This window comes from Neovison vison, chromosome 4 (genome assembly GCF_020171115.1).
Source record: "Neovison vison isolate M4711 chromosome 4, ASM_NN_V1, whole genome shotgun sequence".
Lineage (NCBI taxonomy): Eukaryota > Metazoa > Chordata > Mammalia > Carnivora > Mustelidae > Neogale > Neogale vison.
This window is the reverse complement of record NC_058094.1, coordinates 76,840,124-76,984,302: the sequence shown is the minus strand read 5'-3', so window position 1 is coordinate 76,984,302 and position 144,179 is coordinate 76,840,124.

Sequence of the window (144,179 nt, the reverse complement as noted above, 5' to 3'; positions counted from 1 at the left end):
GAGATTAGATGATGATTGTGATACATTCAAGAAGTGAATTGTTATACCAGAGTTAATGAATTAATATCAATATAAAACTAAAAAGTGATATTGAGTAAAAAACAAATTTTAGAACACATTTCTCAAAAATATGTAAAAATACTACCTACTATTTATGTATATAACAATGTAAAAATAGTATGTAAAGGAATAGCTGAGGAAGGAAGGGAATGGCATTGGAGGAAAATACAAAAGAACACTGAAATGTATCATTAAAGTTTTGAATAAACCTAAGAAAGTATGGCAAAGTTTTGTCAAAATGTATTATTGTATGATCAAGCTGATGGTTCACATCTACTTTAGATTTTAGGTATCAGTTCTAGGATTCCCTCAACTTTTTGTTTCTGTATGTCTCCTGAATTTTTTTTTTATCTTTATACCTTTATAACTCTCCTTTTCTAAAGATTCTTTTACACATGTATCCTGATTACTTTCTTAAAAATTTTTTTATTTTTTATAAACATATAATATATTTTTATCCCCAGGGATACAGGTCTGTGAATCGCCAAGTTTACACACTTCACAGCACTCACCTAGCACATACCCTCCCCAATGTCCATAACCCCACCGCCCTTCTCCCAACCCCCTTACCCCCAGCAACCCTCAGTTTGTTTTGTGAGATTAAGAGTCACTTATGGTTTGTCTCCCTCCCAGTCTCATCTTGTTTCATTTATTCTTCTCTTACCCCCTTAACCCCCATGTTGCATCACCACTTCATCATATCAGGAGATCATATGATAGTTGTCTTTCTCCACTTGACTTATTTTGCTAAGCATGATACCCTCTAGTTCCATCCACGTTGTCGCAAATGTCAAGATTTCATTTATTTTGATGGCTGCATAGTATTCCATTGTGTATATATACCACATCTTCTTGATCCATTCATCTGTTGATGGACATCTAGGTTCTTTCCATAGTTTGGCTATTGTGGACATTGCTGCTATAAACATTCAGGTGCACGTGCCCCTTTGGATCACTATGTTTGTATCTTTAGGGTAAATACCCAGTAGTGCAATTGCTGGGCCATAGGGTAGGTCTATTTTCAACATTTTGAGGAACCTCCATGCTGTTTTCCAGAGTGGTTGCACCAGCTTCCATTCCAACCAACAGTGTAGGAGGGCTCCCTTTCTCTGCATCTTTGCCAGCATCTGTCATTTCCTGACTTGTTGATTTTAGCCATCCTGACTGGTGTGAGGTGATATCTCATTGTGGTTTTGATTTGTATTTCCCTGATGCCAAGTGATATGGAGCACTTTTTCATGTGTCTTTTGGCCATCTGGATGTCTTCTTTGCAGAAATGTCTGTTCATGTCCTCTGCCCATTTCTTGATTGGATTATTTGTTCTTTGGGTGTTGAGTTTGCTAAGTTCTTTATAGATTTTGGACACTAGTCCTTTATCTGATATGTCGTTTGCAAATATCTTCTCCCATTCTGTCAGTTGTCTTTTGATTTTGTTAACTGTTTCCTTTGCTGTGCAAAAGCTTTTGATCTTGATAAAATCCCAATAGTTCATTTTTGCCCTTGCATCCCTTGCCTTTGGCGAAGTTCCTAGGAAGATGTTGCTGCGGCTGAGGTCGAAGAGGTTGCTGCCTGTGTTCTGCTCAAGGATTTTGATGGATTCCTTTCTCACATTCGAGGTCCTTCATCCATTTTGAGTCTATTTTCGTGTGTGGTGTAAGGAAATGGTCCAATTTCATTTTTCTGCATGTGGCTGTCCAATTTTCCCAACACCATTTATTGAAGAGGCTGTCTTTTTTTCCATTGGACATTCTTTCCTGCTTTGTCGAAGATTAGTTGACCATAGAGTTGAGAGTCTATTTCTGGGCTCTCTATTCTGTTCCATTGATCTATGTGTCTGTTTTTGTGCCAGTACCATGCTGTCTTGATGATGACAGCTTTGTAATAAAGCTTGAAGTCCGGAATTGTGATGCCACCAACTTTGGCTTTCTTTTTCAATATCCCTTTGGCTATTCGAGGTCTTTTCTGGTTCCATATAAATTTTTAAATTATTTGTTCCATTTCTTTGAAAAAGATGGATGGTACTTTGATAGGAATTGCATTAAATGTGTAGATTGCTTTAGGTAGCATAGACATTTTCACAATATTTATTCTTCCAATCCAGGAGCATGGAACATTTTTCCATTTCTTTGTGTCTTCCTCAATTTCTTTCATGAGTACTTTATAGTTTTCTGAGTATAGATTCTTTGCCTCTTTGGTTAGGTTTATTCTTAGGTATCTTATGGTTTGGGGTGCAATTGTAAATGGGATTGACTCCTTAATTTCTTTTTCTTCTGTCTTGTTGTTGGCGTAGAGAAATGCAACTGATTTCTGTGCATTGATTTTATATCCTGACACTTTACTGAATTCCTGTACAAGTTCTAGCAGTTTTGGAATGGAGTCTTTTGGGTTTTCCACATATAGTATCATATAATCTCTGAAGAGTGATAGTTTGACTTCTTCTTTGCCGATTTGGATGCCATTAATTTCCTTTTGTTGTCTGATTGCTGAGGCTAGGACTTCTAATACTATGTTGAGTAGCAGTGGTGATAATGGACATCTCTGCCATGTTCCTGACCTTAGCGGAAAAGTTTTCAGTTTTTCTCCATTGAGAATGATATTTGCGGTGGGTTTTTCATAGATGGGTTTGATAATATTGAGGTATGTGCCCTCTATCCCTACACTTTGAAGAGTTTTGATCAGGAAGGGATGCTGTACTTTGTCAAATGCTTTTCAGCATCTATTGAGAGTATCATATGGTTCTTGTTCTTTCTTTATTGATGTGTTGTATCACACTGATTGATTTGCGGATGTTGAACCAACCTTGCAGCCCTGGAATAAATCCCACTAGGTCGTGGTGAATAATCCTTTTAATGTACTGTTGAATCCTATTGGCTAGTATTTTGGTGAGAATTTTCGCATCTGTGTTCATCAAGGATATTGGTCTATAGCTCTCTTTTTTGATGGGATCCTTGTCTGGTTTTGGGATCAAGGTGATGCTGGCCTCATAAAATGAGTTTGGAAGTTTTCCTTCCATTTCTATTTTTTGGAACAGTTTCAGGAGAATAGGAATTAGTTCTTCTTTAAATGTCTGGTAGAATTCCCCTGGGAAGCCGTCTGGCCCTGGGCTTTTGTTTGTTTGGAGATTTTTAATGCCTGTTTTAATCTCCTTACTGGTTATGTGTCCGTTTGGGCTTTCTATTTCTTCCTGGTTCAGTTATGGTAGTTTATATGTTTCTAGGAATGCATCCATTTCTTCCAGATTGTCAAATTTGTTGGCGTAGAGTTGCTCGTAGTATGTTCTTATAATTGTCTGTATTTCTTTGGTGTTAGCTGTGATCTCTCCTCTTTCATTTATGATTTTATTTATTTGGGTCCTTTCTCTTTTCTTTTTGATAAGTCTGGCCAGAGGTTTATCAATCTTATTAATTCTTTCAAAGGACAAGCTCCAAGTTTTGTTGATTTGTTCTATTGTTTTTTTTTGGTTTCTATTTCATTGATTTCTGCTCTGATCTTTATGATTTCTCTTCTCCTGCTGGGTTTAGGGTTTCTTTCTTGTTCTTTCTCCAGCTCCTTTAGGTGTAGGGTTAGGTTGTGTACCTGATGCCTTTCTTGTTTCTTGAGAAAGGCTTGTACCGCTATATATTTTCCTCTCAGGACTGCCTTTGTTGTGTCCCACCGATTTTGAATCATTGTGTTTTCATTATCATTTGTTTCCATAAATTTTTTCAATTCTTCTTTAATTTCCTGGTTGACCCATTCATTCTTTAGAAGGATGCTGTTTAGTCTCCATGTATTTGGGTTCTTTCCAAATTTCCTCTTGTGGTTGAGTTCTAGCTTCAGAGCATTGTGGTCTGAAAATATGCAGGGAATGATCCTAATCTTTTGATACCAGTTGAGACCTGATTTAGGACCGAGGATGTGATCTATTCTGGAGAATGTTCCATGTGCACTAGAGAAGAATGTGTATTCTGTTGCTTTGGGATGAAATGTTCTGAATATATCTGTGATGTCCATCTGGTCCAGTGGGTCATTTAAGGCCTTTATTTCCTTTTTGATCTTTTGCTTGGATGATCTGTCCATTTCAGTGAGGGGAGTGTTAAAGTCGCCTACTATTATTGTATTATTGTTGATGTTTTTCTTTGATTTTGTTATTAATTGGTTTATATAGTTGGCTGCTCCCACATTGGGGGCATAGATATTTAAAATTGTTAGATCTTCTTGTTGGACAGATCCTTTGAGTATGATATAGTGTCCTTCCTCATCTCTTATTATAGTCTTTGGCTTAAAATCTAATTGATCTGATATAAGAATTGCCACTCCTGCTTTCTTCTGATGTTCATTATCATGGTAACTTCTTTTCCACCCCCTCACTTTAAATCTGGAGGTGTCTTCGGGTTTAAATGAGTTTCTTGTAAGCAACATATGGATGGATTTTGTTTTTTTATCCATTCTGATACCCTGTGTCTTTTGATGGGGGCATTTAGCCCATTAACATTCAGGGTAACTTTTGAGAGATATGAATTTAGTGCCATTGTATTGCCTGTAAGGTGACTGTTACTGTATAATCTACTACTTGTAGGCTCTCATGCTTAGAGGACCCCTTTCAATATTTGCTGTAGAGCTGGTTTGCAAATTCTTTCAGTTTCTGTTTGTCCTGGAAGCTTTTAATCTCTCCTTCTATTTTCCATGATAAGCTAGCTGTATATAGTATTCTTGGTCTCATGTTTTTCTCATTTAGTGCTCTGAATATATCATGCCAGCTCTTTCTGGCCTGCCAGGTCTCTGTGGATAAGTCAGCTGCCAATCGAATACTTTTACCATTGTATGTTACAGACTTCTTTTCCCGGGCTGCTTTCAGGATTTGCTCTTTGTCACTAAGACTTGTAAATTTTACTATTAGGTGACGGGGTGTGGGCCTATTCTTATTGATTTTGATGGGCGTTCTCTGAACCTCCTGAATTTTGATGCTCGTTCCCTTTGCTATATTGGGGAAATTTTCTCCAATAATTCTCTCCAGTATACCTTCTGCTCCCCTCTCTCTTTCTTTTTCTTCTGGAATCCCAATTATTCTAATGTTGTTTTGTCTTATGGTGTCACTTATCTCTCAAATTCTCCCCTCGTGGTCCAGTAGCTGTTTGTCCCTCTTTTGCTCAGTTTCTTTATTCTCTGTCATTTGGTCTTCTATCTATATTGCTAATTATTTCTTCTGCCTCATTTATCCTAGCAGTGAGAGCCTCCATTTTTTATTGCACCTCATTAATAGCTTTTTTGATTTCAACTTGGTTAGATTTTAGTTATTTTATTTCTCCAGAAAGGGCTTTTATATCTCTGGAGAGGGTTTCTCTAATATCTTCCATGCCTTTTTCAAACCCGGCTAGAACCTTGAGAATCGTCTTTCTGAACTCTAGATCTGACATATTACCAATGTCTGTATTGATTAATCCCTAGCCTTCGATACTGCCTCTTGTTCTTTTTTTTTTGTGGTGAATTTTTCCGCCTTGTCATTTTGTCCAGATAAGAGTATATGAAGGAGCAAGTGACATACTAAAAGGGTGGCAACAATCCCAGGAAAATATGCTTTAACCAAATCAGAAGAGATCCCAAATCGTGAGGTGGGGAGAAAGGGGATAAAAAGAGGTTCAGAAAGAAGAAAAGAAAAGAAAAGAAAAGAAACAATTAAAAAATGAAAACGAATACAGAAAAAGTATAAAAAAGAAAAAACATATATATATTAGATAAACTAGTTAAAAAATGTTGAAAAAGAAAAGGGTAAAAGTTAAAAAAAAATTTTAGCAGAAGAAGAGGGAAAAAAATGAAAAAGAAAAAAAAATTAAGTTAACTGCAAGACTAGAGAATCATGGGGAGAAAGCCATGAGTTCCGTGCTTTGCTTTCTCCTCCTCTGGAATTCTGCTGCTCTCCTTGGTATTGAAACCGCACTGCTTGATAGGTGAACTTGGTCTTGGCTGGATTTCTTGTTGATCTTCTGGGGGAGGGGCCTGTTGTAGTGATTCTCAGGTGTCTTTGCCACAGTCGGATTTGCACCGCCCTTACCAGGGTCCAGGCTGAGTAATCCGCTCGGGTTTGCTTTCAGGAGCTTTTGTTCTCTGAACGCTTTCAGTAGAGTTCCGGAGGACGGGAATGAAAATGGCAGCCTCGTGGTCTCCGGCTGGAGGAGCCAAGAGCCCCGGCCCCATTCCTCAGTGTGCCCTCAGAGAACAGCGCCCAATAACTTCCGTCTGCTTGACCTCTGGCCGCGCTCTGAGCTCACCAAGCCTGTGACCAGTTCAAGGTAACCCCGAGCTGTGAGCTCACTCTTGGCTCTGTCTCTGTAGCCGGCTTCCCCGTTCTAATACCTGTAAGCTCTGTGACACTCAGACACCCCTGATCCTTCTGTGACCCTGCAGGACCTGGGGCCATGCTGACCCCACGTGGGCTTCACCCCGGTTTAGCCTCTGGAGCGATGTCCCTCAGCAAAACATACTTTTAAAAGTCCTGATTTTGTGCTCCGTTGCTCTGCCGCTTGCCGGGAGCCAGCCCTTCCCCCTGTGGTCTATTTTCCCATTGCTTTGGATTCACTTCTCCGCCAGTCCTACCTTTCAGAAAGTGGTTGATTTTCTGTTTCTGGAATTGCTGTTCTTCTTCTCTTCGATATGCCATTGGATTTGTAGGTGTTTGCCATCTTTAGATAAGCTATCTAGCTGATCTCCTGCTAGGTGAAGTAGTCTCAGCCTGCTACTTCTCCACCATCTTGACTTGAACCTATCTTGATTACTTTTAAATCTTCACCAAGTAATGTGAATATTTGGGTTGTCTGTCAATCTATTTCTTTTAACTATTTTTTTTTCTCTTGATGCTGAGGTACTCTCTCAACAATTACATTTTTAGCATAAACTATTCAGTAAAAGAAACAATGGCTTCTTGGAGTAGTGAAAGTAAAAATATGCTCAATAAAAAGAGGGGGTTGGGGAAGCTTGCTGAAAGACCTCAGCAGCCAATATGAAGGAATTTCCAGTGGGCAAAACTGGAACAATTTGAACAAAGTAATGATCACACTGGGTTATAACTCACAAAATAAAACAGACATCCATGAGTCCATGCTGATACAAATAAATAATTGAATAAATAGGTGCATGAAAGAAAAGGGAAAGTTTTTCTTACAGAAGAATTCTAATTAATATATGTAGAAGGTATGACGGAAATATGAAATTAACTTTGGACAGATACCACAATGATAATTGCTGCAGACAGGATCCACCCATTGATACAAAAATTAGCATCTTAGGGGCGCCTGGGTGGCTCAGTGGGTTAAACCTCTGTGTTTGGCTCAGGTCATGATCTCAGGGTCCTGGAATTGAGCCCTGCATCAGGCTCTCTGCTCAGTGGGGAGCCTGCTTTCCTCTCTCTCTCTGCCTGCTGCTCTGCCTACTTGTGATCTCTATCCCTCTGTCAAATAAATAAATAAAAATTTTTAAAAATTAGCATTTTAGGGGCACCTGGGTGGCAAAGTCAGTTAAGTGTTTTCCTTTGGCTCAGGTCATGATCCAGAAGGATTGAGCCCCATGTCTGGCTCAGTGGGGAGTCTGCTTCTCCCTCTCCCTCTGCCAGTCACTCCCTTTGCTTCTAGTCTTTCTCTCTATCAAATAAATTTAACCCCTGCCAAAAAAAAAAAAAAATCAAAACAAATTTTAGCATTTTAGGACAAGCAGCATGCATAGTCTTATTATATTTCTCACAAATATTCATCAATTATATAAAGAAAAATAGTGTGGGGTGACTGGGTGGCTCAGTTGGCTAAGCATCTGACTCTTGATTTCAGCTCAGGTCATGATCTCAGGGCCGTGAGATCAAGCTCCACACTGGGTTCTGCCTCAGCACAGAGTCTGCTTGAAATTCTCTGTCTCTCCCTCTACCCACCCCCATACTCCCTCTATCCCTCTCAAATAAATAAACAGATAAAGAAAAAAAAAGAATGAAAAATAATAATTTTTTAATGGAGAAACCCAACAGACAACAATTTAACCCAATGATCAAGGTTAACAGCTTCCCAAATAGGACCTACAGACATCACATACCTCATATGATGTAATAAAAATGGCACAGCATCACTTTTGTGCCATTTTTTGCATAAAATGCATAATCTTTATCTAATCATGAGAATACATAGGATTAATCTAAACTGAGGACCAAAGTGATAGACCATCATTTGTCAAAAGTGTCAAGGTCAGAAAAGAGAAGGAAAGACTGGGGATTGGAGATGATAAAAGGACAATTTAAAGTATTGTGAGATCCTGGATTGGATCCTGGTACTGAAAAGGACATCAGTGGAAAAACTGATGAAGTTTGAATAATGTCTTATTTGAAGTTTATTAATAGTATAATACCAATGTTAACTTTCTGGATTCATCATTTTACTATGAGTATGATATTAGCATTAGCAGAAGGTGGAAATTGTCTATGGGAAATCTGTGCTATATCTGCAACTTCTCTATGTGTCTAAATTTATTTCAAAAGAGTTTAAAAATGTACCAGCGTATCAGTTGGACTATGTGGAGTCTCATTTTTCACTTTGTTAGTGTGGATATATTCCAATTTTGCCCTGAGTTGTAAGGATTTGGTCCTTAGTCTTGGAATTAGCCCCAGTATTTCCTAATATGTATTTTGAACTCTAGCTATAAAGTAGTAAACCTGCCCTTCCTTCTAGCATGTGGCCTTTTTGGGGTTTCAGTGAAAAGTCGGAGTGTTACGAAGTCCTTCTAGTGTGGTGAGGCTTGAACTCTCAACTCCATCTCTGTGACATCAGGCAGTGCTGCTCACAGCTGGGTTCCTCCAATTCTCTGCTCATATATGAAGTTCAAAGACAGCAAAGAATTCAAGAGGAATTCAAGTGCAGATGTTAGGGCTGTCCTCTCTGCTGAGTCCTTTTCTCTGGGATTTCCTGCTTGGATTTTCACTGCTCTGACAACCTTGAATTCCAACCTGACTCTTCAGTCTGCTATGATGGCTGCCTTCGGCTCGAGGGCTTGAGTGCCATGTGAGTTGACTTGGCGTGGGGGTGGGAGGCGGAGCTGGAGAGGTGTGTGTCTCCTCCAGCTTCTGTCTAGGTTTGGTTGTCTTCTGCTATCTCAAAGCTGTTGTAGTTTTATATTTTCTCCAGGGTTTAAAATGGTCATTGAAAAGAGAGGTAGTCTATATAAAGCTACTCTACCAGTACCAAGACACTGGTGTGTAATAAACTTTTTAATGTTTAAATAACTTCATATTGTAAATCTTTAAAATAGTAGAATTATTATCGGTATGTCAGGAAGTCTTTTTTTTTAGGATTTATTTATTTATTTATTTGACAGAGAGAGAGAGAGAGAGCACACAAACAGTGGGAGCGGTAGGAGCGGGAGAAGTTTTCTTTTGAGCAGGGATCTTAACATGGGACTCGATTCCAGGACCCTAGGATCATGACCAAGATGAAGGCAGACACTTAACTGACTAAGCCTCCCAGTGCCCTGGTATATCAGGAAGTCTTAAAGATTTTCCAGAACCTTCATGGCCATCTCAGGGCAAAATGTAAGACAGCCTTAATGTTTTCTTTGGCCTTAGCCCCTTCATAGAAGTGTCCTTCCTTCATGGCAGAGACTCCTGGTCTTACTTTTAGATACTTCTCAAAGACTCCATTGAATTTCAATTGGTTATCAATGTATCCAATGCCTTCTTCAATTCCCAACACAAATAATTATCGAATGAAAAGATGAAGGAAGGAAGGAGGGAAGGAAGGAAGGAAGGAAGGAAGGGTGTCCCTGCTAAAATAAAGCCTTGGAGCAGGACACCCAATCTGGCAAACCTTAAGCTCACTTAAAATCACTGGTGCAGTTGAAGACATTATTTTGTTTCTTGAACTTCTGTCATTTATCAGGTAATATGGTAGTTGTTCTATAAATCCACTTTTACCTGCTATTCCTCTTTGTGGCTCACTCATTTGCTGATCTATTCTGATCCCTGAAATAATGTCACTCTTTCCTCAAGAGCTCTTACGATCATCTTCTCTAACAAGCACCCCCATCCCGGAACTCTGTATCCTTTTCTTCTGTTTTTTTTTTTTCCCTTCATATTAATTATCTCTACTTTATATTATATCTAGTATTATATATTATACATCTTTTATTTAAAAGATTTTGTTTATTTTTCTGAGAGAGAGAGAGAGATTGAGAGAACAGAGGGGCAGAGGGAGAAGCAGACTCTTCGTGGAGCAAGGAGCCCAACACGGGACTCCATCCCAGGACCTTGGGATCATGGCCTGAGCCTAAGGCAGATGTTAAGTTACTGAGCCACCCAGGCACCCAAAATATTATATTATATCATACCATACTATATTATATCATACCATATTATATTATATTATATTTATTATACTACTTGTGGTGTCTTCCCCAGAATATTAGCAACATAAGCACAGAAACTTTAATCCTCTCCCCACCCCTGCCCTCCAACCACCCTCCAAATGCTGTATTTCCAGCATCTAGAACAGTATCTGGTGCTCAATAAGAGCTCAGTAGCTACTCATTGAATGAATAAATGAAATTTCACAACAATCCTGCCGGGCTATTATTTTTATTCTCATTAAACAAACTAAGCATAGATTAGTTAAAGCATCATTAAAGCAAAACTAAAGATTAGGAAAATAAACTAGCCAGTCATAAAACAAGTAGCAGATGAGAATTAAACCTAGGCGTTCTAAAGGGTCTCGGGGTTTGAAACATGGTGGACGACGTGGGTCAGCAACAAACTAACACTGTGGAAGAGCTCCTGGATCTCACTGGGCTCAGCCTGGTTGAGCGAATTTATGTGAGAAATAGAAACCACAGAGAACTTCAAGGCAGAAGACATGTTTATGTGACCAGCATTTAAATGTGATATTGGGACCCGTGGGAGAAACTGGGACTACTACAGAAATTGATGAGGAAGCATACGAAGAGACATATAAATCAATGGACGGAACATTCCAGCCAGGGAGATGGTGTAATAGCTGTCTCTCCATTAAGGATTGGCTGAAACAAAGAATTCAGTGACATTAGCGTATCTATGCTCAGTCTTATCATACAGAATTCCGTGAATCAAATTATTCTCTACCTACCTACTTTCTCTGTTACTGACTCCTAGGAGGACCCAAACTGGGAAAAGAGTTGGGAAGCAGTTCTAAATAATATCATTGTAAAGACCAACACAACTAAAATGCAATGCATTTTATAGATTAACCAAATAATATGTGGAGGCGCCTAGGTGGCTCTGTGGGTTGAAGCCTCTGCCTTTGTCTCAGGTCATGATCCCGGGGTCCTGGGATCGAGCCCTGAATCGAGCTCTCTGCTCAGCGGGGAGCCTGCTTCCTCCTCTCTCTCTCTCTCTGCCTGTCTCTCTGCCTTCTTGTGATCTCTGTTTGTCAAATTAAAAAAAAAAAATCTTTAACCAATTAGTATGTGACAATGCCCTTTTGAAGAAATTGCTCAGGAAACACTCTATGAAGATACTTCTCTAAAATCTTTCTATAGATATACCACCAAAATGTATGTATTAGCTATAGATTCTACAGTTAGTGGGGACATGAGCAATACAATTTTGTTTTGATTCATTACTAGGTATAGTCCAAATGTACTGAGGAAGACGTCTGGTAACATAAAATGGGTCTGCTCTGGGTTGTGTGTGATAACTTGCTGGTATTGTGCCTCAACCAGAAGAGCAGTATGTAGGAAAATAAATACCTGAGAATCATGGCTTTTTCTCTCCCCCCACCTATATTTGTAAATAGGACATTCATGACTTGAGCGATGACACTCTAAGATATTCACCTCAAATTCTCTGGAGTCTGACACTGCTTCAGTCTGTAAAAAGTTGCTTTCCCAACTTCTTACCACTTTTGCCAATTTTCCAACTCAAAGTTGTGGAAAATGTGTGTGTGTGGGTTTTTTTTTTTTTCTTTTTTCTGAGAGCATTTGAAATCTATGTAAGCCAGATGTCATTTCCATTAGTTATTTTCCAAAGTTCTTGCCCTCAACTCACCACACAAAATGTAAAAATGAAACAGCTTGCACAGCGAACCTTACTTCACTTCTGGATCTGGGGTCACGCACATCACAGGGTCCAGGCCCATTCTGAGTGAGGGGAGGACCACCAGGTGAAACTGTGGAGTGTGAGCTCCCCCTCTAACTGCAGCAGTGGCTACTAGCTCCTGGCCAGGGTGCTGTTCTAGAACATGGGATTGGTATTGTTAGATTTAAAGTAGAAAAATGAATTTCACTGAAACTTCCCAATTTTCAAATGTCAGCAAGTAATTAAAATTTTATAGACACAAATGGGAGACAAGACCCATGGGCCCAGCCAGTAAATAAAATCCAACAGGTGTTCAATATTTGATATGTTGGGTGGGGTCCCAGACAGCCAGTCCCTCCAAAGAAGGATTTGCAAGAAGCCGCAGACCCCCCCCCAAACTCCTGCCAAACTTTTGAAGGTCATGTGTTTTTGCTATATTTGTGAAAGAAAGAATGTGTCATACCTTCTGTGGAGATGTTTCTTGGCCACTTCCATTCTCACCCTTTCCTTTCCTACCCATGAGAACCCACCCCCTGGAGCTCCTCCTTATTAGCCACCTTGAAAAGATACTGAGAAGTCTCCTGGGTCAGCAGAACCTGGATGGGTGTGAGGCTGTCCCTGTCTTCATTCTTGTTTCCTTGACCCTCCAAATTGTTGTCTCCCTCCTGCAAGACTCCATGACAGCCAATTATACTGGAGAGGGGTGACTAATTAAAGAGTTTATGCCTTAGATAGATTTTATTATTTTTATAGACTATATATTTATATCAATGTCTTCATAATTTAAAGAAGAAGCACAACAAGAAAGTCAAACAGGCTATTAAATGGCCTTGCTGTTCCATCCATCCCATTTTCATTAAATCCCCCAGTCAGGATATGGGGTGCTTCACATTTCGGGAAACCTTATCCTTCCTTCCATATCTCCCCTTTTCCTCCCATCCCTCAGCAAGCCAAGGGAGGTAATGACCCCAGCACGGATCTCCTGATGTCTGAGTTATTCTGACCAGCTACCATCCAGGGGTCAGTGTGGTGGAGAGGGTGCTCACTCACCATGATGCCCCAGAGGAGGCTTGAGCGACACAAGTCCAAGGCAGTATGTAGCTGCACTTAATTAAGTCTGGCCATGCAGCTCGGGCTCCTTTGAAGGTGATGTACCTCTTTATCTGTCAGCGTCATCCAGGAGCTAAGTATTCAATCAAATAACACACACACACACACACACACCCCTAAGGACAAGCAGTAGTTCAGTACTTCTCAGGACAGTGTGGTCTAATCTACATTAAGGAAGAAAAACATTTTCCTAATTGGGATAAAAAGTCTGCCCGACTGGCCTCCCCCACAGTGGAGGGAGGGCTCTACTCCTCACAGTGGTGTTGGCTCACCTTTGTTCTTCTTCCAGCTCTCCATTCCCTCTGGGTCTAGTGGGGAATAAAAAATAGAATTCATTAAAGGCGGCCTACCCATTAACTTCTTAATGTCCATCACTTTGTTGGAAAAAAACCAGAAGAGTTCTTTTGAAATTCTTTTATTTTGTTTTTTTCTTCAACAGGGTCCTATTTTTGTGAGGACTTTCTGCAATCTTTTTACATAAAAACCATTCCTAAATAACCCCTAAGGATTAAAGAAGGGGTGGGTACAAGGTTTGTGAGTTTAGTTACTCTAAAAAGGTGAATACAAATTCCTCATCAGTAGGTGAAGAATCAAGGTCATGTGTGGGAAATTCTAACATTTTCATCTGCCTTCCTGTGTTTTCACCCACCAGTTATTGTTGTTGTTGTTGTTTTTTAAAGATTTTGTTTATTTATTTGACAGAGAGAGAGAGCACAAGCAGGGGTAGCAGCAGAGAGAGAGGGAGAAGCAGATTACCTGCTGAGCAGAGAACCAGATGCAGGGCTCAATCCTAGGACCCAGGGATCATGACCTGAGCTGAAGGCAGATGCTTAACGACTGTGACACCCAAGGGCCCCTATCCCCCAAGTTTTGTTTGTTTGTTTGTTTGTTTTTGGTTTTGTTTTGAGAGAGAAGGAAAGCATGTGCAAGCTGGGGATGGGGAGGGTCAGGGGGAGAAGGAGAGAATCTTAAGCAGACTCTGAACTGAGTGCAGAGCCTGACTCTTGGCTTGATCTCAGGACCCTGAGATCATGACCTGGGTTGAAACCAAGAGCCAGACGCTTAACTGAATAAGCCACTCAAGTGCCCCTTTCCCTCACCAGTTTTAGGGTCAGAATCTTTCAGCATTAATAAGACAATAATTTAAGGGAAATGGTAGAAATTGTATTGGGGATTGAGAGTAAAACATGTCACATGACACATATATGTATTTTGCAGCAATAATGAAAATGAACAACTTCATTTCTTTTCTTTTTGTGGTCAGTGAGAACTATTACTGAATATGCCTTTCACTTTATAATGCTGGGTCTTATATATTTCTAATAAGGTAGGAACAGTTTCATTTTTCATAAATTTCAAACAGGTCCCTTTCAGGGATAGAAAAAGAAAAGACTGGATTTCTATGGACAAAACAAACACTGTGAACTGAATAGTTAGGACACAGTGCTCTGTCAATCATTGTTTGCACTGACAAATATTGTGGCTAGCACAGAGGACAAAAGCACATGCCTGGGGTCAGGAAAACCAATTTAAATCCTAGCGCTTCCCTTGCCGGCAGGAGAAACTTGGACCACCCAATTGTCCAAGTTTGGGTTTCCCAGGAAGCAGCCTCTGACATAAATGTTGGTGTTCAGGTGCTTATTAGGCAACACCCCTGGAAAGAACAGCTATGTAAAGGATGGGAAGGAAGCAGGTCTGGGCAGAAGAGAGTTTGAACCCCGAGATCTATTCCATAGCCTCCGCCACCCTACTGGGAACTCTGGAGCTAAGATATTCTTGCAGATTGATGTTGGACTTTGGTATCTCCCACTCATTAGATGTGGGATGCATACTGCAGGAGTGTGATCTGAGGGAGGCAGCTCTCCACAGTTTGAGGCTAGCCCTGAAGGGAATGACAGTACTCCCAAAAGCTGGGGCAAGTCCTTCCTTGAAGATGGACATGGGAAGAGGAATCTCCTGCCATCTCACTTGACTTCTCTGAGCTTCAGTTTTCTTGTAAGAACTCTGAAGACTGAATGGAGTAATGAGTGTAATTCAGACAGCATAATGCTGAGAACTTTCTAACCTCATGACAAACATTCATTCTCATTATTGTTATCACTCAAAGTTGAGGCAGCTAATTTCAAAGTGCCTATTCATACAAAAAATGGGGACATTCTTTCAATGCTTTCTACATCACAAGGTATATATTCCCAAGCACATTATACAGTGCAACAGTTTCTTGAATTTTCTTTCGTTTGGAGAGCAAAATTCCAAGGTGCAGTAGCTTCAGCGAAATGGGGAAAGTAGTGTCCTATAGAGATACAAGGGTACTGGGGTGTCTCATAGGATCATGGACATGAATTAAATGGATACTATGAACAACGCGCACAGGAAGACATGAGGGTTTAGTCTACATCTTCATCTCTGCTTTTCCAAGCAGCCGCACCTCCGACAACACACTCATGTAGACTTTTTCGACTCTTATTTCGCACAGATCACCTTTCTTCACTCCTTTGATCTCGCGAGAACGAGGCCGAAAACTGAAATTGACAACATCCAGGCTTTACGCATCCAAGTGCAATGAATCCCTGAAGGGCTGCGATTGGTCCAACTTGAGTCAGGTGTCCAGCCCCGGACCAATCAAGAGCAGCCAGGGTCACATCGTCACATAGCTTTCTTTGCTTCCAACGTTGCCTAGTTAGGGGCGAGGAAGCAGAGGAGTTTCAAGAAAAAGGTGTGATTAGACAGTAGGTGGCCAATGGACCTGGAAAGCTGGGGAAAATACTTTCGTTGGATCTTACCTTCGGAGAAAAAAGACAATGTGGATCGTTGGAGAAAAGCTGGTTATGGATCAGAGGGAAACAAGCTGTCCGTTGGCAGCAAGAATCGTCACTACGTTTGTTTTCAAAGTAGCTTGGGGGGAAGGAGAGCTGGAGTGGCCTATTGCTCTGGAAATTGTCTAATCATTTCATGTTACACGGATTTTCCAATCTGGAATTGATGGGGATCCACTGGATGCAAGATTCATTCTCTCTCTCTCTGAAAGAGGATTAAATACATGTAGCCAACAACCCTGTTTGACTTCCTTTGACCTTGTACTGTATCATTGCTCACAGTGAAGAGATAATTCGGTCAGAATATTAGAACTTGAGTGATACCATTTTGTTTAGAGGGATTTAGGGGCAGAATATTCTTCCTCCCCCAAAAATGTTTTATTAATTATGTGCAGTAATTTAGGAAAACGAATACTAAGTGAGATGTATTAATGATAGTGCACATGCCTTCAAGATATTTTGCACTCTTTCTGTGGGAAGAATCAGCTTTGAGAATTTGATCTTCCCATTGTCATTTTCATTCTGAATAGTTTCTTGTGGGAAGCATCAAGTGCAGCAGCAATTTATAAAAATTGCTTCATAAGTTCTAAGAGAACTGTTGTCTCAATTGATTTAGTATCTCTGCCAGCTCCAAAGACTCACCTGAGTTGTTATGTTCACATCGCGTGTCTGAGGCTAAGGGAAGCTTCTAAAGTCTGTATTTTTGGGGACCGCATAACTATTCCCTCTTCTGTTTTCAGCTACATACATATGTCAATGAAACATTCCAAATGTTCTAGAAAATTTCGGGAATTAAAGAGATGAAGGAAAGAATTTTGAAAATGTTTTTGCCAGCATCCCACACCCAATTCATGAATTTGGGTGAGTTTTCTCTCTCCAAAAAGCAGTGTGGTCCAGCTCGGGGGTCAGATATAGTTGGGTTTGAATTCTGGAAGAGCCACTTACTAGCACTCTGGTCTTGAACAATTAGATGTCACTCCTCAAACAGTAAATATCCTAGCAACTGTAACAGCTTCAGTATCTTCTTCATCTTCTGGGAACCTTGTCATAACTCTTTGCCTGCAAATTAGCTTTTTCTGGAAACATTTCCCCTGAAGCCTTCTCAAAAAAGGCTGATTTTCTTTTCTCATATCACAGTTGATTTAGATGTTGCCCTTGCTCCCCTCCCCCCAAAAATTGTAATTTCCAGATCATTAGGTCTCTTTTCCCTTTGGGGAAAAAGAAGAAAGAAAGGAAGGAAGGAAGGAAGGGAGGGAGGAAGGAAGGGGAGGAGGAGGAGGAGGAGGGAGGGAGGGGGGGAGGAAGGAAGGAAAGTAAAATAAAAATAATGCAGCCCCTTTGAAGCTCATGGTCATTCACTTGAAAATTCCTCGGCTTTGTAAAAACCAAAATCCCGTTCATTCCATGGAACACTTCAGTCCATAGGTGGCAGCCTTTTTTTTCCACCCAAACCTTTGCCATTATCTTTGATGACTTCATCATGCATGAAGGTCTCTTCGTTCATTTTAACTTCTCAGGTCCTAGATTATGTCATTTCCAATGACCTTGAGACAACTCCACTACATCTACACACTCCCAAAGTCATGTCTTGCACTATATCATGACTATAAACTGTACCACCTTGGAAATCTCAGATTAACATCTCCCAATCACGGCTTCCTATTATTTCAGCTCCCATGCCTAAGTACCCTTGCAACTTTTCAACCTCAATACAAATTCTAATCCCCTAAAATGTCTCAACTTTCTATCCACTGGCCCTCCTCTTGTTATTCTTCTCTCTAGCTCAGCATGTATTTTATGATTTGTTACTATAACTACTCTCTTGCAAATAGTGTCACCTCTGTTCCCGTCCTCTAATTTTGTCCCACCCACCTGGTACAACTCCAACCTTGAATGAACTCAGACACTCAAATTCCCATTGCCTATATCCAAACAGCAGAGGGTTGCTGGAGAAAACCTTCCAAGCAGGCTGGTGTTACAATACATTAGTGTTCACCAGCTTCAGCTGGGACCTTGCTCCTACAATTTGAGGTATTTATTTTATTTTATTTTTTTAAAGATTTATTTATTTATTCCAGAGAGGGAGAGAGGGAGAGAGCACAAGTGGGAGGAGCAGGGAGAGGGAGAGAGAGGAATCTCAAGCAGATTCCGCTCTGAGTGCAGAGCTCTATGTGGGGCTCGATCTCACGACTCTGTGATCATGACCTGAGCTGAAACCAAGTCAAACCCTGAACTGACTGTACCACCCAGGAGCCCCAGTCTGATGTGTTTAAATATGTAACTCCTTCTTACCTTCTCCAAAGCTCCAACTCTTCTTCCCACTATTCTTCAGAGGCAATGTTGGCCTTTCCTTCACCGAGAAAACATAAACTTTTTAACGTTTATGTTATAGTCGATGTGTGATAAGGATGAATACCTGATCAATTAACAGAAAAATCAGATTGAGGCAGAGAATTAAAAGAAGTACACACATATCTTACACACTTATTCTGATTTTACACAGAAAAAGAACACTTATTTGTAATTTTGATTATATAGTTAAGGCCATTATATCAAGACTTTTTTATAGAGGTTTAGGTTTCCCTACTATGCAATTGAAATCCATGATATCCAGTTTCAATTTTTTAAAAGATGAATAATCACTTATGTATCTTTGAAAACAAGATAGTTTGGAAGAGGATGCTTTTTTTTAAATGATTTTTTTTCCTCCAAATTTTGAGAATGGTCTTGCCACACCAAACATTTTTAAAAAATATCTTGCCTTTATTTAATCTTTCTAAAGCATTCAATATAGTTTCCTTAGACAACTCTCTTTTCTCTGTCATACCTCATGTGTGATAGTTTATTAATTTTCATAATTGTTATAACTAATATAACTGACATAAATAGATTTGGGAACAAACATCACTGTCTCTTGATGTGGATATGAACCAGCTGATGAGAGCACAAATTTTGTCAGACAGTGTTCTCTTATACACACAAATCCTTTGATCTTTATCATTTTTTTTTTCTTTCAAAGAATAGTGGATATCTTTTTATTTAAAAAAGTGTAGAGAATGAGCACTGGAATGAGGAGAAAAATGTGAAAATTGCAGCAAATGAGTCATTTCTTTCTTTTTTTTTTTAAAGATTTTATTTAGTTATTTGACAGACAGAGATCACAAGTAGGCAGAGAGGCAGGCAGAGAGAGAGGAGGAAGCAGGCTCCCTGCTGAGCAGAGAGCCTAATGTGGGGCTTGATCCCAGGACCTTGGGATCATGACCTGAGCCGAAAGCAGAGGCTTTAACCCACTGAGCCACCCAGGTGCCCCGCAAATGAGTCATTTATTTCTAGTGGTAAAATTTAACTTGATTTGAATTAAGATGTCATAATTAAAAGCCAATTATCTAATTAGTATTTTTTAAAAAATGGTGAATGGAATTTACTGAAAATGTAATAAGGTACATTATTACTTGTTTTAGTTACATATGTAAATGGCTTCTTGAAGTTTAACCAAATTAGAGCACTCTTTAAAGCTGGTGAATTCTGAGATCCTCTTATTACAAGGTTACTTTAGGCATAATAGTCATTGAAACAGATGTTGCTTATTAATACTATTAGTCAAATTGTTATCATATGACATGGTGGGAGGTGGAATATGAGATCCTTTGGCACATAATATTGCTTACAAAAATGTTTTTTGAAAGATATTGGAAACACAAGAAAATAAAACAAAAATATTCAGCATATTATAAATACACTTAAATAATCTGTTAATTTCACTGGTAATCATTTTTCACTTCAAGTATTATCTCTCTGGTATTACAATTGTTAAAAAAATCAATACTTATGTAAGGGAGATCAAACTCAACTATTGTTAGGAAAAAGATTTTACACTCTGTTACTATTTGGCTTCTAATGGATTGTGAATTGATGGCTATACATTTCCAATTGGAGGGTGTTTTTCCCCAATGTATGATGTTTAGAGAAATTTTATGTAAGACTAAAGATTTAAGCAGTAAGAATTCTGAATAATCTTTCTAATTCTTAAGCACTGTCCCTAAGCAGAGGTAGTTTTAGAAAATTAAGTAAAATTCTATTTAATTCTATATTTATAGGTATTAAATTTCTCTGTGGTATCTTAAGAGTCAGTGGCTAGACCCACATTTCTTTACAATCTAATTTGAATTGAAATTGAATTTGGGGGTGAAAAAGAAAATATTTGCATAGGCTTGTCCAACTCATCCTCATGTTCATCTAGTTGGTCGCCCCCAAAGAATATTTATCTTTCAAAATCAGTCATCACTTCCTAACTTGGCCTTTATCTTCTCTGAAAGTGAAATGCTCAAGCAGATAAACTGAAAAGCAGCTGGTAGTTCCATATTTCTGTGATAACAATCTGGTACTTATTAGCCTTTGTATTTTGTCCAGGATAAGGAGTGTTGACAATGCATCCTACAGGTTGTGGGGGAATGCCTCTTAACCACTTAGCCTGGCAGATGGACAGCAAATGAAGAGAGTGAGCTCTCTCTTAAACTCAGCTTATCCAGGATGTAGTCAAAGTTGGACATGGCAAAGTAGTATGAAGGTTCTAGGGCACTTTCTCTGTGGCCAGTGAGTATCCCACACTTGTCATGGGGTTTCTTGTGCTGTCACACTGCAGAGTACTGGGAGAGGACCACTAAAGTCATGTGTTTCTTCCTTTTTCCCTTAACTCACTTATCTAGGAAGAAAGCAGATTAAGGTCAAGAGAGACCATTTTTTCTTGAGGGTGACACCAAGTAGAACATTAAAAAATGACACCTTCTGCTCTTGGTTACATTTTGTTTACTAGACTTAAGAATTTAATAATTTTAAGACCAGGAACTTTTCAAAATGTGTATGTGTGTAACATTTTTTTCCTTTTTTCAAACATTTATTTATTTGAGAATGAGAAAGAGAGCATGTGCGCATGCACATGAATGGGAGGAGGGGCAGAGGGAAAGACTCTTATGCAGACTCCCTGCTGAGCACAGAGCCTATGCAATGTGGGCTCCATCTCAAGACCTTGAGATCTTGAGCTGAGCCTAGATCAAAAGTCCAATGCTTAACTGACTGAACTGCCCAGGTGCCGCAATGCCATTTTTTCTTTATAGACAAAAGGAAGTTCCCAAGATTTTTCTGTTGAAAATAGTATTTAGAGAAGTTTGGTGCCAGGTATCTATGAAATGTGAACTCTAGTTCCACACACGTATATTATCTTGTGCACATTTCTTAGTCATCCTGAAAGTTTCCTTATCTTTAAAAATAGGAATGATGCAAATTAAAAAAAAAAAATGTTTAAAGGGGCACCTGGGTGGCTCAGCTGGTTAAACATCTATCTTTGGCTCAGGTCATGATCCTAGAATCCTGGGATTGAGGCCCACCTCAGGCTCCTCACTCGGTGGGAAGCCTTCTTCACCCTCTGCCCTCCCCCTCCTTGTGTTCCTTCTCTTACTCTGTCTCTCTCTGTCAAATAAATAAATAAAATCTAAAAAAAAAAAAAAAATTTAAACTAAGAAAATAGGAATAATGCCATCCGTCTATTAGGACAGTTTGGGGCTTAAATGATAATGCCTATAAAGCATATAATAAAATATTCAGCACATAGTAGAGATTAAACAATGGTAGTTATTTACACCTAACAATAACTGTAGTGGTGTGATCTTTAGTAAATATTTTGTCATCTGCACTGAAAATGTAGTAAATAGAACAGGACCTATCAGTTAATTTAATAAGCTACCAAACCTCACAATAGAAATGCATGGGAATTAACTGACCCATGGAATGCATTAGCCTCTATTTAGTGTCCAGGTTGACAGGTCACTGTGTAGGTCCTTGTAAGGCTTACAAAGATAAATACACAAAAGCCTCAGATGCAAGACTTGTTTGAAAATAAGGAACCCACAAAAACATTCCAAGCAAAGAAGTGACACACTGAAAGTGTTCTTTAGGAAGTTGAACCTCTTGGCAATGTGTGAGACAGACAGGAGAATGGAGAAATCAGAGGGGCCAAGGACAGTTAGGATGTCATTTTAATAGCCTAGGGAGTGAGAAGGTGCAATGTGGGACTTTCCCTCAAGGAATGATGGTCTCCTCTGACAGAAGTGGAAAAGAAAGGTATTAGAACCTTTTTTTAAATGTAACTTTTTATTTTAATTTCAATTAGTTAACGCACGGTGTTATCTTAGTTTCAAGTGTACAATATAGTCCATAGCTCACCCGTGCTCATCATGACAAGTGCGCTCCTTCATCTCCATCACCTATTTCACCCAATCCCCCACCCTGAATGGTATGTGTAGCTTGATAATAGTTCCCCACCTATTGTGAGGAGGCAGGGTAGTTTGACCTATGAAACTGACCCTAAAGCAGAGGTCAACCCTCAGGTGCAGTGAGCATTTAAGGAACATACAAATAACAGTCAATAGTATGAAGGGAGGAGCATATGGAGAAAGCTAGAAAGAAGGATGACAAAGAAATTATGGGGAGTTTAAGGGGCTTGGGAGAATACAGCAGAATTTAGAGAACGTAAGTTTGTATGCACACATCAACGCACATTTGTCTTTTATCTCCTTAGCTACTCTACTTTAGCTACTCTCAGTGATGCACAATCAAGAAGCAAAGGGTGTTTGTGTTGAAGAGGGACTGCCAAAATGCACCTAGTAGAACAAGGGAAATAGATTATTTCTATTCCTAATGAAAGGAACTTTGGGGTCCAGGCTGAAAAGATGCAGAGGTGCCTGAAGAGGACTTATGGGTTGATTAAGAGCAGTGGTCAAAGCTTTCAAAAAATATAACATTAAGTTCATGAAGTAGGAGTGGGGGTGGGATACACAGGTGTGGTTGCAACTGTTTAAATGGTATTGGGTCAAAGGTGCCTCAGTGGTAACGGGCAGTCAGAGTGAAGTGAACATGGTGGGAAATGAAGAGGCTCTGTGACTATTGGGTCAATTTGTTAGAAGAGTCATTTAGGTTCAGGTTGAATTTCCAAGGATGATGGCAAGGAAAGGGGTGGAAAAGAAGAAAACGGATTGGTGCTGGAGTCAGCACAAAAGTCAGGATATTCTAGAGATCAAAAGATGTCATGGAATAGATGGAAGAAAGAGCAGTCTACATGAGATAAGGTTATTAAAAGACAGCAGAACCAAGATGAAAACACCTCTGTGAATTCAGGACCTTAAAACTCATCTCCTGACTCTGTTGAGCTAGGCAGACAGGAGTATCTTTTCTGGAGAGAGTGGCAAGGATCTTAAGTCAGTCCTGGCAGAGTGGGAACAGCAGGTGAATGAGAAACACAGACCATGACCTGTGTGCTCGGAGCACAGCCAGGGTTCCCAAAGGGCCAGTGTGCATGGGATTGTTAGGGGCAATAGGCTACAGAGGGGGAGGATTTCCGGAGTATTTTCTCCTAACTTCTTAGCCATGACATGAAGATTTAGATTAATTAATTAATTAATTAATTCATATTTATTTTTGAATATTTTATTTATTTATTTGACATATCACAAGTAGGCGGAGAGGCAGGCAGAGAGAGGAGGAAGCAGGCTCCCTGCTGAGCAGAGAACCCGATGCAGGGCTCGATCCCAGGACCCTGGGATCATGACCTGAGTGGAAGGCAGAGGCTTCAACCCACCGAGCCACCCAGGTGCCCCAAGAATTATTTATTTAGAAAAATAGTACTTTAGTCTTCCTAACGTAAGACTAAAAAAGCTATTTCCCTTCTTCTGCACTTGTCATTCTTCCTCTGCTTATTTGTGTTTGCAGAGAATGCATAATTTTGTACCTACCAAGATGCTGTGAGTATAATAGACTATTGACTTGGTCATAACTTTGAGTTAAACTGAAGGAATAATAAGCAATGTTGATATTTGCTCAAAATTATAATAAATGTGTAACCCAGTACTCACTAAGTTAAAAGAGCATTTGTTCCTGCCTTGGAAGAATCTGCCTAATGTGTTTGACATTTAAAATATGAATAACTCAAGAGATCTTAGAGATAATACAGCAAAATAAGTTTTTAGATTTTTATCTATTTCTTTAAATGTCAGCATTGCTTTGTAATAAATTATCTGACATTGCAGCATTTTTAAAAAGTTCGACTATGCTTCTACTTTTGCAATTTTCTTGCTTTTATATTTTCTTTCCTTATTTTCCTATACTTCATTGGACTATAAGAAAAAAACTATTTGAAACATTTAGTTCTAAAGGTGACCTAGCAGATAAATTTAAATATTGAGTACTGGGCACTGTATGGAATGTCTTCATTATTAGTGCATAATGAAATGAATGTCTACTGCATTAGACACTAACTATGACTCAGTTATCAGAGTTCTGCTTCAAAGGACAAGCTAACAAAATGTTTTAGAAAGGATATTATGATCCTAATGTACGTAGACTTTGAGAGATGGGTTTAATACAGCAGTGAGGACTCATGGACATTGTTCCCCCCACCCCATGCCCCCTCATGAAATGTTAGAGAATCAGGAAGAAACAAAAGGTCTGTGATTCACATTTCCCAGGCAATAGATGGCATAAAAGTTCAAGAGTGGTATCAGTCAACTTTGAATAATAAAACTGACAAAATTGATGGAAATAAGCACTGTTGTCTTAGAGATTTATTGATGACATGGTTTTTGTTTTGTTCTTAAATTAGGAACTGCCTTGATTTGTGACTATTGCCTTAGTATTTGTATTGTCTTTTTTTCTTTTCTTTCTTTTTTTTTTTTTTAAAGATTTTATTTATTGAGAGAGCAAGTGAGAATAAGTGAGAGAGGACACAAGAGGTGGGGTGGCCGGGGTGGGGGGTGGTGAGAGGCTCACCTATGAGCAGGGATCCCAAAGTGGCACTCGATCCCAGAACCCCAGGTTCATGACCTGAGCTGAAGGCAGATGCTTAACTAACTGAGCCACTCAGGTGTCCCAGTATTTTTTTCAAGAAATATTTGCCTAGCACCTTTTATCTATCAGGCACTATTTAGGCACTGGTGACTGAGCAGAGAGCAAGCCAGAGTCCCTGCCCTCACAAAGCTTTACTGATGGGGACTCAGCAAACAAGTAAACAACTACATGCATTAAGAACTCAATTTCAAACACCTGGTATTTCTCTGCCTGTTTACTTGAGGGTGGCCAAGTAAACTTGTGCCTGCTCAGATCTGTGGGGACTCTGAACAAATACCCACTCCACCACTGGGGAAAAACCTGGTCATTTTTAAGGTAATACATAGAGTTATACAGTATCCACAACTGAATGTATATGTGTGCACATCAGTCATAAAATCTCTCTCTCCCTCTTTCCCTTTTCCTTCTTCTTTTCTCTCCTACCTCTTCTCCCTCCCTCTCCTTTTCTGGCCCCCCTCCTCCTTTTCTTTTATTTAAAGGCTCCTGCCACAATTCCTTTGGCCTGGCTGATGGATCATTCATTTCCCAGGAAATTCCTTTTACTTGGCAAGCACAACGTTAGAGGGAAACCATTTTTTCACACTCCTCTGGTCTCTGGAGGAAGGATTTTCCTAACCCCTGCTCGCCTCCAGCCGTCCCCCTCATTCTTTCCCAGTGTAGGGTGGGGACTAATAGACAAAGTCTTAGCCCTGCCTACTTCCCCTCTCTCTCTCCACCCAGCCCGCCTGTGGAGCAGGGGGCCTGTTCCATCCCACTCCAGGGGTGCCAGGGCTACTTTCCCCTGGGTGAGGACTCAGCCTAGGTCGGAGGTGTAGTATTTGGAAGCTGACTTTGCTCACATAGCAAACCCAAGGTCTCCCGTGACAGCTTCATTAGGAATGAGGCTGACCTCTTGTCACCTCTGTGACTCCAGTAGCTCAAGTGATTCAGAAATCTGCAGGAGCTGGGGTGGCTCAGTGGGTTAAGCCTCTGCCTTCAACTTAGGTCATGGTCCCAGTGTCCTCGGATCAAGGCCCGCATCGGGCTCTCTGCTCAGCAGGGAGCCTGCTTCCCACCACCCCCCCCCTCTGTCTGCCTCTCTGCCTACTTGTGATCTCTCTCTGTCAAATAAATAAATAAAATCTTTAAAAAAAAAAAAAGAAAGAAAGAAATCTGCAGGAGGTAGAAAGAGTGATACTTGCCAGGCATCTTGAAACTCAGACATCAAGACTTGCCCTGGGTTATCCCATGAGTCAGGTTTAAATATGGAGTACCCACTGGATAGATTGATAGCAGTGTGGGATTCCGGCTTGCCCTCCATCTCACACATGTGTACACACACAGAGCAGGAGGCCACCTGGTGAAGAGAATTCTTAGTTCTTTCTGAAGGGAGAAGGATCTGTTTTTATTCCCCCTGAGGTGAGAAGGCGAATTGCTCCCATTCTTTTGTTCTTTAGGGTGGATTTGTTATCATCGTCCCTAAATGCTATACCCAACAATTGGTCATCTAGGGCCACCAGGGGACTGGGTATTGCACACTCACCGTGGCTGTACCGTGGAGGGAAATTGCAGACTAGGTTATCCACGCGTGCGAAGTCTGTGTAAGTGGCTCTGGGTCAAGCGCACAGACCAGTCCTCGGAATGTATTATTGCTTTTAATGAGTCAAATGTGTAATGCCAACTTCATGCTCATAGAAAGTACAATAAAGTTGAGGAGGTATTTCAGATACAAGTGGAAACAAAAGAGGTGTAAATTACTACAAAAGATTTAGCCAGAAAAGAGACACTTAAGTTCTTGGTTTCTGGTGCTTTATCAAGCTGCTACCCGAATACTAAGTCAGGTTCAAAAAAAGCGGAGACAATTGGTCAACTAAGACTTAGGGGAGTCCCTGTTAACATAATATTTAAATTGCATGAGATCTTCTATATTTGGTCTTAAATTGAGGGTGAGAATATTACTTTGGGAAAGGAGAGAATTGCTGGGAATTCTGGCTTCTAGACCAGGTCTCATCTCTGTTGCTGCTAAGGATACCACTGTTGTAAAGCCATTCAGACCTGCAAACTCAAGGTGACCTTTAACTCCTTGTAGGTGAATCTGTCCCAGTCCATGTACATTATGGACGTGACTTCTTTTTCTTGCTTTAGGTAGATTTTATTTTTTTCTAAAGTCAGTCATTTAATGGTTAGTATTCTCTCTCTTTTATTGAACAGATTCTTATGGGGCACCTGGTACATTCCCACTAATACATATCGTATTCAGGGAAATATTCATGAGGAGTTTATATTCCAGAACTTTATATTTATACTGGAGAATATGAGACTTGCTGAATGCACCAGCTGTCATTCTTTTCAGGCAATTTCAGTAAAATCTGAGGAGACAAACTAAGTTTGCATAATTAAGAGACCGAGCGTTTTGTATTTTTTTATTGTGGCAAAAAATATATAATATCAAATTTGTCCATCTTAACTATTTTTAAGTTTACAGTTCAGTAGTGTTAATTATATTCACACTGCTATGCAACTGATCTCCAGAACTTTTTTGTTTTGCAGGACTGAAATTCTTTACCCATCGGACAACAATTGCCCATCTCTTTCTCTTCTAATTCCTGGCCACCATCATTCTATTTCCTGTTTTTATGAGCTAGACTACCTTAGACACCTTATATAAGTGGAACAGTATTAAATGCATCCTTTGTGACCAGGCATGCTCTTGGATGAGAAGGGAAGTGGGATTTTATTCTGGTAGATCCCATTGTTGCTGGGCTCCACTTTCTCTGGTCAGGGAGGGGACTATTCATCTGCAGGTCCCAACAGGTACAGCATTGCCAACTCAGGCAAAGAGAGAGTGTTCTTACCCTGGGGCTAGCAGAGGAATCCCATGTTCCATTGCTAATGTAATCTTATCAGCTGCCACAGGTGAGCCCAGCTGGGTTCCCCTCTATTCTACCATAATCAAACAAACATACTAATAGACTGAGTCCAAAACTTACATCATTGTAATAAGATTATTTACAGTTTTAGGTCTCCAGATGTCATTAGTTTTGGTCCTTTAACTAGAGCTTCATTACGTGTCTCATTGAAATCCAGATCCAAGAAGGATATTTCTAGATTTTCTTCCGGAGACTGCTCTTGCTGCCTCAATTCTCTGTTTGTGATATGGAAACATTAACACCTACTTGTCGTAGGCAGGGGCTTTTCCTCCATGATCTTCACTTCCTGGTGTTAAGCCTGCAAATATGTTATACTGCTTTGTGAAGAGAATTAAGGTTGCAGATGGAATTAAGGCTACCAATAATCAGTGGACCTTAAAATAGGAAGTTTATTCTAGATTATCTGGATGGTTTCAATGTAATCACATGGACTTTTAAAATTGGAAGAGGAAGGAAGAAGAGTCATCAGAGAGCTGTGAGAATGGAAAAATAGGCTGGAATGATTTGCATCATGAGACAGAGCTGACCTGCCCTTGCTGGGTGGCAGTGGAGGAAGGCAACTGCTAGCCAAAGATTGCAAGCTGCCTAGAGAAGTCAGGGGTGACCCTCAGCTGACAACAAGAATAAGAGACCTCAGTCCTGCCATAGCAAGGAACTGAATTCTGCCCATAGCTTACATGAACAAGGAAACAGATTCTCCCCAAGAGCCTTTAGAAAGGAACACAGCCTTGAACAGCTCTTGATTTTAACCTGAGAACCATCCCAGGACCTCTGGCCTATGGAATTGTAAGACATGAAAATGGTGTTGTCTTAAGGTGACAACATTGTGATGATTTATTACAACAGTAATAGAAAACGCATTTACTACTTCCTAACATTCTTTTAGGAGTTAAATAAGGCAATGCTGGTTAGACTCAGAGTTCGGTCCCTAGTCAGTACTCAATGATTTCTCTTGTCTTCACTGACAAAACCTGTCACGACCCAATGTGCACAGCCAGATCACAGGTCTCATGGGCCATCTGTCTGCCCCTTGTACCCTGCCACATGCGGACAGTTCTGGTACCACACTGTTGGTAGGACCATGGCCAGCTGGAGTACAATCTGGGAAGACTCCCAGGGCTACAGTCAGTTCTCGAAATGATGCTCCATAATGATGGTAGGAGGAAGTTAGATGCACAGCTCAAGTTTGAGAACACAGGACAGTGCAGTGGTACAAGTTCCTTTTAAAATGAGGGAAGAGTTGCCTTATACAAATATTAAACTTGCATTGCTTCAGAAAGTGGACTTGGATGAATCTGCAAAAATGACCAAAAAATAAATTTGCATCTTTAGGGTAAATTCCCAGTAGTGCAATTGCTGGGTCATAGGGCAGTTCTATTTTCAACATTTTGAGGAACCTCCATGCTGTTTTCCAGAGTGGTTGCACCAGCTTGCATTCCCACCAACAGTGTAGGAGGGTTCCCCTTTCTCCGCATCCTCGCCAGCATCTGTCATTTCCTGACTTGTTGATTTTAGCCATTCTGACTGGTGTGAGGTGATATCTCATTGTGGTTTTGATTTGTATTTCCCTGATGCCGAGTGATATGGAGCACTTTTTCATGTGTCTTTTGGCCATCTGGATGTCTTCTTTGCAGAAACGTCTGTTCATGTCCTCTGCCCATTTCTTGACTGGATTATTTGTTCTTTGGGTGTTGAGTTTGTTAAGTTCTTTATAGATTTTGGACACTAGTCCTTTATCTGATATGTCGTTTGCAAATATCTTCTCCCATTCTGTCAGTCGTCTTTTGGTTTTGTTAACTGTTTCCTTTGCTGTGCAAAAGCTTTTGATTTTGATGAAATCTCAAAAGTTCATTTTTGCCCTTGCTTCTCTTGCCTTTGGCGATGTTCCTAGGAAGATGTTGCTGCGGCTGAGGTCGAAGAGGTTGCTGCCTGTGTTCTCCTCAAGGATTTTGATGGATTCCTTTCTCACATTGAGGTCCTTAATCCATTTTGAATCTATTTTTGTGTGTGGTGTAAGGAAATGGTCCAATTTCATTTTTTTGCACGTGGCTGTCCAATTTTCCCAGCACCATTTATTGAAGAGGCTGTCTTTTTTCCATTGGACATTCTTTCCTGCTTTGTCGAAGATTAGTTGACCATAGAGTTGAGGGTCTATTTCTGGGCTCTCTATTCTGTTCCATTGATCTATGTGTGTTTTTGTGCCAGTACCATGCTGTCTTGATGATGACAGCTTTGTAATAAAGCTTGAAGTCCGGAATTGTGATGCCACCAACTGTGGCTTTCTTTTTCAATATCCCTTTGGCTATTCGAGGTCTTTTCTGGTTCCATATAAATTTTTAAATTATTTGTTCCATTTCTTTGAAAAAGATGGATGGTACTTTGATAGGAATTGCATTAAATGTGTAGATTGCTTTAGGTAGCATAGACATTTTCACAATATTTATTCTTCCAATCCAGGAGCATGGAACATTTTTCCATTTCTTTGTGTCTTCCTCAATTTCTTTCATGAGTACTTTATAGTTTTCTGAGTATAGATTCTTTGCCTCTTTGGTTAGGTTTATTCCTAGGTATCTTATGGTTTGGGGTGCAATTGTAAATGGGATTGACTCCTTAATTTCTCTTTCTTCTGTCTTGTTGTTGGTATAGAGAAATGCAACTGATTTCTGTGCATTGATCTTATATCCTGACACTTTACTGAATTCCTGTATAAGTTCTAGCAGTTTTGGAGTGGAGTCTTTTGGGTTTTCCACATAGAGTATCATATCATCTGCGAAGAGTGATAATTTGACTTCTTCTTTGCCGATTCGGATGCCTTTAATTTCCTTTTGTTGTCTGATTGCTGAGGCTAGGACTTCTAGTACTATGTTGAATAGCAGTGGTGATAATGGACATCCCTGCCGTGTTCCTGACCTTAGTGGAAAAGCTTTCAGTTTTTCTCCATTGAGAATGATATTTGCAGTAGGTTTTTCATAGATGGCTTTGATGATATTGAGGTATGTGCCCTCTATCCCTACACTTTGAAGGGTTTTGATCAGGAAGGGATGCTGTACTTTGTCAAATGCTTTTTCAGCATCTATTGAGAGTATCATATGGTTCTTGTTCTTTCTTTTATTGATGTGTTGTATCACATTGACTGATTTGCGGATGTTGAACCAACCTTGCGGCCCTGGGATAAATCCCACTTGGTCGTGGTGAATAATCCTTTTAATGTACTGTTGAATCGTATTGGCTAGTATTTAACCTAGATGTCCATCAACAGATGAATGGATCAAGAAGATGTGGTATATATACACAATGGAATACTATGCAGCCATCAAAAGAAACGAAATCTTGCCATTTGTGACAACATGGATGGAACTAGAGCGTATCATGCTTAGCGAAATAAGTCAAGCGGAGAAAGACAACTATCATATGATCTCCCTGATATGAGGGAGTGGTGATGCAACATGGGGGCTTAAGTGGGTAGGAGAAGAATCCATGAAACAAGATGGGATAGGGAGGGAGACAAGCCATAAGTGACTCTTAATCTCACGAAACAAACTGTGGGTTGCTGGGGGGAGGGGGGTTGAGAGAAGGGGGGTAGGGTTATGGACATTGGGGAGGGTATGTGCTTTTGGGTAAATTGGAAGGGGAGATGAACCATGAGAGACTATGGACTCTGAAAAACAATCTGAGGGGTTTGAAGTGGCAGGGGGGTGGGAGGTTGGTGTACCAGGTGGTGGGTATTATAGAGGGCACAGCTTGCATGGAGCACTGGGTGTGGTGAAAAAATAATGAATACTGTTTTTCTGAAAATAAATAAATTGGAAAAAAAATAAATTTGCAATCAATATAAAAGATAAAGTCCTAATATTTTGATCATTTCACATTTCACAAACTGAGTAAGCTGCCTGGTAAGTCCATGAGAACCTGGTCCCTGGGAAGGTTCAGACAGATCCAGGACACAAGCATAAAGAGCCAGGGATTCTACCCAGAGGGGCTGGGATGAAATTTCCATCGCCCCTACTCCTCCTGCCCCCATCCACATCACAGGTATGCTCAGGAAAAACTTCCCATGGTTCACAGAAAAAAACTGTTTCTGGGTGCACAGTTACAATAATTAATTACATTATTAGTTACAATATTAGTTACACTAATATTTTAATACAAAAATATTAAGAGCTTCACTCTTTGGGCTTGATTAGATTAAACACATGCATCATTGCTAAGGTTATACTGCTTTTTATAAAGAAACTTTTGATATAGGCATATTCATATGTGAAGTGTGAGGTTGTTAGCTGGGGAAGAGGAAGAAGATGGGTGAGCATTCATGGAGAATTTTGCCTTTAGGAACATTTAATACAAGCAAGAGTAATAAACATTTGTTGAAGGAGAAATGGTTTTACTTCTGAGAACAAGTTCTTAAAACCTGAAATTTTATATTTTCTAATGGATTTTATAGTTATATTTATTAGGCTTATTAAGACCCAATAGACTTCATGTTTTGGTTACTCTAATATATATACCTATCTCTCTCTCTCTCTCTCTATATATATATATATATAGATAGATAGATAGATAGTATAACAGCAATACTCTTCCTCCACATTTGATCAGGTTATGTTGATCTCAATTGGATGGCTGTATTTCTTAGAATCTAAAATTTTTTTTATGTTCATACTTTCTTGTTTATTAGTAGAAATAATCAACATGACATTTTCAGAAAAAATGCATGCATCCCAATTTTAGGAAAGCTACAAAATGAAGTAGTTCATACCGAGGTAATGAAGGAAAGCTCTCCTTAACAAAAGAATAGGAGTTAATAAATGTAGCAACTTTTTATTCAGAAAGAATGAAATACCTAGACAATCGCCCTTTTGTAATCCCCAATAAAATTACAAATTCAGGCATTAATTATTGACCAATAAGGATGTTAAGATCATTACTGATGTTTGTTGAAGAATAAGATATTGGCAAAGTGTCCAGCATATCATACCATAGATTTTCTGATCATTACAAACATACCTTTATAGTGGGTTTCCCTGATCATCACTACTTTCACATAATGATTCAATGTATCTTTCAGAATAATGGGTCTACATGAAGTTATATATCTCAAAGTGATTCTTTATGGAGGACTCAACAGCATTTATGATGTATTCTGACCAAGATCGCTTGCCAAGCTAAAATAAGCCTTTGGAGTTAACTTTAGATTACAGGAAATAAAAAGGATTGAGGAACAATTAACAAGGAAATGTTAAGAAAAATTTAGAATGAAGGACATTCAGTAAGACAAAGAATCTGGTCTTTTCAGGGCATTATTGTTATGAAAAGAGAAAGGGGGTATTTTAAATTGAAAAGGAATCATCAAATGTAAGGTGCAAACCTTGATTAGGTTTTTTTTTTTTTTTTTAAGATTTTTTCTTTATTTATCTGACAGATCACAAGTAGGCAGAGAGGCAGGCAGAGAGAGAGGAGGAAGCAGGCTCCCTACAGAGCAGAGAGCCCAACGCGGGACTTGATCCCAGGACCCTGGGATCATGACCTGAGCCGAAGGCAGAGGCTTAACCCACTGAGCCACCCAGGCGCCCCTTGATTAGGTTTTGATGTTAAATTTCTAAGAGCTACTTTGGAACAATTAGGGAAATTGGAATATAAACTGAATATTAGATGTCTTCAGAGAATTCCTAGGTTTCCCTGTGTGCCTCTCCGTTTCAATGCCTAGAAAGACATAAAGAGCCCTGAGGGGGCCACATGGGAGCTTTTTATAGGCAGGCTTGGAAAGAGTGCGCGTCACTTCGGCTCATATCCCAGTGATTAGAATTCAATCACATGGCTACATATTGGCTAACTGCAAGGGAGGGAGGGAAATGTTGCCCGGCTGCATGCTAATGAAGAGGAAAAGAATTTGGATTTTGATGAGTTGCTATATCAGTTATAATTGGATACAGGTACTTAATTTTATTGCCCATGTTTACTTTTACGTTTATGAATTTACTTGTGCAACATGCCTCAACTGGGAGTGTTTCTCAAACTAACACTCCTTAGTTCTTAATGTCTGAGAATTTACCAAGTGATTTGAATTTAAAATGCCTTGGAAGTCCTTGGAGATGTTTAAGGCTAGGAATGACTTTGTCAAATATGCATTGAATAGGGAGTCTGGTATGGGTTGGAGAGGCAAGGCTGGAGGGAGGGGAGAGGCTTTAAAAGTCACCCATGTGAGATGACAACAACCCGAGCTCACGAATGGACAGTCATGGAAGGGACATGTTTGGGAAGGCTGACTGAATGAGGGGAGGGGGAGGAAAGTGAAGCTTGGACTTAAGTAAATGATGGGAAGGAAAAACGGAAGGGGCTGCACTAAGTATAAATTCTGCTGACTTGTGTTGACTTGGATGCACATTTATCATTTTTTTTTTATTCTGTTTTTCTTGCCCTGGTCAAATTTTGTCTCTGGATTATTAGTGATGCTTCAGATTTCTTGGAGAAATCTGTTTTCCAGATGGATGTATATATCCATCCTTATTGATATTTATTTTTTGTCTGTAATATCTTATTTGGCCTTCAAAATTCATTAAGTCACTGAATAGTTGTCAAATCAGAGTGATTCATCTCTGAACATTAAACAACTTTTAAAAAAATATTTTATTTATTTGTTTGACAGTGAGAGAGAGAGAGGTCACAAGGAGGCAGAGAAGCAGGCAGAGAGAGCGTGGGAAACAGGGTCCCTGCTGGGCAGAGAGCCCGATGCGGGGCTCAATCCCAGAACCCTGAGACCATGACCAGAGCCGAAGGCAGAGGCTTAACCCACTGAACCACCCAGGCACCTCTGAACATTAACCAGCTTTTGAAATCGCATGGAACTCCAGGACTGCCCCAATGAAAAGATCTACTAACTCCTTCTACTCTGCTTAATGTGGACATGTCCTTCCTGTACCCTACTGAAGGGTATCATGTATGAATTTCACCTTCTGCTCCATTTATATCAACACATATCTGATGTGCAGCTCGTACACTTTTTTTTATATCTTGGTTCCAATTTGTTTTTTATTTGTCTTTCCAGAATATATGAATCTACCTTGCTGTGTCTCTGTTTAGATACAGGTGTCTCTGGAGCCAGAACTGGCTGTGTCTATAATATCCAGTGTGTGACCAGATAAACTTGGTCAAATCCCCAACGTCTTCTGTCCCACATCTCATTAGTTTTCTTGTTTTGTCTTTTTCTTTTCTTTCAAAAATATTCCCAAGAAAATTATTGAAATTCATTTCGATGGCAGTGAAACTACTGATAACAATTCATAAAATCCCTTTCAATTGGACCACATAGGAGCCCACGCTTCTTATGAAAGGAATACAGTTCTAAGGGAACATTCAGATGCCAGAGGACCAGGAAGGCTGAAGGGTGTCTGAACGAGAAACAAGGATTCATAAGGGCAGTTGGATTCTCCTTCCTTCTCCCTGACTATTGTCTTGGGCATGTTTCCCAACTGCTTTCAGTCTCAGCTTACTCATGGTATATCGTGGGCAATAATCTCCTTTCCATCTTGATGTAACAGCCAATGAAGGTCTAAGTATAAGAGGAAAACCTTTAGAGGGTTTTTTTGCTTGTTTATTTTTTAAAGATTTTATTCGTTTATTTGTCAGAGAAAATGAGAAAGAGAGAGAGATAGATAGATAGCACAAGTCAAGGGGAATGGCAGGCTGAGGGGGATTATGACCCAAGCTGAAGGCAGAGGCTTAACCGACTGAGCCACCCAGACGTCCCTAGTTAAAGTTTTCTAAGAGGAATCACATACCTGTTTTTGCCAACTCCCAGTTCCAGCATCATGACTCAGTAAGGGGAAACAGAAAGGGAGGTCACTTTCTTGTCAAGAATAATTACTTTCTGCTTGGGGTGGGAGCTGTAAATGGATCTTCAGTTGGTTCACCAGCTTATATATTAAAATACTACCTTGAAGTTTTGGTGAGTCACTTCATATGTAATGTGAACTTCAAAAGTTTTGCATAATCTGGTATTTTAACACTTTACCATACATTTGCAGAGGCATGCTATAATTTACAAAATATTTTAACAGCATCTAGCATATTATTTGAATCTCAAGACAACTTTATAGGATTCGAATTTTTACTCCATTTGATAATGAAGAAACAGTTTTTGACATTTTGTCATCCATTCCGTAAATACTAAATCACATTTTTAGTGTATTGTAGAAGCAATAGTTGCTTCCGTGTTTTCTGAAGACTATTATTTTTGAAGAGACAAGAATGTCTTCCTGGTGTCTCCGTGACCAGACCTTTACCCAGCTATGCCTACCTATCATGTTCTAGCAGCTGTATATAATTCCTGGCTTGATCCTTAGCACAGCACTGTACATAATTAAACAGTTTGGAAACGCTTCAATGACAATGTGAAATTGGTGTTTAAAGAGTTCAGAATTACCACTTTTGATCCTCTGCACTTGCTAGATAGACACAATGTTACTCCCACTGTCCATCTGCACTCAACACTTACAAATAATTTTTTTAGTGCCTTTGCTTTTAAGGGTGATTGAAAATTTATTTCTATGGATTTAGTTATGCATGCAGTTTTTTGATACACTGTTAGCAGCACTATTATGTTGCAAGCAAACTTTATGAAAGGGGTTTGCCATTTCTACTAGTAAATAAATCAGATGAATTTATGTCTGTGTCAATGAGAGGTGATTTGGGACACTAAAATCTCTGAAAATTGTTAGATGGAAAAAAAAAGTGCCACTACAGGCAAGTATAAAAAGACGCTCACGAGCTTTTAGAAACAGCTGTATTTTGATCATTCATTCACATTCAGCAAAGGCAATTATATTTCAAAATGAAAATGTGATTTTTCATTTTGAAATATAATTACAGTTCATGGAAAAATCTGGAAGGATGTTTATTTTAAGGCTCATCTCTATAGGTATTAAATGATAATGGTGGTTATTAGATATGAAAGAGAAATGGAAAGCTCAACCATTTTTCAAAAGCTCCGAATCAGGTGGTGCTCATTTGGCATGATGGACAATTGTTTCTTGTGCAAAAAAAAACAAAACCACACAAACAAATAAACAAACAAACAAAAAACACAAGGCAAAAATATTCAGTGACAACCACTGGGAAGAAGGAACGAGGCAATAGGAACTGAAAACCAGCAATGTCAGTAGCAGAGCTTATTTAAGGTTAATTTAAAACATTTACTTTCCAGAATAACATGAGCATATTGTTTCCAGTCAATTTGTTCATCGTTTCTGTCTCATATTGGAAAATCATTGAATCGGGGAAAGTCAAAGATGGTACCGGTTCTTAACAGTTTTACATTCCTCTTTCCATGAAAACAGCAAACCATTTTGAGTTCAGTTTATATAAATCATCTTCATCGTGAAAAAGAAAACTTCTAAGAATATTCTCAGAGACACCTGCTCCATACCTCCTACTTATACTTGACTATTCATAGTAGAGACTTACAAAACATGCAAGGGAAAAATTGGACCAGATGTATAATCCAGCATAATTTTATTGTTTCAGAGAAAAAGAGAGAGAAGCGGGAGGGGGAAGGAAAAAAGGGGGTTGAGCTTGAAGAGGAAGGAGAGGGGAGAAGAGGTAGAAGACACACAAAGAGACAAATCAAGGGATTTTGGCCAGCACAAACAGAGAGCAAATAGCAACATTTAGACTAGAATTGAGGGTCGGTTCTTGACTCCTCATTCATGTCCTTTCCACTCCCAGTCAGGATATCACAGTGGTCAAGACCCTCACTTCTAAGCTGTATTATTGTTCACTGCTTTCCTAGGTGGGTGACCTTTGGTAAATCCCAAACCTATCTCTACTTTAGTTTTTCCATGTGTAGACTGGGGGTCCTAGAGTCTCCACCTCATGGAGTTATGAAGGATTAAATGAAATGGCAGGCACATGTAAAGCATGTAACAGAGTGCCTTTGTGTGTGTGTTTGCCGGAGTGTGAATGGGTGTGCTACCACTTGTTTTATAGTTCATCTAATCATTACTGCTTTCTCCAGTGTGCCGGCTCACTCCACTGTAGAGCTCCCATCCCAGTTCAGCACGGAGGGCTCCTTCCTCGATTTCCCCAGGCTTGCTTTGATCAGAAGCCAGGCTTGCAGTAGGCTTCCAAGTCAGAATCCTCAGAGCAACTGTTGATAATTTAAACTTCAAAAGAAATTAATCATCAAGTAAGGCATCACTGGGTGGGTTGGCCTGAGTATTTGCAATCTGTTTGAACTCTGAAAAAAAAAAAACAAAAACAAAAAAAGAAAAAAAAAAAAAAGGAAATCAGAATGATAATTTTTGAATGTGAACTTGCTTTTGAATAGCACAGTTAATCTACTTGTAAAATGTGTCATCAATGCCAGTCTAGGAGGTTGCAAAGCTGACCCCACTTCTACCGTGAGATGAAATTCATTACTACTTCTATGTGTCACACAGGGAGGCTGACTTCAGCAGATTACTGAAAGAATTTTCTAATACAGCTATTCAGGAAGGGAATGGTCTGTCTCAGGGAGGCTGTTGCCGTCTAAGAGCAGAGGCTGAGTGACCCCAGGGGAAAAGCACAGTCATGCCGGTGGGTGGGCTGGTGACCAGATGTTGAAGTCCTTTCCAGAGCTGAGATCTCAGGCCTGGAATTCCTGAACTAAAAGGACTGAAGTTAGGAAGAAACTTTTCTTTTGTGTTTCCTTCATCCATATGAGTTTATGTTATTTTGTCACAGTTGGCAAATAGAAGCATAATTTTTTTTTTGAGGTGAACTTGACATAACATAAAATTAGCCATTTTAAAGTGGGTATTCAGTGGTATTTAGTATACTCACAGTGTTGTGCAAGCACCACTTATATCTAGGTCCAAACATTTTCACCGCCCCTTAAAGGAAACCCTATGTCCGTTAGACAGTTATTCCCCATTTCCCCTGTTTCCTCAATTCCTAAAAAACCCTGGTTTGCTTTCTGTCTCTATAGATCTGCTAATTTTGGATCTGTCCTATAAATGGAGTCAGGCCATGTGTGATCTTTTGTGTCGGGATTCTTCCACATAAAGTCAAATACTATTCAGCCATAGAAAGCAATGAGTTACTGATTTATGTTTCTTTCTTTCTTTCTTTCTTTCTTTCTTTCTTTCTTTCTTTCTTTCTTTTTAAGATTTTATTTATTTATTTGAGAGAGAGAGAGAATGAGAGAGAGAGAAAGCGTAAGAGGAGAGAGGTCAGCGGGAGAAGCAGGCTCTCCGTCAAACAGGGAGCCTGATGTGGGACTCAATTCCAGGACTCCAGGATTACGATCTGAGTCGAAGGCAGTCACTAAACCAACTGAGCCAGCCAGCTGTCCTGATTTATGTTCCAATATGGATGAATTTCAAGAACTCTCACCGCTGAGTATGATGTTAGCCATGGATTTTTCATTAATGACTTTTATCATGTTGGGAAATTTCCCTTCAATTCTCAATTTTCTGAGTGTTTTCATTGCAAAAGGATGTTAGATTTTATCAATTGTTTCTTCTGTGTTGGTTGATAGGACCATATAGATTGTTTGTTTTATTCTCTTAGTGTGGTGCATTGCATGATTGATGATCTTTGCATTCCCACTTGGTCATAGTATCTAATCCTTTTAATAGGCTGTTGGGTTTGGTTTGCTGGTAACATGTTGAGATTTTTGCATCAATATTTGTAAGGGGGATTGGCCTGTAGTATCCTTTTCTTTTTCTTTTTAATTGAGGTAGGTTGACATATAGTATTATGTTAGTTTTAGGTATACAGTATAATAATTTGATATTTGTATACACCAGAAAGTGATTACTGTAGGTCTAATTAACGTCCATCACCAGAAAATTGAACCCCTTCACTCTTTTCACCTGCCCCCAACACTTTTCCCCTTTGATAACCACCAATTTATTCTCTGTCTCTATGACTTTTGTTTGTTCACTTGTTTTGGTTTTCAGATTCCAGATGTAAATGAAATCATGCAGTATCTGTCTTTCTCTGTCTGGCTTTAGTTTAGAGTAATACTGGCCTCATAGAGTGATTTATGGTTTATCACCTTTTCTTTTACTTTTCGGAAGAGTTTGAGGAGGATTGGCATTAATTCTTCTTTAAATGTTTGGTGGAATTCACCAGTGAGGCTGTGTGGCCTGGACTTTCATTTGTTAGATAATTTCTTCCTTTTATCCTGGAAAATTGTTTGGAGATACTCCTGAAGTATTCTTGATATTCTGGGAAAAATAGTTCTGCATACTTTTCTGAGTTAAACTTGGATGGTTAGCCAGTTCTTTTGAACTACGAACTCAAATCTTAAGGGTTTTGTTTTGTACTTCATCTTCATTTTCGTGAGAAAGAGAGAGAGGGTCCTGGTTCAGATTCTTTTATTCGCTTTGGTAATTTCTTTATCCTCAGGATTAACAGCCACCTTTTTAAATCTTTGTATTTGGTTTAATTGGATCTAAAACTATAATACTTTTTTGACTTTTGTTCTTCCGTGTTATTGGGCTTCACTATATAGATGTTTCATGGAGAACTATTGACCAAAGAAGCTGCTCTGATACTGTTGGCTCTTTTTGGTTTTAATGCTAGATAAATAGTGTGTAAAATGCTGCTTTGATTTATCGGTATTGAGAGATGACTTAATTCACATATGTGAATCTCCAGATTAGTTGATGTTTAATTTAATTGATGTTGGCTTTAAATAATAAAAATTCCCTAAAAACCATACTGGTATATTAAAAAATTTCCCACACGGTTCTTTTCCTTTGTTAAGCTTTGTGTACAGGTTATAATTTGGTGTTCTTTTTGATGACTCAGGGGAATAATTTGAGCCTCATTTATTGGGCCCTACATCCAACCACTCAAATATATAGCTTTTCACATATAAGTTTTCTTTCCCTTCCCAAATCATAACCATGATTTCCTTTTTGCTATATTACCTGTACATCTGACCTAAAAGTTTTCTACTTTTCTCAGTAAATGACAACTAGTTTTCCAACAGAAAGGAGAGAAATGAGTAGATGAATTATATTTTATGTTCAAGTAGATATGGAATACTTTTCCATGGGGTTATTCTGTCATTCTTAGAAGAGTGGACATGATCTGAGACTTATGGAAAGATGACTTATGGCTGGTTCTATTAGGAAAGAAAGGGACAAAAGCATATCAGTTTTCAAATGCTACTGTCTACCCTACTTATGTACAATATGTCAGTTACTCTTCAGCCCAATGCTTTTAGCTATATGTTGCTATCCTATTATACTTGATTAAGAGAAAATAAGGGACTTGGTCCAAGTTACACATGGTAGTTAGTGGCAATCATTTATTGGCATGATATCAAAAGTATAGCCAACAAGAGCAGAAATAAACAAAAGAGACTACATCAAACTAAAAAGCCTCTGCACAGCAGAGAAAGCAATTGACTAAATGAAAAGGCAATGTACAGAATGGGAGCAAATAAATGTCAACTAGATATGTAATAAGGGGTTAATATTCAAAGTACATAAGGAAGTCTTTCAACCCAATAGTGAAAAAAATATAACTTAATTAAGAAAAGGGCAAACAAATAGACATTTAAACAGACATTTCTCCAAAGAAACAAACAAATGGCTAATACCCATTCAGTGAGCATTATCAAAAAATCAAAAGGTGGGGCACCTGGGTGGCTCAGTGGGTTAAAGCCTCTGCCTTCGGCTCAGGTCATGGTCTCGGAGTCCTGGGATCAAGCCCCGCATCGGGCTCTCTGCTCAGCGGGGAACCTGCTTCCTCCTCTTTCTCTGCCTCTCTCTCTGCCTGCCTCTCTGCCTGCTTGTGATCTCCGTCTGTCAAGTAAATAAATAAAATCTTAAAAAAAAAATCAAAAGGTAACAAGTGTTGGCGAGAATGTGGAGACAATGGAAACTCTGTACGCGGTGTTGGTCAGAATGTAAACTGGTGAGACCACTATCGTAGCCAGTATGGAGATCCTCAAAACTTTAAAAATGCACATACTATATGATCCAGCAATTCCGCTTTTGGGTATCTATCCAAAAGAATTAAAATCAGGATCTTGAAGAGGTAATTGCGCATCCAGTGTTCATGGTGGTATTATATGCAAGAGCCAAGAAGTAGAAACAATGAAATGTCCACCAATGAATAAAGAGAACAACGCAGGTACACAGAGTAGAACAGTGTTCATCCTGAAAAACAAGAATGAAATCCTGCCATGTGCAATAGCTTAGATGAAATTGGGGGAAGCTAAGCTAAGGGACATAAGTCAGTTGCTGAAAGACAAATCCTTCATGATACCCCTTATATGAGGTAAATAAAATATTCAAACACTTAGAAGAAGAGAGTGGAATAGTGGTTGCTAGGGGATGTGGGGAGAGGAGGATCGTTATTCAACAAGTATGAATTTTCAGATATGCAGGTATGCAAGATGATTATATTCTAGAAATCTGTATACTACTGTGAACAACATTGTAATTGTAGAGCTAAAATTTATTAACAGGATAGATATCATGTTAAGTGAGCTTACTATAATAAAAAAAAGTGATACGTGGAAAATATAAAAGAGGGAGACTTTAATCACATTTAAGAAAAAGTGGCAGAAGGTTTTTTCACTTGCTTGCTATAAAGAGATCACTGGATTTCATGTCGGTTAAGTTTCTTTGCTAAGTCTACTCATCAAGTGTGCATTGAGGAGCTTTTATAAGCCAGGCTCTGTGAGTGGTACCGAGGTTAGAGATGAGTAAGTTGCCAGCCTTGCCCTTCATGGACTCAGAGTTGTAAACATCGACCCAAAGAGATCATATTTAAGATAATGTGTAATAAGGGCCATAATTTTGGTGTACAACAAGGAGGAAAAGAAGATAATGAGAGCCTCCGTGGGGACAGTGCTGGAAAATGCTTTCCAAGGAATATAAGTTTTGTGCTGAAAGTGTGGGAAGAGGAGCTGACCAAGTGGACCACAGGGGAGACAGGACAAAGCATTCTAGTGGAGCCACAGGTTGGCATTCCAGGCAAACAAGGAGCGCCTGGGGACCTCAGTCCCTCCACTGTCAGTGACTGGAGGAGACCTTTATAGTGCTTCTCCCAGGTCCCCTGGGCCTCCTGACCATTGCTGCCACTCCCGACTTCTGTGTGCTTTTCCCTCTACCATAGCACCTACAGCCCTTCTCGGGTCATGGGAGGGAGGCAGGTGCTCTGGGCACGATCAGCTAACACACAACGGATGTCAGAATACAAAACCCTCTGGCTTGGTCAGTACAGACTGTGACGCATCATTACACCCAGAGTTCTTCAGTGGGATGAGGCTGAGTCTGGGACTTTCCCTAAAACCACATGCTTGCTTGGCTTCTTCCCCTGTCTTGTCTTAATTACCCATTACCAGTTGCTCCTGGGAGCCCTTTCTTAATAAATCACCTTCAGGCTCATCTTTGGTTCAGAGTATGTCTCTGAAATGCTCATCCTCAGACAATGGGACACTAATGCGTGCCTTAAAACCTATTGCGTGCCTTAAAACCTCCCTAAAGTCATTTTTGAATCAAATGTGGTAACATGTATAGGACTTTGCACTTATAAACAACCACACAAATGCCACATATGGTTTGTTATTAAGAAGTGATATTTTGGGGGTCCCTGAGTGGCTCTGTCAGTTAAGCATCAAACTCTTGATTTCAGCTCAGGTCATGATCTCAGGGTTGTGAGATCGAGTCCCCTGTCAGGCTCCTTTAGAAAATGTCAGGCTCCTTCAGAAAATGAGGTTTGCAGTTATACTCCACTCTTGAAATTATCAGTATGTGTTGGTTTCTTAGTAGAAACCTTTTTGATGTCTGCTCTGAGGCATCTGAGTGTGAAGAGTATGGCAATTCTTGTTCGTTCACAGATTAGCTTGACCAAGAGGGAACTCTACAGGATATTGTAGAGTATTAGAAAACAAATAAACAAATAAAACCATACACTGATAATCATGCTTTGGGGTAATTTAATCAATCAATTAATCAAGCTAATTAATTAATTAATTACTCATTTTCTGAGATCCATTGGATAATCTGTGATGGTTCTTTCCCAATTCTTTGGTTGTGAGGTAACTTGGATGAGAATGGCTTTGCAGGCCAGAAGTAAAGTTAACTTACCAGGTGCAGTTTTGGTCGTTTTTGTTTTATTTTGTTTTGGTTTGGTTTTTCCTTTTTTAATGGCTGAAGAGTGTACAGAGAAGTAAAAATCTGGTCAGGACAGCACTGGAATTCCAAATTCAGATTCTATATGAAAAGTTCATAAAATACCACTTAATTTCCTGCCTCTTAAGGCAAAACAAAGGTTGGCATAATTTTTTCTTCCTTGGTCTCTAGTCAGTGAATGAGACAGTACGGTAATACTGATTCTATTAAGCTTTTATTTTTTTAAAACCATTAAAGGGAAAGGACTTCACTCTAAGTGATTTGTGCAGCTGCTGCCATCTCAATTCTGAATATCCCATCTCTTGGTGGTAACGACTCTGTTGGGCTCATCAACAAGTGTTTTGTGAATTGAGTATAATGTGTGGGTCCATTAAGCAATCAAGCATGGAGGACCACGTAACTATTAAAGCTTAACTGCTTTTGTCATGAAGCTGTTTACATTAGGTGATAAGATTATTAGTATGACCCATATTCCTTCCAGTCAAAACTGTGTGTGTGTGTGTGTGTGTGCATGTATCAGTTTGCACAAAGCACAAGTGGGGTCCTATGCTAAGTAAAAAGTAAGGCATTAGTATTCATCCTAAAAACATTAATCCTGGATCCATCCAACTGAGAAAGACAGCAGAGAAGTCCAGCTGATCCCAGAGGCTTTCCCTTGCTGTGTTTATTGTTGCTGTGTGCAGCCAAGATTTCCAGTGAACTGGTGAACTGGACCTGGGAGAGAAGCCCTGGTCAGATTTCTGCCTCCTGAGCAGGTGAGCCCATGCAGTGCTGAGATTTATGCTACTCACCATTTCAGTGCCAGTAGGAGAAGAGATGTTTTTGATGATATATAAGCAAATACTCTATCCAACAGTTCCAAGATTTCACTCTCTATGGCACCTTTCCTCTCAAAAATAAGTTTTTAGAAAAGACTTTCCTTTGCCCTAAAACTTAATCCTCTCAAAACCCAACCAACCAACCATCTTCCAAAGATGAATGAAGAGGGGGGCCTACTGGCTCAGCTGATTAAGCCTCTGACTCTTGATTTTGGCTCAGGTTATGATCTCAAGGTCATATGATCAAACCTTGCATGGGGCTCCATGCAGTAGGAAGTCTGTTTGGGATTCTTCCTCCCCCTTTCCTTTTGCCCCTCCCCCTGCTCCTGCTCACATGCTCTATCTCTCTCTCTAAAATAAATAAATAAATCCTTTATAAAAAAATGATAAATGAAGAAAAGTGAGGGCTGACAGATGAAAGGCCATGAAAGTCTAGTGGGTGCTATGAAACTAGAATCCACTCCTTTTTATTTTTTCCTCCATAAAATTGGTAACATTAGTTCTAGCAGGTTACATGATGTTGTGAGTGGATCAAGGCTGAGGAATGAAGTGTGCATCACTGTGGGGCTGCCATAGAGCTTAACACAGACTAGGGAGCTTAAACAATGGAAATGTATTTTCTCACAGTTCTCAGGGCTAGAAATTAGAGGTTTTGAGAGGGCTGTTTTCTCCTGAGGCCTCTCCTTGGTTTATAGATTGCCACCTTCTTCCTGTGCCTTCACATATTCTTCCCTCTGTGCATGTTCGTGTCCTAATCTCTTTCTATTGGCACAACGGCCATATTGGATTAGCTGACACCCCAATGACCTCGTTGTAACTCAATCACCTCTTTAAAGACCTTGCCTTCAAATGCAGTCACATTCTGGGTACTATGCATTAAGGCCTCAACATATGTGTTTTGAGTGGACACAATTCAGCCCAGAACAGAGGGGGAGATTCAGAGTAAATAGTTACAGATTAGCCACACTCACAAAAAGTTTTGAAAGAGAAGAAAGGATCAACCTGGTACCATTTTGTCTAAGTCCTTCATACCAATTTTGTTTTTCAGCTGCATTCACTAGCACTGTCCCAGGGATGAGGCCATAGGATTTATAATCCAGCAAAGAAGAGGAACAATACATCCAGGACCTTGTCCCAGAATGTTGTTTCTAAAGATTCCCCTAACCCCTAACATTATGATTTTTAATAAAGAAACATAGGGGTTTCCCAAAGATTTCTGAGCCATTGCCCCTTCTGTGAGCTCTTTTGGCTCCCCTGTCTCTATCCTTTCAGTGGCACATTCCCTCCTGATGGTTGTATGGGTTCCACTGGATTTTACCTGCCTGTTCCATCCTTGGTGCTTATTCACATTAAGAACAAGAACTAATTTCGAAGCAATTTCGGCTGGGGTCTAGAGTCTAAGCAAAACATTAGTCAAACCAATGTGGAAAGCCTTTGTTAGAAACTAGAAGGTATTATGAAAAGGAACTCTGGGTTCAGCCATTTGGAGTAAAACTAGGTCAAGGGAGAGAGAATACAAGAAAATTGTACCCAGTGGAAATTTGGTCTGATAGGAACATTTGTATCAAACTGGCTTTTTTTTGGAAGCATTACTTGTTTTCTTTACTTAGCTATTCCGAGTGTGAAGAGATGTTTCTCCCTGTGTGTATGCTCTCCCATATGCCTCTCTATTTCTCTACAGTCCTAACAGGTCGAGGTAGTGGGAAACAAGGACCTGCAGGGACCATGGTCTCTCCATTCCTTCACATGACAGTCTTGAGCAGAGGTGGTGGGAAGTGGATGGAAGAAGGGTGTTACTACATCACCTAGCACATAGCAAGGAAGATGGATGGCACCATGCTTTTTTTGTTTTCAGGATGCACCCATATCATCTTTGTTCCTATTCTTTTGACATAGAACTGGTTTGGATTTCTGGTTTTCAGGGTTTGCCTTCCCCCTGAACCCATCTAATCACTTACCATTTTAGTGTTGCTTTACTTACCTCTGAACTAGAGAAGATAATGTTTCTCTCAAGGGCTACTAAATTAAATGAGATCTATGTAGAGTGCCTGACAGTGGCTGGCACAAAAGGGGAGTTGAGAAAGGATCTCTGCCCTTCTCTCCTGCACCATCTCTTTCTTCCCAAATCTGGTAGAAGGGAAAGGAGGACCAAGTACTGACCATCTGTGGCTTCTTCTAGATCTGTTGTCTCCCCTGTTTCCTTGGACTCAGGGACATATTTGTCATCATAAGGCACTTTCTGTTCTTTCTCTTCTACTCTCAGTAATGAAACTCTCCTTAGATTTTAAATTGGAAATATTGATTTTTTTTTTTTTTATGTGAAGAGTAAACTTCCTTCCTGGCTTATAAGAGGCTCAACTTTTAAGCATCCTTTGCATTCAAATAATGATGTCAGTTTCAGTGTAAATATTATGCCAAGCCTGTTTATCCCACAAAAAAATCATTCCCTGTACTTCCCTTGGACATTTCTCCTTAGATTCCACTTAAAAAGGGTTAAACTCCCAGGTTATGGGTTCAAAGGTACAGTATCATTTGCATACAGAATCATGGTGAACTACAATGATCACCCTGCTCTATGCCATCCTCCTTTATTACCTTTGTTTTCTCCCGGATGCTGAATCACTTAATAGGTCATATAGTTTACTTACTTCTCTATTTGCACTCAGGCTTCCTACCACTAGAACATAATCTCCATAGCAGCAGAGATTTTTTTTTTCCTGCTGTGACTTCAAGAGTACATAGAATAATACCTAGCCCAAAGAGGCAGTTCATATAAATCTCTGTGGAGAGAATGAATGGATGAATTTTCTCCTTCTATCCCCATGGATTTTCAGCAATCGTCAAACATAATCTTTCATGTCAACACCTTCCTCTAACATTTACCTCTGACTTGTCTCCCAGGCTGCTTTATAACTCACTCGGCTTGACCTACTCCTACTACCCCTATATATTTCCCTCTGCTCCATAATTTTTTTTCTTTTTGAATTTTAATGTTTACAAAATACATCTTCATAGTTCATATTTCACTGGTCTTAAAAATTATATGAAAAATGGTGATCTCTGCCCCATCCCTCTTCACCACTTTTCACTCTTTATCCTGCTCCAAGCGGCATCTTTTTATGTATTTGTTTTCTGGTATTTACTTCCCTATTTCAATAATATATTTCTGCTTGTACCAATGAGAGGACTATTTGCATCATATTTGTTACAAAAGAAGTGCAGAAATTGTGAGTTTTAGAAACTTTCATAGCAATTTGACATTGTCATAGTATCCCAGATCATTAACCATTTTTTTTTGAAATTCATTTTTATTGTAATTTATAAAAGTATAGTCCATGGGGTTAAAAAACAAAAACAAAAACAAAAAAAAAACTGGTCCTTCTCTAAAGGCAGTTTGGGAAGAGTGTTCTCAGCTATATACAGCTCACTTGTTCTAAAGATGCTTTCACTATCACACTGTTTTTGTTGTTGTTGTTGTTGTTGTTTGGTTTTGGTTTTGTTTTGTTTTAAGAGGAGGAGGAGGAGAGATGAATTTTTCTTAGATGTTTCTGGTCTGATATCTCATTAACTCGCAGATAAGTGATAATTCAGCTGGTAGAGGCTTCTGGTTAAAAAATCATTTTTACTGAGAATTTGACAGTGTAACTCCATCATCTTCCAGCATCCAATATTCTACTAAGAAATCCAATGCCTTTCTCATTTCCCAAACGTAGTTGGTGACATCTATTTTTTTTTTCCTCCCAAGAAATCTTTATATATGTGTGTGTGTGCATGCACACATGTACTCTTATGTTAATAACATGCTAAAACAATTTATATTATTCAGGACTTGTCTACCTATGATTTGATTTATTTTTAAGGTCCTTGAGAGTGGAGATGAACCAAACCAAACCAAACCAATAAACAAAAACCCAACCAAACCTGTTGGCACACAGTGGCCTATATAGTGCAGTTATTCAAAAACGAGTGAAGTTTAAAAAAAAAAGTGAGTGATAATAGTACAGTAATGGGGAAATTATTTTTAAAAATCTCCCTACTCATTTGCGGTAACCTTATTTCTTCCTATGTATCTTCTTTTCTCCTTATTTGACAATCTCACTAAAATCCATACATAGCTGTTTCTGTATAAGGGTATAAGAATGAATATAGATCAGAGCAAAAAGAATTTTTAGAACACACACATCTTTTGAGAGAAAGGAGGTCACTGTGAGCACTAAAAAGAAAAAAAAAAAAGGGTGAACAAGTGGTCACCAAATGCTTTTACCTGGTTAGATGCCATGAGTTGAATAAGCTCCCCTCTGCATAAAGGCACTTAAGGAGGTACTTTGACACTTTCAAGTCACCAGGAGGTCTGCTAATAAAAGACTGAACTAATAATGAAATGTTTCTATCATGGCCTAAACGGTACTACATACCAAGTTCTTAAAATGTCCCACGTCTGTGAAATGAGTAGCTAGGCATATACTTTGAGTTAAAGATCTTTGGCCCATTGTGACTTGACAAAGACTACTTAAAATTCCAATTTTAAGACAATTTCTTGTTAGAAATTTATTGTTGTTGTTGTTATTTTATATTTCTCCCATTTTGAACCGACCAATCCTACCTGTGAACCACTGTGTATTCTGTCCATACCTCATTAGATATATTAATATAATCTCTCTTTCTTTCTCTCTCATAGACTGTAAGCCAGTTGAGGGGAAAGGTGATGTCTTATGATTCTTGTATTCATAGAGCAAGAACAAAATGATTACTTAATAAATACTTACTGTGCAAAAGAGGGGGAAATTATCTGAATAAGTACCTTAAATTTATTTTCAAGAATATTTTTTTCTTCAAAAAGGAAGTTGTAAAGGAAAGGCTATCACCGACGTGACCCTATGCAGGTCAGAGCCTTTAAAGCTGCTATTCTTGAATCATTATTTTCCAAAATTCCTCAAAGTAATTTGCAGGAACAGTCCTTTGCCTTCTCAAGTGCATAACAGCCACTGCAATTTATGATTTTTCCATCTTTCCTCAGGACACCTGAATACTTTTGTTTCCTTTAGCAATAAAATCATCAGATTCCTATTGCCTGGGAGTTGTGACTTATGAAATAAATCTATGAGCTTAATAGTAACGAAGAGTGAACAAATGTAATATTCACACATCTTAGAATACTCACAAATGATGAATGGAAGATGTGAATATGTGGCTTTGGTTTGGGTCACTTTCTCACTTCTATCTATACTTTCTGTAAGGCATTGGTTCAAAGGAAAACTCACAAAGTTATGTTCCTTGTAATACTTGCTCTGCCCAGGAAACATTTTGCAAATATGCTTTAGCAGACATGTGACTTATACCAAAACCAGATTCTGGTCTTACTGCCAACAAAGCTTGGCCAATGCTTCTTTACACAGATGCACGATGTTTACACATAGCATACCTGATTGCTTTATCATCTACCCACAAAATACACAGCTTCTTCCACATAGATGTGGTTTCCAAGGCAACAGAGGGCTCCTTTAACAATGAAAGCACACAGAAGTTGATTTCCATTTCTATATGCCAAGTTCTAACCACTTCCTCCACCCATAGAACTTAACGTTTGCCAACAGGAAGGCAGAGCTGAGAATAAAGTTCTAATAGTAGAAGAAATGTTTTAATGTCTCAGCAAAGTTAAACGCTATGAAGAGATTTTTGTTTAACAGACTCATAGAGTGAGATTCATGAAAATCATTGGATAGAGCGTGAAATACAGAGAACATACAAGGTATGGATAACCCTGAGGTACCCTAGTAATGTTGGATGGGAGAAGACTCGTCTTTCTGTGACTATTGAAGTCTTTTGATAAACTAAGTCTCCAGTTTTTCCTCTGTAGGAAAATTTGTTGCAAATTATCTCTACCTTCCCATTTTTCCCCCAGAATCCAACACAATCTAGAACCTACTTAGAACTGCCCTTGCAAGACACCCAACTTTTTCTAGAGGCCAAATCCAGTGGTTACTTGTCCATCCTTATACTCTGGTTGAGATCCTTCTATGCTTCCTCTCCCTTCTCCTTTTCCCAAGAAACTACTCTTCCCCAATTCTCCTCCACCTTCATGTCTGCTCATTCCCTTTTGTAGTCTCTTCTTCCTTCACCCATGCTTTTACTGTCTCTTTTGTTTCCGCCCTTGTCTCTTGTAATTCTACATTTTCCTCTAGGCAATAGTCTTTAAACTGATTGCACAACTGACTTGTTGAGGATCTTATAAAAATTCCAAATCTCAAGTGCAGCTTCATCTCTCGGGTGAGATGTATTAATGTATTTTGAAATTCTCCCAGGAGATTCAAATGGGCAGAAAAGTTTGGGAAATGACTGCCCCAGAGTGGTCCCTCTCCTTTTAATTAACTCCAGATTAGCTGACACTCAACATGCTAGATTTATGCCTTTTCCAGGACTAATTATGTCTGTAACATACACCCCATTACCCCTTCTTAAAGTTTCTCAATAGTGTCTCATTATTTTGGGATAAAATAAAAATTGTTACCAGTGTCCATAGTCCAAGCTCTGCTTACCTTCAAAGGCCCATGGCACACCACTACCCTGTCCTTCTTGAAACTCTCAGGCACATTGCTACCCCTCTGCCTGGAATCGCCCTCTTTACTGGTTAATTCCAACTTGTCCTTTCAGCATTGACGTTTCCCTAGTAATTCCTCCTCTCACAACTCAATGAGTTTTGTGAGTCATAGCTCTTTCCTCATTTATACTTTTTATTGGTTTATCTTACAGTAGACTTTAATTTGAGGACCAAGTATTTGCTTTTTATTTCTCTATTCAGAGTGCAGAATACCTTGAGCCCTCTGCCTGTTCAGTGCTTGATAAATGAATGAATAAAAGAACATGATGGTTGAATATTTTTTCATTGAAACCTTATTGGGATTTCTTCTTCAGGGGAAAGAAGGCTACAGAGCCATAAAGCTTCCACACAACCTTCCTTCAGGCTCCAGAATGATCTTTCCTTCTTCATGTTCCCTCCTTATTCATCTGGCAAGTGGAGCACCTGGACATGATCCAGGCGGTAAAACCAATTTTCTTGACACTTGCGAATCACCCTGGACATCGTTTTAAGCAGCTAAAATTTCAGCAAGAGCTGTTGTGTCTTCAAGGAGATTTTCCAATAGCTAGACATTACAGCAGCTGCCTGCTGGCAAGAGCCTTGGACAATTTTTAGGTCAAAAGGGAATCTGAGGGCACATATGTGGCACAGAAGACCCAAGTGCCTCATCAGTTACCAGAAAGACATAAGAAATCTTTGTTAAAACATTTCTATTCTGAGAAATATGAAAGTTTGAGCTGTTATTTATAGCGATACAGTTCTATGAAATTAATCTTGAGAACGTTCTTTGAAAACTAGTATGAAAACTACAACTTAAAAAAATATTTTGTGGGTAAATATTTCCCTCTTTTGCAATTTAGAGTTTAGAAATATTCTATTAGAATTCTAATAAAATATTTATAATTAGGGGTGCCTGGTGGCTCAGTCACTTAAAAATCCAACTCTTAATTTTGGCTTCAGTCATGATCTTGTGGTTGTGGGGTCAATCCCCACATGTGGCTCCATGCTGAGCATGAAGCTGCATGGGATTCTTTCTCTCTTCTCCCTCTGCCCCTTCCCCTGCTCTAAATACATACATACATACATACATACATAAAATCTTAAAAAAATTATAATTAAAAAGGCACATAATGACACCAATGGCAAGATATAATAATTGGGAAAAATGGAAGTAATGACATCTCTCCCATTTTTTTTTTTGCAAACCTCTTTTGCTTTTTATATAACTGCTATTTTCATGGTAAAGTATAAGCATTATAAAACAATATATAGGGTCTCATAAGGTTGAAATAAAAGTCATTTTCCCCTCAATCATCTAGTAAAAACAAACAAATATACGCAAAGGTTGGGAGACAAAAACATTCTTTCCTGAATGGCCAGCACTTCTGATTGAAACACCATTTTCCAGAATTGATTTTGGCATTGTTTTTCTCTGATAACGTGCACCTTTTCCAAGCTGGCCATATCAGTTAGCCCCCTATTGTCTGGGCTGCCAGTTGTAGTCTGTAAAGTCTTTTCCCAACCCTTTCCTATTGGCAATGGTAGATAGAAAGAGATACTATAAAATCTCATCTCATTAGTTTCATGTGTTTATGCTCAAAGTAGCCAAAAGACACGGCCTATTAACATAACACAATCACCCGTTTTAAGTACTATGTTTGAGTAACAGTATGGGATCAGGGCCACCATCATGGCTGCTGAGCTGAGCAAGCACACAGCAATCTGTGCTTGCTTTAATGCTCTATGGTTGCCATCTTGAAATACTTTTTTCTTTTTTTTAAGATTTTATTAATTTGACAGAGAGAGAGAGGTCACAAGTAGGCAGAGAGTCAGGCAGAGAAAGAGGGGGAAGCAGGCTCCCCACCAAGGAGAGAGCCTGATGTGGGGCTCGATCCCAGGACTCTGAGATCATAACCTGGGCTGAAGGCAGAGGTTTAACCCACTGAGCCACCCAGGTGTCCCATCTTGAAATTCTCAATTTTTGAAAAGGCTGCCCATATTTTTGTTTTGCACTGGGCCTTGCAAATTATGCAGCTGGTCCTGTCTGTGAATACTTACTAAGCATTTCAAAGTGAGTGGAATGTGCCTAAAATCAACAACAAAGTCAGCATTAAAGAAGAAAGCTGTGGGTAAGGATATCAATTGACTAGAAAGAGAGAGAAAGGGAGAGAGAGAGAGCAAACCCATATACCTTTTCTCAGATAATGAATTCTTCACAGGATCTTGTTTCTGCATATGAGTCTCTGGACATTATTTCATAGTATCCTTTCTTTCTGCATGCTGGTTTCTTACCTGACAAAGGCATAGGACCCCTAGATAGGATTCCCATGGTTATCCTTGTTTGCGCAAGAATTGTTACTTCTTAGGGAAAGTCTTCTAAATCAGAACACTGCAAATATCTTCAGAAATTTCACTGTATGTTTGAGGGTCACATATTAGAATATGCGGAAAGAAATTCTCCTTTTGCAGAGTCAAGTCAGCACCATGATGGTGAGGTTCAGGGGACTAAGTAACTTACTGATATCAAGGTAACCTGACAGAATATAGATGCATTCCACAAATATTTAAGTTTTAATGTTTCCTTTTCAAAAAATATTTACACTAGTATAATTTGATTTCTGGCCTGGATTCACTAGCACACCATACCGACCTTTTCTCTGAATTGGTACTTATCTGGCAAAAATGGAGATGCAATTGGGATATGCCTCCTTAGATAATACAGCAAAGAAAGATAAAAGAACTTTTTGTGGTTTAGACATTTATCCGATTTTCACTGGGACAAGAGGGATTTGGATAAGAGGCACTGAATTGTTATTTTGGTTGAAGAGTCATTTTGGCTCAGTCTGATGCAAGAATGGAAGGTAAGCTTTCTTCTATCTTTCTTATATCTTATTGTCTTTTTTTCAAGTGATGTTTGAAACTATTGTAGGTTTCAGAATATATATTGCTTTAAGACTAGATATTTTCAAAATACTTTCTTTTGCTCTAAATTCCACCAGGTTGCAGAGACAGGTGACTCAGGTGCCTGTGATGATGTACTTCCTACCCTGGAAAACTGGGAGAAAATAGTTATCATGAGTCTATCTTTTCTCCACATGCAATAAATAAAAAAATTTAGAGAATGGGCTAATCGTTACCAATCTTATTTAATAATGAAATAAAGCAAAATTAAACCCTTAGTTTTTAAAAAGTTTATTTTAAATATAAAGAACAATAAATTTTTTTAAACTCTGAATGAGTATTGCAGACATATGCAGTTATCAAGAAGGGGGAGATTCTTAAGAAGAGAAGGGGCAATGTCCTCCTATAAACCTCATGGTAAAAATCACACAAAATACTTGTGAAAATGCACATTCCCATGTCCTGCCCAAAACTATAGATCAGGAGATTCTGTCAAGGGATCTGCGGGTCTGTATTATAAAAAGGCCATTCCGGGGCGCCTGGGTGGCTCAGTGGGTTAAGCCGCTGCCTTCGGCTAAGGTCATGATCTCAGGGTCCTGGGATTGAGTCCCGCATCGGGCCCTCTGCTCAGCGGGGAGCCTGCTTCCCTCTCTCTCTCTCTGCCTGCCTCTCCATCTACTTGTGATTTCTCTCTGTCAAATAAATAAATAAAATCTTAAAAAAAAAAAAAAGAATATTTAAAAAAAAAAAAAAGGCCATTCCTGTGATTCTTATGGTCAGGATAGTATAGGGAAATTAGCCTTAAGCCAGTGGCTCTTAAAGACCCAGGAGTAACAACAGCAGACTTATTTTTTTAACATTTCATTTATTTATTTGACAGACAGAGATCACTAGTAGGCAGAGAGACAGGCAGAGGAAGGGCGGAAGCAGGCTCCCTGCTGAGCAGAGAGTCTGACGTGGGGCTCGATCCCAGGACACTGGGATCATGACCTAAGCCAAAGGCAGAGGCTCAACCCGCTGAGCCACCCAGGTGCCCCTAGCTGCAGACTTATTAAAACTGGATCCAAACTTAATTTCTTATTCAGGTATCTGGTGAATGGCATGTGTACTTGTAATTCTAGCAAGTTCCCAAGTGACCAGTGCAGGGACCACACATTGTGGACCACTAGTTTTAGGGCCCATTATGGTGTCTCCTGTTATAACCTGCAAGGCTCAGTTGGCCCCACACCCAGAGGGCATTTGACTCTTCTCTGGCCCTGCCACTCTCTATCCCAAGCCCTTCATCACCTTCCACAAAAAGAGATTATGATGTTATGTACAGAGTAGATCCCAACCTGTGATCATGATGTTCCATAGGACAAAGAGCCCCAAGGAAAGGTGCCAGCTCTTACCTAGATCCTGGAATACAACAAAAATGTTGAGTCTTTTAAGAAGAGCTAGTTGGTTGCCATGTTCAGGTTTAGGCACAGTAGGAGAGAGACAATAGTACCGAGGGCATGGAAACCCTCATAAACTCTTGAATCCCAGAGTCTAGAAAAGTTTAGGTGACTGGCAACATCAGCTACTCCTTTTCCTTTAGAATGGGATTGAGAGGAGTATAAAGAATATGTCCCTTGTTACAATAGATTTTCTCCAAGAGGAGGTAGAAAGGGAGATTTATTTTTTATTTTTTTTAATTTTTTAAATTTATTTTTATTTTTTTTAAAGATTTTATTTATTTATTTGACAGAGAGAGATCACAAGTAGGCAGCGAAGCAGAGAGAGAGAGAGAGAGAGAGAGAGGGAAGCAGGTTCCCTGCCGAGCAGAGAGCCGGATGCGGGACTCAATCCCAGGACCCTGAGATCATGACCTGAGCTGAAGGCAGTGGCTTAACCCCCTGAGCCACCCAGGAGCCCAAAAAGGGAGATTTAAAATAGCATTTTTTCTTTGGCTGTATCTCCTTGAGGAAAATTGGCAGTCCTCGAGTGTGTGTGTGTGTGTGTGTATGTGTGTGTGTGTGTGTGTGTGTGTGTGTGTTTGCATGCTCTGTGTGTATGAGTGTAGGCAGGTAAAATTTGTGGTGTGTATGGTTTTATGTGTAAGGATAGCAGGTGGATGTTGTCCGAGCTAAGCTAGACCCTAACAACCTTTAACAACATCTATCCTTCTGAGCTTTCTCCTTCACCCATGTTCAAGTTCACTTACATGTGCTCTGTTCTGGTTTAGGTGACTTCATCTTGTTATTTATCTATCATTACCACTAGCCACATGTGTGGGAATCTTACCCTCTCTACAAGTAGCTTCAAGTACATACCTTGTTCCTGCCAAGCACAAGTCTTAATTCTTGAATGATCACATAAGCAGTGTTAAATTTTTTTTAAATGTGTTGTATTTTAGAATCCTAAACATTATTTCTAGATTAACTTTTAGATTATGACATTTCTAATCTGCATATCAAAGATTTGATTTCAACAGCTGCAGTGTGCTTCTGAGAAGTTTTAAGAAGCAGTCCAAATAATTCACTTATACATCATTTTTGTCACATGGTTCTAGAAATGAACAGATGTTTACTGTACAAACATAAGATGATCTGAAGGACTTTTTTGCAACTCTCTGACTCCTTGTAATATGATGGTTCCAAGGAGAAGGCAACCAAAGACATAAAAGCTAATCATAAAAAGTAAAAAAAAGCAGGGAAAACTCCATTTATAGTTTTTTGCTAACAACAAATTCTCTTAGATTTTCTTCATCTTAAACTGTTTTCATTTCTCCTTAGTTCTTGAAGGATATTTCCTCTAGCTCTAGTATGTGCAGCTAATAGCTCTTTTCTTTCAATACTTGAAAAATCCTGGGGCACTTCTTTTGGCTTCAGTGGTTTCTGATGAGAAATTCACTGTCATTGGAGTTGGTGTTCTGTGATTAATGTGTTATCTCTCCCTGACTGCTTTCAAGATTTTTTCTTTGTCTTCAATTTTCAGAAGTTTAATTATGATATTTCTTGGTGTGGATTTCTTTGGGTTTATACTGATTGAGTTTACTAAGTATCTTGAAGATACGGGTTTATGGCTTTATGGCTTTCACCAAATTTAGGAAGTTTACAACCATTGTAACCATTGTTTCTTTGAAAAAGAGAGAGAAAGAGAACACCACACACACACACAGAAGAAAGGCCATGTGTGGACACAGCACAGAAAGAGAGTCCTCACCAGAAATCAAACCCTGCTAGAAACTTGATCTGAGGCTTTCTAACAACCTACTGAGAAAATAAATCTCTGTTGTTTAAGCCACAGTCTGTGGTATTTTGCTATGTCAAGCCTAGCAGATTAATAGAGATTTTGGTACTACAAATAATTATACTGCTGTAGCAAACACCTAAGAATGTGAAAGTGACTTTGGAACCTGAAGAGCTTGGAGAGCTCCTAACATGCTCGAAAAAGCCTAGATTGCCACTGTTGGTGGAAATATGGAGACTCAATGCAATTCTGGTGGAGGCTCCAAAAGAAAAGAGGAGAGCTGGAGGGAAAGCCCGCATCTTCTTGGAGAATACCTAAATAACTCTGTACAGATTGTTGGAAGAACTATGGATGTCAGAGATGATTCTGGTGAGATCTCTGATGGAAATGAAGAATAGGCTATTGAAAATCAGAGGAAAATAATTCTTGTTGCAAAGTGGCGCAGAACTTGGTTGAATTGTATTCTACTATTTTGTGGAGTGTCGAACTTGCGAACAATGAGACTGGATGTTTAGCAGAAATTTCCAAGCAAAGTATTAAAGGCAAAGCTTGGCTCTTCCTGACTACTTAGAGTAAAATATGAGAAAAGAGAGATGAACTGAAGTAGGCAAAGACACCAGAACTTTAAGATTTGGAAATTCTCAGTCTAAGCCTCTTGAAAAAATGGGAAAGTGTGTTCTGAAGAGATCACCAAGGATGTGGCTGGACTATTCCATGATAAAGAGATTACAGGATTGTACAGACATAAACACTGCCTGTTTAAACTGAAAGGGATGGACCTGGGCTCAAAGAACCAAGCCAGCCTTCTTATTGTTTCTACAGGATGGGGCCATAGAGATGTTCGTGTGTAAGGAATAGGCACTATTCTTCAATAAAAGGGAAAAATTACCTTGAACCAATTTGGAGATCATCAGGCTACTGTTCTCCGACAGCAATTTTCAAGGGTGAGGCCATCACCACTATGGTTTTACCAGGCCAGGATGCCACCACCCAGAACCTCTTATGGCAGGGGTGCTCACCGTGAATATTGCTAAAGGTTTCTGGTTGTTAAACCACTTGCCAATCTTTTAGCTGGGAGTGGGTTTTTTTGGGAAAATTTTTTTTTTGTGTGTTAATGCTTCTGGGTTGGAGGTTCTGCAGTGCCCTGCTGAGAAGTCTGGGAGGACCAATGCTGTTGTTCTTCAAGTCCCGATGTCCCTCAGCAGTCTACTTTTGTCTACCAACAGAGACTTTCTATGCTTATCATTGTGTAATGTCCAGGGTTCCTAGTTGTATAACCAGAGCAGCTGGGAGTAATGGGACTGCTCCATCTTGGCCAGGAGAAGAAATTTCTTGGTCTATGGAAAATCAGAAATAAATGTGCTAAATCTGGTAAACTAAAGGAAAACAATTACAGATATAGAAGAACTTCCAGCATGTGCATATGTCTTTTTGAGGATGTCTTTTATTTTTCCCTATTGGTTTCTTTGCTGACATTCCAAAGTCATCCCATTTCATCACTATTCCTTTAGTGGTCATTATTGTTGAGAGATAGAACTTTTTTCTACAATTCTTACTGCAATGTTTCCTTCAATTTATCTTATATCAATTAGTTAGGGACAGAATAAAAAAGAAGGCAGTAGTCAAGTTGCAAATAAAACCTACTCTTTTTTCCATTGTTCTCCAATAATATTTTCATCAAACTAATGATCAAGGAGGAAGATAGAAGATTGTTATTTCTGTGAGGATGATATTTTTGGAAAACGCACATATAGCTAAATGAAAACTGGTAAATATGTGTGTATTGGGGTGCCTGGGTGGCTTACTCAGTTAAGCATCTGCCTTCTGCTCAGGTAATGATCCCAGAGTTTTGGATAAAATCTTGCATCGGGCTCCTTGCTCAGTAGGGACCCTGCTCCTCCCTCTCCCTCTGTTGCTTGCCATGTTTGTGCACTCTCTCTCTCTATTAAATAAATAAATAAATAAAATCTTTGAAAAAAGATATATTTGTATTTTTTAAAGTTCAAAATGTTACCTTGACAACTGAAGTAGGGTCTCATCATTTAAATCATAAGCACAGAGCTATGAATTAAATTTGGGAGATGTCACCTTGGGTTTTAGAAAAGCTTCTCTCTCTATCAGCTGAAAATGTTAGCTTCTCTAGAGTTCCATGCAAATCAGATCTCCAGAGAATAGTAATTGAGCTGAACATGTGAGGTTTCATTCTGTGCTCATTAGAGGCTGATAGATGAGACCCTGGGGCCAACAAAAAATAATCTTTGGGAGAAAAATTATTTTTTTCCATTCTGAGAATTATTTCTGTAAAAGTGAGCTATCCCATTTGAAATTAAAACCTTACATTCTTAGATTTTCCTGTATTAAAAATTTCGACCAACATCAAATTTTATCTAGAAGAGATTTCTTTATGCTTTTTCTGATGAAATTTGTCTATTTTAGCACATCATAAGATGAAAATGGGCTAATTCACACATTAGATTCTCTGAGGGGATTTACGGGAAGAAAAACCCATGTTATTTGGTATTTGTTTCTCTGTGGTTCTGGAATAGGAATGTGTAAATGTATTGGGGTTGAAAGTCACCCCTACTGTGCACAATGAGGACTTTAAGAGTTGAATCAGTTTAATTGTCTTTAGTGGTCATCTATGAGGATTTGTCTATAAATCAGTAGATTTACAAGGAAATTTGTTTTTTAGTGTTATTAGCCAATAAAATAGTCATGGTTTCTATAAAATGATATAGGCAAAACAGTATGTTGCTAAATAAATTGTTCTCTGGAACTCATCCATTCCTCAGCAAAAAAAAAAATAAAAACACAAAAAAACAAACAAAAAAAACAAAACAAACAAAAAAAAACCCCACCATCCTTGGGTTTCCCTTCTCTCATCTCCCACAGAGAGGACCAAAAGCCCATATCCTTTGAGAGGAGTATTTCCTTACTTTTTTTAGAGTTGAGGGAGATGGTACATTATGATCCTGATTGTATTATATCCCAACTGGTTTTGTTGCCCGTCCAAATATAAAAACACAACAAACTAACCCCAGTCAGAAACGATGATACTGAATCTCATCATGGATTTATTTTCTGACTAAAAACCCAGTTCTCCAACACAGTTTTATCGAACATAGAGAGCATTGGTGAGTGCTTATGAGTATGATGGGCTTGGCAATTTGATTTCCACATCTGAATCCTAAGCCTATCACTTCCTAGTCCTGTAACCTTGGGCAATTCATGGACTATGTTGAGGCTTAAGGATTTTTACTTGTGAGTTGGGGAAATTCCTACCAAAAAGGCAGTGGTTCTCACAGCAGGCTGTACATGCAAATCTTGGAGGGAAATGTTAAAGAATACAGAGGCCCTAGATGTCAGGATATTTTACTCTTCTCGCCCCCAGGATGTCTAACGTGCTTGCATTTGAGAACGACTATTCAAACACCATTCAGGGAGTGGTTCAAGGATGAGCAACGACAGCATCACCAGGGAGTTTGTTAGAAATGTCTACTCTTAAGCTCTACCATGGAATTATTGGATCAGAACCTGCATTTTAACCTGTGATTTTTAATGTTCAAGTTTGAAGAGCATTGGTCTAAATCATCACAAGGATGAAGTGAGAGAATTCATCCAAGCTGCTTAGAGTAGTACAGAACACTTTGGATAAAAGTTTGCTGTTTTACGTTTCGTACCTTCTCTCGCTCTCTCTTTTTTTTTTAGGGTTTTTATTAATTTAACAGAGATATAGAGAGAGAACAAATAGGCAGAGTGGCAGGCAGAGGGAGAGGGAGAAGCAGGCTCTCCACAGAGCAGGAAACCCGATGTGGAGCTGGATCTCAGGACCCTGGATCATGACCTGAGCCGAAGGAAGGCTCTTAACTGACTGAGACACCCAAGCGCCCTTGTATGTTCTCTATTGTTTCATTGTCTGTGTGTTCTCTCTTTCTAGTCTTCTTTTTAAAAATAAGTTAATTTTTAAAAATATTTTATTTATCTGAGAGAGAGTGAAAGCAAGGGAGATCCCAGAGGGAGAGGGAGAAGCGACTCACCACTGAGCATAGAACCGAACAAGGGACTCATTCCCTGGACACTGGGATCATGACCTGAGCCGAAGGCAGACCCCTAACTGACTGAGTCACCCAGGCGCCCCTCTAGTTTATCTTCTTCACTAGCTATAAAACCACTTAGGGCAGCTCCTGGAGCTGGTTAATATGCCTAGTGCCTAGCCTCGTGTCTAGGATATGATATAGGCAGATAGTAATATCTGTTGAAAGGATAAGGCCACACACTTTGTCCTAGAATCTGGGAATTGTTTTCTAACGTTGGTTCTGCCACACATTTGCTTTGGGACCTGAGCTGAAGTATCCCAGTTCTGAACCTGACTTTCTTACCTATATATTGAAGAAGTGACATACCACTTTCAAATTCTACACCTAAATAATTTTATTATACCTGTATACATGGCTGAACTTTTTTCAGGGTGGGTTTTTTTTGCTTGTTTTGCTATTGTTTGTAAAGCTAACTGAATTTTCTGCCATTTTTAATGGACTGGAAGGATATGAGAGCACAGCCTGGTTATTGCTGTGTAAATTAAATGCACTTGACAATGTAGAACAACTATGAACAACCAATACATAACAAAATCACCAGGAATCTTAAAAATACTGATGCCCAAGCTGACCTTAATATAAATTCTGATTTAAATACTGTTAAAAACAAACAAACAAACAAACAAACAAAAAAAAACAAACCTAGATCCTGGAACAGGTTTTTGTTTTTGTTTTTGTTTTTCTGTTTTTAGGAAGGGTCTTACTTGATTTGAAAGGGCAGCCAGGGTTGATTTCCTTGCTAAAGATAACACCTAATTCTGCATAGCTTTAAAAACATTTTACTTACCCTTCTATAGTCACACGAACATGGAAAGTACTGAGATATGCCTCCCTCAGTAAGGTGAAGGCCTGTGATCCAAGGGCATTTTGTGCTTTAGTTATGCCGTCTGCTGTGGGGTTCCTCCTAGGCATTGTTTCTGCCATTTATGATGTTGCCATGTTTGTCAGAGAAACATGTGATCCTGAGAGAATCTTGGCACAACCTTATTAATCATATTTAAAGGTCTAGAAAGTTAGGACATTTGGTATGTATGTATGAACATGTATGAACACATGTGTTGTATATATTTGAAATACCTGATTACACACATGCTTGAAATAATAGCTTGGTTTTTCTTTTAAACAATAGGTCTATTGCACCCCATTCCAATTCCATTTCATAGGTGTTTTGTATCCATAGCTAGAACAAACACTGATTTCCAGTATTGTGTAATGTTATTTTTTAAAAATTATTTTATTTTTAAAGGAATCTCTACAACATGGGGCTCAAACTCATAGCCCTGAGATCAAGAATCACAGGCTGTACTAACTGAGCCAGCCGGGCACCCCTGTGTAGTGTTATTTTTTAAAGAAAAACAAAAAAAACCTGTTCTGTTTCTATATAGGCCATAAAATGGCATTATCATCTTATTTCCATCTTATCACACACAGGCCACAACTCCGTAGTTGAGTAACTTTGTACTGGTAGAAATATTTATTGAAACAGATTCACAAACCTATATAAAATGCAATTTATTAATGGCATAGATTAAAAAAAAATTTTACTTGAAATTGTTTTCCCAAATTATCTAAGGATTTAAGTTTATGGCTTAGCACCGTAATTGTTTTTAGATCTCTTTTTTTTCTCTCATTGATTCATAAGCATCAGTAGTGGACCTTGTTTTCCAGCCACAGAAGTATTAATGCTGATGTGATAACACACATATAAACCATTAAACTGAACACATGTATGGATTCAAATACAATACGTGAAGGTGGTATTTGAGATGGTCAACTGAATGAATATTTTGAATTTTTTATTTTCACTTTTTTCCTTTCTAATGAAAAAATGTGAAAATATACATGGCTTCTATATAGTAGTGTATATTCATGGTTAAATCACTGGGATGTTTACAGTAAGCTTCAGCATCCCGGAAGATGAAGCATGGCCTTTTCTGTTGTTATTTTTTTTTCCTAACAGAACATAGATCATACGGACATTTTGCCCAATATTTTTCAATTTTAAGAGTATGAAATATATCTCTAGGTAATTGTTTGGAATATGGTTCATTCTATAGAGGTAAATAGAGGGGACCTGGAGTCACAGCTATTTTTCACTGTTGTGTGTGATTACATTACATGATTTGCATTTTCTTTTTTTGTTGGGAAGAACTTGCAGGTTCCCTATTAGTATGGGAGGCAGATGGACTTGAGTTGGCCAGTTCCCAGGGAAGGGTCAGAATAGTGGGAGAAAGTCTGAGTTAGGCAAGATGGGTATACCAACATGTTTGTATGCAACTGGACTTTGCATAAAATACCCAACTGAAACAATGCAGGTAAGAATCTAATAATCAACCAGGGATTAGACCTGGACACTGAATACAGGAGGCGGTCAGGGACTGGGCAGGAATCAACTTGGGGGCTTTGATTACACACTGGTCACTCATGATGAATGTGGCTGAAACTGGCTACCCAAAAGGAGTCAGGGCCCGAGGGCAAATGGATTTGTTTGAGAAAGACAAAGAATATTGAAGGGTCAACCAGAAGTCTTCTCAGTCCATTGTTGGACATTTCTGACAAAGCCTGAGGTTGACGACATAAATGACTTCTCTTCAAAGACTAATAATGTTTCCAAACCCAAGAGATTTTTCCCCCTAAAATCATAGTCATCCATTCAGAGAAGCAGAAGCTTCATATGACCCATCTTTTCATGTCCACCTCTTGATTTTGGCTCAGAGCATGATCTCAGGGTCCTGGAGTCGAGCTCTGCATTGGGCTTTGTGCTCAGCGGGGTATCTGCTTGAGGAGTCACCTTCTCTCTCTTTTCCCCACTCACGCACATATACCCTCTCTCTAAAATAAATAAATAAACCTTTAAAAAATCAGCTTTTCGGGGCGCCTGGGTGGCTCAGTGAGTTAAGCCGCTGCCTTTGGCTCAGGTAATGATCTCAGGGTCCTGGGATCGAGTCCCGCATCGGGCTTTCTGCTCAGCAGGGAGTCTGCTTCCTCTTATCTCTGCCTGCCTCTCTGCCTGCTTGTGATCTCTCTCTGTCAAATAAATAAAAAAAAATCAGCTTTTCATATTTTAATAGAGATGAAAAAGATACTCAGGAGCAATTGTGGGGGAGGAAGTGGAGCTTGGAGGTAATCCATCACTGAATATTTCACTTTGTTCTCTGACTTCATTCCCCACTATAAAATTGTGTCCTTTTTGGTCAAAGGGTAGCTTTTCAAAACATCAAGTGAATAAATATATCTTTGTTGATTGGTTTTAAGATTTTTGTTTAAACACCACTATTAGAGAAGAGGACTCCCAGATCCTCTCTCTTCTTCCTAAATGTCAATTTTTAGAGATTCTTAGAAATCACTGTTTATTTTCTTCAGGTTCTCACAAATCTTTGGTCTGATAATACACTGAAGTTTTCTGGAGGATGGCCAACTTCAAGCTATAGTCTGTGTTTTCTAGTCTCTTTTATATAATCTTTCAAAAGCCAGAAATTAATTTTCTATGAACCCACTTGATTATATTTTCAAATTTGGAAGGTATAGTTGGTTAGGTCTCATCAAGGTTGTGACTTGTTTCTGCATCTTATTCTATTGTTAATTTTATTTACCACTTCACCATATCTCTTACTACTTTTATTAGTAAGAAAACAAACCAAAATACAAGTTAATCACAAGGCATTCTTGACACTCATTAGATATAAAAACAAAAACTTTTTAATCTTTGGATAAAAATAATGAAATGCACATTTCTAGTTTTTTTTTTTTCAGATTCATAGTTATTTCATGCATCATTCTGTTGCCAGTTGGAATTTTCTTAAGCCCCAGAAATCTTCAATTAGTTTACTCAGAATCCTGTTAATTTCACAATATATAAATATATAAAATTCTCCCTTTAGGTTTCTGGAAATAATACAAGCTGTCTTCTCATATCTTGTCTGGCCTTCTGGCTCTTTGTTCGGTATGTGTTCCATTGTCTCTATGCTGTGCTACCTGTATCCAAATACGAAAATCAAATTTTTTTTTTTTTTTTTTTTTTGCTGTTCAGATGGGCATATATATAAATATATATATATATTTTAATTTCTTTTCAGCATAACAGTATTCATTGTTTTTGCACCACACCCAGTGCTCCATGCAATCCATGCCCTCTATAATACCCACCACCTGGTTCCCCCAACCTCCTCCCATCCCCCGCCCCTTCAAAATCCTCAGATTGTTTTTCAGAGTCCATAGTCTCTCATGGTTCACCTCCCCGTCCAATTTCCCTCAACTCCCTTCTCCTCTCCATCTCCCCTTGTCCTCCATGCTATTTGTTATGCTCCACAAATACCATATGATAATTGACTCTCTCTGCTTGACTGATTTCACTCAGCATAATCTCTTCCAGTCCCGTCCATGTTGCTACAAAAGTTGGGTATTCATCCTTTTTGATGGAGGCATAATACTCCATAGAGTATATGGACCACATCTTCCTTATCCATTCGTCCGTTGAAGGGCATCTTGATTCTTTCCACAGTTTGGTGACCGCGGCCATTGCTGCTATAAACGTTGGGGTACAGATGGCCCTTCTTTTCACTACATCTGTATCTTTGGGGTAAATACCCAGTAGTACAATTGCAGGGTCATAGGGAAGCTCTATTTTTAATTTCTTGAGGAATCTCCACACTGTTCTCCAAAGTGGCTGCACCAACTTGCATTCCCAACAGTGTAAGAGGGTTCCCCTTTCTCCACATCCTCTCCAACATCAAATTTTGACTGAAAGAATTCACTTACATAAACCCCTTGTGAGCAGTGTGGACTTTCCTGAAGATTTCATGTGGGAAATAAGGAAAGGTTTATACTTAAATATTAGAAATTCACTCATCAGCATTATAGGCATTAATAGAAATATATGGTGAGTTTCACAGGCCTCTTAATTCATCCCAGCCACTTTCTTGTCTATCTCCCATGGTCACAAGATAAGAAATTCTGTCCTTCTCCCAAATGGGTCCATCTCAACTATTCCACTCCACGATGTACCTAGATTTTCTTCTAGGCAGACACAGAGTCATCCCTAGGAGGAAATCTGGTGAATAAAATTTCCCCACTGGGTGCACCTTTACTGCAGGCCAAGGCTCAGTAGTTGAGTAACTTTGTTCTGGTAGAAATATTTACTGAAACAGATTCACAAATCTATATAAAGTGTAAATTATTAATGACATAGATATAAAAATATTTTATTTGAAATTATTTTCCCAAGTTATCTAAGGATTTAAGTTTATGATTTAGCACCATAATAATTTTTAGATCTCTTTATTTTTTCTTATTGATTCATAAGCATCAATAGTGAATCTTGTTTTTGAGCCATATTCATGTTTTTTAATAAAGCCATAGTTTTTTATATATCTTCAAGATATTGTGTTTGTTATCAGGAGCAGAGAACCACAAAACCACACTGAAGAACATTCTATACGAAGTTATTGAATGAATGAACGGCTAAGCATGTTCATGAACAAATTATTCCCTCCCACATACCACTCTCAGAGAGCAGACAGAATTTCATACAAATGTCAGGTGTCACTGATCAACTTCACAAGATGCCATAGCAACACTGACCATGATGTGCAAGGCCCTGCCAGCCTTGAGCAAGGCTGTTCTACTCTGGTATTGTTCTATTCTGGTATTCTTCTGTCTCTATCCGAGTTAGTATGCATAGGTCTTCTGTAAACATGTTGCTCCAAATAGGGAAGAGGAGGCACCAGCACTAAGACTATTTTTTCTTCCCCTTCTTTCTATCAACCTCATTGCATTTGAGGCTTTATGATGCATCTTTTAGTATAGGTTTTGCTTTATAGTTCTTTTTTAGTTTTTAAAGATTTTATTTATTTATTCATTTGACAGACTGAGAGAGCATGAGCAGGAGACGGGGAAGAAGGAGAGGGAGAGGGAGAAGCAGGCTTCCTGCTGAGCAGGGAGCCCAGTGCGGGACTTGATCCCAGGGCCCTGGAATTATGACATGGCCGAAGGCAGACACTTAACCGACTGAGCCACCCAGGTGCACCTGTTTGACAGTTCTCATGACATATTTGTCTAAATTGTGAGCATATCACAAAGCTCTGTTTTTAATCAAAAGCAAAATATTAAAAAAAGATACATATTGACTGCAATGTTTTGTGATCAGCAGCTTATAAATGTCAAAAATATGACAGGTATTTGTTGAGTACTTCTGTCCCTTCCATTAGGGCTCCTGCTTTGACTCTGTCCTGATTTTTCACAGAGCATCTTTTTTCCTTTTCTTTTGCATTCTTTAGAAAAAGGGGAAGACATGAAAGAGATGGCTTTAAAAAAGTCTGCAAGGTGGCACCTGGGTGGCTCAGAAGGCACCTGCCTTCATCTCAGGTCATGATGCCAGGGTCCTGGGACTGAGTTCTGCATCAGGCTACCTGCTCAGTGGAGAGTCTGCTTCTCCCTCTGCCTGCTCTGTCTGCCGTTCCCTCTGCTTTTACACTGTCTCTCTCTCTCTCTCTGAGGAAGGAAGGAGGGAAGGGAGGAAGGAAGGAAATCTGGTAAGGGTTAAACACATAAAACCTTATTATAGTCAAAGATTGTGTCAAATTTTCAAGTGATATTGCATGTATTATCAATGCTCTTGTAAGTACTCACCCTGTACACATCTGCATGTTTTTTTTCCTTCACTTCTGGACAAGACGGAACAATAGAGGCTGGAGTTACTCTTCCTCCTGAAACAGCCAAAGCAACCAGTCAGAATGTCTATGAAATGGTAGTTTTCAAGACCTTTGGCATCAGGGAGTGCAGAACAGCGATCCCTGAGTGATGAGAAGCAAATAAGTGAGCCCTACAAATGGTCCAGCTTACTGCCTTGAGGCGGTTTGCAGACCACCAAGGAGGAAACAGGAACCAAGATGGATCCAGGCAGATTCTTTTGCATTAAGGGAAGACAGTGAAAAAGGCCCAGAAAGCTAGAATTCCCACTACTAGTCTCTTTTCAAAGAAATCATGTAGCTATTTCTGAAAATGTTGGCTTGCTTTACTACTTTCTAACGTTAATTTTTATGTAGAAGTTATGTATTGAGAGTTTGACAATACCTTGTATCATGGTACATTGGAGAGGCATTTTGTTTTCCATTTATACTCTTGTCTGTAATCCCGAGTTATGTTCTCCTTTACCCTATATATTTCCTTTAAATGTATAGCCCCATTATAGAGTCCTGTACTTCCATTATAAGTATAACATTGAATATTCTCAGAAGGGTTGGCAGGTCTGTGAAATCTAGCTGAAATATTATAGGATTAGAATCAGTGCTCCTTAGATAATTATTATAATCCTAAATGTGCCAGTAATGGGATGTGAATAATATAAGAAAAATTAATAAAGCTGCATACAGTTCATTTCCACAAATAGGCAATTTCCCCTATAATTTACATTTATGATATGGTCTTGTTGGATTTTAATGTGAGCCACTTAAATATAAATATCATCTAAACATTGCCCTTAAATACTTAAGCATAACTCCAGAGCATAATTATGTCCTCAAAGCCTGATGTTTGCCATTCATAAACTCCCTCAAATGTCACTTATGATAAACTGAACAGAACTGAAAAATGCATACAGTCATCATTTTTTTTAAAGATTTTATTTATTTATTTGACAGAGAGAGATCACCAGTAGATGGAGAGGCAGGCAGAGAGAGAAGATAGAGGGAAGCAGGCTCCCTGCTGAGCGGAGAGCCCGATGCGGGACTCGATCCCAGGACCCTGAGATCATGACCTGAGCCGAAGGCAGCAGCTTAACCCACTGAGCCACCCAGGCGCCCAGTCATCCATTTTTTAATTCACTCACGTGTGCAATCAATTTAACTTTGTGTCTGGAGAAAAGTATGTTGAGCGCTCTCTTTGGCATTGCACGTGATTGGAAGGTAGCCTCTGGAAGTCTCTGAGAGGCTCTACCTCAGATTGTTCCTCACACCCAACAACTGCCTAGTGCTCTGCGTTTGGGAATGGGGGCTTCACAGGCATCTACCCAACTTTGGGCCATGGAGGGTGTTTAGGTTTGAGAATGTCCTAAAAAGTAGGGAAATTTGCCTTGCAGCCTTGGCCATCCTGCTTCCTGCTGGTGTCCTTCCCTCCACTCCCCACCCACTTTTCTCCACCCCAATGAGCAAGCAGGTCGGCTAGCCCTGATGGCAGCCCACCACACAGGTTGAGGCGAGGCCAGGGAATCCCCTCTGTGGTTTGCGTATCTGTTGGTTTTTACTTGCTAAGAGGACAAAGAGGCAATGAAAGCAAAGCATACTAGATGAAAGATGAAAAAGATTCACATAATTTGGACTTTTTTTTTTCAGAGCAATTGGCTTTCCTAATCTTCTGAAGTAGTTCCAAGAAGGTGTTAATCACCTGTGTAGATCGGAAGGGATGTTTTCTCCTTTCACGTAGTTACACCACTTCCTGTTAGTTAATCTGTCTCTCCTGAAGCCATCCGGCTTTCTTGTCCTCTGCTCTTTCCCTATCCTCCCTCCTCATTTCTGCATGTCTCTTCCCTCAAAGTGTTTTGCTTTCTATTTTCCAGCTTCCACTTATCTTTTAATTAAATCACCCAGGGACATATCAAAAGTCTTCAGGGCTCACTTTGAGCTGGGGAAATGTAGAAAGCTCTCTCCTGACTATAAACAAATGTTAATTTAAATGAAGTTTGAGAAATGTTTTCTCTGCAAGGCTTATTTCTAGGTTATTTGTAATGTCATCTTTGTATCCTAGAGAGATGAATTATTTTGTAAAACATTTAATATATCTCCAACTCATTCTTGCTAGTGCTTTAGCACCAGTTTAAGTGGTATCTAATTAAACAGTGAGATAGCATCTTTGATTGTGGAATTAGATGTTTTTATTCATGATTCTGATAGTCTCCATAAGTTCCAAATCTGAAATCATGAGTGATGTTCAGCTCTACTTAAAATAAGGGGCCACACGGAGAAGGGTACCTGGCTACTACAGTTGTGAATGAAAAGTGTGATTTAATGGGATTGGCCCAGGCTGGCGGCCTTCCGTGATGATGAAATTTCTTACCTGAGCATTTCATTACCCAAGCTGATTCTAGAAGAGACACCAGGTGACCATATATGCTGCATATACCATGAAGCCCTGAAGTCATTTGAACTGAACAAAATGACATTAGGAGTGTGGGCAACTAAACCACTACCAAGTGAAGGACAAGCAAATATCCTCGTCCGAGGCGGAGTCTAGTGAGTTTTGAATGAGAATGGACAAAATCTCTTGTTCCTCCTTGTCTCCTTCATGGCATTCAGCTGTGTTCTGCATGTACTTTGCACTCAGTAAATGGTCAGTCTATGGCTGCCTACCCCTGGGGCTGCGTTCACCATGCACTGCCTCAGGATCATACCATTGGCCACGTGCTAGGTCTGACCATTTGGATCTCCCTCCTGAAGACATCACAGTAAACTTGGCACATAGTGTACTGTGAGGCCTGAGAGACCAGGCCCTGTACCTCAGCCCGGACACCCTCCTGGACATATGAACTTGGGTTGGTCTTCTCGGGCAAAGCAGGAAAAGCTGGTTAAAAACTCTTTCTTTTCCCCAGGACATTCTTTCCAGTGTCTCCACCTAGACCTCTCTTCCCATCCTTCAAATCTCAGCTTCAAGGGCCTCCTCTGACACCAGAGCTCTGAGGAGTCCCCACATGGTCATGGTGTTCCACATCTAGCAGGGCAGAAAACAGCTCCAAATGTAAGGTTTTTTTAAAATTAATTAATTGATTTTATTTTTTGAGAGAGAGAATACAAGTTGGGTGGGGAGGGTGGTGGGGAGATAATCTTACGTAGGCTCCATGCCCAGTGCAGTGCCTGAGACAGGGCTCTGTCTCTCAGAACCTGAGACTATGAACTGAACTGAAATCAAGAGCCAGGAGCTTAACCAAGTGAGGTACCCAAGAAAACTGATGTTTTAAAAAGAAAAAAAAAAAAAAAAATCCCTTCATGTCTTTCACAGCTGCCATGTGTCCCGGTGGGTTGATGGTATATAAAGGAAATTATATATATGTGTGAAAATTCAGTTAGGTTAAATGGTTTGTTCAGTATCTTCTCTACTAAGTTTTAAGTTCTGTGAGGGCAGGAGCCAAAGCCCACCTTGGATGTGCTCCATAGTAGATTCTTTAATTCAGGTTTGTTGAATGAATCTACATGTCTGTACTAGTTTGTTGGGCCTGTTGAAACAAAACACTACAAACTGGATGGCTGAAACAACAGAAAGCTGTGGTCACATAGTTCTGGGGACTAGAAGTCCAAAATTACGGGGCTGGAAGTGTTGATTCTTCTGAGGGAAGGATCTGTTCTAAGCCTCTGTCTCTGGTTTTTAGACTGTCTTTCTATACACATCACTTTCTCCCCACATTCATACCTATCTCCAAAGTTACCCTTTTTATGAGTTACCCTTTTATGTCTTTTATGAAGACATGAGTCTCATTGTTTTAGAACCTACTCAGTGACCTCATTTTAACTTGATGACCTCTGTGAAGGCCTTATATCTGGAAGTAGCCACAGTCTGAGGTAATGGGGGTTAGGACTTCAACATATGAATTTGGAAGGGACTTAATTTACCTCATAACTGTGCCTTACAACGTTGGTGACAATTTCATGCCACTGCCCCTGACTAGTTGAAATGACAATTACATTATACTCTGATGTTTAAATCATCTGACTGATAAAAACTACGTTTGGAATTCTAAACAGTGCTTGGCAAAAGAAAATCCTGGTGTGTGTGTGTGTGTGTGTGTGTGTATCCCTGGAATTTAGGGAACATAGCAAGGAAATACATAAACATACATATGTGTATAAATGAAAAGCTAAGCCCAAACTCTTTCTCTAGACTGCCCTTTCCTCTCCTATCTAGCCAATGGTGGGAAAATGAGCAACCATGGGTTATTGGGAATGAAATATCTCAAAATACTTTTCCCATTATAGTCAGGTATGATTTGTCAGGTGCTGGGAAGGCAGGCATGTTGGACTCACATGAGATTCGTGGTTGCCAGAGAGACAAGTCACAGTGAGACCAGGCATTTGTACATTGGTAGAGAGGAAAGGTGAATACAAAGGGAGGTTGGAGAAAATTTTTTGTTCTTTGCCTGGGACAGATTAAAGTGATTAATAATGACTGAAACCTGGAGGACAAAATGCCAAGTGACATAAGCCAGACACAGAAGGACTAACATTATATGAAATCACTTATATGAGGAATCTAAAGTAGTTAAGCTTATAGAAGCATAGAATGAAATGATGGTTGCCAGGGCCAGGGGAGGGACAGTGAGGAAATGTTCATCAAAGAGTACAAAGCTTCAGTTATACAAGATGAATAAGTCCTATAGAGCTACTGCACAGCACACAGCCTATAATTAACAATATTATATTGTATACTTAAAAATTTACTGAGAGAGTGTATCTTATATAAAGTGTTCTTATGACAAAAAGAAGTAATAATAAAAATAAATTGGAAAGCAGGAAACTTTTGGAGGTAATGGCTATGATAATGGCATACATTGTGGTGATGGGTTCATGGATGTATGCTAATCTCCACACTCATCTCCAAGTTAAATACACTAATTATGTAACAGTTTTTTGTATCTCAGTAAAGTTAAAAAAATGATGTCCAGAAAATGTGAAACAACTATCGGTGGGTGTTAATAAGGTATCTGCCTGTGAGGTATCTTATGTGTGAGGGATTACATGTGGCTTCCTGTGGTTAATGACAGCATTTGGAGGGTTTTGGAACTTAGGAACTGAGCATTCTTTTCTAATAGGACTGAGATTTTGGCATAACTATCATCCGTGGGGTGGTCCTAACCATCAAGTGTTGAATTTTTGGAACAAATGGAAAGAAGAGGGTTGTTCTTTTTTCTTTTTTAAAAAGATTTATTTATCTATCTATCTATCTATCTATCTATCTATTTGTTTGTTTAAGAGAGAGAGCATGAGCAAGCAGGGAGAGGGGCAAAGGAGAGGGAGAAGCAGACTTCCCACTGAGTGTGGGGTCTGACGTGGGGCTTAGTCCCCAGGACCCCAAGATCATGACCTGAGCTGAAGCCAGATGCTTAACCAACTGGACCACCCAGGCACCCCAGGGTCATCCTCTGAGGTAAGGATTGCCCTCTGAAACCTCTAATCAATGATATTGAAAATATTGCTGCCTTCCTTCTTTCACCTGAAAGATTTCTGGCTCTGTTGCACCAAGAATTTGCTGCTTATCACTACTTATTGCCAAGCAGTATGATTTACAGAGTTATCATTATTTCCAGGTTATGTTATGAAATACATTAAAGATTTGACCACTTTCTCCAGCTTTTGTTATGAGATCTAAATTCTGATGTCACTCTGGACCTTGTCTTGTCTTTTGCTACATGCCTCGTAGTATGGATATGACAAGTAAAGATAGAACCAGTGCTGTGTAGTGCAAACATGTGGTCCTCGTTTGATCATCTCAAGCAGGGAATTATGCCTAAGTCCGAAGGATAACCTTGTCATTCAGTCATTCAGAATTTTTTTTTTCTTTTTTTTTTTTGTCATTCAGAATTTAATTGCAACTGTGGGACACATTTTCACATCATTTTTCAGGTAGAAAATTTGTTTCAAATTAGTTATTTGAAAACCATATAGAATTCAGGAGACCAACCAATAGTGTGAAAGCATTTCTTGGGTGTTTTATAGACAGAGCTGGACAAATTTAATGCAAATCTCAGAAACACTCATGGGCACAAGGTATGTCCTCCCTATGACAGTCCTCTGGAGGCTAGATTGTCTGGCCCAGAGATGACATGTGATAGCAGTACCTACCAGTATTTGCAGCAGACCATCTATGTTTGAGGCAGTAAAAGGCGGCTCAATCATCATTTAGAACCTGGTTCCTGGCTGGGCGCTCATGCCAATGGGACAGTGCCCAGTTAATGACAATTTCAGTCTTCAAGGGAAAACTCAAACAAGACAAATATATGAGCAGAAACATGCCAGCAGTTTGCTAAGGAGATTGGGGAAATTTTTAAATAGCATTCAAATATGGAACCAAATGGATTGACTATTGCTAATGATACACAGCATTTGTCTTGCATTTCTATAGCTGTTTAAAGAACTGCTAACTGTGCAGTATTTATAAATATTCACTGGGTTCTGTGAAGTTTTGTCAGGCAGGTATTGTTATCCTAATTAGCAGATGAAGAAAAGAGGTTTAAAAGAAAACACACAAAGATGAAAGGAACTGCCCCTTTTTACATGTGTAATTACTACAATAATTAAATCACCATGAGCTTAATGAAACCAGGATCCAAAACACTGCAAAAACCAAAAAAGTGATGTTCTATTCACAACTTTAAGGGGTTGAAATAATTATTTCTTAAAATACATTCAAAGACTGTTTTCCCAATTTGTCTATATATTTGACCCTCTCATAAGGATGTGAGATGTAGACATTTCATACTGGGGATGAGACAAGAATTAAATTTGAATTATTTGTGCTATGTCATACACAAAATAAATGTAAAGTGACAAAATAATAGTAAATGAAAGATGATAAAATGATACTTCAAAATAAGCTAAAAAAGAAAAATGGAAAGTGTCCACTTAAAATTTAAACACAGTACAGTTAATTAAAAATACTTGTGTAAGTAGTATTTTTCATAAACATTATTTATTTAAAATCCTTGATCCTTGTCCTTGCATTCATTTTTACCACTATCAAACCCCTAAAATTGTCCTTAACCACTATGAGATACATATACTTAGATACTTGGATAGATGGATAGACACAGAAGACTATCACCTATGTTTTTAAAATTAAAACATTTTCTAATCTTGAAACTTCTCTCTGTTGTGCCAACATTCTACACTTTTTATAATTAACTAAGTGTATTTTTAAAATATGGTTTTGTTAACTTAAGGGCCTGCTTATCTAGTGAGATTAAGAAAATTCTTCCCTCCTGCAGTGTCCTCCACACTGACTGTAGCTACACTCCCTCCACGTTGACCATCACAAGTCAGAGGCTACCTTCTCAGCCCTTGGAGACTCTCCTGCATACCACCAGGTGGCACTCGGCTCACTCCTGACCTGCCACCACCAGAGATACCCCAGCCCAGCCCCCAGCCTGCTCTGACCACCATGTTTAAGATGGAAGGTTCCCTCTCAGTCATCCTGCACTCCTAATTCCCCTTACCTAATTTGTCACCATGCCTCTAATACACATCTTGCACACCATATAATTGTTATTTTAAAAATCTGCCTCCAACCCACGGAAAGCTGACATTTCATAGGGAAGGATCTTTCCTTGACATGTCCCAACATTCTAAAAGAGTGTCTGGCACACAATAGCAGTCAACAAATATTTGAGATGTCACCATTTTATTTATTCCCATTATTTTTAGTCACCTAGAATGTGTGTTTTATGCTAACAGAGATTTCTTAGATTTCTGTAATCTAAGAAATGTACATAAATGGAAATAAAAATATAAGCAAACTAAATTGCTTTTTCCCCACTCAGGATCTGACTCTTTTGACTTTCAATTCAGAGTCACTCATGACTTGGTATCTGCTTGGTATCATCTTCTGGGCCATCGAAGCCATTGGCGATAAACCAATTCTCCAAAGAATCCATAGCAAGAACATAACAGCCTTGGTATGGCTGCAATTACTTTGTTGAGCCAGCCTGTTTGGGGGCCCCTGCCTTGGGAATGTTAATAAACATTTGTTTCACCCATCCCCACCTTCATCTGGTCCTAAGTGGTTAACTAGAACTCCTCATTATTGTCTCAGATTTTCTTTCTTCTTCCTTTAGAAAGACTTTGGAAATTTTCTCAAACGTATATAAAGGTAAAGCCATGTACCCAAAATCCAGCTTCAATGATCCTCCCTTAATTTTTGTTTGTTTGTTTCCTTTTTCGCTGGCATATTTTAGAGAAAACACTACACATTTCACCTGGAATGCCTCAGACAGACCTCTACCTGACAAGGACAATTTTTCTGGAACCATTTTTCAAGGCTCAGAGAAAGTTGTTGTTGTTTTTAATAAATAACACGGATTGTATCTAAATGCTAAAATTACCAAAACATGTGAACTATGTTGCTTGAAAATCTTTACCTTTTAGTGTGGTCTGCTTGCCATACTCTGCTATTTTTTAAAAAGTGTAGTTCTTAAAATAATATATTCATTTTACTGCTGACGGTTTGAACTGTCATTCAGACTACACTTTCAGGTTTTATACCATGAACAGTTTATTAAGGATTACACATGAAACTAGCCAGTGTTTCTGCTCTTGAGAAATGCCTGTTCTAGCTGGGAAGACTGATACTACACAGACGTGCACACATACACACCCAAAGACAAGCTGCACATTTCAAGTAAAATAATATGATTAATGTTCAATAATTCAAGTGCACAAGCATTCAGGGGCAAATAAAGTCTCTTTGAAGCAGGGTCAGTGAGTCAAGATTTAGAAAAACATGGGCACTGCAAGTTCAAGCACTGGGACCAGAATTAGCATATGGTAAAAGCTAAGGGAAGAAAAATAAGAAGGGGAATGTGAGTGATGATAAATTATTAAGTAGGTTTTGTTTATGGCAAAGCTCTGAGGTATAACGCTGACCTTTGAGCTTCTCATGAGAAAGTCTCATTATAACTGTTCAAAAGTTTTTTTACCTTTGGAAGGGAGACTGAGAAAAAACTTTTGAAGACATGAACATCTAAATAGGAGACATCTAATGAGGGTAATTGGGAGGGCAATGTGGTGCCTATTAGAGGCAGCTCTGGAGGAGGAGTGTTGATCTGGCAGGAAGCATATAAGTAGGACAGAGATTTTTGCCATGTGGGTGGAACACAGAGACCTGGGACAGAGCTGATCCATATCCATGACTTTCCTGGGAAATATGACCACTTCCTCACTCCATGCTCTGCTCTATCATTCAATGGAAAAGAAGAACTTCCCTGAGGTGGTCACGGTTAAGGACCAAATTCCCTAGTTATTTGCAATCCCTCTGTAGACAAGCGATGTTACAACCTGGGGTTCATCTCAGGAAACTCGGAACAGGGTCTGATAGCAGCTCTGCTTTCTCTAAGCTATTTGAGAGCAAGCACAATATGTGCCAGGCACTATCCATATATCTTCTTCTTTAATCCTGTAACAACTCTTTTAACTGATGACATAATTATCTATTTTATTTTATTATTTTATTTATTGTAGAGAGTGAGCAGAGGGAGAGAGAGGGAGAAGCAGACTCCCCAGTGCTGGGAGCCCAATGAAGGACTCCAACCCAGGATCCTGGGATCATGACCTGGGCTGAAGGCAGAGCCTTAACCAACTGAGCCACCCAGGTGCCCTTATTATCCCTATTTTAAAGGCAAGGAAATAAGAACACATTACAGAGATAGCTCTGATGCATAGCTAGCAGGCGGTAGAACCCAGATAGTTTCATTCTAGGGCCCACGCTGTTGACCTTGGTGTACAGTGCCCCCCCCTTAAATTGCTTAACATTTCCATTCCTTTATTTCTGTGTTCATAAATGAAGTGAGAACATTATCTTCTGTGTATTTGTGCCGGTAGACCAGCAAGCTATGTGCTAACTGTAGTATAGTGGAAATTTTTTGGACTCATAAGAAAATAGACAAATATTTACAATGGTATTGGTTGGAAGGACACAGAAATTAATTCAACATGATTTATTTTCCTCACACACATCTGGAACACTTATCTAGGGAATGGAAAGGAGAAAGAATGGCTGGTGGCAGTCAAGACTCTGTGTGCACCTGTGCATGGCTTGGTTCTCAAGCTGATACTGGGACTTCTGCAAATCTGAAAAACCGCTTTCATGGGGGCTGAGGCTCAAGAAGATAGACAACTTTCTCAGGATCATATTGTTCTCTCTGTGTGTTTTTTCATGCCAAAGATGAAGTACTCTTAGATTTTTTATTTCTCGGCTAATATCATCTTAGACCTTCTTGGCATGCTGTGGTCCTATGGCTCCTTGGGTTGTGATGATTATAAATGTGGATCCATGACATGTTGCTTTGCTTTTTCCTTTCCCATCTGGGTTTCATTCTCTCAGTTCCCACACCTGAGTTCAGGGTCCTAAGTGACTCATTGAAAGCCAACCTCTCTTTTCAGGTCTCATTCTTCACTCAACACTGCAAGATCAATGTCACACCTACATTGGAGCAGCTTGTAAGGTGTTTCCAACTTGCTGAGTTAGCTGATGAAAAAGAAAAATAGGTCTGGTGCTGTTCTAGATCATACTATGGGAAGTCATCACAGTAAGCAGAAATTTCTCAGATATGGAAGGGGCAGTAGGGTAAGTAATAAGAATTGGACTAAGCATTTTAATCTCACTGAATCTGTTTCCGTATTTATTGTGTACAATAATGGTAATTGCCAAACCTACCCAATATGTGTAAAAGTGCCTTCTAAAATACAAAATATTTCCTAAGTACTGGGTATCAATAATATTGCCCTTGCCCACAGTCTCCAAACACAAAAAGATAGAGATTCAAAAGTGTAATCAACATATTTACATGCTAAATAGGAAACAGTGGCACTTACTACAGGTCCATTCAGCTCTGTCCTAGGATAGGTATTATGGATTGTATTGTATCCCCTGCTGAATTCATCCATTGAAGCCCTAACACACAATGCAACTATATCTGGAAATAAGGTCTTCAGGCAAGTAGTTAAGGTAAAATGAGGTATTTAGAATGGAGCTCCAATCTGATGTGACTTCTCCTTAGAAGAAGACACGCCAGGGGCACATGCCCAGAAGAAAGACCGTGTTAGGACATGGGGAGGGAATGGCCATCTACAAGTCAGGGAGAGAGGCCTCAGGAAAAGTCAAACCTGCCAACCCCTTGATCTTGTGTTTCCAGCCTCCAGAACTGTGAGGAAATACATTTCTGTTGTATAAGCCCCCCAGTCTGTATTTTATCATGGCTGCCCTAGCAGACTAATTAATTGAGCAGGCAAGAGCAGAAACCCTTTTGTGGTATGCCTAAGTCTTGCTTATTGAGAGAATTAGTCACATATTCAACAACACACTGAAAGTCAGTTTTCTAGCTTTTAGGCAGAAGTAGCTTCAACATTAATAACTTGATGAAGACCTTGCTTTTCCACTTGGCTTTATGAAAGTACCTCCCACTGCCCCCAGGGAGACTGAGTCCTTCCCAGTTAATCTCAGCAGAGGAGACTCTGCTTTCTGATGGGGTCTTCTGCTCAGTGGAAGGGGCTCAGTGAGCATACAGAGGAAGGCAAATCTGTTTCTCTTGAATCTTGTTTAGTTTAGGTTTTTACTTTTCCCAAAAAGTTCCTAAAAGATTCTGAACAGATAATAGTTGCTTGTAGAGTAAATAAGAAAAGTCAGGTAAGGGTAATCATTATCCTATTTTGTTATTTTAAATAAATGTATTTCTGCATAATATATAATATAATATAATCTGAATTGTTATTCAGACATTAATGTGTATGTTGCATATCTCAAAAAACACAGGTTGGAAACACTGGGTATCTTCATATATATATATGAAGATACCATACATATATATACATATATATACATATACATATATATATATGAAGATACCATATGTATATATACATATATATATATGAAGATACCCAGTGTTTCCAATTGTGTTAGATATGTATATATCCACGATGTAAAGTTGAAAGTTGTACACAAAAGCCCAGAAAGTTCATAGTGGCAGGTTTTGTGGCCTGAATTCTTCAGTTTATTAGTTTGACTTTTTGTCTTTCCCTACTGACTTGGCCATATGGCACTAAATGAAAAGAGGATTTGGAAGCCATCTAGTGAATTTGTTTCTTGATCTTGACTGGTGTGTGAAGTAGAAAGCTGTTAGTCTTTGAATCTTGTGTTCTTGTTACATATTTTGAGCACTTCCTGTGTGCCCAGAACTGTGCTGGGTTTTGGCACAATGACATTATATATTTTTAATGGTTGGAATTTTCAATAGGTGCTACTAACTTGGTATCAGCCTTCTAATTATTGCCTAAGGATATCTACTGAAGTGCCTCAAACTACAACGGGATCTGCTTGATGTTCGGCCCACCTTCCACTCCCCACCCCAGGTCCCAGGATAAATAAATGATGCCCTACGTCCTTAAGCCTAAGAATCTTGAGAGGTATTAGCTACTGAATGTTTCTGGTGCTCAATAAACTAGCATGATGGAAGCAAGGACTGGAAGAAGAACATGGCATGTTTAGGGCATGTTTGGGTTTAGGCATGAGGAGCTGGCATGAACCCATGGCCTAGAGCTTCAGGGATGTAGGAAGATAGAAGGAAGCCCTTGAAAGTGTCAAAATAGCAGCCTGCAAAGGGAAATGGGACTTGAGGCAGTAAAAATGTTGAATGTTCTTTTCCTGTTTCATAGACATCACCTGGCAGCGTATGTATGGTAATATGAGCCCTGAACCAGTAAATATGGAAAGGTTTTATTCTTTTTTGCCCCAAAGAGAGCTCTCTCTCAGAGTCAGCCATGTTGGGACAGTAAGGTAGGAAAGCAAATACATTCCGTGAAGTAATGCTGCCATGGGTATTTGTTGGGTTTACTTTTTACATTGTGTTTTTTATTATAACTCAATATAATTAACTCTAAAATCCTGACAAACATTTGAGAAACTAGCAAAAGCAAAATCTAAATGTAGGATTAGAGGTTATATCTGCCATGTGATTCAGACTTTCAAATGACTTTACATGCAGGGTAATGGTGTCAGAAGTACTTTGATTGCTTTTCTGGTGGGGGACGTAGGGCTGGGGAAAGTAATGGTCATCACTGTTTGATGAGTGCAGTGGGGGTAGAAATAGGTCAGAATGGTTTCATTTCAACCCCCTGCATAACTGGTTCAATTCTCTGTGTTTAAATCGTATTAAACACATGTGACTTTTCTTGTGAATTTTTTTTTAAGATTTTATTTATTTATTTGACAGACAGAGATCACAAGTAGGCAGAGAGAGAAGAGGAAACAGGCTCCCTGCAGAGCAGAGAGCCTGGTGCGGGGCTCGATCCCAGGACCCTGGGATCATGACCTGAGCCGAAGGCAGAGGCTTTAACCCACTGAGCCACCCAGGTGCCCCTCTTGTGAATATTTATACCATTTTCATTGGCAATAGATGTAGTCATGTTGGCAAAATTGCCCCCCAGTTCAATCAACTGGCCATGACACATTCATATGAGGACACACTTTGTGGATTCGTGGATTCCTGTAAATATTTGTCATTCTCGGAACCTTGGGATAGAGGGACAATGATGATTTGGTCAGACCAGAGCCCACTGCAGTGACACTAACGCTCATGGAGCTCATCCTGCATGCTGCCTTGTCCTCTTTTCTTTACTTCTTTGCTCTTTATCCTCCCTTCCAAGGTTACCATTCCCAGGAGTCAAGGGCCTTATTGGTACCATATTTCGAATGCTACAGTTTAGGACAAGCAACAGAAAATTCCTTGTTTTAGAGAATTGTGTGCTCTGGCATTTGAGTGTGATGGAGATCAGATGCTATCCCACACTAGGCCACTTTGGCATGAAGATTGAAGATTGTTTCTAACTGAAGATAACTGAGAAACAGCAGACTACAGAAAAAGCTCTTCACCCTCCCGCTTTTTGTTTAAAAACAATGCATAAATTCTCCTTTGTGATGGCATCCCCACCCCTCTCCCCTACCAAGAAGATAGGAATGAGTTTTAATCACTGAGGATGACTCCCACCTGCCCAGAGAGGCACTAAGAGGACTCCACATGACAAACTTTACTAATAACACTTATCTTCCATTAGTTTCCCCATATGTTTACCTTCCCATATGTCACTGCCCCTTAAAGCTCAAAACCCTTTGCCTTGTTACTTCTCCAGAAATTTATTGACCTTTGTTAAAATGGTATATCAATCTCCCAGTCTCACTACATCTTTGGGGTTTTTATTTTAGTTCTGTGAGATACCCTTTCCCCCGCAGTATGCATCTGAAGAAAATTTCTCCTGTGAATGTGTTTTTCTACAGTTCAAGTCAGGGCCACAGCCACTGAACCACTTTAGGGTAGAGGAAAAGGATTTTGTTTTGCTTTTTTTTTTCTCATTGTCAAGTGACTCAAGAAAACCTTAGAGATCTTTCAAGTGGCTTGAAGTTTCATGATGTAAAGTAGCTCACAACCTACCTACCAGCTCAAGCAAAGGTTTAGGGACTAAGATGCAGAACATACAGATTTACCTTCCCAGTACTGCCTGCCACTTGCTGGTTGGGGCTAGTGAATCAGCCTTTTCAAGCTTATCTACTTATCTGCTAAATGGCAGTATTAATTATTTTAACCAGTTCTATTCACAGGGTTGTATATTAAAAAATAAAACAACAACAAACAAACAGTGGATAATGCTATAAAATATTTTATAACTAGAGCACACAACTATAAAATATTTTAAAATATAATATTAAGGCTTAGTTCTAGTTTTACTTCTAGATAAAACAGTGTTTAAAAATCCTTCTAGGGGACATCTGGGTGGTTCAGTTGGTTATGTATCTGTCTTTGGCTGAGGTCCTGATCCTGGGGACCTTGGGGGTCTTGGGATCGAGCCCCAGGTGTTAAGCTCTGCATTGTGCTTTTTGTCCTATTCCCTGTTCAGCGGAGAGCCTGCTTCTCTTTCTGTCTCTCTCTTTCTCCCCTCCCACCCCTGCTCATGCTCTCTCTCTCAAATAAATAAATAAATAAATAAGAGTCTCATGCTCTACCAACTGAGCTAGCTGTGTGCCTGAATGAATGAATGAATAAATAAATAAATAAATAAATAAATAAATAAAATCATTAAAAATTCCTTCTAGGACTACCATAAGAAATCAGCTATATCTCTGGAACCACATTTATTTGCTCATTTTCAAGCCAGCAAAAGCAAGCTACAAATTTTATTAAAAGAAATTACAATGAGAAGATAAAGCCATGATTAAGGTTTTTGGTAAATATGTAACTTTAAAAAATTGTTTTACAAGTATGAATTCTGTCGGTTTCATCTCCCATGATCACATGTTGGTTCAAGGAGCCAACTAAACAGGTCTAAGTGAAGAGCAATTTTCAGTGATAACACTGAAGAATTTTTCCTTCCCATGCATTTTCTGGCACTGTATTCACAGGGCAATATTTCACTTCGGATACAAATCCTTTGCCTTGTAATGGAAAGAGAGAGGTCATTCACATTATGTGTGGGATAAAAGAAGGCTCACCTCTTATTCCAAGAAAAATAAGGGTGCTGCTTCAGGCACCATGCGGGGGAATTTTTTGTCTTTATTTGAGGGATGAGCATTAAGTAATCTGAGAGTGAGAGTGAGTAGGGAGAGGTTGACTGAGGACTTCAGGTCATCCAATGAAAGTGACCTAAAATTTAACATCATCTGACGTTCAAAAGAAGTAAGTACACTTACTAACAGGCAAGATTCTTCTCACTATTTAAATCAATACCTTAGAGAAAATTATACACTCGGAGAGATATATAGACCAACACACACAAGAAATCTTATGGTACTTTACTGCCACCATAAGAATGACCTGTTAGTGGCAAGTCTTTGTGTCTTTTGGCATGAGTAAATGTGTACTTTAAAGATTGATTCAATAAAATAAGTAAGTAAAGAAATACACCATCCAAACACCTTATTTAGTATTTCTGGTATTTGTGGTGTTTGTTGTTACTGCTTAATATCTAGGTAATGATTGGCTGCTGCTGCTTCTTCTTCTTCTTCTTCTTCTTCTTCTTCTTCTCCTTCTTCTTCTTTGGCATGGATTAAATGAAGTGAGGCTATTTTTCTGTTGTGCAGGTAAAACCTATTTAATTCTCTTATTTCAAAGTTAAAGACATGTTTCCAATGCTTTAATGCATAATGCAGTCTGATGAGCTAAATTCATCACTTTTTTTTTTTTCAATTTTTTTTTCCAATTTATTTATTTTCAGAAAAACAGTATTCATTATTTTTTCACCACACCCAGTGCTCCATGCAAGCTGTGCCCTCTATAATACCCACCACCTGGTACCCCAACCTCCCACCCCCCCGCCACTTCAAACCCCTCAGATTGTTTTTCAGAGTCCATAGTCTCTCATGGTTCATCTCCCCTTCCAATTTACCCAAAAGCACATACCCTCCCCAATGTCCATAACCCTACCCCCCTTCTCCCAACCCCCCTCCCCCCAGCAACCCACAGTTTGTTTCGTGAGATTAAGAGTCACTTATGGTTTGTCTCCCTCCCTATCCCATCCTGTTTCATGGATTCTTCACTTTTTTTTATGATCATGCTTTTCTGGTACTGAAAATCTTTAATGTTAATGGGTATAATAATCTGATGGGTTTTTTCCTGGGTTGTGGATTTCCACTATCTCCTTGTTAAGATGCATTTTCTTGATTTGTCCTTTAATTTGTCATCATCGTGTCAGGAAATTTCTGTTCTCAAAGCTTAGATTACTTCCTAATTAGGAAGAAAGTGGGGAGGCTCACTAACCTTTACTCATTAAAGATACCAACTACAAATACAATTCAACGAATAGTTTTGTTGCTGGAATAGTTTTGTTGCATACAAAATACAGCGGTAAGTCCTGGGATCTCAAGGGACTCATTGCCCTCAAGCAAAGAAGCAAAGAGTGGTGGCACTTGCTGGGAACAGGGGCCTGGGAGCTTGCAGCAGGGGCATAGTTTGTTCCAGCCCAGAGGAAATGTGTGCTCGGGCTCAGAGCAGAAGAGAGGCCTGAGATACAGGAGGGTGAAAAACTGGCTCAGGATGAAAACTGACCTAGTATTCAAGAGGCTGGTGCTACAACTTGGGCTGGAGAAAGAAATAGGGGCCAGTCAAAAAGTTCTTTACACACCAAATCAAGGAATTTTCATCAGTCCCTGAGAACACTGGGGAGGGGTGTGGTTTTGTAGTTAGATACAACAGAGAACACAGCTCTGGTCCCTGCTTTTCTCTAGATGCTTTGGGACAGCCCATTCACCTGCCCTCAGGTGCAGTTTCCTCCTCTACAAGGAAGAGTTGTGGGTTTTCAGGAAGGTGATGTAAGATGAGGGAAGATTTTAAGTAAGTAATTGACACAGATTTCATAATTTCTTTAAAAAAATATTTATTTTATTTATTTAATTGACAGAAAGAGAGAGAAGGGGGGGTGGGACACAAGCAGGGGGAGTAGGAGAGGGAGAAGCAGGTTCCCACTGAGCAGGGAGCCTGATGCAGGGCTTGATCCCAGGACCCAAGGATCATGACTTGAGCTGAAGACAAACGCTTAACAGACTGAGCCACCCAGGCACCCCAGATTTCAAAATTTCAAGAAAACCATTCTGGCAGTGCAAATTCAAAACCTGCTACAGTCTTATCACACTCAAGAGAACTGAATGAAGTTCTCAAACCAAGGACATTTTCATGGAACTGAGTTGATGTTATCATGCTATGAAACCCTCCCATTTAGATTATGGCTACGCATCAAGCCAGTCAAGCTCATCGTGGTCCTTGTGGTATTTTGGATTATAGCCAAAAGAAGACAAAGCCCATGCACAGAGGTCTCATAGGTCTAGTAACAGTGGCAGAAGAATAAATGGGTAATTATATTAGGGGACTGCAGAGAGCTATGAACAGAGGTCTGAAAGAGCAAGAAAGAGGGCAGGCTGACCCCTCACTGGGAAAGTCAAGAAAAATGATCATTGGCTCACTGAGGGGGAGGGAACAGGGAAGGACAGCATGCACACGGGCCGTAATCATAATGCGGAATACTGTGCATGGCGGAACGGCATAGACTGGAGGTGGAGACAAGACCTCGGAGCTAAGCTGAGAGAATGAAGGAATGGGCGAGGTTCTGAACTTGACTCTGTAGCCAGCAGGGAGCCTGAGGAAATCTTGCAGGAGAAGGAAAACAATGGGGTATGGGAAGATTGAGCCCTCCAGAGGCAGGTGAATTCTACTTTGCTGACACCCTAGACCATAGCAAGGTTTTCTGTGGTCTAAAGTGTTATGAAAGACTTGAAATTACGTAACGCATCCAGAAGCCGCATAAAAATAGATTTGTACCATTCAAAAAGGTCATTCCAGGAAAGAGATCTATTGATATTTCTAAATTTCCCTATGTGCCTTTTCCTGCCCCTTTCGAAATAAAGTGGTTGGCTGTAAATATACACACTGTCATAGGCTCTTTATTGTTATTTATATTCTCATAATTTCTTTCCCCTATATTTAAAGGCAAGCTCAGTTCAGTTCTTTTTTACAGCAAATATAGAAGGTTGCCTTGAATGTGTGAATATAAACTGTAAACCTAAATTATTATACAGATGTGCACATAAGACTGCAAGTCATCTATAGCTAAAGATAGTCAATGGCTTGGGAGAGGTTCTTGTTAGGAAAACAGCAGATTTATTTTAAGCCTTCACATGCCAGTTTTATTCTCTGTGCCTGGTCCATTTGGTCTGGAAACAGCTTGGCAAGGCCACGCTTCCTCTTCTTTTCACAAACACACTCTTTGCTTTCACATGGCCTCCTCACTCCTTCCTTGCTTCACATTTTCCAGGCATTTCCTGCCAAGCCACACTGACTGTTTTTCGTTTTTGTTTTGTTTTGTTTTTTTGTTTTTTGTTGTTTTGTTTTGTTTTTGGAGAAAAGTATGGGCAGTCATCTCCTGAGCTGTGTTACAGCAAGTCCCTCTAGGTATCTTCACAGCTCTTCTGAGCAACTTTCTCTTTGGACTGTGTTAAGAGTAACTTGGAGACTCTGGAGTATTGGCACCAAGCGCTGGGCAGAACATTACTTATGTAATAAACTGACAGGAAGGTACTAACGGTTACTGGCGTGGGTTTGTTAGGAAATAGAGAACATTAAGAAAAAAGTTCGCAAAGTTCCCACCACTGTTGTTTTCCTCAATATGTATTTGGAAATTTCTTGTGAATATGAAAGATTTAGGAGAAAAATTGTTTTGCAATGAATTTATTTGGGCTATTTCACTTGAACTAAGTTTCTTCTGAGTGATCAGCGGTGTGTTTAAGGAGGTGAAGTAATGATAACCTCAGCATTAAATTAGGAACCTGAAAAAAAAAAATAAATGTGCCCTGCTAAGCCTCTAATTTTCTCTAGAGGGTGTGAACTTGGCGCTGAGGAGGACTGTAACTCTTTATCAGTGAACGATTTACGCTAGGACTGCCTTTGAAAATGATGAATTCCAGACGTGGTATGGAGTCTGGTAGGTGCTGACCCATTCTGTGTCTGTTTCTGACAGTGAGTTTTTGGCTGAAGCTGTGAAAGCTTCAGGACGACCAGTCCAGTTCAAGGTTCTATTCTTACTGCCAGGTGCTTTTGGTGAAAAGTGGTTCCTAAATGCTGAGGCTCTTATAGCATTGTACTGGGGGCCAGCTAGGGAGGTACTGGGGGTGCCTGGGCTGGCCACAGAGCAGAGGAGTCCACCAGAACTGTGTGGTCTTCCCAGGAAACTTGGGGCCAGAGATGTTCTGTCCTGGGTGACCCCTCCGTCCCCTCTCCTCCTCCCCCTCCTCCCACGCTGCCCCATTCCCTCCCCCAGTTCCCACTCCACCATGTGAAGGAGAAGAGATTCCGAGATTATTAAATTCCCTCTAAAGGATTCCATTGGTCAGGACATCAAACGTTTTAGTTCCCAGGACAATTTCCTAGAAAAATGGCAATGCTTACTAAATATAAAGAAATCATGGATATTGGAGAGGACACGGATTGCATGGAGCACTGGATGTGGTACAAAAACAATGAATACTGTTACGCTGAAAATAAATTAAAAAAAAAAAGTCAAATTTGAAAAAAAAAAAAGAAAGAAAGAAAGAATGTCCAAGTAGTGCATGCCTTACATCATTCTCTCGCTTGCTTTTTGTCTATTAGGGACACACACTGCTCTTCAGTCCTTCAGCCAGGTGGGACCGGGTGCACTGACTCTATCACTGCCCCACACAGTGATAGGGTGGATTAGAGTTAGAGCACTTGTGTTGGACTTCCTGTGTTCCCAGCAATGATCTGAGGGCCATTCAAATATCAATTCACTTCAACTTCATAAAAATAGAAAGTAGGTACCATTATTAGTCTCCCCAAATACAGGTGAGGAAACTAAGGCCCAGAATGGTTTGGTTAGTTGCCCAAGGTCACACAGCCAAGAGCTGAAGAGCTGAGGTTGAAACCTGAGGCCCCAAGGTCCATGTTCTTCACCCTTGCACCACTTGTAGACAGAGTGGCTGATGGAGCCTGAGAGCATCATTGTTACTTATCCTTCCCCATCTGTTTATCTGGCATATATATATATATATAATTTTTTTTTTTCCTGTGAGCAATCTTTGTCCATTTGTAATTAGGGTCAGATTTTTTTCACAATGATTTGTAAGAAATCTAGATTAATAAAATGAGCTCTCTGTCATGTGTGATGCAATTGTTTTTTCTGTTTATTGTTTTTTGACTTTGTCCCCAGTGGGTTTTTTTTCCACATAAATTATCTAACTTTTTCTTTATGACTTTTAGATTTTTGTCATGCTTAGAATTATCTGTGTTTTGATATTATGAAATGTTATACAAATATATTCACATCCCCTAAGATTTTTATGATTTTTAAAAATATTTACCTGATATGAGGAAGTGGTGATGCAACATGGGGGCTTAAGTGGGTAGGAGAAGAATCCATGAAACAAGATGGGATAGGGAGGGAGACAAACCATAAGTGACTCTTAATCTCACGAAACAAACTGTGGGTTGCTAGGGGGAGGGGGGTTGGGAGAAGGGGGGTAGGGTTATGGACATTGGGGAGGGTATGTGCTTTTAGGTAAATTGGAAGGGGACGTGAACCATGAGAGACTATGGACTCTGAAAAACAATCTTAGGGGTTTGAAGTGGCGGGGGGGTGGGAGGTTGGGGTACCAGGTGGTGGGTATTATAGAGGGCACGGCTTGCATGGAGCACTGGGTGTGGTGAAAAAATAATGAATACTGTTTTTCTGAAAATAAATAAATTGGAGAAAAAAAATATTTACCTATTCATGCCATCTGGAATTTATCTTATTATGAGGTATAAATTGTCCAGCTTCCTTCTGTTCTGAATGAGTAGATAGCTGACCTATAATTTACCTGCTGATTTAAAGCTTCAGTGTTACAATGTAACAAGTTCTCCTATGTTCTTGAGTTTATTTTCTGGCTTGTTTGGTCTGCTTGACCCATATACCATATTCCTGCACCAGTACTAAATTTCTTTATTATGTCTTCATAATGTGCCCCTATTATTTATTTGGGCTGTTATCCTCTGCTACTCTTCTTTTCAGATTTCTCTGGTTGTTTTGCATGCTTATTCTTTTGTGTGAGCTTACATTTGGATGTTATAATTGGACTTGCTAGATTGCTTTAAGAAAAATTAATTAACCTTTGAGGGTGGTGGAAGGGAAGTGACTAGAAGCAGAGAAAAGAACAGTGTGACAGCATAGAATGAATTAGAACCAAAGAGAAGGAAATGTGTGTGTGGTGGGGTGGGGTGGGTACAGTTGGGTCTAACCTATCTGCAGCTGACCTAAATGCTATTTGATGTTGCTGAGTGCATTGTCGATAACTAGACATATAAATAATTAAAAACATAAACTTTTAGAGCCGGATTGTATATGAAATATAATCTAGTCTCTAATTTATTTCTTTTATAAATGCAGAAATGAGGCTTGCCAAGGCTGGGACATGTGCATGTTTACACATTAGTAAATTAGCTCATTAGTAGTAAAATCAGGATCAAACCTTTACTCCCAGCCCAGATAGAGGAGTCAGCTGGGATTTGACGGCAGTCTAAGAAACACAACATGTATAAACCTAGCAGTTATGAAATGATGAAACATTGTGCTAGAGTTCTGTGTAGACAGAGGATCTCAGGGCCATGTGGGGCAGGCCCATGGACCCAGAAGGGGGGTTTGCATTTCCTTCCCAACAACATCAAACACAGAGGATCTCAACAAGAAAGGTGTAATTGCTTCTTCTCCCAAGAGTAGATTCACTATTTTAAGATGAAACTGGATAAGAAAACAAGGCATTGACATGTACAGGGACGCTCATCTGTATTTTTCAAAATCACACAGAAAGGAATCATTGCAGGCATTAAATAGAAGAATTGTGTTTTTTATATGTACACAAAGATTTATTTTATTTTATTTTATTTTATTTCTTTTCAGTGTTTCAGAATTCATTGTTTATGCACCATACACAAAAATCTTCAACAAAAAAATTTAAAATTCATATTTTTTTCTCCAGAAACCAGATTGAGTAAAGAAGTGGAATATTCCTGGTGACTCTGACACAAGGATTGAAAAGGAAGAGAAAAGATGGGGCGCCTGGGTGGCTCAGTGGGTTAAAGCCTCTGCCTTCAGCTCAGGTCATGATCCCAGCGTCCTGGGATCAAGCCCCACATTGGGCTCTCTGCTCAGCAGGGATCCTGCTTCCCCCCTCTCTCTGCCTGCATCTCTGACTACCTGTGATCTCTATCTGTCAAATAAATAAATAAAATTTTTAAAAAAAATAAAAAATAAATAAAAGAAAAAAGAAAAAGAAGAGAAAAAAAAAGCTTCTTCAAATGCAGATTTATCTTGGAGCTAGTGCTACACTCTTGGAAAGATCACTCTGTTCAAGAAAAGGGTGTTATTGTTTTTGTTTTTGCTAACATTTTGGATATTAACCCTTTGTCAGATATATGATTAGTAAATATTTTCTCACATTCTAAAAAAAAAAAAAAAAAAAAAAAAAGAAAAGGGTGTTATGGAGCCTCTGTTCTATTATAAAGAAATTAAGTGTGGAGCTTCCCACTCACCTTAGAGCAGACAATGGGAAGTTACAATGTTCAGTTCAAGGCTTGGCCACCTTGCCCATAGTTTGCTTTTAATCATTTTTCAACCCAATATGGATTCTTGCTAAAACCCAACTTGTTGACTGTATCATCACTGTTTGTTCCAAGGGAAGAATGGCTTTGTTCATGGTAAACGAGCACATTCATAGAAATGTAAATCATTTGTACAAGTTCATAAAGCAAAACAAGAATCCTTGGCAAATGGATAGTTTTTAGCCATGTTTTTTATTTTTTTATTTTTATTTTTTTTAAAGATTTTATTTATTTATTTGACAGAGAGAGATCACAAGTAGGCAGAGAGGCAGGCAGAGAGAGAGAGAGAGAGAGAGAGAGAGGAGGAAGCAGGCTCCCTGCTGAGCAGAGAGCCCGATGCGGGACTCGATCCCAGGACCCTGAGATCATGACCTGAGCCGAAGGCAGCGGCTTAATCCACTGAGCCACCCAGGCACCCTTTAGCCATGTTTTTGGTGTGTGAGCACCTCAGACTGCTTCCTGTCTGTTCGGAACTTATACTGTGCTTAAAATAGCTCACAAGGATATGAATTCAATAATACGTGGTATTAAAACCAAGTAGAAATTAGAAGCCTCTTAAATCTGTATAATCCCTTATGCCCTTCAATTTATTTCCTAAAATGATGTTAAGAACTTTTAATAGGATATTTAATTTTAAAAAAGGAAGTAACATTTTATTGGGTAAAACACATAAGGCTTCTAGAACCTGACAGACATCTGTCCCCTAGACCTGCTGCCTCCAGGAGATGTCTTTGAAACTCTTCTTGCCTATTGAGATGCCACGTCTTTCAATACCAGAGATGCTGTCTTTAGAGCAGCTGTATTGCTGCGAACTATTTGGCAATGATTATTTACTTATGGTGGGTTCTTAATACAGGATTTATACATATATACACACACAATTATATTTGTTGCTTTCATAGGAAATTTCAGAGCAAAGCAAAAAGATATTTTGGGTTGAATTCAGTTAATCTTGTTCAAATAATTATAAGATAACTTTATTATTTTATGGGCATGCTGAACCTCAAGGAATAGATCAAAATCTGCAGCAGAAGCATGATATACAAGAAGTAAAACCAAGGGAAAATGGCATTTGTGGCCTGCCTACCAGATATGAAGGCGTTTCCATATCCTATCCCAATTATTCCTTCCATTGACCAATATGGTTCCATTTTGCAGATGATGAAAACACACTTAGAAGAATGAACTTGCTTGTCCAAGTCCACTCATGACTTAATGGCAGACCCATGATTTGAATTCCTGATGGATTCATTCCAAACTATGTGTTCTCTTTTGTCTCTAAGCATATCTCCTTATTAAATATGCAAACTTTGTATGTCAATTTCTCTACTACCCACCCCCTTTCTTTGAAGTGACTAACATAGATTTGCTTTCACTGAAATCATAATAGGAAAAAAAGAGGTTTCTCTTGTTAAGCCAAAGAGAGTCAGTGTTCACAGTGCTTCTAGAATTTTATAAATTCAGTGCCTTTCCTAGTAAGGACCTCTGAGCTTACATGAGCACAGAGAAGATTTTCATCAAGAAGCCAAAGTAATCGAGCATATTAAAGCTCTATTTACCAACTCTTTAACCTAATATTGGAACAGTCATTAACCATTCTCTGTGCTCAAAGGACAGTTCCCAGGGATGGGTAAAGGTTTCAGAGGGGAGAAGAATAGAGTAATGAGAAAAAGCCATAAAAATCATTGCTATTAGGCAAATTCATTATTTCTTGGAAGGGATTCAGTCCTACCCCAAAGTCTAAAAGCCTGCAGATAGCCTCTTTTGCTCTGTGAATTTCATAAAGTATCTGATTGAAAAGAAAAATCTGCACATTTGTTGAGACCAAAAGTAGAATGATGCCAACCTGGGACTAGGCATGGGACGGGGATAGGAGTTACTGTTTAATGGCCACAGAGCTCCAGTTTGGAAAAATGTTCTGGAGATGGATGGTGGCACTGGCTGCCCAACCACGTGAGTGCGCTGAGTGCCACAGGAGACCTCTCAGAAGGGCATGTCCCAGAGCAACTGGGACATGGACTTTGGAGCCAAGGCATCTGGATTCCAGTCTCAAGCCCACCAGTTATAAACTGTGAAATCTTAAACAAGGTATGGATCATCTCTGTGCCTCATTATACTCGTTGGCACGCAGGCTAGTAACAGCAGCTGCTTGGGAAGGCTGCTCTGGGTTTTAGATGCGTTAATATGTGTTAAGTGCTGGGAAGAGTGCCTGGTGCATAGTAAGTCCTCCCTGAGTGTTAATAAATAAGTTCCACATTCCTTTCAGTCTTTCCCTCCCCTCCTTTCCCTCTTCCTTCTTCCTCTGTGCTCGGCCCAACCCGCTTCTGTGTTGCCTGTTGCAATCCATGGCATCACTTGAAGTCGAAACCCTAAAAATCACTCTAATTTTCTCATTGCCTCACTTCCGTTGTCCACTTGTTACATCAGTTCTGACTCCCAGTGCAATCCACTCATTCACAGTCTCTCACCGGAGTCAGCTCTGGCTCAGGCTGTCCTCGGATCTCCACTGCTTGTTGCCATAACCTGTCTCTGGGCCTGCCCTTCCTCAACTAGTCAGCCCCACTGCCACCACAACTACATTTAAAAAATATTAATATTTATAATTTTTCAATGAAGATGCCTTGGCTCCCCCTCCTATGGAACTTGAATGGTCTAGAAAATGCATTGGGAATTCATTAAATGACTCAGCAGGAGGGACATGAGCTGATGTCTGGTTTTTTTTTTGTTTTTGTTTTTTTTTAAAGATTTTACCTATTTATTTGACAGACAGAGATTACAAGTAGGCAGAGAGGCAGACAGAAAGAGAGGGGGAAAGCAGGCTCCCTGCCGAGCAGAGAGCCTGATGCAGGGCTCGATCCCAGAAGCCTGGGACCATGACCTGAGCCGAAGGCAGAGGCTTTAACCCACTGAGCCACCCAGGCGCCCCTGATGTCTGTTTTAAAAATTCCCTGTACGTGTTATGCGGAGGATAGACTTACGGGGCCAAGAGGAGACAGACCAGCTCAAAGCCTTTACAGTGACTAAATGATGAGACGGTGGCCATGGAAATGGAGAGAAGTAGACAGATGAGAGATAGAACTGAAGTGAAATAATAAGGCAGGGGTGAAGTAGAACCAATAAAAGGTTTTTGACTGATTGATTAAAGAAGATCTGTGAAATTTTATGCACAGTGTCCCTGGACACAGAAAATTTCACTTAAAATTATTTTCAGATCTATTTTCTGTGTTAAATATGCACCTTAAATTACTACAGTTAACTTATTTCTGCACTATCTCCTTTTTACCTGCTGTAATTGTGAGACATACCTGTTCCAGAGAATGCTGGAAAAAGCCAAGCTACCCCCTTAACCCCCCATGTTGCATCTCCACTTCCTCATATCAGGGAGATCATATGGTAGGAGAAGAATAAATGAAACAAGATGGGATTGGGAGGGAGACAAACCATAAATGACTCTTAATCTCACAAACTGAGGGTTGCTGGGAGGAGGGGGGTTGGGAGAAGGGGGGTGGGGTTATGGACATTGGAGAGGGTATGTGCTATGGTGAGTGCTGTGAAGTGTGTAAACCTGGAGATTCACAGACCTGTACCCCTGGGGATAAAAATATATTATATGTTTATAATAAATAAATAAATAAATAAAAGCCAAGCTAGGCTGAATTTGAGAGAAAATTCACTGCAAAATTACAGTGCACACTGGGACCTGGAAAGACACCTGCAGAAATCTACTTGAACGGCCTGTACTGTTCTCAATCCTTCTCTCCCACACTGTAAATTTCTAGTGAATGGAATATCAGATGACTGGATAGAAATACATCTGTCATTGTCCATGGTGGGAAAAGAAGGGCCATATGAACTTCAGTTAGCAGTCCAAAGCATGGTGTTAGAGAGAACTATTTCTTTAAGCATCCCTCATTACTGAGGACACTGGGAGTCCTGTACACTGGTGTGGGGCCAACCTTTTCACACTTAGCACTTTTCACATGTGCTCACTATGGGGCCATTGTCCAGTTACTTGTTCCCTTGTCTCTTGAGATTTCACCTCAAGTGAGCAAAGCTCTCTTTGCTACATTTAAGTATTATTTCTTTTTCCCTCAGAAGTCTTTAGATGGTAATAATGGACATAATTTTCAGTGAATCATGGTTCCCCTCACCCCTTTCTCCTATATTTTTTTCCACATTGTTTTACCTCAGTTTGCTTCTATTCCTATTCCCACATGTCCATGTCAACACCATGTTCGATGAACGTGGGAATAGAGATTGGTGATACCTCAGGATTCTATTGTTGACTCCTCAAGAAATGCTTTGTTTTCATTCAGTCAGTGCTGATATATTAAGCCCTCTGCAGTAAGAGTCACTGTGGAAAATTCCATTTTCTAGGCCACTTTTAAGTAGCATGAATCTACTATTATGACAAGATGTCAGTGACAAGATGAGTTCATGGTGCCACAGAGTAGGTACACGTCCCTCTTGCAGGAGCCCAAAGTGAGGTTAGATCTGTGTGGGTTGGGTCTTCAAAGAGAGATTTGAGGTGAGCCTTCAAGAGCTGGGCCATGTAGACATGAAAGGTAGGGAGAGGAAATGAATGTGAGATGTAATGGGCAAGGAAGAATATGAACCAACCCCATTTAGCTTACTGGGTCTACTAGGCCTTCTAAAAGGCATATTTCTTTAGTTAGCTTTATGATCAGGTTTTATGCCCTGGTCCCCGGAGAAGAGCTGGAGCAGAGAAAGCTGAACAGGCCGGGTGGTCACTCAGTTGGGACCACTCACCTCCCACCCAATCCTGCAGCTTCTATAAACATTTCCTCATGAATTTTTATCAGTTCTCATTCCCCCTCTGGCTTTGTATACATACAAAGCAATGGTGCCCAGAGGATATGAAAACTCTTATATGGTGATGCCAAAATAAACTTTTATGAGCCCTCTTGCTCAAGGAATACAGTTTGGCATTTTAAATGGTGGCACATCTCAATTTTGTGAGGAAGGTGTCTGCAGGAAGGGATTCACTGAAGCTGTAAAGCAAAGCGGACTATGTTCTTCCACATTTGTGGGTTCTGTTTGTTATGGGCAGGATGGTGGTTTTATCCTACATCTGTACCATGGTGACCATTCAGGATGAAAGATGAATAAGTGATTCCAGGTCTATCTCAGCACGCCTTTCACAGACAAAGCAAAACAACAGCAATGGAGAGACCCATCTTCAAGCATCCCTTGGTCTTACCCCAATGGCTGACATTGGCATTCCATCCTTCAGGTAAGTTGCTTCTTACTGTTATAAAGGTAATCTCTGAATAGTTATCTTGTGACTCTTGTATTTAGCTTATTAGAAGTCTATGAGGCAGAAAGAGTAGGGTTTGCTCTTTAAACAAAGTATAAGTGCTAAACTTTATATCTATTTCTCCAGCGCTCAACATCTCTTGTACCCTTGATTTAGCCAATACATGTCACAGCTCAGATGTTCAGTAAATATGTGTTAAATGAACAAGTGAGTCAATGCGTAAAATATGGTTATCTTTTTTTTTTTAAGATTTTATTTATTTATTTGACAGACAGAGATCACAAGGAGGCAGAGAGGCAGGTGGGGGGTGGGGGGGAAGCAGGCTCCCTGCCAAGTGGAGAGCCTGATGCAGGGCTAGATCCCAGGACCCTGAGATCATGACCTGAGCCAAAGGCAGAGACTCAACCAACTGAGCCACCCAGGTGCCCCAACTATTTTAAAAATATCTTTAAAGTCCTAGAGAAGAAGATCAGAGTTTAATTCCATGATTCATTTAGACATTGTCTTTTAGCTCTTTGTCTTCACATACCTGTGCTTCTAAAATACTAGCCTAGTCTTGCAGCCCTTCATAAGAATAGTGCCTGGCAAAAAACAAAACACAAAAAACAAAACACGAACAAAAAAACTAGTGCCTAACATTTGAATTCTAAGTAAATATTAGTTCAATACATGAATAAATGATATAATGAGTAGAAATAATGAGTAGATGTCCTAGATTTGAATAATCTAGGACAAATGATTATTTCTCACAGAAGATCCTTTTCAGAGTCTAAGCATTGTTGTGTGGTAATGAGAATAACAGGCATAATTTTAAGACCATCACACTCAAGAGTTGACACACCAGGAAGAACATTCCTATTTTGTAAAAGCCTACTAGAGACCATTAATCATTCATTGTGATTACTTAAATATATTAAGTAAGCTATGATGTTTGCATAGTTTTGTAAAACTGTCTTTTGTTATCGAAGGATTCAATGTCTCTACTCCATTATCCAGTTATTTAACAAAGTTTGTGACCTTAGACAAGTCACTGAAAGCCTGTGCATCGTAGTTTTCTCATCCGTCAATGAACAAAGTTGTTCTTCATCAGGGAAGACTCCTGGGGCAGCTTGAACTATTCCACAATTAAAGAAAAACCATAGTCATGTTTGATTTCAAGATTTTCAGAGAAAATTGCAATTTGCCTGCCAAGTTTTCAATGCTAACCATTCAATATCTTTCTTTTCCCTTTCCGTTCCCAAACCTCTTAGACTCAGCACAAAAATTCTTGATAATTCATTTTGTTTTCACAGCAGTTCAACTGGGCAGAATACCTGGCCCTGGGGAGGACTAATTCTTTGTCTTCATTGACTTGGCCAATGGGTTTCTGGGTCTGTGAACAGTCAGGTGCAGTGATGTTAATGGGTCAAAAAAGACCATAAATTCTTTGCAGAATGGCCACATCTGTGTTTTAGAAATGTAGTTTTTTAAAATTATTTCATTAAAAATACTAATCAAAATTATAATGATTTTTATACATTTCTGTATGAAAAATTATTTTTCAGACGTGAATAAAGGTTTAACTTGGCAACGTCTTCCATCCTTTGTCCATTCAGTTTAAAATGTATGTGAGGTTTTCCCCCCAAAAGTTAAACTTTATGAGTATGGTTGAAAAATATTCAGTTCAAAGTGAAGTCACCTGTGACATTGTAATGTACATTTGTTGACATGTTCATCTTCCCAGTAGACTGTGAATGTCTTAAGGACAAGGATCATAAATTCTTTGCAAAAATGGCCACATCTGTGCTTTAGAAATGCAGTGGTTTTTTTAGTTTTTTCATTTTTAAAAATCCAAAATTATAGCCATTTGTATATATTTTTGTACTGAAGATTATTATTTGCAGAGACTAGGAATAAAGGCTTAATATGTTTGTGTTTTCCATCTTTTGTCCATACAGTTTAAAATGCATGTGGTTTTTCTCCCCAAAGATTCAATTTTATGAGTATGGTTGAATACTATTCAGCTCAAAGTCAAGTCACCTGTGACATTATAGTGCCTGTTTGTTGACATGTCCCTCTCTCCAGTAGACTGAGAGACAAGGAACATGTGCTATTCATTACTTTGTCCCTTGAAACTATCTGACAAAGTAGCCACATAGTAGATGTTAAATGAAGACAGAGTAATAAAATTCAGCAACAAAATTAGGAGCTTTGGAGAAATCTTCACAGTAATTTTCAAAGCTGAGTAAGTAAGAAAATAAGATAAAAAATTATATAAACTTCAAGAAATTAGTTTTTTTTTTTTTTAAAGATCTTATTTATTTGAAAGAGAGAGACAGAGAGCATGAGTGGGGGAAGGGCAGAGAGCGAGGGAGAAGAAGTAGCCCCACTGAGCAAGGAGCCTGATGACAGGGAGCTCCATCCCAGAACCCTGAAATCATGACCTGAGTTTAAGGCAGATGTTTAACCAACTGAGCCATCCAGGCACCCCAAGAAATCAGTTATTTAAGAAGAACCTTTCTCTTAAGGTTTTAAAGCATCCAGGTTATCTGGAGAACATTTCAGCATCACAAAAGGCTGTTTCTCATGCAGGCCTGTAATGGCCTCATTTCCCAATGCAGTGATGGTGTTTATGGTTCCAGCACTGCTTCATCTGTGGACCAGAAGTTAGGGTTAATCCCAAATCTGTTCCATTTATAGCCAATGTACTTATCTCAATAGAAGCTAAGTAATTAATACAGATATATAAAATATTAAAGGGAGCACATGTTTCTCCAAACTTCAGATGAGCTACAGGTTGGATTCGCCATACAATTAGAAAAGTGGCTTTGTCCCGGCATCTGTGGAAGTGTTTTTGATTAGTGCACATTACTATGCATTATTTGGAGAGCCTGGTGGAGAAGCTCAGCAGGTATCACAGAGTCAGCCACACCTAGGTGAGAACCTGGATCTCTGTGGGAGGCATAAAAGATTCCCATATCAGGTGACCGCCTGGCGTTTTTGGTTGGCTTCTCACAGCAGCCCTTGGAGAGGCAGCCTCCTCTCTGGGAGCAGCACAGCCAAGCAGACGCATAGCAAAACCTCGTGGTGGCACTGAGAGCACAGCCCGGGGATGAAAACTGGTAATCAAATACCATATTCTCTTTAAGGTGTCACAGTTTATACCTCTTTCCCTGGAATCATTGTTTAATAGCACACCCTCTTTCACTCTGAGAAGCATTGTGATGTGAATGATAAATTATATGGTCTCTGTAATTATTGAGTCCGATTTTTCGGTCTGCAGTATCTTTTAGACTGTGGTCCAGACTCCCCAAAGTGGGACCCCACAATGTGTAACTTCCATCTCCCAGGCAGGTCTGTTACCCAGGCTTAGTCAATCAGAGTTTCTTCCGGAGATTTTTATGTTGAAGTGAACAATCTAATGAAAGTGACTCCCTGAGGGGCCCTTCTGTAGCTGGAGCATCGCTTTCAGGGGCCAGGGGTGCGGAGGTGTTTGGTAGTGTGGTGGTCAAATAGCAGCTCCAGGAACCAGCACAGTATAGCTCAGTGGAGTTTCCTCACTGGGCTGATTCTGCAAGAGTACACGTGCTGTCTTGAGAGCTTAGCCAAAAAGATATCCTCCAGGCTTCCCCACAGTCCTAAGTGCCCTTCAATATCTTTTAATAAGCATTTTTTAAAAATGCTTCGTCAGCCAGTCTGTTTTTATTGCTTACAACTGAGGAGCTTAGTTGCTATATGGGCAAATTTGAACATCTGAATTCATCGAGTATCTCAATGGAATATTTTTTGAAAAGATTTTTTTTTTCTTTGAGAGTATTTGAGAGCGAGCAAGAGTACTCATGAGGGGGTGCGGTGGGGGGATGGTGGCAGAGAGAAGCAAAGAAGCAGACTCCCCACTGAGCAGGGAGCAACACAGAGTTTGATCCCAGGACCCTGAGATCATGACCTGAGCTGAAGGCAGATGCTTAACCGACTGAGCCACCCAGGGTCCCCTTTTTCAACAGAATATTTTAACTGCAAGATGTACATGTTATTCTTTTTAAAATGATGTTCAGGTCAAGTGATAACCTTTCTCCTTACATGTGGAATGGTGAGAAAATTGTTTGGATATCAAGTCTGGCATTTTAATCCTATGTTTTCCATACTATGTGTTCAGAGACACTAGTACTGTGTAATGCCCACAGTGACAGTCAACCAGATGGCCTCATTTTCAATAACATGACCTGAAAAGTGTTTAATTAGCTTTCTTCCTGCTGCCAACTCGCTCTCACTTGGATGTACTCATTACAGAAGCTAAAGAGTAGCGGGTCATAAAGGCTAGATGAAATATGCTGTTACTTTCTCTAGAAAAGATTTTTTGCAGATTGCATGTACTATTCAACCAGCAACAGAGGTGGCCCATTATATGGTGGTATGATATGATATTTTGGAAATTATCTTTGTGTTCAGATCAAGAATTCCAGGTAGACCGTCTAGCATAATGAATTTCCTGGGTACTTACTAGTTGTCAGTTTAAGTGAGTACAAATCTGCATATATTTGGACAAAATCTTTCAAACTATTATTCCAGTCTTTGTTATGCAGTGACACTTTTCTTTGATTATAATGTACAAGGGAACTCATCACAATGAATAATAAAAATGTTTGAAGGCCAATGGAATAGCTCACAAGGAACTTGCTAGCATAGAAGGAAAGTGGTATCCCTAGTAACAGCCCTGAGAAGGGTCCGGGCCTCCAATAGAATGCCTAAAAGGGTCGTATGTTGCTGTGACCTATATACTCATACATAACTGAACCAGGGCTCTAAGCTCATGTATGCAACTGTGATACCTCCTAAGAATCATATTCTCAGGGCATGGACAGATTCATAAGGATATATACACAAGTGTATATTAGCTGCTTCTGCTTAGTGAATTATAAGCCCTTTTGTATGAACAAAAGCATTATATATGTTTTGTGACTTAGAAAAATTATAGAGGTAGAGGAGATTGTGAAAGTTAAGACTGTTCATAATTTCCATGATTATAGTAAACATTTAAAGGCACTTCTGTTCCTCTACACGTAGTAATGAATAGCCCCAATTCCCATGCTCAAACATTGAGATAGACTGTGGTCAACAGTGGAAGGAAGATTTCTGAGCTCACATAAAATTTTCTAATCTGACTTTGTCATTTTTTTCCTTTTACCCATCCCCCTTTAGTTCATTACCACCCTTTTATTTTCATAGTCCCCAAACCATACCTGTTTTGAGTATCACCATTAAAAAAAATTCTTCATACTCCTTTAAAGTGATGGGAGCCCTAGCACCTAACTAGGAAATTTACTTTTCTCATAGATAATAGTTATTGAACCCTGTTTAAATGCCAGAGAATGTGTATTAATTCATAACATCATTACATCATTATTATGACAACCTTACAAAGCAGGCACTATTTTTAACATACTCATTTTATAGATGATACCAGAGATCGAAGAAGTTAGTAAGACTTTCCAGTTAAGAAAATGGTATAGCCACAATTTAGGCAAACACCCATATGGACCCCAGCACAATGATAGAGCACTCAGTATTTTCTCAATTAATAGTTAATGAGTTCAGTGCCATTAACCATAAAGTCAGAGTACAAGAAAAAGTTTTTGGAAATAATCGAGACTTTTAAGTTCATACATGGCTCATGTTGTGTCTTGAAAGCTTAAACAATATCAAACTCACAGAAAATACCTCCTACTGATTTTGGTAGGTGAAAATATCTTCCCTTTAATGTGTCTAGGCTACCTTATATGAGAGTTTTCTTTCAATTTTAGTTTGAAAAAGAATAAATTTGAAAAGTTATTTCTACTTACATGAAGAATTATATATTTGCACACCAAGATATCCAGAGCTCTTCTGGATTAAATGTTGGATTTCATTTTATAGGTTTATTATTTTTAGGTTTCAGTCTTAGAAAAAAATGTAGAAAGTTAAGGGGTAAGAAAAGTTTTTCTTCTATGAGTGGTTTTAGGATTATACAAAAAAAATTTTCATTTTTTCAATTAATTTTATTTCAATTAAATAAAATATTTAATTTTAAGTGTATTTAACTGGTTTTGTAAAACCCTAGTACACATTTCCTGCTCAATATTGTTGCAACTAAGAACCCCAACAGCTAATGGTTTAAAGAATGGAGTTTCACTCCTGCAGAATTTTCTTTGTGAGTAGGGGACTTCAGTTGTTAAACAGTTACCCCTACCCCGGAGCTCACTTCTTTCATCAGTTACCTTTTTTATTTCTGTCCAACTAGAAGTGCCTAGAATAGAAGTCTTTCTAAAAGCGTCTAACCCCCATGTACTCAGTTATAGAGTTGTTGGTTTCCCCCCTACTTACATTCTGAAATAGAAGTTCTTTATTTCTGTTGCCCCCCCCTTTTTTTTAATGATGAGAATAGGTAAATGCCAAAAAAAACCCGGGGAGGGGGGCGTGCGGTTTAGAAGAGCGGATCCAAAACTCAGAAAAAGTTGCAGCTGACGGTTAGAGATTTTTCTGGAATTGATATTTTTAGAATACAGTCAGGTCTTCCAGGTGAAATAGAGGCTCTGAGAAAAACCACACCAGGTCAGAGCTATTTTCAAAGATTTGCCATCTGTGGGCTCTGTCTCTTTCCACTTGCCCCTTCAGCTTACTTCAAATAGAACAGGACACCATGCAGGACACAAGAGAAACATCCCAGATCTTATATTTTCCTAATGGGCTCTCTCTGCAAGACTGAAATGTACTCTTAAAAATAACAGGCTGTCCTGTCCCTATGCTTTAATAAAGACACCTTTTTGCATTGGAGAAACACACCCACACACACACACACACAAAACAGGGTGTTCAAATTAAATTCAATAATTCCTGTTAACAGCCACCAGCTTACTCATGCTCTAAGAATGAAAAAAGATGTTGCTGAGTCTTTTGCATAAACCATGGAGATATATTTCTTATAGTAGAAACACCATGAACACTTTCTTTGTAATAAACAACAGAACACCCACAATATAGTGAGTGGAAGAGAATACATAATTCATCCAAACTGTTGTGCTTTGCAGTAAATAACTGAAAACTTCCACAATGAAGTCCATTTTTTTTCCTTACCTGAATAGATTTTTTTTTCTAATGAGAAAATGTCTTTGCTAAAAACAAAATGCCTTAATCCTAGACCTTACACTGAAAATAGTCTTCTATTTCTGTCTCAACTGTGCAAACACTGGAGAACACATCCTATTAGTCTTAAATTTCACTGATTTTTCTGATAGGAAAGTCCTTAGAAGATCGTCATGAAAGAATCCATGCAATGTCATTTTTCTAAGATTGCATTTATTCACTAGGGACTATATTTTTTTCCAGAAGTCTCCAGCAATTTTTCTGGTCATTTGAGTATAAATCCACTGCTAAGTCAGGAGCTGCTTCTAATTCAGAAGCAAAAATAGCAAGCTTGCTTTAATGAATTATGTCAACATATAGAATTTCATTCATAACCCTGTAAACAAGTAATGAAGAGAGAAAGTTATTATGTTAGTTGATTTCCATCTGTGGAACTTAAATGCTTTTTGCACAGTAAATTAAGATTCAACAGATTTCTGACTCAAATTACTATAATGAGGAAATATGATCTCACATAATTTAAGACAAGAATTGTGTGCTCAGGTTATTTTCTCTGAATTTGCAATTACTTGAAGTGGGGGAGGAGTTAAGAACATAATATGGAAGGCTAGAAAATTTTTGAATTAGGCTTAAGAATTCAAAGTACTGTTTGGCATGAAAGAAACCATTAAAACATATAGATTAGCACAAGATACAAATACCTTTACCTCATGTTTCTCCTGCTGCTACGTCCTTTCAGATCATTACACCCTTAAGATACTGATCAACTAGTTTGACCACTAAATAAATGCCACACCATGGATTTCTATAGATGATAGATGTAGTGTGGTTGTTTTTATGAATGATGATGTCATGTATTCTCACCTCTTAATCGTATGTATGAATAATGGCATACCCTGTGTAGTCAAGTGATTTATCCCTAATAAATGGAATTCTTCCATGGGTTCTAACACGGGCAAGGCTACAATTTAATACTAGCTCCTTACAGAAAGTCCTCTTGGCAAAAGATTTTTTTTCTGGACTGAAAAATGTTACCAGTGAGCAATGATAAAATGTTCACTTGATTTTCAGTCCCAATTAATCTATCTTACTTAATTAAAATTTAATATGGAAGTTACTGAATTTCCCCAGTGTGGCAAAATGTGTGCTAAATGCAAGGGAAATAGAGATTAATAAAATATAAGCCTTGTCCTTTAGGTAATTGTAAATAGAGAGCATAAAGATTAGTTTTATATCATAACCTCAGTTTAAAACTGAGTTTAAGATTCTGTTCACATCATTGTCTTTGCATTAAGACATTAGTGTAATGCTGCACTTTTTAGATGTACCTAAAATGGAAATGAATTAACTGATTGAAAGTTGTGATCATAGAATGTTGGTCACCTTAATCAAAATATGCACCTATGAGTCTCACATTCCTCTATAATGCCAAAGATATAAGGGAGCTGGGCATAAAGATTAGCTTCTAAATCCACATAATTTGGAGTGGAAATAGCAGACACAAGATTCCCCACTGTCAATCTATTTCTCGAGTAATTTATTCCAAAATGAAAATCAAAGTTATGATGATATCATCAAGGGACTACAAAATATAGTGGGAAGTGTGGTTCTTTAATAGACAGTTGGGTCTGAATCAGGGAGAAGTGAATCATCAAAATTCCTTGTCTTTGTTTGTGAAACAGTACTTGGAGTGCATATACTTCCATGTCTCTATATTGAAAAACAACATGGCTGCTCACTCCAGAAATATCTGTCTGTAGGAGGTAAGACAGTGAACCAACTAAACAACTTACTTATTAAGATTAATAATAACCCCATGAGAATTACTTCAAGACCCTAGCTTTATTGGCCACACTGACTTCTTTCAGATTAATTGAGCATTTGGGGGCTTATTTTCTTTTTGTGGTTACTCTTTGCATCTTTGACTTACCATGGTATACTGTAAATTAACATTATACCACTGCATATAAAATGCAAGAACCCTACAATCTTTGTTCTTTCCTTGTGGTAATATATATATAATAGACCATATAATACATACTTACTACTTTTGGTTTTTTACAGTCAACTATTTTTTAAAAAACCTAAAATAATAAAAATCTGTTTTATGTACTTACAGATTTACCATATCTCTGGGCATTTATTCCCTTGTATAGATCTGAATTTCCATCTGGTATTATTTTTCTTCATCCTGAAGAACATGTTTTAACATTTTTTGTAAAGCAAGTATCCTAGCAATGAATTATTTTAGCTTCTGTTTGAAATGTGTTTATTTCACCTTTGTTTTTAAGGAATGTTTCCTTTGCATATAGATTCCTAGAATAACAGTTTTTCTGCTTTGCTGTACAGTTGGCACTTGAATAATATGCGCGCTAGGTATACTGATCCCCCCACACACTTGAAAATCTGGATATAACTTTGACTCCCCCCCAGATTTAGCTACTAATAACCTACTGTTGAGAAAGCCTTATGGATAACCAATGCAACACACATTTTGGATGTTATATGTATAAGATACTATATTCTAACAATAAAGTAAGTAAAGGAATAGCAAATGTTATTAAGAAAACCATAAGGAAGAGAAAACACATTTACAGTATTGTATTCAAAATAAATATTAAAAAAATCCACATGTAAGTGGATCCATGCAGTTCAAATCATGTTGTTCAACTGTACTTTAAAGTTGTTATTCTATCATATTCTGGATTGGTTTTGGTGAAAAGTCAGTGATAATTTTTATTTTTGTACATTTATATGAAGTACTTTAGATTTATTTTTATTATTGATTTTTAGCAAATGGATTATAATATGCCTTAGTGTGATTTAATTTGTTTATTCTATTTAGTGTTTTACAATTATCTTGGATTTGACGATGGATATTTTTAACCTAATATGGAAAATCATTGGAAATATTTCTTTAAATATTTCTTCTGCTCCTTTCTGTTTCTGGAACTCTTTTTATATTCATAGATGGCTTGATATTATCCCGTGTATCACTGAGATTCTGTTGATTCTTTTCATCCTTTTTTCCCTGTTTTAGTTTGGAAAGTTTCTAATGTCATGTTTATAAATTCACTAATTTTGTGTTTAATTTCTTGTTGAATGTATTCAATACATTTTAACTTCAGCTATTATAATTTTTTAGCTGTAGAAATTCCATTTGATTTCTTTTATATTATTAATTTGTTTATTATGCTTATATTTTTATTTAAATCTTTGAATATATTTGTAATAACTATTTTAAACTTGTCTTCAAATTCAATCATCTTTGTCAATTACAGATTTGTTTTTGTTTTTAAGATTTTATTCATTTATTTGAGAGAAAGAGAGAGAGAGGGCACAAGAGAGAGAAGTTCAGAGGGAGAAACAGACTCCCTGGGGAGTTGGGAGCCAGATGTGGGACTTGATCCCAGGACTCCAGGATCATGACATGAGTTGAAGGCAGTTGCTTAACCAACTGAGCCACCCAGACACCCTACAGATTTGTCTCTATTGACAATTTTTTCTTTCTCTTTCTCTCTTTTTTAAAGAGTTCATTTATTTATTTGTCAGAGAGAGACAGAAAGAGAGTGAGCACAAGCAAGGGAAGCTTCTGGCAGAGGGAGAGGGAGAAGCAGGGTCCCTGCTGAGCAGAGAGCCCAATGCTGGGCTCAATTCCATGATCCTGGGATCATGACCTGAGCTGAAGGCAAACCCTTAACTAGCTGAACCACCCAGGTGTCCTGACAGTTTTTTCTTCTGATGATGGGTCATATTTTTCTGCATCTTTGCATGTCTACTAGTATTTGATTGGTTGCTGAACATCGTGAATATTACATTGTTGATTATCAAGGTTAGGTTGTTTTCTTTTGAGGAGTGCTGGGCTTTGTGCCTGCTGGCACTAAACTAACATGCCAAATAGCTTGATATTTTGAAAACTGATTTTAAGTTTTGTTTAGGAAGGTTTAGAATTGTTTCTAACCCACTAATTTATCTTTACTACTAATGTAAAAGTCTTTTGGGGTCCCTACTGAATGTCCCTGGTTATTCAATGTACTTTCTTCTCTCTTGTTGATCCTAACTCCAACATTTCCCATGTCCCTGCAAGCTCTAGTGTTGTTCAATGTGTAGTTATCCTGGAATTGTGTTTTCCTTGGTGGTTATTCTTTTCCCAGCTTTATTGAATCTCAAGCCTCAAAGAGACCTCACTTGAATACCTCTGACTTTTTTTTTTTTTTTTTTTTTGACATAGGTCCTTTCTGTCAGGAATTCCTCTGCCAAGCAAACTGGAGCTGACCAAGTCTCCCAAATTTTGAACCTTATCTTCCCAGCTCAGCAATTCCATCGGGCTCATCTTGGTTTTCTCCTTTTGCACCATGTAGAAATCAGAATTGACTGTCAGCCCCTATCATTTGTTTTTCTCCCCTCAAGGATCACAATCTTGTACTGACTTTTCTCTCATGTCTGAACACTCTATTTCATATATTTTGCTGACTTTTTTATTTTTATTTTTTTTATTTTTTATTTTTTAATTTTTTTTTTTTAAAGATTTTATTTATTTATTTGACAGAGAGAAATCACAAGTAGATGGAGAGGCAGGCAGAGAGAGAGAAGCAGGCTTCCTGCTGAGCAGAGAGCCCGATGCGGGCCTCGATCCCAGGACCCTGAGATCATGACCTGAGCCGAAGGCAGCGGCTTAACCCACTGAGCCACCCAGGCGCCCTTTGCTGACTTTTTTAGTTGACTACAGGAAGGGGGCAAATTGAGATCAGTTACTTTGTTATAGCCAGAATGAGAAATCCAAAACTTAATCTTTTAAAAAATTATCTCTCTCCCTTCACTAGAAATAAATTTTATGAGAATAGAGACTACGTTTACTGTTCTATCTCAAATTCCTTAAATAGTATCTGATTTACAACAGGTCCTCAAATATTTGTTGAATGAATGCTGAAAAGGAGTCTAATCAGGAGGCATTTAAGTGCATATGAAATCTCATATGAACAGTGGCTTAATTCAATAGGATCTTATATTTTGCACATTGCAAGAAGTCTAGAAGTAGATGGTTTCTGCCTGTGGTTTAACTGCAGAGTATTAAAGACTCTGTCTTGCCACTCCATTCCTGCAGCTTTTTCTCTACTCTACACTTGTAGCATTTACAAAAAAAACTGTCTTATAAAAAAACTGTCTTATAAAAAACTTTACAAAAAAACTGTCTTATAACTTAGCATCTGTAAGGAGTATGTGCTATATTAATAGAGTATATTGAATTCTTCAATAGAGGATGAAAAAAGCAAGTAAATGAATATAACTCATAAGAAGTTTTAAGTATAGATTTTAAGCAAGTAAGTTATTAATCATAGTATCAAATTATAAGATGTATAGATTTTTAGTTACTAATCCATAAGAAACATTAGATATACAATACATGGAGCATGTATGTGTTGCTGTAGAACAAAGAAGGATGCTACCTATAGATAGATAAAGAAAAATTATGTAAATCTGAAATATGCACAAGGTATTGGTAATGTTATGTCCAGTTTGAAAGCTAGGTTGCTCCTAAATGAACCCCCCATATGTAACACCCATTCTAACCTATATATCCTTTACCCATGGTGGTTACATAAGATGCATGGCTGCTGTTCAGGGTATTGGTGAATGATACCATGATCAGGGGCACCACTGCATGACTGTAACTGAGCAACATGTGTTGACTTCAGGCACCTTCTGTTGGCAGAGACTCCTTGCCTTCCTTTACTCCCACAGTAGAGACCTCTTGCTTTCGCTAAACTCAGCTTGGCATCAAGGCCTATGCAGCAAGTAGAGGCTAGGTGAGCATTGTATCCTTTTCTTCCCCTTCTCCTTCCCCTTGCTTCTCACTGTAGGTTTTAGATTTATTTAACTCTCTGCATGATTCAAGCATCTTAGCTGGGTTTGTGGTCTTCTACCCCAAGACCTCAGGGATATTCCTCCTGGTAGTGCACTTAGGAGGTACTCTGGCTTCACCATATTTTCCCATTTGGCAATATGACACCCACATTGTGGATAAGAAGAGGTAGGGGCAGAGCCAGCAAGTCTTGGGTTTGTTTGTTTGGTTTATTTATTTATTAACACATAATGTGTTATTTGATTCAAGGGTACAGGTCTGTGATTCATCAGTCTTACACAATTCACAGTACTCGTCATAGCACTTACCCTCCCCAATGTCCATAACCCAGCCACCCTATCCCTCCCCCCAAACCCCAGCAACCTGGTTTGGTTGTTTTTTTAAGAAGCAATTCTAAACTTTTCTTGAAGCTTCCTAACAGATTTCCTTTATGTTCCTATTGGCGAGGACTGTGGTCCATGGAGACCTCTAGCCTGCCGGAGAGGATGGGAAGGACAATTTCTAGTTTTTGAACTCTCTGTCATGGTGGTGGGCAACGAAAAATGTTGTAAATAGGCAACAAACAGTGTCTTCCCCAGTATGCTAGTGAGGCTCAGATTCCTTGTCAACAAATTATGTCCTTACTCATTGAATGTTTGTGACGATTAAATAAGTATTATATACAAGATACTTTGTATAGTGCCTGGCCAATGGAAGTTTAAAAATATTAATAAACAATAAATATATAAACAAAATACAATAAATAATAAATAACAATAAACAATGTTTATTATTTTATTTCTCTGCAGAAAACAAAAACAACAACAACAAAAAAAACAAAAACAATAACAAATTAGGTGTCCTATTATTTTTTTACCAAGTTCCAACTTCTTGGAATGATAGTTAAAGATTTCAGCAATTTGATCACCATCTATCTACTCTCGTTTCCCCTGATTGACTGGGTAAACGCAGCAATGTTTGAACACGCGCAGCAATACACACTCTATGGGGCTTCCCTGGTATCTGTGGATGCTTCTTCTCCTTCCTCCAGACCTAGGACCAGTGTTGTGCACATTTACCTTTTAGATGGGATGACTTTCCTCTATTCCCTGTGGTTTCATATATTACATCATTGCTTTATTAAAGCACAGTCTGAAATTTAGACCTCAGTTTAGCTGCACTACTGTCAAATTTTATTCTCAGAATTTTAAGTTCTTTGTGCAGGACTGTCCCATACCCACACGGCCCAGATACAATAGGGTTTCAAGGTATTTTTAGATGTATTCTTTAATTGAGGAGGGGCTTTACAAATGGATGCATTTCCCACCTAAACATGAACATCTCTGTGCCTTGAAGTCATTCCAAATATATAGTGTTAGACAATTAAAAGCTGTTTTCTCTAAGAGTCCCAATTCAGATTGATAGGCAGGGCTCTGACCTAAATATCCTCCAGGCCACGTTGTTCTCACTCTGATGTGTGACACTTCAATTGATTCCAACAGGAGAAGGATCCCCGGGGCTAAGAGCAGCGGGAGATGTCAGTTCTGAGAATGAATTCAGTTAAAAGCTCCTTATTTTTGTTTGAGGGAAAACTCACTTGGCCCTTTGAATTAGCATAGGCTATGATCTACAAGAATTACTACAAACATACAACTGGGAAGGAAATCTACCAAGTCAGTACTTGGAAAATTGAATGTGCACAGCATCTGTGATTAAATGTAAACAGGAGAAAAACAGTGTTGTGTTGACTCACAAATAGGTTCCTTTCAAAAATAAAACAAATCCAATAATTTCCTTAAATTAAAACCTAAATATAGGTAATTGTCACCACATATTGTCTTTTAAATCCAAACATTAAGAATGAGTCACAATTCTCTAGACTTAATGAAAAAAAAATGCTAGTTCACTATCTTAATTTAAAAAAAAAATTGTAACAAAGACCTTTCTCTATGGTGGTATTCAATTCATCATGAGGCACATAGGTATTCTTTGAAAATCTTGGTCTAGAAATTCCTTCGTTGCAAGAATATGTAACTTGGCAAGAAATGTTTTCAAAAGGATTTTTTTTTTTTTATTTAATTGAAAGTTCTGGCAAACATTTTCTCTATTTCATCTCCATTTTGAAGGAACTTACATGCTTTAAACAGCAAAATAAACATTTCAAAATAGTTAAAAGACATCAATTCTCAGAAAACTATACAGAGCTTATAAAACATTTTACTTTGATAAGAAACATCAGAGATAATTTTTTCAAGATAATGTCTTATAATAGAACATTTCTAGACTTCTAAGGTATTTAGACTATGAAGCATTGGATAGTGGTCATATCTTTTTTATGTTCTTCACAGATCTGTTTTTCACAGGGAAAATTATAGGAGTTTAATGTAATAGAATTTTTGTTATTTCCATTAGATCTGATAATAAAGGACATGGTTATAAATAATATTTATGGATCCTTGGTACATTATGAGTTTATATAAATATTATTAGAAGAAAAAGAAAAAAAAGGGGTGGCCAGGAATGTTTATTTCTTATTTGAATCTCTGAGGAATGTATTTTAAGCAGGTACATTTGAATATTGATAATCAGATTCCAAGAAATAATAACTCTTAACTTCTTTATTTTTTCAGGGGTTCAGTCCAATGGATAGTTTGTGTAAGGTTTTAAAATTTAAATTTTAAGCAAGATTATAGGTAATGGGAAAATTTTAGATATAAAATTTGTATAGCATTGGGGCCTTAGTATCATGTCTCATTTCACCCCATTCTACTTCCAGTTTTTAAGAGATCAGAATTTAGTCCAATTTCACAGAAAAGTAAAGATTTTCCCCCTTTGTCATTGTATTTACAATCAGAAAAAAAAATCAACTGAATAATCGTAATGATCTTATTGGCTTTATTCAATGATTCATTTATGGAGTAGCATCCCATCCAGCACACAAAGCAGTTCTGAAAAGCTGTACAAAATGAAAGACTTCTACAGGCAGAATTGGGTGGGACAAGAAGTTACTAGTAAAGAATGGATTGTTTGTGGCGAGGTCACCTTCCTCCGGTGGTAATCAAACAAATTACCTCACTATTGCTGACCAGGTAATTCGATTGGCTGGTTTAGGATTCCCCTCCTGGGAGAGGCTGACACTGCAATTACATTAGGTATTATGGCTCAGTTTGGTGATGTGGGGCTTAGCACAAGTGACTCCATTTTCAGCCTGTTGTCTCTTTTTTGCAAAGGTTATTGCAATGGCAAGTGAAAATTAAATATTTCAGACAGATTTGGAAAATAATGGCAAGTTGGTGCCTGGCTGGCTTAGTCAGTTAAGTATTTGATTTGATTTTTGCTTAGGTCATGATCTCAGGGTCCTGAGAGGGAGCACTGTGTCAAGCTCCACACTCAGTGGGGTATCTGCTTGGGGATTCTCTTTCTCTCCCTCAGCCTCTGCCCCTCCCTCTGCTCACGTGTTCTTGCTCTCTCTCAAATAAATGATTATCTTTTAATAATACATTAAAACAATCAGGAAGGAGTTATTAAAATAGGATTGCTACTCATCTGCCATCCACTAACATGACCATATCTGTTGGATCTTTAATTTCATAAAACAAATTGCTCTATCTTGCTTTTCAAAACCCACCCTATAGGAGGAGATAAAGGCAGGGGAAAAAAAAGGTTTATTCCAGGATGTATTGTATATGTTTTAGTTTAAAAAACTGAATAACTGTTCCACTAGAAGATTGACTTGCAAAATAAAAGTATTCATAATCCTGCCAAGACCCTGCTTTCAGTCTGGAAATTCTTACTCCTCTCTTTGACTTGATTAAGTCAGACTGGAGATATGCATTAATGGCTAAAATCTGAATAATGATAAACCTAGACCAACAGTGTTCCTGTTCACCTTCATACAGAATTCAAGGTGACCTCATTTTCAAACGTAGGGACTAACTCTTTTAGTGTGCATCTCTCCCTCGATGATTCATGCTTTGAATACACTGAAAGCATCCTACACTGGATGATTTATAAGCTGAAGAAGGTACGTATGCAAGGAATTAGCCTCTTGCAGTTCATTTTGTTGTCTTTAATGTAGTCTTCCTTCATAACTGCCATGAATGAAGAATGTTCCTGTTTTGTTTTTTTTTAAAGATTTTATTTATTTATTTGACAGAGAGAAATCACAAGTAGACAGAGAGGCAGGTAGAGAGAGAGAGAGAGGGAAGCAGGCTCCCTGCTGAGCAGAGAGCCCGATGTGGGACTCGATCCCAGGACCCTGAGATCATGACCTGAGCCAAAGGCAGCGGCTTAACCCACTGAGCCACCCAGGCGCCCCAAGAATGTTCCTGTTTTAAAGGCTAAAAGGAGAGCTCCAGACTTCCACAGAGAGCAGGGAGTGGCAGTGAGTGGCCCTGCTCCCTCAGGATTTAAAAGACTGAGAGGTGGCTGGGCACGAAGCAAGGGCAAGACTGTTTACACTCCAGTCTGGCCCAGAGGCTCGCTGCATATGTTTTGGTGTTCATTGCCTACCTTCAGAGGCAGGATTCAGGGATGGTATTGGCTGGGTTGCTTCTTTCTCACCCTGCTTCTTCTGGTCTTGACTGTGAGCAGAGTAGCCCCCAGACATTGTCTGAAACCAGCAGAGGGAGCCTCTGAAGTGCATGCTGCAATGACAAACTAGGGCTCTGAGGCAGGAAAAGGTCCACAGAGGGCAGAATATCGGTCTTGGAAAATGAAGAATCCCAGCAAGCCTACTTCCACACTTCCCCAAAGACTTTTCCTGCTGTCCCAGAGAGAACAGATAGCAATTTTAAAGGCCACCCAGGCCTCAAAAATTCTTGTTCTTTGACCTATGACTGGGTCATAGAAGAGAATAATGATCAGATAGAAATTCCAATGGCATTAGAAATTCCAGGCAAGACAAGTTGATGAAAATGCTTTAAGAGGCAGGAACCTGTGCCAGGTCATCTACTGGTCCCGATCTGTGATTTCAACTAGGAAGAATTTGACACTGAGAGTCATAATTACCTTATTTCTTTGATATAAAAGAAATATATTTCTGTTGATATGAGCATTGCATATGTTTCTTTCTTGCTTGCTTTTTCTAAAGAGTCATCACTACTGTTTTAGAAATTCAGACCTTAAGGTATATCCCCACCAAAGAACCACAGGGTAAAAGGCAAAGATGGATAAAAATATGCCCAATCTGGTTGCCCAAAGGTGCAAACGAGACAGCCTTCAGAGGAAGCATCAACCTTGGCCACCGGGAGTACCATGAGCTGGGAGAAGGAGCACTGAACTTTTAAAGACAAGAGAAGCCCATCTCAGATTGTTTAGGTCTGGAAGCTGGTCATTGATGAATCCATGTGTTTTCGTCTGGAATTTCATACCAACCATGAAGTTGGTGCAAATTCTACAGTATAGGGAAGCTCTCAGAAAAAGGCATCTAGACCTGAGCACAGCTGTGTTTTCGGCTTGTGGCTGAGAGCTGAACCCAGCCACCAAGGGCAGCATTTTTACAGACAGCAAGATCTGAGGCAGAGGCCACATTTTGGGCTCTTGACTGGAACATGTGACTGGTGATGGAACAAACGTAATGACCTTGAGCATTCTTTTTCCCTGTGATATGGGTTTTTGTTTTGTATCTATCACCTAATCTCTCTCACTTTTAATGGATTGTTGAAATCAATTAGCTAGTCGTTTGTATAAGGCTTTTTTTTTTTTTTTAAAGATTTTATTTATTTGACAGAGAGAGATCACAAGTAGGCAGAGAGGCAGGCAGGGAGAGAGAAGGGGAAGCAGGATCCCTGCTGAACAGAGGGCCCAATGCAGGGCTCGATCCCAGGATCCTGAGATCATGACCTGAGCCAAAGGCCAAGACTTAACCCACTGAGCTACCCGGGTGCCCCGGTATAAGGCTTTCTTTCACATCATGTTCAAGATGGGTTTTTGTTTGTTTGTTTTTGAGCTCTTTTCATTAAATTTTGAAAACATGGTCAGAAAGGTTTGCGAGATCATATAAGACTTTTTTATCTTCCACTACAATTTGACGGTCTGCACAGAGTGTGTGATATTGGAATGGGCTGTTCCCAGAGAGTTCGAATGTGCTCGTGAGTAAATCTATCAGGATCCAAAAAACAGAGCACAACACAGGAAAAGAGATCCTTGGTTTTTCTTTTATATGTTTTTCATTCCTGGATTCATTTCTTTTGAAGTATAATGATTTAAACTGAAGATAACTGATCCCAGATGTTTGCTATAATTTATGACTTGACTTATACTTCAAAGTCAGGAACATTAAAAATCCCTATCATCAAAGTCTTCCAAAAAGTTTTCTTCACGTTGTGAAAAAGGAAAAAGATGTTGAATGTAATACCAAGATCCTCCTAGAAATCAGAAGGAAAAAAAAAATCAAAATTAGAAATTCCAGGATCCTTATTAAAATGCATGTTTAAGTATATTCTAGTTATGTATGTAACATATATATGTTCATTGTAATAAGTTAAACACACAGAAAAAGGAGTCAGAAAAGACAGGCAAATCACTCATACTTATATGCATCCAAATAAAATGGTTACTTATATTTTGAAATATGTCTACCCTTTTTGCAAACATACAGTATATAGTTAACGTTGACATATTCTTGTGTTGCCAGATTTTTGCAACATGATGTATCATAAAAATTTTCTCTGGAAAAAATGAAAAATACAAAAAAGAAAAAGAAAAATTATTTAAAATTTCCCATCCTAGAAATAAATACATTTTAGATGCAGTTTACTTGCTTTTTATATTTTTGAATGCATAGACCAGGAATTGCAGATTTTTTGGTCAAGTATCAGATAGTAAATATTTTAGGCTTTTCACACAGATGGTTTTGGTCACAAGTAATCTCCCCTGTTATTGCCAGCCCAAAGTAAACACACACAATATATAAACAAATGGGTGTGGCAGTATGCCAATAAAACTTTATTTACAAAAATAAGCATGGGCCAAAATTGGTCTTTGGGTTGCAGATGGCCAATCCCTGGCATAGACATAGTAAATTTGTGTAAACATAGTTGTTTAGTAATATGTTGTATATACTGTTTGTAACCAGATTTCTTCTTGACTTTCTTGTGACTATTTCAGGTGATAAAATATACTTCTAAAACATACATGTATACAGTTTCAATGTATTATTTTTATACATGTATACCATGATTTATATGTTAAATCTCACATTATTGGACTCCATGTTTACATTTTTTAAACATTATAACTGATGAAAATAATCTGCACATAATTTTGTGTGCATGTTTCTGATTTTTTAATGTAGAATAAAATTATGGAAATCAAATTATTGGATCAAATAGAATAAATGTTCCTTAGGCTTTTAAACTTATTGCCAAATTGCCCCACAGAAAGTTTGTACTGATTTATGTAATACCAAAAGTATATGAAAGTGACTATTTCCTAACATATTCTGTATCTCCTGAGTCTAACATCATTTGATTCTTTAATAGTGTTTCTCTGCCACACTTTTTCATATGTTCATAGGTTATTGAATTTCTTCCTTTGTGAATTTCTTCTTTTGTTTTTTTAAATCACTTTTCTTATTGGTAGTTTTAATTTTTTCCTATTGATTAGTAAGACTTTTTATGACACATGAAGGCTATAAATCTTTCATCATTCATATTATAAATTTCCCCTTAGTTTATTGTTTCCTTTACATTTATTTGATTGGGTTTTATTTTAATTCAGAAAAGTTATTTTAAAGTATTTAAAGTAAGTAATATTTCTTTTTCTTTTAAAAATTTTTATTTTATTTATTTGACAGAGAAATCACAAGTAGGCAGAGAGACAGGTGGGGGGTGGCGGGGACGGGAAGCAGGCTACCCGCTGAGCAGAGAGCCTGATGCTGGCCTTGTTCCCAGGACCCTGAGATCATGACCTGAGCCAAACTCAGAGCCTTAACCCACTGAGCCACCCAGGCACCCATAAATAATATTTCTATTATAATTTTTTATAGAAAAGAAGAACTTCCTTGTTATCTTCATGGTGTATTTATGTTCTTTTAACATTTTATTCTAATTCATTTGGAATTTACAGTGCTTTAATGATATAATTATATATTTTCAGTTTTTTTAAAAATAGATAATTGTTTAAGAACTCTTTTTTGTGTGAAATATCACCTTAAACATAAAGGCAATTCTTCTATTTACTATGGTCTATTTCTGTATATTTTATTCTGTTGCTTTAATCTTGCTGCAGATAATTTTGGCAGTACCAATAGCATTTCAGTTAGGATAACTTTACAGTGGATTTTGATGTACAACAGTGCAAATCCCCTCTTTTAATTTCTACTAATTTTCAAACATTTTTCTTAATCTGTCTTACTAATGAATCTTAGGATCATTTTTAAGTTCTTGTTGATTCTTGTTTCTATTAGAAATGCATTCATTGCATAGATCATTTGGGGGAGGACTCTTGTCTTTATGATGAAGTTTCATTCCAGCCAGCATTGTAATCTGCCTTTCCATTTGTTAGACTACTTTTAAGTCTCTCTGTAATTTGTTTTCTTCATCCGGGTTCTGCATATTTATTTCCTAAGTATGTTTTAATTCCATGTTGCTATTATGAACTGAGATGGGGTGTTTTTTTTTTTCATTATACATTCCAAAGCCATTTCTATAAAACTACTCCCCAATGTCTGGCATCTAAGGGTAATTCTGACTCCCTTCAAATCCAACCCATCCCTGAACACTGTAGAGTAGCCTTTCTTCTCCACCCCTATTGTCACTGGGTTCATACAAGCTCTGAACATCTTTTGGATGAATGATTTAATTTTTCTATATTAATCTCCCTGGCTCCAACATAATTTCACTCTAACCACCACTTTGATGAGGAATGATTGTTCTAAAATTCAAATATTATCATATTTCTCTTCAAAGTCTTGAATCTTGGAAAGATTCCCTTTGACTTCTGTCATATTTTTAAGCACAGAAGGTCCCACAGTCAACTTGTTGTCCCCTTTTATCTCCCACTTAATTCTCAGTTGCCACTAAGCTCCAGCCTTTCAGGCTGTTCACAGTATGGAGTGAATAATAAGTAGAAGACTCCATAGTTTGCATGCACTGTCTCCTCTGTCACAGTGTCATCAAAATAATTCCTCTTGTTAGACTGAGCATTGCAGTATTCAAAGTAACTGAATTATTGTCTGGAAAAAAACCAACCCCAAATTTTAATGAATTAACACAGTGAAAGTCTGTGATTCTTCTAGGCAGCTCAAGTCCATGTGGTGATTCAGAAACTTAGTTTCCTTCCACCTTGTGATGGCACCATCTTGAACATATGGCCTCCATGATTTCCACAGAGAGGGAAGAGAGGCTGTGAGGATCTTGTGGGGGGTATTTTGACCAAACTTTGACGTACTTCTGTCCACAGTTCATTGACCAAAACTCATAGTAGGCTTTAACATGACTTCATCGAAAGGTGGGAAAGGAAAAGAAATTGATAGACACCAAACCTATCTCTGCCACAACTATTCAAGGTCAAGATCTATATTCCATTAGCTTCAGTGTTTGATATATAGAAAGTGTTTATAAATATAGAGCAAACTGATAAATGCATAAGTAATTGAATGAATGGGTTCTAAGTCTATTATCTATGCAAATTAATTCAATTTCTAGAATCCAAATAGGATAGTATGGCTACACAGAGGTAAGACTCTATTGAGAGGGGATATAGTTTTAGGAAGGGAAGATTTCAGGGAGAAGGTATTACCTCAAGAAAGGCTTGCAAACAAATTCACATGAAAAAGATGCCAGTTCACCTGCTATCTTTTGGGAGTTCCTTGATTTAGGTCTTCTTTTACTTTTTCTTCTCATTATAGGTTTCACCTCTGGGCAATTGAGTTCATATCCATGGTGTCAAGAATCATCTACAGATAAGCTTGTGACTTACACATTTATATCCAAATTTAGACCTTTCTGTTGTAGGTCAAACCTGCACTTAAAGCTCTTTAGTTAGATACTACCTTCAGTTTAAGATTTAATGAGACCTCTATTTTCAACTCAACACAGGTCAAGCTGAACTTACGATCTTTCCTCCAAATCTTGGTCTTCTACAATATTTTCCTTACAACAAACAGTGTTTCCTGAGACTCCATCCATAACATTGCACAGCATGCTTATTCCTATTAAGCCTCCCCATATGAACTCCTCGTTTTCATTTTCTTTTTTATAACTGCAAAACCCAAACCTGGTCATGGCAATCCTCTTCTCACTGGCTTCTTATTGCTTCTCATGTGAATGCCAGGATCCTAACACGAGCTGAATGGCTCTGTACTACCTTCACCTTTTCTTATTCCTCCTGTACAAGATCTTCTCATTACACTATGTCCCTTTCTTTCACACATCACAGTGTGTAATTATATTATTAATAAAAAAAACATACTGTTGTTGTCTCCACTAGGATGTAATTTCACCTTCACAGCATACACTAGAGTCTACCCCTTGAGCCTTCTGAAGTCCATATTTTATAAAAGGTTTAGAAGTAGCTATTTCTCTAGACTCCTTGAAAAGTCTCTCTCTCTCTCTCTCTCTCTCTCTCTCTCTTTTTTTTTTTTTTTTTAAGGAAACTGAGCAGAGGACGTAGTGGGGTGAACTGTGGTCCTTGCTCTCCACTCCTGGGGTTCATCTCACATTCACAAGCATCTCCTTCCCCTTCCATCCATTCTAGATCCCTCTCACCCTCAGCAAGTATCTGCGCTGGTATAAGTGGCTTACCTGGTGGTCTGACACAGACCCTCAGCTCTGTGGCTTTTGAGTGGCTGGTCACCATACACCTCTCAGGCCATGACCATGTGTTCATTTAAAATTAGGCAAAGGCAGACTTGGAAGCATCTTAGTGCATCATCTGAGTGCTACCAGTATGCCTTCTTTTTTTGTGTCTGCTAGTTTTTGAACACAGTAGTCTGAGCTTTCAGGTGGTGGTCATTGCCGAAAGCACGTTGGAGTGCTTTCTTGTCCTGTGGTAAAAAACAGGACCCCTAAAGCTACAGAGTTCATGGCTGTAGGGTTGGGAAGCACAAACTCACCAAGTGAATCACTGGGAATGATTACAAGTGAGACCATTTTCTATTGTACTTCTTTTTCCCTGGACTCAGCTCTTGAACCTGACAGAGATACATCACCAGTAACAGTTGTTGGCTCAGATTGTGTACTGTGTCCTAGGGGATGGGCCCCATCCTCACACAGCGCTGCCCCTGAGCTCATGCTTCAGTTGTACCTTCCATTCCATCATCTGTCAGACAAGCAGGTTTTGGGATTGCAGTAGGCAATATGACCAGTGGATTTTATGCCCAATGTTGGTCATTTGTTATAAGGTGAGTCCCTTAGTCTGAGATGATATTGGGTGGTTACCCTGATAGGAATATCAAAAGCTCTGAAAATACTCAGACAATGGAACTGCTGGAGGTTCTGTGAGCAGGAAAGGCAAATCCATGTCTATTCTTGTGAACTTGTAACTATTCTTGTAAAAATGAATTGTCGTCCCTTCAAGAGTGGGTGAGGTCCAGTGTAGTCAACTTGCTACCAAGTGGCTTTTTGTCTCCTTGAAGAAGGACAACATACTGGCAACTTGTGCAGACCATCTCATGATGGATTTTAGGCCTGCCTAAACTTCTGACTGGACAGTCAGACTCATCATACGCTGGACATTTCTGGTTACACGGTCACTTTCTGTATTGTAATGGAAAGCTTTCTTTCAACTGGGTCCAGTAGCATGCCCCCAGTTATATTTTGAAAGTTGTCCAGTTCTTCATTGCAGATGGCATGGCCTTGCTCCAGAACTCTAGGAAATGACATTGTAATTTTTCCTCTGTGGTTTGCCATAAGCCCCACAGGCATCTTTTTCTATCACATATACCTCTAACATCTGAAGTCTGCTATGTCATACGGTCCAAGAAGCAGGACATCCTGTGGTGAAAATTGAGCATATTACAGAGGATTTTCCAGCACTGGAAAGCTGATGGGCTTTCTAGAATTGGTCTAGAGAAATAGTCCCAGGTGCAATATTTACCCCAAAGACGCCTAGCAGGAGTTGTCTGACCCTGGGTCATATATATAATCTTTCCTTATTAAAGGAAAACTTTAAGCACAGAATTCAGAATGGGGTTGACTCTCGGACAGGAGGAGACATGACTGAAGCACATGTGGTTCAGACATACTGCGTTTTATTCCTTTAGCTTAGTTTTGAGAATGTGACTGTTTGCTACATTATTCTTTTAAGATTTCAATATATACGAACTATTTCTAAGAAAATTTTAAAATATTAAAAAAATAAGTTTAATTTTAAGAGGAAGGTGAGAAGTGAAAGATAAAAGCATAGCCAAAGAAGATGACTGGGATGAGGGCAGGAAGATTCTTTATGATGGAAGGAACTTGACCATGATATAGAGTACTTAGAAAAAAATTCATGGAAAGAACACAAAAGTAAAGTGCTGGAAGACACTGGATCAAAAGTTAGGAGCAGTAAAATGGTCATATCTGGATCAAAAGAGGTAGGATGAATGCAAATATAACTGATTTTAACCTTGTGGAGGACAGGAAGTTGAGAGATGAAGGTTCATGGCAGATCACTTCAAGTTTCTCTGCAAGGTGGGTTTAAGGTCATCATCTAAGAGAGGTGAGGTGGGGAGATTGCAGACAATACCATGGTTGAGGGGAATGGTTTGTGGGGACATAGGGAAGTTCATACAAGGAATGCTGAGCTCAGTCAAAAGCCCCCCTGAGATCATGAATGTACCTCCAGCACCATTCAGAAACCCACGGGGTTCATAGTGGGGAAAGGCGATGGTTGGATAGATCCAAGATTGGGAGATGTTAGGGAACACATAGTGGAAAGATGGGAGTAAAGATATTGAGAGTGTAAGAGCATGGTGTCTGGAATAGAGGCTGGATAGAAGAGGAAGGAAAATCATGAAGAAGGAATGTGTTGAAATAATTAAGAGAAAGAAGAAGAAGGAGGAGGGGAAGGAGGAAGAGGAGGAGGAGGTGGAGGAGGAGAAGGAGGAGGAGGAGGAGGAGGAGGACGAAGAAGAAAGAAGGAGAAGGAGAAGGAGGAGAAGAACAACAACAACAAGTAAAAGGAGGCCAGTATGGAAGGAAAGACATGAACAGTAATGAGAAGGCACAAAGCCTGGTACATATCAGCCATCAGGTGGCACCATTAGCTCAGTGTGGCTGGCAGGACTCTTGCTGGTCTTTAGGTGCTGTGAGGGCAGGGTCCCAGCTGTTTTGTCCCCAAAGTCTAGCTTGACATCTGTCAGGCATGGTATCTGCCACTGTGCACAAAGAAAGCCAGAGACTTAGAAAAGTGGAGACTATTCTATTCAGTGCCTGGTGTATTGCAATGCAAAATTACAGAGATGGAGCAATTTGGGGGACTAAGATGCAGGTAGTGAGCATGACATGGGATGAGTAAAGCATAGGGTAAGAAATCTAAGCTGGTGGAGTTGTAGCCATGAAATAACTGTGGATAAGTTTTCTGGACAATGAAGCAGCTTACTATGAAGGGTATCACCCAGAGTAAGTTGCCTATAATTTCTGTAGGGTCAGTTGCATTGTTTATGCTCATTTCAGGGTTCTGTTAAGAGCACTTTTAATGAGGTGGCTGTCATAGTTGAGTTTGCCTATGATTTTTTTATTTATGATGTTTCATCATGATGTTTATGATATTGTTTATGATGTTCATTGTGGTAAATATAAAACCTTGTCGGTACATCCAAGACAGAATTAAATGTATAGACTCTCAGATCCATCTTCTTTAATACATTGCTACTGTGTCCTATTTGACCTTGTAATGGACATAAAGCAAGTTTGAACAGTTAGCAAGCCTTTTAATTAAAAAGAAATCAAAACCATGGTCAATATAATTTAGCTAATATGTTTCATAAGGCCTGTTCCCCTGCTTCAGTTATCCTAAACATTTTATTTTATTTTATTTCTTTTCAGTATCCTAAACATCTTAATAGTTGCTGTCTTTGCTGATTAGCTGATCTATCGAAAGTGACATATACAGGTTCTTCTTTCCATCGCCTCCTCCCCCTACAAAATTTCATGGAACACCTTCTGTATGAAAGGCACTCTGCAAGGGGCCATGGGGAAAAATGAATATCAACAATGTTTCTGTATTAAAGGATTGAAAAAGTTTTTACCTGGAAGCTTAAGGGTTTAAAGAAAAATGAACTATATACATAAATAACTATGTAATAATTCAGATTGTAATAGGACTCTAAGAATACTATCAAGCCAAATTCCTCCTCCAAACTTAAATGATACTCAGCAGAGTTAATGTAGCACTCTTATAGACTGTTGATGGCATTACAAACAATGTACACTTTCTGGAAGAACTCAGTGGGCGATATCAAGGGCAGTAGAAGTGTTTTACTATTCAAAGCTGTTCTGTAGGTCAAGCCTAAGGAGCCAAGTCCTGCTGGAATGGCTCCTGGAAGAAACCAGGAAGAACACAGAGCCAGAGGCCAGAGGGAAATATCCTCCAGAAGAGAGGTCAAAATCCTCAAAACCTTGGCAGGATGCCTGCTAAAACACGTTCAGTGAGAAGTTAACGGGGGAATCCAGGTGGTGGAGATGTTGGCAGTCACTGTAACATCTTTTGAGTTCACTCCTGGTTTTGAAAAGTTTCAAAGTAAGATGTAAGGGGAAAAGTCATCCAAGTCAGATTGCCTTGATGTTCATATTGACTTGGAGAAATTGAGAAAAAAGAGTGGTGGAGTGAGGATCTGAGGAACAGAGGGAAGGAGGGCAACCTGGACAGACAGCAGGCAAGCTGACAGCCAAGCATCCATGGGCTTCTTCTGGGTTCTGCACTGGTGAGACATGCCCAGGAGAATAAGGGAGAGACCTTCTATTCCTGCATTTCTCTACTTAATCCCAAGGAACTAGTAAGGATATTACATAAGAAGTCCTATTTTTAAAATGGAACAGATTCCAGTGTTTCCACAAATGACAACTGCTGTGTAATGTTAAGACAGAAAAGCAGGACATGACATTGTGTGTGCCCTGTGTTTACAAACTACATAAAAGAGGCATTTCTAAGAATGACTGAAAGGGAAAATACAGCAGTAACTATGTTTGGATGATGGTATTATCGGTAATTTTTCTATCATTTAGAAAGACATTTATTTTCTAAATGTTCTGTAATATTGTTATGGCAAACGTATTTTCAGAATGAATATCAAGAAATAGAAAAAAAATTTTCGTGAAATATACAAAGAGGTGTTTTTTTGTTGTTTTGTTTTGTTTTGACGCACAAGAGATTCAGTGATTTTCATTTCAGCTGGATAAATATGATGAGCAAACCCAAATAAACTGTGGGACTTTTCAAGCTATCCAAATCTGTCCAGAGATTGGATAAATCCCTCTTGGCGTAGGTCTGTTCTCCTTCACAAGAGTCCTGGCCTGATGAGCCAATCAAAGGAAAGAGTAATCACTAGGCAGAAAGTGGGCCAGCTACCACCTTGGGAGTTGGGAAGACTCCATGACAGGGGGCATTTTTCTGCACCTTGAAGGAAGAGCAGAAAGTCAGTGGTCAGCAGAAGTCCAAGGAGGAAAGCAGATTCTATCTAAATGAAAGGTAATAACTTCTACAAGGGTAAATGCAGAGAAGTGTCTGGTGTGCTTGGAGATCTGCAGTGGTGGGTAGGCAGATGAAGATGGGAGGCAAGTGGGGCCAGATCAAAGAAATTAGACTGATGGAGAGGAAGGGGGCCATAGTGACGCATTTGTCAATGACAGTGAGAAGGGAAACCCTCATAGTCCCGGGAGATGTAACTTGTTACATTTTCTAAAAGTATCACCTCACCCCCCATGACGTCTCAGGGGCTTCTATTCTGGTGACCTTACCTCCAGGTACATAGCCTTTTCTGGTAACTCCCCTCCCTTGATGTGACCTTCCATACCTTCCATTTCCAAATAACTCTCAGAATTCCCTGAGTCAAGCACAAAAGCCAGGGAGTATTTACTTCCACTGGGTATTTATATTAAAATATTGTAATCTCCTTAAAGCCCAGAGCAGAAAAAAAGTGAAGTATGAGAGAGATGTAAAAGGGAACAGCAGAGAGAAGTAGGAGATTTATTAACTAAAGACAGAACTGTATGATTTAGCAATGAACAAATATAGCAGAATGTTTTTAAAATGTAAAATTATTCATGATCTCTTTGAAAAACAATCATCTTGAATTAAAAAATAATAATAATCCTTCTTCGGGACTCCTGGGTGGTTCAGTTGGTTAAGTGTCTGCCTTTGGCACAGGTAGTGATCCCAGGGTCCTGGGATCAAGCCCCATATCGAGGAGAGGAGGGAGCCTGCTTTTCCCTCTGCCTGTTGTTCCTCCTGCTTATGCTCTCTCTGTCTGATTAAAAAATGAATAAAATTTTAAAAAAATCCTTTGATTCTAGAGGAAATAAATGTCTGGTAAATCTAGAGGTGAGCCAGTTGGGTGCAAATAAGGCCAAAATTCAGCCAAGGAGAGTTACATAGGGCATCCCATGGTCTTTCTCAGGTGACCGCTCTGATTAAACTGATGATCTGAAACACATTAAAAGATTGGAATTTTTTTAAAAAAGAAAGTTGGAAAAAATATGAAAGGAAAAAGATACTTAGGAGCACCTGGGTAGCTCATTTGGTTAAGCATCTGACTCAATTTTGGCTCTGGTCATGATCTCAGGATCCTGAGATAGATTGCCCTGTTGGGCTCTGTGCCAGGCCTGGAGATTATAACATTTCAGTATAGAAGCCCCTGAGAGGTCATGGGGGATGGGGTGGTACTTTTAAAAAAATATAACAAGTTACATCTCCCAGGACTATGAGATTCTCTTTCTTGGCTCCCAACCCCCGCAAATCCCTGTTCATGCTCGCTTTCTTTAAAAAAAAAAAAAAAGCTTATTTACAGATGTGATTTTTAAAAAGGAGTAGGAGATTTAGTGATGACCACACTTTTTAAGTTTTTTTGTGAATTAAGCTATTATTTTTAAAATGTTATCTGCAGATTTTCAAACTCATGCACATGATAGAATGTTACTATATTTTTAACAGAATGGTAGATGAATTAGAAAAGTGTCCTGGCTTCAGAAAGTAATTTTGTAGTTTTTATTGGCGGTCCTAGCTACTTCTAATGACAAATTTGCAATATCTGTTTATTTGAAAAGATTGTGCTCATATAAAGTTTCTCGCTTAGAACCAAATTCATTCACACAAGGTGATCTTGTGTTCACCTTGTTGATAGGCCATAATTTATCAACATCATCAGGTTGTGTGTGACATTTATTTACCTTTCCACATCTTCGCTTCTGTTTTGCTCACATGAAGACAGCAAATAATGACAACCAGTAACCTTGGCCTTTCGTGAAAACCAGTCATCATTGATTTGAAGTCAACTTTTTACTTTCTTTCCTCACCTCCTGTCCTTGCCCTCCCCTCCATGTCTGCTACTTTTATTGAACATAAATGTGTCAAGTACTTGGTGCCTACCCTTCATGAGTTTATAAGTAGGCAGAGATTACTGGTAAACACATTACTACTATCAAATGTGATTTAGTGTTACAACAACAGGGTGTTAACAATGAGTTATGTGAGCAACTAATTTCTCTGAGTAGTGAGGTGAATATTCTGGAAAAGCTTCAGAAAGATGACACCTGAACTTAATAAAGAGTGAATAGGAGGTGGAAAGGTGCATGGAGCTGGGAAACGTATTCTGGAAACTTTCAGGTGTGTTTGCCTACATCTCCAGTCCATACCACCCACATGCCTCCTATATTTGAGGGTTTACTTTCTGGACCAAACATCTAGATTTTTTCCTCAACAATGTGTTTGTTTGTTTGTTTGTTTTTCTCTTAAAGATTTTATTTATTCATTTATTTGAGAGAGAGAGAGAGATTGTGACAGAGATAACAAGAGGGCAAGTAGGAAGGAGAGAGAGAAGCAGGCTCCTTGCTGAGCAGGAAGCCCTACATGGGGCTCCATCCCAGGACCCTGAGATCATGACCTGAGCTGAAGGCAGATGTTTAACTGACTGAGCCACCCACATGCCCGTGCCCAACAATGTGTTTCTCCTCTACTTGGGCAGAGAATAAGTTCAAACTTAAGACTGTCATTCTATATTACCATTGGCAATTAACTACCAAGTAAGTTTGCCTAATAAATTTTCCCATAATTATATTGATACTGTCTACACTAAATACACACACACACACACACACACACACCCATACACACACACACAGCAACAACAACCCTAGAGAGCAATTACCCTTTACAATTGAAGTGATGCCATTTTCCACCAAACAAAATCTCTAGAGAAAGTTCAGGTAGGCTCAGATGTCTGGAGAAGTGCATGAAATGTGAACCAATTTTAGACTATTGTTTTCAGAAAATTTTGGACAATTTCTGACACTTAATGACCTAGCAAAATCCCCAAATATACTGCCCATTTTGAAACTATGTAATCCCCTCTAACACTGAAGTGCTTAATAAGTCTGTTTTCAATTAAAGGATCAAAGCTAGCTATTGTAAAAGAACTTCCTGGAAGCTACAAGAAAATCTTGCTTGTCATTCTACAAACTTCTACCTTTGGTGATAATCTCTTAAAGCTATTTCCTGGTGGATTTTACCTATTGAAAATATCCAGGCTTTGGTGACTCTGGCCTTTGGTTGACCCAAGAGAAGAATGGATGTAATTCCAAACTCACCTGCTTTTTGACACTAGCGGGTATTATTACAAAATGAGTTGGTGCCTTAAGGAGTTTTGCAACCTTATAACTTTATTGAGGCTCCTTTTGTGCCAGGATCCGTGCTAAGTAATATTTATCTTTTCTTTTACTTAATCCAAACAATTGATGAGATACATAATATTATGCATCTCAAATCAAATAATATTATTTGACAGATAAGGAAACTAAGATTTAGATAAATTAAATAACTTGCCCAGGGTCAAAACTGAGAATTGATGAAGCTGGAATTCAAATTCAGATGGGCACAACTTCTGAAAGCTGCCAGCACAGGGATATACTTGGTCTTCTCAGAACTCAACAGAAGCTCCAAGAGAAGCATTTGGTGACTTGTGAAAAAAATCATTAAAGAAAAGACAGAATTGGAGGATATTTAGGATTTAACACAGAGACATGTAAAACCTAGTCATCCTCATTCCTGGTATGTCTCCTACTTTTGAACACTGTCTTTTGTTTGTCGCAATTAACCTTGAGTTGAAGCCTGCCATGCTATTTCCTAAAATAAACTGCTGTCCAAGTTGAGAATGTTTGTGTTGGAATTATATATTCACATCCTCAAACACAGGCTGGGAAATGAAACTGCCTCTCATAACTCAAACTGTCATTGATGAGCTCACAGCATCCCGTCAATCATATTTTGGGGGGGCTGATGTGTGTCCCCAGGATGCCATTGGTACTTGGACACTTCATAAATCACTATGATAACCATAACATTGATGTTCTAATTACACATAATTGTGACTATTAACACAATTGTGTCACTTTAATTTACGCACAGACCTTCTTTGGCTATTATATATGAAGTTATTCTAAGTTTGGGGAATGAAGTGGGTTGAAGCAACAAAAGGAAGGAGTGAGTTGATATAACGGTTTCTGTTCTATGGAGAGATTACATTGCTCATGTATTTAAAATACATGCAGCTTTGAATGAGATCTTAACTGAAGATGAATTCAATCTCTTCCAGTACATGTTCTGGACTTGTCCCATTAAATGTGCTGTCCACAGGGATCAGCTTTAGCCTGTACTGTTGCTTGGTATTGGAGTCACTGCTTCACTTCACTGCAAGAATGGGACCAAGCCCCTGTGGCAAGGCGTTCCCTGATTCTCAGTCTCAGTTTCCTCTTTGTGAAACAGAGGGATTCAACCGACAAGAATTAGTGCCAAGGGTTTACCAAGATCTAATATTTAATTCTTAATCCAGAATAGCTTCCCCTGGGTACCCAGAATGGTCTACTAGAAACCCAATGTGCATTTATTACATATTCAGATATAAATCATTTTCATATTAACCCAAACCAAGCAAACTGTATTAGTAAAGCAAATATTATAATTATTCAATTATTTTTAATGCATATGAATAGTTTTGGGATAATGAGCATCACAACTTCCTTTTAATTATGTGGATAATAAAAAATTAGTCCTGGCACAGTACTCCAGACTACACTTGTGCTGAATATAACATTATTTTCCTATTCAAGAAAATTTTTTTTTCCTCTCTGCACCATCAGGATTGTCTCCAAATGGAAAGGGATTAAAATATGAAGGTTGCAACACAACACACTTTATTGAGGACTTGGAGCAACTTGAGTTATCACAATGAAGTAGATAAATAGAAACATGCTCTCTATGCAGTTTGTTCCTCTGTCTACATTCAGGGCAAAAATTATTTGGTAGGGATGGTTAGATATCAGTGCATCCAAAGTCTTGATCCCCCCCCCCCAAATATGGTGCTAGGGATTGATCCTTTATTGAATTCTGTATTGGCCAAAATGACACAGTCTTGAGTTGTAGGTGTGTTAGTCACCAGACTAGATGCATAATACAATTGCTGAAAAAACTTGTTAAAAACTCAGGCTTAGGGGCAGCTGGGTGGCTCAGTGATTTAAGTATCTGCCTTCAGCTCAAGACAGGTCCCCAGGGTCCTGGAATCGAGTCCAGATTGAGCTCCTTGTTCAATGGGGAGCCTGCTTCTCCCTCTCCCACTCTCCCTGTTTGTGCTCTTTCCGTCCATCAAAATAAACAAATAAAACTTAAAAAAAATGTCAGGCTCAGGGATCCCTCCTGAAGCCTCCTAGCTCCAGATTCCTAGGAAACTGCATTTGCAAGAACAACCTAGGTGATTTTTTTTTATAAAATAAACCATTTGAAGAAATCTCTAAAAAAAAAAATATACACCCAATATTTTCAAATAAGTTGCACAACTCAAACCCCAAAGTTAATGACTATTCCAACTTACTTGTTTTCTCAACTCATATTCACTAAGCCCTGGACACAGACCAAATACTCTTCAAAAGTAGATGTTATTGGGGCGCCTGGGTGGCTCAGTGGGTTAAAGCCTCTGCCTTCGGCTAGGGTCATGATCCCAGGGTCCTGGGATCAAGCCCTGCATCGGGCTCTCTGCTCAGCAGGGAGCCTGCTTCCCCCTCTCTCTCTGCCAGCCTCTCTGCCTACTTGTGATCTCTGTCTGTCAAATAAAATAAATAAAATATTTTTTTAAAAAAGTAGATGTTATTTTGATTAACAAGGTAAATATCATCTCTGCCCCTTTACAAGGGAAATAGACATACCCTAAGACATAAATAAGAATAAAAATAACTATACATTATGATGAAAGATGTCTTATGAAGGAAAGAAAATGCTTTGGGGTTGGTTATCAGGAAAGGCTTAGCTTAAAGGGGAATATTTAACTAAATGTTTTGAAAGGATCCACACACAAGTGTTCAGGCAGTGCAAACAGCAGGTGCAAAATTCCTGCAGGTGGACCAAAGCTGGAGTATTTGAAAAAAGGAGGCGAGAGTACCAGATGGAGTATACTGAGCTAGGGACCGAGGGGCCAGGTTGTGCTGGAGAGGAAGAGGAGATCTGATTGCAGACACCGTCTTGGTCATGAATAGAGATTGGGGTTTTACTTTTATTACAAGTGGAAAACATGGATGAGTTTCAAACTGGAAATGATATGATACAATCTATATTTTTTAAAAAAGTGGGCAACAGGTTACGCAGAGACAAGGAAGGGAACATGGGTTGAAATTCGTATGTTTTGGTGTAGATTTCAAGTATATTACTTAAAGGATTCTGAGATAAACACACACACACAGTCTGATGTGTATTGATAAGATAGCTATTGCTGTTTTAATACAAAGATGTTTTCTTAAATTGCATATAAAATATTGTCTATTAATATTTATTAAAATTGTCTATTTCTACAAAATATTTTTTGTGGAATAATTGTTTATTATTCAATAAATATAATAAAATTGTCTATTTCCACAAAAATTTCTTTTTGATCAGAGTAAACAAAATGAGGTGCTGATTTCAAAGTAATCTGGAAAAACCAAACACATCAGGACAAAGTAAGAGAGACATTAAAAACTGGGCAGTTGAAATCAACAGCCAAAGGAAATAATTAAGATCTTCAAGGAATGTTTACTAGTCAACCAATCCTGCTTGATTATCCATGTTTATCAAATCATTTGTCCAGCTGCCTCTGTTTCCACTTACCTCAGCAAGGGCTAACAGATTTTTAAAATATTATATTTTCAAAAAGATGAATTACTAATAAATAGAAGTCTACATAGATACATAGGCATTCTATAAACTAAATGTAGCAAAACATTTATTTAGAATGTTTAAGGTGGTACATTGCTCCCCACACAGTTCTTCCCTTTTTCTGTAATTTTTCAAAATGAAATACAGGGGAAAGTAATATACTGAAAAATTATCATACTTTTCTACAAAATGCAGCAGAAATTGCCTAATTCCTTGCAGTGTGTGTGTCAGGCACATTTTAGTATACATACAGTTTAATTGAAATGTACCCAATATACTAAGTATTTTTTTAAATTAATTTTTTTTATTTACTTGAAAATATATGTATTTTTCTCTGTCCCCTGGTTTCTGGCACAGAGTTTCTGAAACCCTTCTAATTTCCTGGGTGAAAGGAATGCCTTTTATTCTGATGCGGTAACTCTGGGTGGGCCCCCAGATGGCTCCTGGATCGGAGCTGGTCACTGGAAAGAACAAGCCATGTTTGCAAGCTTGGAGTTTTCAGCCCCACCCCACACTCTCTGGAGAAGGGAGAAGGGCGGGAAATGGAGTTCAGGATCCATTATGCTTACGTGAGGAAGCCTTCATAAAAGTCCCAAAAGTATAGAGCTAAGAGAGCTTCTGGGTTGGTAAACACACCCACAGCAGGAGAGTAATGCACCCCAGCTCCAAGGAGACAGAAGATTCTCTGTTCCCAACTCTCCAAAACCTCTCCCTATGTATCTCTTCATCTGGCTGTTTATCTATAGATTTCATGCTATGCTTTCATAAACTGGTAAATGTAAATTAGTGTTTCTTGGAGTTCTGTGAGCTGATCTAGCAAATCAAATGAACTTGAGGATGGAGTCATGAGAGCCCAGGGTTTGTAGCCTAGTAGAACAGAAGCTGTGGTATCTGGAGTGAAGTGGGAGCAGTCTCAGGGAAATGGTGTTGGAATCGGGTTAAAGTGTAGGACACCCAGCTGGTGTTCCTCAGAAAGGCTTGGTGTGGAAAAATCTCTACATTTTTGGTGACCAGAGCAAAGTGTTCCGTGTGAGAGTGACTGTGACCTGAGAGGAGAGCAGACACAAGAGAAACATGGGTGGGGGAGGGGTTACTACACAGAAGAGAAAAAACGCATTTCTTTAAACAACATTTTGAATGACGAGGACTCCACATTTTAACACAAGTCTCCACATGATAGCCCGATAGCTTCTAAATAAAATGTCATATCAGTTTTTTTTCTGAGAAATTTGGGTAAAAAAATTTTTCAAGAGAAGTTATATGTTTATTTTCTGTAATTTCTCAAGGAAGTGACTGAACATATTGCTTTTTATTTTTTTTTAATTCAATTCAGTTTAAAAAAAAAACATAAAAGAGAAAGTATATATCACCAATATTCCCATAGTCCCAGAGCTGACCACTGATAACACATGGCTATATATTATAGTCAAGACATTTTTCTATCTGTATCACATGTGTCCATATGTATTTTTAATCCTACAGGCAGTTTAGTAGTAAGTGGAGCTCTGGGAGCACCTAGCAGGAGAAAAAAATCACAGTGTTATACTCAGCATGCTCACTGGGGAGAGACAGGGTGGGTTTAGTGTGGAAAAGAAGAAAGGAGCATCCAGGAGAGGGGGCCCTAGATCCAGGGCAGGAGAGGTACTGGGAGGGGGTACATAAGAGAGAGGAAAGGAGAGGTCAACAAGGGACAACAGAAAAAGAATAGGCAAGGCGCCTGGTGGGCTTGGTCTGTTAAGTGTCTGCCTTTGGCTCAGGTCATGATCCCAGGGTCCTGGACTCCAGCTGTGTGGGGCTCCCTGTTCTGTGGGAAGCCTGCTTCTTCTTCTGCCCCTCCCACTGGTTCAAATGCGTAGTCTCCCTCTCTCAAATAAATAAATAAAATCTTCTTCTTCTTCTTCTTTTTCTTCTTCTTTTTTAAGGAAAAAGCAGAGAATTAGGGCCAAGGAGACTAAACACAGGCTGTCCTATGCATGGTCCCCTGTGAATGGTCCCTTGGCAGAAGCCTGATGTCTGGTTCTCCACATGGGAGTGTGGCTCTCCCTCCTAGCATGTTCTCTCCACTCCAGGAAACAGCCTCCACTTCAGCTCCAGAAGTGGCCTTGTGGCCTTTTCTGATGATTTTCTGACCAAAGCGTGCTTGCTGATATATTCCATGGTCTCCTACCCAGGGCATTTGTAGCCTCCTGCGGTGGGAACTACGGACACAACAAAGGGGTGGACATGACACGAGGGACAGTTGTTCGTGCGCAATGCTTCATTCTTCATAAATGAAACATGAAATTTCATAAAGGAAATTAAATGAAATCTCTTCCATCTGGGAGCACCCAACGAGCTCCCAGATGGAAGAGAAAAGAGGTAGCTGTGCTCCTGAGGGGCTTGTTTCAAAACGCAGAGGACTTGAGGGAAGGCAATTGGAAGCAGCTGAGCTGAGAACTTCCTGAGTCAGCAAGAAAGGGCTTTCAAGGCACTGTTTGCATTTCACCTCTCTTCCTGCATCAGCAGCATCGAGAAGCTGAGCTCAGCTCCCTTCTTCACTACAGGGGCTGGGATTCACTCCAGGTTTGCTTTGTTGCCAGGCAGGGCACCTCTGTTTCCTGTCCTCACTCATCAGAACAACAGGGCTTTGTAAGAAATGTCCCTCAACTAGGAAACCAAGGCTTGACTTAGGGCTCAGGCACTGACCTCCTCAGGGAAGGCACTAGGCTGCCTGGCTTTCAATTTTCTTTTCTGTAAAATGGGGGAGATGGTTGATTTCCATGATGCGGAGATTACTCTTCCAAGACATCCGAAAAGACAACTGAGTTATTCAGCCATGGGTCATTACAGAATGCAATGCCTCGTTGGAATGGATCTTTGAACATTACTCTTGCTCTTGCTAAACTTTCTTCACACACGTTTGTTCTATTCCCTCTTGGATTAAGAACAAGCACCAACAACTTATCGTTCAGGAGTTACCTGTGTTCTAGTTTAAAGAGATGTGGCTGTTATCACAACTAGCAATAAATCATCCCCTACTCTGTCATCTGACAGATCACTTTGTAAATTGGACGCAACAGAAGAGCATATGAAGTGTGTCTCATGAACATATCCCTCAATAGATCTCTCTCTTCAGAGCCAGATTTTTGGAGATGTGATTTCATTTTCATTAGTATGAATCAAATGGTTTGTTTCCTTGTGGCTATCATCGGAAGAATGTGGTTGGACTTCTGAGGTCAAAGGGAAGCAGCCACGTGGGTGCACTTATCAGCGTCACGTCTAAAGCCACAACTTCCAATGGGAAATGCAAACCTTCTTTCCCCTTTGGCAGTCTCCAGAATTAGGCTATCCAGAAGCAACCGACTGCTTCTCAAGCACAGATTTGCTACTTTATAAATGGTGAGCTCTGAAAGGCAAGGCTGGAAGATTCTGCTCTGGGCTGCGTACATGACATGGGTCCGGTGGGAGACATGCTTACAGGAATAAAGTTTCTAGAATTTGAGCAAATTGTTTGGTGGAGAGCATTAAGGTAGAGAGCTGCTTAAGCTCTGCAGGAGGAGAGCCATGGGTTATTCTCTTCTCAGCTGTGTCTTTCCTTGTAAGTGAACTATGACATGGGCAATGGCTTAGGTTATAAATATGGAAAAGCGTGAAGTGAATTGATGATAATTGTGTACCTTGACATGTAAGTGATTTGACATATACTAGGTATTAAGAGTGCGTGTAAACTAAAAACAGTAAATGGCTCATTGCCTTTTAAAGGCAAGGCTCTACTATGTTTTAATTAACTTTTTGTTCTCTGACTGCTTCTGCCATATTTGTATGGACCCGTCAAAAGATGAGGTAAATAGATGGGCTACTTGCTCATTCACATGTCTAGCTAATAGTTTTGAGAAGCCATAGAGAGGAGATTCCAATGTCAGAGCTTTGTTAGATGAAATGCCGTTGAAAAATAAAGTCCTATCAGATTGTTTATTTAAAAAATGTGGGATGTGCCTCTATTGCTTTGAAAAGTTGGCTCAGGTTGATTTAGTAATTCAAGATGGTAGAAGTATTAATGCCTGTGAAAGCATACATCATGTCCTTCCAGGCTGCTTAAGACATAAGCACAAATTAACAACAGAGGTGTTTGATCTTCCAAAATGAATAACTATTAAAATCAAGTTCCTTGGAGAGCATAAAAATCACTCTTTCCAGGCAAGCCAAATCTGATTCAATTCAACCAATTGTTGAATGTCTACCATGAGCTCTGCCTGCATTCGGGAGACAACAGTGCACGTCTGGAGCAAGATTTTTACACATTGAGCACGTTCAAAAAAACCCCTCAGCACATCCCTTTCAAAATTTTATCTACATTTTACAAACAACGGGGCTAGAATTTAGAAATGTCAAGGCAACAACTTGATTTCATGCAGCTAGTAGAGAGCAGAACTAAGACTAGATCTCAAATTTTCCTTCACTCAACTCATTTATCCATTTACCTAATGGTGTTGAGTACCTCCTAAGGGCAAGTACTGTGCCACATGCTGGGTACATGATTCTATTCTATGGGCAGAAGAGAAAAGAGTCTCGCCCTCATGGCTCTTATCATTTTGAAAGGCAGACATTCATGAAACAAATAAACCTGAGTAAATTTGCAATGTTACATTATTAGGTTGAAGGCCTCTCTGAGAAAATGACATTTTATGCTGAGACTTGAGAGAGTTAATTAGGGGAAGAAAGTGGTATGTGCGTGGGGAGGCAGGAGGAGGCAGATGGTCACCTGGCATTTCTTGACCTCCAGCCCCCAGAAGTAACTGGCAATCAAGGTTCTGTGGAAGATAGGTGGGGAAGACAAGTGGGTGAGCATACCATTGTCAAAAGAGCATGGCATTTGGGTCATCTAGCCTCTCCGGACTGAGCATTAAGTCTATCACAAATTATGGAGGCTGGGGCTTCTTGAAGTGTGATCCTGGACCAGAGTCAGCCTTACTTGGGAACTCGTTAATAATGCACACTCTCTAGTCTAGTCCCAGATCTATCAACTTGAAAGTCTGATTGTGGGGCCCTGAAATCTTTTATTTTTTATTTATTTTTTATTTTTTAAGATATTTTATTTATTTATTTGACAGAGATCACAAGTAGGCAGAGAGGAGGCAGAGAGAGAGGAGGAAGCAGGCTTCCCGCAGAGCAGAGAGCCCGATGTGGGGCTCGATCCTAGGACCCCAGGATCATGACCTGAGCCGAAGGCAGAGACTTTAACCCACTGAGCCACCCAGACGCCCCTGCAATCTAACTTTTAAACAGCCCTTCAAGGGTTTCTCATGTACCCTAAAGTCTGGGTACCTGCTCTGTGTTACTTTGAGCAACTTTATTTCTCTGAGTCTCCATTTCTTCTTGCAAAATAGGGCTAATCTTCTGAGGGTCAAATGGGATACATTTGCTAAATACCCATCTTCGATGAATGGTATTACTATAATTGATATTGGGTCAGTAACTTCTCTTGAAGCAAAGGACAGGGAACGATTCTAACACACCGAGATATGTGTTACGGAGCACACAGCTGAAGCCGTGAGCGCCTCAGTCAGGTGAGTATCACTTCTGCCGTGCTGCTGTGTCCAGGGTAATAGACATTTTGGTCTGTTTACACTGCACTCTCTTCTTTGTGAGTGCATCAGCCTTCATCCACCCCAGTGAACTACAAAAATGCAGGAGAGCTTCATTCATTCTGCCTAGAGACAGGTGAAGCACTGCCCACTGGCCCTGTTTGAACCTCAACCACAACTTAATGTGCAACACCAAAGGTGACTATATCCGGAGAATTCTGGCCCTCTGTATTTAGGGGAGAACTTTGAAATTACATCCCTGGCTGCTATAACATTAGAATTCTGCTATTTGGAGTTAATAGATAGCCATGGTCAACCATTAATTCATAGAATGTGATTCATTAAAAATACCAATTATGTCTTCCTGCATTTATGGATGCCTCATATACTTCTGCCAAGTTCATTTTCTTAAAGTGAAAAGGGTATGTGAGTTTCTAAGCTCGCCTTGCCTTAAGATCTTCCCAAAGGGGCACCCAAAATGTGTACCTGTCTTCAGCTCCCTTCTCATCCTCAACCTGTCACAGTTTTGTTTGAGGACATAAAAGGGGAAGTATGACATTTCCACAGCTAAGCTAGTGTAAGCAACCTGGAGGAAAGTTCTGTGCCAAGTAAGGTTTATAGAAACCAAGTGAATAGGTTTTCTCCAGTTACAGTGGATACTGGAGGTAACCAAGACAGATTGAACTGCAGTAGGGTGGGGAGGTGGGTAATCCTTTGCCCTTTTTTCCTTTTTTTAAAGATTTTGTTTATTTATTTGAGAGAGAGAAGAGCAGGGGGAAGGGCAGACAGAGAAGCAGACTCCCCTCTGAGCAGGGAGCCCAGTGGGAAACTGGATCCCAGGACCCCGAGATCATGACCTGAGCCAAAGGCAGTTGCTTAACCAACTGAGCCACTCAGTTGATGCTGATGCCACAAGCAGCTCTATTACGTGTTTTTTTTTTTTTTCATGAAAATCTTGTGATTAACAAACACAAAGATATTGTCTATATTCTTACTACTCCACTTTTCTCCACTTTAAAATGCTTGCATTTTAAAAAGAAGGAACTGTAAACCTGATACTAATATGAAAGATAATATATGCTAATTATACTTCATAAAATAAATAAAAATGTAAAAGAAAGAATGTATTAAATAAATATAATTATATCTTTTTTATTTCCTTTAATGCCAGAGACACAAACAAAAGAAATCCGAATCAGCCCGACCAACAGCAAACTCCAGAGGCAAATGTGAACACAACTTATAAATCAGACACCTCACAATGGCTCCTCCAAAGACACACTCTGCACCTGCTGAGCAAAAAGCAGATGATGGGGATGGGGGTGTTTTGCTCCCTTTCTCAGGGGAAAGGGTGGCCTTTATAAGTTGATGGTGGTGAAATCCAGACGGAGCTTATGAGGGAGTCTTACATGCTGGCAGTGGTATGAGAGCACGATTGAATGTCATTATATTATCTCTACCCATATAATCATGTCTCCCACCATGTTATTTTTGGGCGGTGACTGGGGTCTTGGTTAATAAACTGCAGCTCTTCTTACTTTGGGATTTGGGCTTAGCCATGATGTGATTCCCCTTTCTCATCATACATAAACTACAGCCCTGTTAGACTCCACGAATTTTAGAACAACTTTCTCTCCTCTGGAATTGATATGTATTTTGTGTTATTTGCTTGGGGACTGGTTTTTGCTGCCTTTTGTGGACTGAAGTGAAGGAATGGCAGAAGACAAAAATCATCTTTTTCCTTGGGTGGGAAGGGGGATGCTGGTGGTACTGATTTTGGCTCAGAGACAAAGTTGGCCATTCACACAACCATTGCAGACTCCTTTGTTTGTTGGTTGACAAATGCTTTGATTGTGACTTGCAGGTAGATGAAACACTAGTTCAAGTTGTAGTTTATGAATTTGCACGGAAAGTGGCCATTCGATTTAGGGGTTCTGTATACATCTTTCAAAGCATATCTATTTGTCAGAGCTCATTTACTTTAGAAGATTAAAATGAAATCTCTTTTCTTGGAAGCCAAGGGTGAAATAGCTAGTGTTAACTCTTTAATATGTGAGCTAACAGTTTTCCTGACAGACAAGGGAGCCTCTGATTTCCTCTTATTGTTCCTCTTTGGAAGAAAATAACTAAAATCTTAATAATGAAAAAACATATGAATTTACATGACAAACACAAAAGAATAAACAAATGAAGATTTTTATTGGAAAAAAATTGTCAGTATAAATTCCATCATATGACCATAACAAAAAAAACACGTGACATTTTATTTTCCCTTTAGTAATAATGAATTAACATAGATAAAACCTCAAAAAATAGCTTTAAAGAATCCTAAATGCTTTTCACCTCTTTATGTTATTTTTGAGTTGTAAAATACAACTTGTTTTTACTAAACTTGGTCCTTTAAAACAATTTTAATTGTTTAATTGTTTTAATTGTTTTAAAGTTTAAATTTTAAATTTAAATTTAAATTTAAATTAAATTTAAATTCATGGTAAACTCGCATAGAAAGTAGAGATTTCCCATAAACTCCCTCCAAGACACAAGGTCCCTGTTATTAACATCATGCACTGGACTCATGTATTGGTTACAATTGATGAACCAATATCATTTATTATTTTTATTTTTTTCTAAAGATTTCATTTATTTGAGAGAGAGTGAGCGACAAAGAGCACAAGTGGGGTGGAGTGGTGGTGGGAAAGGAGATTTCCCACTGAGCAGGGATCCTGATGCAAGCTTGATCCCAGGACTCCAGGATCATGACCTGAGCCGAAGGCAGATGCTTAAGCAACCAAGTCACCCAGGCGCCCAAATACATTATTACTCAAGAAGTTCACAGTTTACATTAGGTCCACAGTATAACATTACATAGCTCCCTCTATGCTATGCCCTCAATGGGTTTTGACAAGTGCATTTATCTACCACTATAATATCATACAATTCTATTGTTCTAAAGCTTGCCTGGGCTACACGTATTCATCTCAGCACAAGCCCTGTGCCCACCGTGAACCCATGGCAACCACTCACCTTTTTTCTGTTGCTATAGTTTTTCCTATTTTAGATGTCATGTAGTTGGAACTATCCATAGGGAGCCTTTAAAGATTGGCTTCTTTCTCTTAGCAATATGCATTTAAGTTTCTTCTGTGTCTTTTCATGGCTTGAGGGCTCATTTCTTTTTATCACAGAAGAGCATTCCATTGTCTATAAGTACCACAGTTTGTTCATTCAGAACAATATTTTTTGTGGTGAAATAGTTGCAAAAGAGTATTTCAGTGTATTACACATAGGTTAGTATGCTAATCTTTATTTTGGCAATGTGTTAATTTTTTTTATAACATGGTTGAACTGAAGTGTTTATTTGTGAAGAGAAGTCTTCCCCAGGAACTTACTCTTTGTCATTACTGGGAATCACCAATCTTTCTTTTCTTTTTTCCCCTCCTTCAGCTTTTTCATCTGAGCAAGTCCCTGTGATGAGTCAAGATTTTCCATCTCAGTTTTTTTATTTTTTGTTTTTGTTTTTTAAGATTTCATATGTATTTATTTGACAGAGATTGCAATATAACACAAGCAGGGGCAGAAGTAGCTGAGTGGGAGAAGCAGACTCCCCTGAGCAGGGAACCTGATGTGGGGCTCCATCCCAGGACCTTGGAATCATGACCAGAGCAGAAGACAGAAACTCAAATAACTGAACCACCCAAATGACTCTCCCATCTGATTTTCATCCTAATTTTCTCCTCCACTTCAACGTAAATACCTGAACCCATCATTTCTTTCATTTCATGACTCACCTGATAACACAGCATTTGCTCTGTTGAGCAATTTTTCATATAAGACACCATCCTGTCTTGGTTTTGTCTACCTTCTGGTACTCTTGCTCAGCTTCCATTGAATTTACTCCTCTTTCTCTACCTGCCTTTCTCATTAGCAATGACCCCAGAAGTCCATCACCACTACCTCCTCATTCTCCCAGCCTCAAGTATATGCTGAAGCTGAAAATCTTCAATCCAGTGTGACAAACTGACACCCAGGCAACTGAACAAGATATACGGTCACAAAGAGAAATAAGACACACAACATCTCATGGAGTTTTCGGACAAATACTAGATAAGAGAAGGGGCCTTGCCCCATTTTTAAGTAATGAATTATTTTTCAGACACATTAAGGTGATGATGGCTATTCCCATAAGTGCTGAGTTTCCAACATTATCCTGACTGAGATATCCTGCACTAGGATGGCTTTTCTTTGGGGTCTTCTAAGTATTAAAATCTTTACTTTCTTCCCATTTTCCCTGGATGTCTGCATCTCTCTGGTTTGCTATTTTCAATGACAAAATACTATCATACTTATTTTTATTTTTTAAATATGTATTTATTTATTTGAGAGAGAGAGCAAGCATGCATGGGGAAGAAGGGGCAGAGAGAGAGGGAAAGAAGAGAATCTTCAAGTAGACTCATGAATGCAGAGCTGGATGAAGGGTTCGATCCTACAATCCATGAGATCATGATCTAAGTGGAAACCAGGAGTCAGATGCTTAATGACTGAGCCACCCTGGGGCCCCAACATCCTTATTGTTACATTAGTTCCCCCAGCCAAGGATTCACCCCTCTTCCCTGCTCTACCTCACACCCATCACTTCACTATATGGCACGACTCTGCCATCACAGTTCCACTCCAAAACACTTCCAAGTTGCCACTCAGGGGATTTTTTTTTTTTTTTTACAATTTTATTTTTCATTCATTAGAGAGAGAAAGAGAGCATGAGTTGGGGGAAGGGTAAGAAGAGAGGGAGAAGCAGACACCCCACTGAGCAGGAACCCTAATGCGGGGCTCAATCATAGGACCCTGGGATCATGACTTGAGCTGAAGACAAACACCTAACTAACTCATCCACCTAGGTACCTCATTACTTAGGGAATCTTAATTGGTATCTAATTTCCCACTATAGAAGAAATCCACCAAATCACAAATAAATTTCCCATACGGATGATTTGTTTTGCCTATAATCAAGACAATGTTGAGTTTGAACATAACATTTTGTTCTGACTTTGCTTTTTGAAAAATTTATGACTATCCTATTTGGTAATTACAGGTCATACCCTTTCCCCCTCACTAAACACACATGTGCAGACTAAGACACACGCATTTTTTACTTCTTACAATTACAGAAGTTAAAGCAAAGAAAGAACTTATTTAGTAATCATGAACATAGGAATGGGTAATGTCGTATTGAGGCTGGAGTCAACATGTCTCCAATAAGCAGCCTCTCATCTTGCTTTTTCCTGATTGTTCCATGGCCTCACTACTCCTTACCCCTTGAGAACCATTTTCCCATACTCTTTCCCAGGTCAAACACTGCAGGTCTTGACAGCTAACTGACACCCCATATCTCAGCGTCAGGAACATCATTCAGAATTGCCACAGTGACTTCCTGTGGCATCACACTGGCCAGCAAGCCCTTGTCCCTGCCGCTTAGTCTGTGTCATCCTACCCGGTTAAATCCACTTCACTTAATCCTTCCATCTGAGAGTGTGGTGGACACACACATACCAACTAACAAAAATAAATGGGATCATGGAAGGACTGCATAAAAATGTATTATTTAATTGTGCAAAGTACCTAAACCATGGTGATGGGCTTTTCCTTTGTGGCTTATGTAAGTTGCAGCCAACTTCTCTCAATGTTTATTGCCTTTCTAGCAGTCCCTAAGACTGAAATCATTCTGCCCTGTTACAAAATTGATGACAATTCCTCACAGTCATTTCTAAGATAGGAATAAAGTCAAGTGTAAGACACTCAAGTTTCTTAGACGTTTGTCTATGGCACAAGGATTTTTATTTTTTCGTTGTTAGCCAAGTGGTTTCCATACAAATATTTTCTTTCTTGTCGCTCCGTGACTGTTACCTGAAAACATACGGAAAGATGCCCAGCTTAAGAGATACACTCTCAAAAAGTAACATCATATCTGCATAATTTTATCTGCAAAAACATCAACTCCAAGGGAACTTAGGGACCGAATACTTGCTGGACATTGGAATCTCAGTTTAAGGCTGGCAGGCAAAGCAAGCAGCATATATAGAGAATGCTAGTTGTAACAACACCTGTCAATGACATAAGGAAAAGGTTACCACACTTTTAAATGTAAGATATCTGTCATTTTATTAGATTTAAAAAATCAATTTGGACCAAAAAAACCCCAAAAAACAAAAACATTTAGCACTGAGCTGCCTACATTGAACATTACCATGAACAGACAAAATATGTCTTTGGAAATGTTGATGTCAAGAAACATCATTATCTTACCAAATCTGTGTATGCATACTGGAGCATTACTGTATTAGCATTCATTTAATTGAAAACAATCTCATCATTATTCATTGATACAAACTCTTAAATGAGGGCAATTACTTTCCCAGCAAGGGTTCATTATGCAGGATGTATAAATTATATCTTTCTTTTAGATATAGGAGGATGGCATAGGATGGGAACTGAGGTGAAGCTTCTTCTCATGTATGGTGCAGTGTTAGTGAGCTTAAACAGGAATCTTCAAAGTGAGTCTTTCTCTGTCTGGTTTGTAGAGAAGATGCATTATGCCATGTGTTTGCAGAATTATTGAACACTTAC